Source organism: Brachypodium distachyon, chromosome 1 (assembly GCF_000005505.3).
Source record: "Brachypodium distachyon strain Bd21 chromosome 1, Brachypodium_distachyon_v3.0, whole genome shotgun sequence".
Lineage (NCBI taxonomy): Eukaryota > Viridiplantae > Streptophyta > Magnoliopsida > Poales > Poaceae > Brachypodium > Brachypodium distachyon.
This window is the reverse complement of record NC_016131.3, coordinates 10501642-10620848: the sequence shown is the minus strand read 5'-3', so window position 1 is coordinate 10620848 and position 119207 is coordinate 10501642. Positions and strand designations below refer to the sequence as shown.

The following is a 119207-nucleotide window of genomic DNA, read 5'->3' as shown; positions in this document are numbered from 1 at the left end:
GTTTGGTAGGCCTAAATTACAAAGGATAATTCCAAGATATCCCTACAAAACATCAGATTTGTGTCAATCAAAAACATTGTACCATACTAGTGTTTTGAGATGAAAGAAGAATTATTTTTGTGGATGGCAGATGAAAGAAGATTTAAGAGGACATGGAAACGGGGAAGACTAATTGGCGGACGATCGCGTCGGCCGGACGAATTCCGACCGGTGTGAACGCGGTCGTTCTGACCAGTCACCACGCGAAGGAGAGCCGTCGTTGCCGTTGACCCGCCGGCCGGCACAGCCCAACCGGGGATCTCCCGCCACCCGTAGCCTTCACGCTCCGGCGACGCCTGCCGCCCCGCCCTGCTCCAGCCGCATCCCCCGCCGGTCTGCCGCCGCCTCGGCCATCCCTCTAAGCGCAGGCACCACCCATCTTCTCCGGCGCCGGCCAACCCCTCCCCAACCCTAAGTTTGACCTTCGGACTTACCTCACCGGCGGCTCATCACCTTCTCGCATGCGCCGTCGCTCCGCCTTGGCCACGGCTCGCATCCGCCGTCGGCGCCACGGCCCACAGCATCACCGCCGTCGCTGCTCGTAGAGAGGGTCGCCTACGGATTGCCGGATTGGGATGAGAAAGAGATGCGAGAGAGAGAAGGATCGGGAAGGATAAGCACAAGGGAGAGGCTGTTACGGTAGAAAGTGGGACCCACGCGGTCGATGATTTCGTCCGCGCCACGCGGAGCGTTGCCAAAGAGGGAATCTGCATGGAAATATCCAATTCACTTTTTTATTGCAAGAAAAAATTAAGGAAACTAAGACTAATTAAGGAAACCATCCACAGAACTAAGAACGATGTATACTTGAAGCGAAGCGGTGGAGGCAAGCATGGGCAGTGCCAATGCCGCACGCAGTCAAATGCCACGGTCCATCCGATCGGTAAACTCGCGCGTGGCCCTGCATGACGTACCCACGCACTGTGTACCCTAGCCTCGATTTTTCCCATCGGCTCCATCGATCATGCATGTATTTGCTTTTTGAATATTACGGAGTACGTTTACATTCACAAGCCGCGACAGAACCAACCAACTAAATACCGGAAAGTCACACTGCATGTAATTTCCAATCAGTGCTGCCCACGCATGTAATTTTCTCCACATGCATGTTGCGGCAGATCGAATGCAACATCGATGGATGGATCGTTGTTTGATGTGTGCGGTGTGCACACCGCAGTACGTGCTATATAGCTAGCTAGCTAGTGCAACAACTTTGCATGTGCCCGATGTTGGGCGGTTTTGTTTTTGGAAAGAGCTCGAAGCACAAGAGTGATAATTTCAAAGCGGTTGCAAGAAAAATGGGATAACCAAATTGGACCCGAACTTACTTAGAATTGGCGCTTCGTAGACTTCCTTCTTCCAATAGCGGGTCTCAGCTGCATATGCAACTTGCAAGAACTGAGTACGTTCAACTTTATACGCGAAGCCCTGGGCCAACAACACCCATTCACCCAGATCCGCCATGCACGCAAGTTTTTTTCCCGGCCGTGTCCTAGCCCAGGTTGAACATGCGCGCGCGGCGCTGATTCGGACATTTCAGAATGAATCGGTCTCTAGCCGACGGTGCACCGTGCACGCATGCCAACGTACGTCATGGCCGGACGACGGTTGCGCGCTGTAGAGCGTGGTACGTATACAACGTAGGATCAATTAAGTAGCAGGACTAGGACAGGTACACACTGGGACCTGCATATGCTTTAATGGGCACCGAGGGCATAGAGACCAGCCGGTAGGTATTGGCCGTTAGTAGTTATTTCTGGTGGGGAGCTAGCATGCATGAGCGCGCGAGAGAGATCGAGAGAAGAGAAGAAAACACAGTACTCCACTGTATTATTTGGGGGGTAGCTAGGGCCACATGGATCTATGCGACTACGCATGATTAGGGCGGGCCATATATCTTTCGATCTTTCTCATGGAGTATCATATTATCATGATCATGTCAATTAATGCCTGGAAAAAAAGAGAGATCACGAGAGAAGCCGACCCATGACAAACTAACTGCGAGACATCACCACCACGATGCATCACAAATTGCCAACAGGGGCACATGACTACATGACTAGTGATAGCCAAGTTACAAAACACATACTCCGGCATGGCTACATTACTGGTATTAACTTGTACCATGCTGTCCCTATATGTATATATGCACATCCAGAATTCCAGATGAACTCACATGCAGGCGTCCAGTATGTTTGGACTCAGCAAATTAACCAAGTACACGTTAACGCGACGTGTGTTGTTGAACAAAGTATATACTACTGGCTAGTATTTCTTTTGGATCAAATTAAGCAACCTAAAGAAGATGGATTAACAAGAGAATTGCGTGGACTGCCAAATCATTGCTTGAAATTCGAGTCAGAGCATTCTATCAAAGTATTCTCCACTAGTAGTACTCTATCAAAGTGGAGTATATATACTAGTACTACTATATTATGTGGGTTATTTTCTACTACTTTAATTTGAAATGGGATTATTGGCACAATTAATAGCGAGGTCATATTAGAATAGTGGCCTGAAGATCTCCCAAATCTTCCTTGGGACGGCACAATGCAGGGGGGTGACATTGGAACCGGCGATGGGTGGCTATAGGTCATGTGCCGCCATGTGCCCCGGCCCGGAGGTTGATCGGTCGGTCATCGATCCCCGTACTCCGGCGCCGCGCGGACCCCGGCCTCGTCAGCCGCGCGCGCCCGGCCATGCATGCATGAATGTAACATTATAACCCAACGAATATAATGGATGGGGATCAATGAATCAATGTAAGCTCGATCGATCGAGTTGGTGTCTCTCCATCCACACCGGCAGCATATATCATGTCGGATTGTCAGTTATGTTCGCGCTGTCGATTTCCTACTCTCCCTCAGTCCCTCTTGTTCTTTCTTTGGTAGAGATCGAAACTTTGATTTTGTGCTTTCTACATGCATGCATGCATGCAAGCTAGTAGCACATGGATGGATCATGGATGCCCGGTGTTTACTTATTGCCACTTGATCACTGCGTGTTCTCAGGATTAATATCCATCGCAACTCTTTGATCCTGGGCCATGCATCTATCCATCGGTTAATTAGTTATATCGATGTTCCTGCAGCCGACCGGCCAGAATATGCATGCATGAACATACATTGGGATCGGGGAAGACACCAAGTAGCTAGGCACATCGATCGAACGAGAAAAGTCGCAATAGTATCGGTCACACCAAATGGCGTCCTTTTTGCATGCAGTTTGTCTGTTCCCGGCCGTTGCTAATTAAGTCCCCGCTAACCATTTGATTACTGAAGTTAACACATGCACGTCGTTAATTAGCTATACTGGGCGGCGGCCGAACGGCTGGCTGTCTGTCAGTCTGTGTGCTGCTAGTATTAATTGTTCTGATTCGTGTGACCATGTTGGACCAGACTTAACCACCAAGATCAGGGATTAACTAATCAAATTAATTATCAAGAGAAGCACAGAGGACGAAGTATTACAATATTCTCTCGAGTCAACAACAGGACAAGGAAGCACGCACCTACTTTAGCTGTATGACGACCCTGTGACCTACTCAAGCCTTAATATACTCCCGTTCTTAATAAACTCATCACTCTCAACTCCAAGTGGGTCGCGGTCTCAGAGACCCCGTATATACCTGAATCTGGCCTGCATGTCCCCCAAATCCCAATTAACGCTAGTTTAATCTGGCAATAATTGTTTTTCAAAGTATAATCATATGGCAAGTCGTTGGGATTTTGTGCTCTTCCATGTGAGCTAACCGTCCAAGATTTGGATCGGGCGCCAACCGCCAGCGTTAGCCAGGAACCGGGGCGGCGCCGGGCGCACGACATGGCCGGCACGATATCGTCTGACCGCACGCGGCCAAGTGGCCTGGGGCCGCAACTTGACTGCAGGGACATGCATGCCTCTCCTGCCATGCATGAGACCCGTGTTTATAATACTTGTGCAGGATAAATTAAGAAACACCAACGAGAGACTAGTAGAATTTTTATGGCAAGTGCACGTTTAACTAGGGATTGACCATTTTTGTGGTGATCTCAACTTGTCTTTGTACTATCTACTACCCTCTCTCTTTTTTAGCCATCCAATTTTATTGATTAAATTAGATAGTACAACAAATCAAAATAACTTAAGCGAACACAAAGTTACAGTACAGTCTTGCAGCTCAAGCAGAGGACAGATGCATGGTGATCGTGCATGCCATTTCCCCGATATTTGCTTACATGACATGCCATACAGTAGACGAGTGAACATGTTGGATCAATCACCTAATCGATCAAGCGGCATGTTGCTAGGGGCAAACCTGCCAGGAAAAGCCCAGACAGGACTGAGACGGTATCGCACCCGCAACAGCGAATTTCATGTTCCTGTTCGCCACGTCGCATTTCCACTTTTGCCGGCTCGAGCCTAACGATTTTACAGGTGCAATTCGACCCAAATACACCGCCCAAATCACGAGCGTAGTCAGTCAGAGATCGAGGGGGAGAATATTCCACATAACCAAATGATGCTCCCTAAGATATCGACACCAAAATCGCGTGCGTGAATCGATCTGGACAGTTAAGAGACAGGCCAGGTACACTAGCACATAGTAAGATCGTGGTTTACGTACCGGTTTAAACTAGCATAATATGTGGTCCGATCTCCCGCTCTGTTCTCCACCCCACAATCAAGGAGGAAACACAATGAGTAGTGCAGTGTAGCAGGAACCCTACGACATGCAGGCGCTTGTGGTGCTGCACACACCACCTAGCGTTTGTGATACTTGGCACTGCGCGGACGGGCGGTAGACGTGATCATCGGTCACCCCACTGTCTTGCAACTTGCACTTGCAAGCTAGTGGCGTGAACTTGCAACTTGCAAAGCTAGCTTGCTTCCATTATGTTCGGGATCGGAATTGACTGGAGCATTAGTAGTGTGACACTGCTGCAGGCTGGACGTACGTTATCATGCATGTTATTGTCTCACAAGGAATTATGGCCTGCCGTAGTCTTGTCCAGGCCGTCTAGCTACTCGCGCAAATGGGGGAGATAATTGTACATCTGTAGCAATTGAAAACTAGTTGTGGCTAGAGCAAGCACTGAGCTTCGTTTTCTATACGAATTCGGTAGATCACGAGCTCTATGGTCCATGGACGAGATGGAGTGCAATCGCACGCATCGCTGCAGATCAGCACCATGCACTATTTCTGGTCAATTCGAAACCTCATCAATCGAGCGACCTGACATCCTAGCCACTAAACCGAAAACGGTAGGCGAGCTACGAAATTAGTAGAATAGAGATCAGGCAAATCAGCAGGCCCACAAAATGATGGAACCAAATAATTATTGGGAAGGATAGAAGCATCTGCACCAATAGAAATCTGGCGAGTGCCAAAGTGCAACAGAGATGGCTAACGGAATCAACAAGTGAATAGAGTGCCACAAGTTTTATAATGGAGTGGAGTATAAAAAAGGGCCAAACCTACTTCTGCGAGCAACCTAGGTTTAACACGTGTACCGGCCTTTGAAATTATGCTACCCAACTACCGGTCAGCAGGTGGCTGGCTCTGCGTTTTTCCTTTCCTGATCTGCATAGGTTTTTTAGGTTCCAAACGTAGTCTAACTCTTTTTAAAAATCAAGTAGCCTTAAATTGTGGACATGAACTTGGTCTAAACTCTAAAGTCTCAATGCAATCAGACCTCTGATTGCAGTTTTTGTTTATTAGTAAAACAAATTGAAAATGAAGAAATGCAACTGGCCAGTGACCAACTTGGCTACTCTTTTTTTTTGTTATGCTTTAAGGTTCGCCCGACCTAAAAAATGTGTCGCCCACCCGAGGTAATACCATGGTCATTTCTCTTTTTTTAGGAACAAACAATATCGCTGCCTTTTTCATAAAGAACAACGAAAGAAGTTATTAACAGAAGAGGCATGTTTTCCGGTCAACATGCCGAAACCATGTCCCACCACAGATTTTGTTCAACCAAAAAATGCAACTAAAAAATACTCACGGGAATTGCTACCTTAATCATTGTTCTTTTTCTTCTTCAGATGGCACCATGATCATTTGAGCTCAAAAAATAGCCATTGTGATTTCCATATCTACACAGGGGCAATATATGTCATTATTCGTATAAACCAATCATTTTGGTTTCAGTTTGTAAGACACAGCTCCAAAATCTCGGTAACCTAGAAAAAACATTCGCATGATATGATTAACCAAGCTAATCGGTACACTAAATCAGCAACACTTAATATGTGACGGAGGGAGTAATTCCTTCTCAATCGGTGTGTCTTAACGACGGTCGGTACATAGCGTGCCGCTTCCTTCCCAGCTGCTGCGATATTTAGTCTTATTAATTGGGGTCAGTTATAGTTGCTGTTAGCGGGGACATGGAAAATGACTCGCCCTGGTGTCGTGCTACGCAAAAGTAGAGAAAACAATTTGCCGACCAAAACGCCGGCCTTTTGCACTAAAGAAGAGCGTCGTCGTTAATCAGTTCCGTTAAGTAGGACAAAAAAGCACCTGAATAGAGTATAGCAGGGGGGCCGGACAGCGTGAGAGATTAGTTAATTCCGTAGTGTAGAAAACTGTCGTGGAAATGGTCTGAGAAACTCCGATGGATGGTCGGAAAAGCGCAGCGGGAGAAACCGTGGGCGGCGGCGTCGCTGTTGCCACTGTCCGCGCGAGCTCCAATGCCGCATGGGCACCTGCCCTCCGCCCCTCCCGTGCTGTGCAGTGCATGTAACGTGCGACGTTGACCCGAGCAGAACGTATTTTGGTTAATTTCACTGCATGTCATTCCTTCCTCCACGTACGCATGCAGTGATCGAGCGCGGGACAGAAAGGAAAATGGAAGAAGAAGAAGAAAACCCGCATACAAAGTGCAGGTTTCTTCTCTAACTTCGGTTGCACTAGAACTCCTTTCTGGCAAAGATTCTTCTTATTGTTGGTTTGTTCTCGTCGTTTCCGTGGATTTCACATCAATCCATCGTTCAGTTTGTCATATAGCAGCAGTGGTTGATTGACCGAGTAAGAGCTCAGTTCGTACGCACATGAAGCGAGAAGATATTTCGAACGAAAGAACTCTATGGCCGCCAGGGGGAAAATGTGCTCTCGACACTTGTACCCGGTGGAAACTGACGTGTGTGAGTCCAAGACCATCATGCAAACAAAAAGAAGAAGGAAAAAAATAAACAACATCAATCGAGCGCGAAAAGTGGTCCAGAACTGATCCGGATAAAACAGAATGAAAATGAGTTTATTTTTCTTTTCGATCCCGACGCAGAATGTAAACTTAGTGAGTCACGGAAAATGACAGCGATAGGAGAAGGGGCAGATTTAGCATGGAAAGCACGGCATGCGCTCGGGTGCGAATGAGCGGGCAACACGTGTACCCAAGCAACGGCGTCAGCCGCTGGTCCACGGCGCCACCTCACGGCAGCCTCCAATCACGGGGCCACACGCGTCCGGCAGCTTTTTATCCCCCACAAAAACACAGAACAGAAGAGGCGAAAAATATGTTTCCAAGAGCAACACTGGGGCCGGGGCGGGCGACAGTTAACGTCGAGGTCGCAACAGATGCACGCTGGAAAGCCCCTGGAACGCGCGCTACGTTTTGCCGTTTTTGGCCAACTGTCTGGCAGTAGCAGGATTAACGGAAAGCTCGTGTCGGTATCAATTTGACCGGGCTCGTGGAAATGTTTATTCCTTTCATAAACGTAGTATATATGGGGAGCGATGTCGATCGGGCTGCCAATCGCCGTGCTACGCGTGTGCTGCCCGCCATGTCCTTCTCGTGGTCGTCAATATCATGCATGTCGAACGGGCCGGGCATTCCTTGCTGCCATTCCTGTGTCAGTCTTCCTCGGAATAGCTGATGCCTTGGGCGATCGTCCACCTGATTGATTCGGAAGCTTGAGTTAAGTAGCCGTTTCTAATTGCAGCAGGAGTACAGTTTGCTGTTGAATTGTAGCGCACCGCGTGCACGGCTTTCAGTCCGAGTGTTCAAATTTCACCCTTTGGCCTTTGCCAATCAAACATGACACGGTCGATCGGTGGTGTTTCGTGTCAGCAGTATATGGTTTTTAAGCAGGTTAATGTTTCTTGTTAGATTTAGCAGAAACTAGACTATTATCTTTTACATGTTACCCGCAAAAAAAAAATCTTTTACATGTGATTTTTTTTACTGCTTTACATAACCATGTGTTTGGTTCCTTAAAAAAACATTTTAAAACCATGTGTTTGGGACCTTTGAACCATTGAAGTAGAGCCAAGAGAAAAACATATTATTTGTTCCAACCGTTAGGAAAGTCTACATTTGGTTCCTTGTATTTTTTTTCTCTCTGTAGGTATTTTATCGTTCAATTGCTAAAATTGAACACATAATAATTAAGCGACGTGTCAGGTGAAGAATTTCATTCAATTAAACTTGAAAACCTCTAGTCCTAAGCATTAAATCTAAAAAATTCGGATCAAATGAATGATGAAATGTCTAATCACTTCAACATATCTTATAAAAAATGCCTAGTGATTAGAGGTTTGACCTTTCATCTGGTCTGTTTATTTGAGATCTAATTGCTAGGATTGAACATTTTCAAGTTTTCGGCCGAAGAGAGGCCTTCACATGATATGACATACTTTTAAATATGCCCTCAGGTTTTTCATACTAGATTTAACATTTCTGTTTCTTAGTTCTAGATCCGCCTCTTAAAATATTATGTGATATAGATCAACATGATGCTTTGTTGTATCAGACCTATATGAATGAGCCTCAAACTATTTTGATGTTTTGTTACTAGTTCATCCGATACGATCTGCTCATTAAAGACTAAAGTCTTTTTTAAACCTTGAGATTGTGCAACCAGTTGAAATCGAACCTTCACTTTCTAATCCTTGAAATCAACACCCTGAGCTTATATTATTTCCAGTCATTAGTGACATTAAGAATATTTACAATACCTGTTTATATACGTCCTTAAAGTTACTAATGACCGGGAACATTAAGCTCAGAGTGCTGATTGCGGGACCAGGAGATGGATGTTCGATTTTGACCATCTTTACAGGGTCAGGATTTAAAACATACTTTTTACTCTTGCCGACGTCAATAATTTTCTGTTTGGGAACGATCTAACTGCTATCTTAGACCCGAAACAATAAGACCAGAGTGTTGGTTTCTGAGATTATGAGTTTAAGGTTTGATTTTTGACACCCTCTATAAATTTAAGGTTAATTTTAGACTTACTTCTCATTAAATCTCGACCGTTTAATACTAGCCAGTTGATGTGGATCTCGGATACCCCTATTTATGTTTTGTTATACTTCCTCCGTCTCATATTAAGTGACTCAAATTTGTCTAAATATGGATATATTTATAGCCAAAGAGCGTTCAGATACATGTAATATTTCGTCATGAGACGGAGGGAGTATAATAAATGGATTGCTCCATTTTTCTTGAATTTTGCACCTGTTGAAATACTCCAGTCATCTTTAATTGGACCATGTATGTACTTTCACGTTTAAGATCCTTCCTCGGCGGTGTGCATGTGAATGCTGTCTTCTTTCCCCACCATTCCTAGCGCGTTCTGCACCAACTTTTGTCCGACACAGCATGCGCCTCATCACCGTCTTCCGGCCTTCCACGGTCCAAGCAGGAACGCGTAACAAAAAAGGTAATTCCCAACGCGTCGAAAGAAAGATAAAATCAGCTTATCCTCTCTGCACGTAAGCTATTATGCCCACGTTTGTCGCAGCGGAAAGTATAAACAGAAACACCGTACCGTTTACCGACCAAAATCACCGGGTCTCACTCGCCAGTCAATGCAATTATGCAAAGGCAAAAGCTCGTGTGAAATGTGCGGTTACGTGACATGGAGTACTAGCAAAGAAAGAAATCGGCCCGGCAGCGAGCCGACTGCACGTCCCGGCCGTGCCAAATGGGGCGCGCATGCGCATGTGGGGTGTCAAGAGGGGAGGGCGGCATGGCCGTGCGATGCGTCCAACTCCGGGGCCACGGGCCACGACGACACACGGCCACCACCCCTAGTAGGGAGGGGACACGCGCGGATGGTGTACGTGGCGTCGTGAACGCTCGCCTGGTGGGTAATCGAATTAAGGAAGAATCCGCCGCGCGCGCTCTCGGCCATGCCGGGGACCATGCGCTCGCGGGCGCGGCCAGCACCTGAGCCCACACCACCCCGCGCTTGTCCCCTGGCCGTCCCGTCATACTTGGAACCGTATCGTGGCCTCCTCGCCTTAATTCTCGCAGTTATCTCTTGATCCGTACGGAGTAGTAAAACGTGTCTCAGTCTTGGCATACCGGTTATAGTGTATTCCGTAGCAAAATGCTCCTGTCGAGTCCTAGCAGTGCTCCGTACTTTTATTTTTCTTCCGACCAAGCGCAATTGACGAGCTTTGTGCCGCCAAGCGGACGGCAAACAAGGGCCTCAGCGGTCCGGCTTGTCCAACAGTGTCCCCGGACGTCGCCGCAAGCGCAAGGGGTAGGCGTCGTATAGAACAAAATACGCCGACGGCGGATGGTCGGGTGCCTTGAAGCGCAGGTGTCGAAGGAGGATCCTACATCAGCGGCCTCCTGTTTAATTATGCCGCTAATGGTTGGTTGTTGCGTGTTTGTGTCTCGAACAATAGAAATACTCTGGGAGGAAGGGAAGCGTGGCAGCGGGCACATGGAAGACTCCAAAAGCTGCAAGTACCAAGGGGCGGAGAGAGGAGAAGCGACCAGGGCACACGTCGAAAAGAACAAACTCCCAAACAGTGACTGCGGGCAGAGCGAACTCGATCGTTAGTCGGTACTCGTCCTACCTGTTATTATCTTATATATCCATCAAATTAAAAAAAAGGGGAAGAGAAGCCAAGAATTAAAAAAAAGGAAAGCACGTCCTCGTCAGCCCGCCCACCCTGCCGCCCTCCGGAGCGCACCACGTGGGCACCCTCCCAATGTTGTCAATTTCTCGGGCGCCCCCATTCAAACCGTCCACGCCCCACCCACGCCACACGCTCCCCCGCACAAGCACCACCAACACGGCAACACACACACACACACACACACTGGTACAGCACTATCCCACTCCCCATTTACCAACGCGTCTACCGTCCTCCTCGTGGGAAATCCGTCACCAGTCTTCCCTCGTTCCACTTGCTTGCCTCCCCTGCCTGCTCCCTCCCTCCAGGCTCCAACTCTATATATACGGGCTCGCTCCGAGCTCCCAACCCCAACCATCCATCCACACTCACAACAAGGCTCATTCATCAGTCCCCGTCCCCCGCAACTCGCAGAACGCACACGCCGATTCCGCCGGGAACCCACGCCAAAGTCCTGCGCTAAACTACTTGCCGACGATGCAGACGCTCACCACGCCCAGCTCTGTTTCCATACAACGGCACAGGCCGCGCCCGACGGGCACCAGAGCCCCCAATTTGGTCAGGTTCTCCGCCCGCGCCATCAGCTCCGGCGCTGCTGCCCGCGCGCCGGCGCACCTGTCCCCCTTCGTCGACGCGCCGCAGGCCAAGTCCGCCATTGCCTTCCCGAAGGCTCCGGCGGCCGGTTCCGCACGGAGGGTCGACGAGAAGAAGAAGCTCAACTTCTTCCAGCGCGCGGCGGCCGTGGCGCTGGACGCGTTCGAGGAGGGCTTCGTCGCCAACGTGCTCGAGAAGCCGCACGGGCTCTCCAGGACGGTCGACCCCGCGGTGCAGATCGCGGGCAATTTCGCCCCCGTCGGCGAGACCCCGCCCGTGCAGTCGCTGCCGGTGTCCGGGCGCATCCCGCCCTTCATCAACGGCGTGTACGCGCGCAACGGCGCCAACCCGCACTTCGACCCCGTGGCCGGGCACCACCTCTTCGACGGCGACGGCATGGTGCACGCCCTGCGGATCCGCAACGGGGTCGCCGAGACGTACGCCTCCAGGTTCACGGACACGGAGCGCCTCCGCCAGGAGCGCGCGCTGGGCCGGCCCATGTTCCCCAAGGCCATCGGCGAGCTCCACGGCCACTCCGGGATCGCGCGCCTCGCCCTCTTCTACGCGCGCTCCGCCTGCGGCCTCGTGGACCCGTCCCGCGGCACGGGCGTCGCCAACGCCGGCCTCGTCTACTTCAACGGCCACCTCCTGGCCATGTCCGAGGACGACATCCCGTACCACGTCCGCGTCACCGAGGCCGGAGACCTCCAGACCGTCGGCCGCTACGACTTTGACGGGCAGCTCGAGTGCCCCATGATCGCGCACCCGAAGCTCGACCCGGCCACGGGCCAGCTCCACGCGCTCAGCTACGACGTGATCAAGAAGCCGTACCTCAAGTACTTCTACTTCGCGGCCGACGGGACCAAGTCGGCGGACGTCGAGATCCCGCTGGACCAGCCCACCATGATCCACGACTTCGCCATCACCGAGAACTTCGTGGTGGTGCCCGACCACCAGGTGGTGTTCAAGCTGCAGGAGATGCTCCGCGGGGGTTCCCCCGTGGTGCTCGACAAGGAGAAGACGTCCCGCTTCGGGGTTCTCCCCAAGTGCGCGGCGGACGCGTCGGAGATGGTCTGGGTGGACGTGCCGGACTGCTTCTGCTTCCACCTCTGGAACGCGTGGGAGGAGGAGGACACGGACGAGGTGGTCGTCATCGGATCCTGCATGACGCCCGCGGACTCCATCTTCAACGAGTCCGACGAGTGCCTTGAGAGCGTGCTCACGGAGATCCGCCTCAACACGCGCACCGGGGAGTCCACGCGCCGCCCAATCCTGGCGCCGTCGCAGCAGGTCAACCTCGAGGTCGGGATGGTCAACTCGACCCTCCTGGGCCGCAAGACCCGGTACGCATACCTGGCCGTGGCAGAGCCCTGGCCCAAGGTGTCCGGCTTCGCCAAGGTCGACCTCGCCACGGGAGAGCTCACCAAGTTCGACTACGGGGAAGGCCGCTTCGGCGGCGAGCCCTGCTTCGTGCCCATGGACCCGGCCGCGGCCTCGCCCCGCGGCGAGGACGACGGCTACATTCTCACCTTCGTGCACGACGAGCGCGCCGGCACGTCCGAGCTGCTGGTCGTCAATGCCGCCGACATGCGCCTCGAGGCCACCATCCAGCTGCCGTCCCGCGTGCCCTACGGCTTCCACGGCACCTTCGTCAAGGCCAGTGAGCTCGAATCCCAGGCTTGATTTTGAGGCCTGGCCCGATCGAGCCGAGCTCCGCCTTGCTTGCCCGTCTCCACGTTTCCCGGAGGACGGCAAGAAACAGAGCACATGGAAAGAGGAAGTTACCAGAGGGAGCCCGCCTCGAGGTCCCCGGAATCTTTCCTTCCATCTACAGTTAGCACTAGTCGGTTCCTGTTCATATTTAGCTTCAGTTCACACTAGTGTAAGTAGTAGCAGTACAATTTAGTTGTCACTCACAGTGGCAGAAGGATTAGAGATAGCGAGAGAAGAGAGGGTCCATCCAGCTCGTAGCTGTTCTGCTGGTGCTTGTGTCCAAGACCAGCAACCGTAGCTCAGCTGGTGCCCGGTACTAGTCTATACAGTATTGTTCATCACTTTTTTTTCTCTCTCCTTTGGATCACACACGGATATGCTCCGGTTGTTGTCACTCGCTATTCAGCGTTCAGTGCTTGCTTGTCACCGCCCGGTTGCTGTTGGTACCGAGGTGTTGTTGGCTTATGCTATGCCTCATGTGTGTACATTTGTTCATAGTATAAAAATAAGAGATTGGCGATTCTGCTGCCTACATTTCATTGTCATCCTCTGTTCACTCGCGTCCTATGCATGTCTTCTTCATGTTTTTCTGTTGGGCTACAGTACACAGCAGAAATATATTGGTGCCAATACCGAAGCTTTTCCACGACTCTGCTTTGCCGGTGCTCTGTTCTTAGCAAGATCAACTGCCTCCAATTTGGGCGATCAGAAAGATGTTCTTTTCTGCCCTTTTGGGGCTGAACTGGTCGGCCCTCAGCCGTCATCCATCGATTCGTGGCCGACTTGTTGCGGGAGCGCGAGAATACTGAACCGAGCGGAATCTGATTTTTCAGCGATCCCGAGTTTTCTGCTCTGGAGATTTTCTGATTCCAAATTTGCAATTCGCTACAAGCCGACAAGGAAACAAACAGTGCCGCCGCTGGGCGCCGCCCGCGCTATAGCAAATTTCCAAGACGCCGAGTCAAATCCACGAGAAAGCTGGAGCAAAACGCCGAACAGGTGATGCAGTGGCAGCACAAGCAGCATGGTTATCCATCCGGGAGTTTTGACCCAACTTTTGTAGTCAGCCTTCGTTGCAAGATCCCACTGCAACTCAGGACATGTGGGGAGAGAGACTTGTAGAGCTGTAGGTCGAAGGACTGACGAGCGTGCGTGCGTGCGTACGTACGTGATCAACGTGACTTTTCGGGCACCTAACAATACTGCATTTTCGCGAGATGTGGATGTCCCTTTCAGGACTTATTATTCCCTCGTGTTCTCCATTGAACACTCCGGCTTCCTCGGCACCTATGACCATCACTCGAAGACCAGATATACCTCGAATGCAACCGCTACATCTCTTGATTTTTTTTTCTAGAATACACCCAAACGGTGTATATTAGAGAGTAAGGCTGCGATGCAGCGAGTGTGGCCAAAGGCCAAAATTACAAAATTATCCCGGGTCTCTCCACTCGATACCACCTAACAGGAGCGAGCTAAACAACGAATCACCTAGTGACCCAGCTTGATTTGCAACTCTTGATTTTAGTTGGAAACGAAGTTGAGATCAAGCCTTGAAAATTGGTAAAGCAAGGATTTTTTTTACAAACCTCGTCAGAGGGCAGGGAGCTCCCGCAATTCATTTAAGAAGAATAGAATGGTCCGGTTTATGAGAAAAACTAGACCGAAAATCATAGTACAGCAAGGATTTTCGATCCTCCCATTTGGACTGTTTTCCGGTGGTTGATTTGCAACTCTTGTTGAAGAGTTGTAGGGTCTTCTTAACCCCAGTTGTCTTTTAATCCAAAGTATGATCTAATTTCAAAAACAGAAGGATACTCCATTTGGATTAGTGTGGTATCACCGGTGAAAACTAATGGTTGCATCAGTAGAGTTCCCAACCGCGCGCGTGCACATTTGTACAAGTGAATCCCTGGTCCTTGCTCCGGAGGAGGTGCCAAGTTTAATGTACATATTCTCCTCCATGCATCTTATATAAAAAAGATTGATACGCAAAAAACAAAAAATCAATACACCACTTTCAAGAAAAAATAAATCAACCTTTAGGCTCAGGTGCAGCAAGTTCAGCCCACTTAGAACACCCCTAACGCTATCTCTTGGAAGTTCATGACCAACAGGGAGTATTATGTGGCATCAGCCTACAAAGGCGCAACTCACAATAGAGTTTGGACTGCCGATCGTCCCGGGCGAGCGACAGGATGGCCAAATCGTGGCCTTTGCCAGCTTTCCAAGCGTGAACCGGAAACTGCAACCCACCTCATCTTCAAATGCAAATTCTCGATAAGTATTTGGACAATGGTCAAGCACTGGTTGATCATTTAGCTGGACCTAGATTGCTGGATGATCGCCACCTCAGCCATGGGCGGGGCACACCTTTAAACAGGTAAATATTCAGCTGAATACCAATAGTTTCTCTATGATAAAGTTGCGCAGGCGCGAGATCTTCTTAAATGTGAGCTAGGCTCAGCTGCATCTCCCTCTTTTGAGTCATCACTCACGTCGAACGCAACTCAATCACTCAAAATCAAAACGTGCACGGTATGCTTGTTGCTTGCGGCCTCTGGCACACCGCTAATGCATGGAAACGTACATCAACCATTTGTTTTTGGCTGCAGCAGAATCGACTGCACGAATCGATCTGGAGATTGGTTGATCAGTGCCAAGTGAAAACTCCAAAGGAGAGGCTTTGATAGCCTGGCTATCCTCATCATCTCGTCGATAAAACAAATAGAGTTCCAATGATATCGCTAATGCTCACCTCAAGGCCAAGGCATTGTTATGCGGCCGTTGTGCACATGCTCATATTTCAGTATCTCCCATTGGGACCACTCTGGATAACACTATCCGATGCCCGAAATCCGGCATTCCTGTCCTTTTTATTTCCACATGCCTCAGTCAAACTCGAGATGGACAGAAGACGTGGTGCGCACATGAAAGGGTGGACAGATGTTTGCATGGAAGGGGACTAGACTACACATCCGGCGTACGTGCAATGCAATGAGACGGTTAACTGTTGCGTGCATGCCATGCATGGCAATGCCGATTACTCTCCTCCAACCTAACAAACGAACCCCCCGCGCGCGAGGGCAGCCAGACCGCGCGCACAGCTAGAGCAGGACGGGCCTCTTGTCGACGTCGGGCGGGCGCGGTTGCATGCATGCCATGCCATTGCCAGGCCCCGAAGCACGGAGTTAATTAATTAAGGAAACTCATTAATTATCCCATCTCGATCGGTCGGCGAGGGGATAAGAGGCGACTGACGGCGACGTGATACGTATCATCATCGTCGTTATCGCGCCGCGCCGCCAACCAAGCTGGTGCGGCGCCGTTGATGATCTACGGACGGGCGTCCGCGCACGGGAAACGGAAAGTGCGGTACGTCTTGGCGCTTTGGGGAACCAATGCCGGCACGTTTACGGGAAGAGGGGCAGAGGAGAAAGGATCCATCATCGGGCGTCTGCTGGTCTCTGCACGTACGATGACGCGGCAGGGACAGGGTTCAGGGAGGCTGCAGTACGTAATAATGTATACGTGTCGGGCCAAGCGAGGAGCCCTGTGGCTGAGGTCGATGGCAGCCTGAATTAAAGTGCGTAGCGTGTGCGTATTTTTTTATATACCAACCTTGCTTGCTTGCGCGTCGGGCGCAGGCACGTGTTCCACGGTTCAGTTAATTCGATCGACCTCGTCGTTCATACATATAGCGTGCACACTGCACGGCCATATACATATAGTTAGTTAGTTAGGACGAAGATCGATCATCTAGTCTTGGCAAAAGTGCTGTACAGTACTATTCCTACTGAACTCCACGCGCGGTACAAAATCTTTGATCGATTCGGTGGATTACAGCCACACCAACCCACATGGGTTTGCTTTCGTCGAGTGAGCTGAGGCTGTACTCTTCGGAACTTGTAGCACTTTGGGGATTTTTATTTCTTCAACTCATTCAGGGATCCAATTGCTGTTATATGAACTTATCTTTTAGAGTTGCTTTTGAGAAGTATACTTCCTCCGGCTTCAAACAAAAAGAGTACGATGGTTAATTTGGACAAAGAGTCTGACTCGCTGTCAATTTTTAATTGTTATTAACTTGATTTTCGCATTGGTTTGCAAATTGCATCGTATCCTGGTTAAGATGAGAGGTAAGGTTTTGACTGAAGTCTTTGGCTTGCGTGCGTATTAATTAGACAACCTCTTCGTAAAAAGGAAACAACAATAAAAAACTTTTAAACACGAATCTATTGATATAAATTTCATGTCTTAAAAAACAAATGTTAATAAATTAGTGCTTGGTCAAAGATTTGTTAACGAGACCAAATATGCCAATATTTGTGAAAATGAAGGAGAACTGTTTATATCCATACTTAAAAGAATATTATATGTATGCACGTGTCTTGAAGAGTACATAAATATATAAAAGAAAAAAGGGTTTAAACTGGCATTATGAAAAACCATGAACTGATTGAAAACTTTCTTTCGAGAAACTAGCCTTTTGAAAATTTGAGGCAGCATATCACATTGGTTTGTGAATACCGTACTATTATAATTAATTTTTTTGGCGAGAAATACGATTAAAATTAATTAATGGTTGTGCTCCCAAAATTTCACCTTTGTATTATTAAATTAAACACGATATAACAAAGCCATGTGCAACTTGATAAAGATAGCTAGTTAAATATACCAGGTACATAACTTTCTTTCGAGAAAGGAGAATTGGGAGGGCTCGGGGTGGGGAAATTGAGATGGTATGGGCATGTACCGTGGGAGAGAAGAAAGGAGTCCTTGGTGGGGAGTTTGCAAACACACACACACACAAAAAAAAACAAGTTAAAACCCTTGTCCATAGTTTCTTCAACGTCACATCGGTATGATGAAATGCAATTGGACCCAAAGTGTTCCAGCACGTCAAATTTAGGGGTGTAGATGCAGTGTTTTCAAGTTCATGGACCAAATTAAAGTATTTCCACCTGCCAAGTTAATGGACTGCCAACCTGATTTCCTTAAAATAAAAGTCAAAATTATGAGATTGGAAGAACAGAGATCGATGTTGCCCTTTTTGCCTAAGGAAGCCCAGAACCACCGGTAACGTGTGTGGTTCAAGATCTAGTTAAGCTATATATTACGATATCACAGCATGTCGATCAAGTGGCAACAAATATAATATGAGTACAGTGGAGTACTACCAGTTAAAGCGTCCGGTCATATGGTCGAAACACAAAGACACGGATGCATGACGTCCGGGGCGTTCCCTTTAGTTCGGCCATTTCACTTTTGCGTACCCTACCAAGATTATGAACTCTCGAACAAATGTAGTTATCCAAAACGGCACAGTTAATTTGTTTAATCCACGGATATCATGGATAATGTATCTTATCAATCAGGGGGGGCGGGGAAAGGATGCAATCCTCGGCATGCATGCATGCCCGGCCGATCAGCCGACGATGGCATGGAAATTACGTGGGCACGAATCTTCGGATCTCTCTGCGCTGACGCTGACCGGCCGTCGGCATAATGGTTGCACGTACGGTCTAAAGGAGAAGATTAAACATATGGATTAACGGAACCTATACGTACGTAAGCAGGCCGGCTCTCGATCGACTGCAACTTTCTGCGTGCTTAAAATACGCATAGCTGCGTGGTCTGCATGCGCGCGCATGCTAGCTAGGCTTTCCAGCCGGCCCCGGTCCCGGCCCGGTCATTTTGTAATTAACTTTAGAGCCTGATTATGTCTCAGGCAAATTTTAAGAAAAACTCAGTCGACATAACAGAGCAATGCGATTATGTCTATGACATTGGGATAAGGGGGTTAGGGAAGTGTGGCATGCCACAATTGTGGTTGCAGACAAACACTTGCCAAACTTGTGAGCCTAAGGTTTGACAAAGTGTGGCTTCAAACCAAACACGTCATTACATACAAACTAAATCTGACAACCGAACAATTGTTGACCCGTAAAAATTCGGACGAATTGGATATACAGTAGGAAAATTGTTAATTTTAACTAGATCTCTTGGCGATATGGGTTATGCTCGTGGTGGTGCTGATTTCGAGCTCCTATTTTTTCCACAACAACTTCAGGAAATGAACATGTACAACACTTTCCCAGAGAGAAAAAAAGGGAAAGATAAACAAACTCGCTATCAAGCAGCTCGCGTTTAACTAATTCCGTGACCAAACTCTGGGCGCAATCATTGATACCTGACGATAACTAGCTAGTGGGAGCGGAGCGATCACTGAAATGCTTAAGACCAATTAAGTATGACAAAAGCGGCCTATATACGTATGCAATGATGCCATCAACTAAATTAACAAGAAAACTTGAAGACAGAAAAGCTTGAGAAGTTGAGAGAGGATTATGATAATCTGGGACATATCCTCTGATTGTTCCGAAAGGAAATAAATACGGAGTATACAAATTTCTGTTTTTTTAACGAGAATATACTACTTGCTCTGTCGCATAATTTTTGTCTCAAATTTGCTAAAAAAATGGATGTATCTATTTCTAAAAAGCGTCTACATACATGTAATATTTCGACGAGAACCTCCGTCTCATAGTAAGTGACGAAATATTACATGTATCTGGACGCTTTTTGAATATAGATACATCCATATTTTGACAATTTTGAGTCACTTAATATGGGATGGAGGAAGTAGTCCCCATCGATCGTAAAAAAATATTAGACACCGTGACCGACCAGAAATTAAATTGCTACTCCCTCCGTTTCTAAAAAATACTTGTCGTGATTTTAGTGCAAACTAGCCGGATCAGTAGCTTACTTTATTAGATTCATGTTTGGAAATCACGAGGCCCACTACTTAAGGCAGAGACTGAAATGCTTTGGTACGTACGTACGTCGATATACAACTTTATAGCTAGCTTCGATCTTGATCAAGTTGCGGTGACGCATGCTCGTTTATCTGACGTACGTAACGCACGATTTCCCAGCATTCGATATATCTTGTGGCCTGCATGCACCGATTCTCGTCGACCTTCCGTTTGAAACTCTTAAGTTTGATCGGCTTTGCCTCGCGCAAGTGCATCTTTTCGATAGCGATGGTGGCAATAACACCTGATCGACCAATCCGAACTCTCCTATCTCATATTAAGTCCCGAAATATTACATGTATCTAAACGCATTTTAATATATAGATACATTTATTTTTCTTAAAAATTGAGTCACTTAATATGGGCCGGAGGTAGTACTAACCTCCTAAATAAGGTTGTCATTAGTCCCTGCTATTTGTAGGTTCAGTTGCAGCTCGTTTGTCACCCATCATTTGGGGCTAGAATCTTGTAATTCATTTTGAATTCTACAAACTAACTTGTTTGGTTGACACGGAATTGGCTACATGAATTCAATTTGCAATTTCATGAAATCACACTGTAACTAACCTCAGTTCCTCTATAAAAGCCAGCATTTTTTTTGGAATTGTCTCTCTCTACAAATCTATGTGGTATACAAACATGATTTTTGAACCCGAAATTCAAATTGAACCAAATGAAATCCTATCAAAAATTAGGTTTCATTTTATTTCTATCAAATGAGATGAAAGGAAGGGGCCAAACAGCACCTAAATGTTAAGGCATTCACGTTCCTAACACTAAAAAATCACTACTAGTCACAAGTTTGTCCCCTATTGAATGAACCGTTTTTTCTTGCTTATGTGGCATAGTTTTTACATGACTTGCCATGTGGCCCTCCACGTCGGCTTTTTCACACCGTTGTTTTCCCCGAAAAAGGAGAATACCCAGCCTATGCATCGATCGATACACACATCCATAATTTTTGCACATGCGTGTTCCCTAGTCATATGCTAATGTGGCAAGTTCATATGCCGGTGTGGATGAACATGTGGTAGGATAGGCGAAAAACCATGTCACTTAAGCAGCAAGGATATTCCTTCGGTCAGGTAAGAGAACAAGTTTGTCCAGTTTACTGAGCTGTAAAAAAACATAAATAATCACAAATGAACTTTGCAAACAATTGAGAGATAAAAACACACTTATCTCTTTGAAGTAATAATTGGAGTAACTGACTTAAAGCAATTTATTTACCTTAGCACTCACATTAAGCTTTGTTTGTTAACTTAGCATTTACTCTCATATTCCTTATTAATTAGCACTGGTGCTATACATATAATTTCTCGCATGGTTACAGTCTGTTTAGCACCTGAGGATGTGGATGCTCTTAGGGTGCATATGTGTTTTTCCTTGTAATTGAAAATTCAAGAAACGTGTTGTTTTTTCTTGAACATAGGCAAATTGAGGTGAGCATTTTTTTTCCAGTAAAGAAAGCTTTATTGATTATTATCATTGCATCTGGGTACAACCGCACGAGAGTTTAACTCCTGGCCTCTACATAGTACTATGATGCACACAACCGCAAACGTATCCAAATAAATCCGAGAAACATAGTGTCAAGTTAATTTTTTTTTGCAATATAACTAACAATGAAAAAATATTCACCTCGAGCATCTAGTTTGTACAAATCGACGTGACACACACGTGCGGCTAATGTCCAAATGACTGATGCATCGAGAACACGTTGCAAGTCGAGTTATCTTTGCAGCTTTACATAGGTAAGTCAGAGATATGGTTTTGGAGTGGGGAACTCCCCTACGGATGCTTGGTATTTATACAACACACATAGGGTTTACAAGGTGGTTAGTATCTCAACTATACATGCTAAGCCTATTGCCGGATAAGCTACAGTAACAACTATTGTTAGGATAAGCTACAGTTCTTGTTAGCAACAACCTCGGTTGTTTTACATTCCCCCTCAATCTCGACCAGAGGTTCCGAGGTTGAGATTGCGCTTCATATTGTCGAGCATGAGCTTGTGGCTGGCTTAGTGAAAGCGTCTGCGAGCTGATCTCCTGATGAAACAAAACGAACTTCCAGTGCGCCACACGCCACCTTCTCTCGGACGAAGTGGAAATCCACCTCAATGTGTTTGGTTCGGGCATGAAAGACTGGATTAGCAGTCAAGTAAGTTGCTCCAAGATTGTCGCACCAAATGATTGGGGGTCGTGGTTGAGGAATCAGTAACTCCTTGACCAATGTTTGAACCTAAGTCACTTCGGCAGCTCCATTTGCGAGTGCCTTGTATTCTGCCTCTGTACTAGATCGCGAGACAGTAGGCTGTTTCCGAGCACTCCAGGAGATTAAGCTGGGACCAAAGAACACAACATGACCGCCGGTGGAGCGTCGATCATCCGCGCAGCCCGCCCAATCTGCGTCGGTGAACACACTGAGAAGAGTAGAACCGGAGCGACGAACATTGATTCCAGTTGCTGCAGTGCCCTTGACGTTGCGCAATATTCGCTTGACGGCATCCCAATGTGAGTCGGTCGGGGCAGCCAAGTATTGACATACCTTGTTCACCGCAAATGAGATGTCAGGCCGTGTCATGGTTAGATACTGAAGTCCTCCAACCATACTCCGATAGCGGAAAACATCATCGCCCTGGAGTGCAGTGCCAACATCCCGTGCAAGCGGATCTTGTACTGACATAGGAGTGGAGACGGGACGACAGTTTTCCATGTGCGCACGGTGAAGCAAGTCCATGGCATACTTCTGTTGACACAGATGCATTCCCCCTGAAGTGGATGTCGCTTCAATCCCGAGGAAATACCGAAGAGGGCCAAGATCCTTGATCGGGAACGTAGCCTGAAGTTGCTGAAGGAGACGATCCGCAGCATGAGGGCACGAGCTGGCAATGACAATATCATCGACATAGACCAGCATGTAGATCGTTAGAGCTCCACGGGACAGGATGAACAACGAGGTATCGGCCAGAGAAGGGCTGAAGCCAAGTTGCTGAAGTTTGTCACTGAGCCGGGCATGCTAGGCACGCGGCGACTGCTTCAGGCCGTAGAGGGACTTGTGAAGGCGATAAACGTGATCAGGTGTGCGCAGATCTTCGAAGCCAGGTGGTTGTTGCATGTATACCTCCTCGATGAGCACACCGTGGAGGAAGGCATTGCTGACATCAACTTGCCGGAGATGCCAGCGCCTGGAGATGGCCACGGACAGGACGAGGCGCACCGTGGCGGGCTTGACCACTGGGCTGAGGGTGTCGAGGTAGTCGATGCCGGGACGTTGCGTAAACCCACGAGCAACGAGCCGGGCTTTGTACTTGTCGACGGAGCCGTCAAGTTTCTCCTTGACTTTGAAGATCCACTTGTAGCTGACAACGTGCCGGCCGGGGGGATGAGGCACAAGACTCCACATGCCATTGCCCTGGAGGGCAGAGAACTCTGCCTCCATCATGGCACGCCAGGCAGGTTCGGTGAGAGCAAGGCGATGGGAAGACGGCACAGCGAGGAACGCATGACGATTGGGATTGTACCGAATGGTCCCATCCTTCGGCACCAGCATCTTGGTGATGTTGTTGTGGAGGCGAGTCACCACGTAGACCGGGCCGGAGCCGGGGCCGGCACCGCTAGTGGGGACGGAGGGCCTTGGTCTGCCGCGGCAGGATGTTCCACGGCGGCAGCATTTTCTGCCGCGGCAGGAGACCCGCCAGGCGACGCGGCAGAAGGTGATGGCGCGGTAGGAGTCGCAGGGGATGATGCATCACCTGCGGGAGCAGCTGCGGCGGCAGGATTTTCTACGGCAATACCCGTGTCAGCAGCATCTGACGAGCAAGGGGCGTCCGAGCCAGATGCAGGTGTCACCGAGGGAGCTCCTGCAGCATGGTTAGCGTTGACATGATAAAATCGCATAGAGTCAAGGTGTATGACCGGCTCGGAGGAAGGAAAAACAGAACGCTCCGAAGGAGACGAACTAGGATTGGAGGATGCAAATGGGAAAACGCGCTCATCGAAGGCAACATGCCGGGAAATATAGATGTGACCGGTGGACTGATCTAGACATTTGTATCCTTTGTGCATGCCACTATAGCCCAAGAAAACGCACTGCTTAGACCGAAACTCTAATTTGTGGTTGTTGTAAGGACGAAGATATGGCCGACAAGCATAGCCAAACGTACGAAGAAAAGAGTAGCCAGGTGTGGTGTGAAGCAAACGTGAGATGGGACTATCGTTGCTGAGAACCTTGGTTGGCATGCGGTTGATCGGGTAGCAGGCGGTGAGGAAAGCTTCATCCCAAAACCGCAAGGGCATGGAAGAGTGGGCGAGAAGAGCAAGTCCCGTTTCGACGATGTGTCGATGTTTACGCTCAGCGATGCCATTTTGCGCGGACGTGTGTGGACAGGAGACGCGGTGAGCGATGCCAAGCTTGTCGAAGTGTTGATGGAGGCGATGGTACTCGCCACCCCAATTTGACCGGAAAGCACGAATTTTGGAGTTAAGTGTACGTTCTGCATGCGCTTGGAAATTATGGAAAGCAGCCTCAACATCAGATTTTCGTTTAAGCAAATAGAGCCAAGTGAAACGACTGAAATCATCAACAAAATTAACATAGTATTTGAAACCTCCAACCGAAGTACGAGCAGGCCCCACACGTCGGAGTGCACAAGCTCAAGGGGGGATGTCGACACCCTGGTAGAATCTGGAAACGGAAGTTTATGACTCTTAGCCTGCTGGCAGGCATCACACACAAACGAATCTAAAGGACATGAAACTTTATTGGAGCGAAGAATGGAGTCGGCAACTCCGGATAACGGGTGACCAAGCCGTTGATGCCACTGGCGAGAGGTGATGCTAGAGAGACCCTGGCGACGAGATGACGATGAGTAACGGAAAAACGGAATTAGGTAGAGCCCGCCCTTGCTTCTATCGAGAAGTAGAACCCTCCTCGTGACCTTGTCCTTTACACAGAAAAAGGTATCATGGAATTCAGCAAAAACAGGATTGTCGGAGACAAGTTTGTGAATGGAGAGAAGCTTCTTGTGTATATGAAGAACATGTAAGACGTTACGAAGACGTAAAGAAGGTGAGCCGGGCAAAGCACAATGACCAATATGCGAAATTTTCAAACCTGCGCCATTTTCAACCTGGACTTGATCCTTGCCGTTGTAGCGCTTGTGCATGGTCAGCCTATCGAGATCACCAGTGAGGTGGTCTGTCGCGCCAGTGTCAGCGTACCAATTGGTGTCAACGTGGTAGCCGGTCGGTGAAGACGAGTTGCTGGCACGGGCGATCTCCAGGGAGTACGCGTGGTTGAAGCGGTTGTGGCAACGCAGCGCATCATGCCCGTACTTCTGGCAGATCAGGCACGTGGACTTGGGATGCCCATTGCCACGGTTCTGCCGCTGATTGCCGCGGTCCGTGGTCCCCGCGGTAGCCACGATCGTCGCGATCGCCACGGTTGGAGGAGCGCGAGCGGTTGTAGTTGTTGTTGCCGCCGCCTTGCCGAGACGCGCTGTTAAGATGAGTTTCATGGCTCAACGAGTAGGAGTAAAAATCATTGAGAGAAACAGGTTCGACGCGCGTGGTTATGGAGGTGACGAGGGACTCATACTCGGACCCAAGGCCGGCGAGCATATACCCAATGATCTCTTCATCGTCGAGCACCTTACCGATGGATGCCATGGTGTCGGCGTGTGCCTTCATCTTGTGGAAGAAGTCGGCTGCCGGCATGCCCTTCTTCTTGAAATTCGACAACTGGTATCGAATCTGAGTGACACGTGCCCTATTCTGTGAGGAGAACATGGCGAGGAGGGCCTTCCATACCTCGGCGAACGTCTTGAGCAAGACGACCTGGGCGAGGATTCCCTCTGTCATCGAGGAGAGGAGGATGGTAAGGATAGTCTTGTCCTGCTGGAACCAACGGAGATACGCTGGGTTGACGATGCGTCGTGCGTCGTCACCGGTTCCCTCGGCGATCATGTCGGCAGAGGCTATGATGGAGCCATCGAGATAGCCAAAGAGGCTCTGGCCGGTCGGAGTAAGTTCCCCGCTCAGGGCTGGTTCAACCTGTGCACGCCACATGAGGAAGTTGTCGCGGTTCAGCCTCACGCTGATGAGGCCGCCGAGCGATGCCACGGACATGGTGGCGGTGGCGGGAGACGAAATCGGTCCGACGAGCTCGGATCCGAGAGATGCGGAAGACGTCATGATAGATCGTGGCTCTGATACCAAGTTAGAGATATGGTTTTGGCGTGAGGAACTCCCCTGCCGATGCTTGGTATTTATACAACACACATAGGGTTTACAAAGTGGTTAGTATCTCAACTATACATAGTAAGCCTATTGCCGGATAAACTACAGTAACAACTATTGTTATGATAAGCTATAGTTCCTGTTAGCAACAACCTCGGTTGTTTTACAAGGTAACGTAGCAATCCGCGCCTTCTTATAGTATTACTTTACGTTAGGACATCCAGCTCGTGACGTTAAGATAGACAATTATGAGTTTGTGGCCGAGAAGATTTCAGCTGCTACTACCCTTTATTTTCGTTATTCCACTAACTAGCTTGTGGAAGGTGCAGTCTACCTAGCTGCATGTTTTGTGATGCAAAGCAGAGAAGTTGAGCTTAACACCAACACATGCGCGCCCACCTCTTGGACATTTAATTTTCAAGAGCTATAAAACACTGCCAAACGGAGGCGACGGCAGGTACCAGTTGCATCGCGTTCGGTTATCGGTTCGGCCAAAGCTAGCAGCGACGAGCTGGAGTCGTGGACGCGCTGATACATCATATCGTCCAGGCCAAATCGACAAACAAAAACCATGTGTGCTGAGACCTACAATATCATGCATGGGGTACCGTGGAATAAAAGTCACGTTTGGATTCCGGCCGGGCTGGACGACGACATGACCAAAACCTTCCCGGAGGCAGCAGGTCCAACATCTATGGAACCTGTCGGGGTCTTTGCACCAAGCATTGGTGACCGGGTGGAATTGAGGCACCCCGCACATGGTTTATGCTCCTATGACTTGCACCCAGCAAGGTTTGTTGCTCGGTCACATGGCTGTGTCCAGGAAACGAGGGCCAGGTACTGGGTGGCAATCCATGTTATGTTGTCACTTGGTCGTTGTTAATCCGACTGAGAATGAGAAGGCAAGGAACAGCCAGTACAAAGGGAGATATCTTTGTCACACTAAGGTGCTCCCTCAGATTTGTTTTCTTGGTGCTGCTACTTCTGCATCCGTTTGGCCGTTTCTTCTAGCAGGCAGATGATATGGAAGGACGGAAATATCAGCTGGAAGAATCTACAGAAAACAATTTCAGATAATGCAATGGTGATTAGTGATGCTGGCCTCGCACCCAAAATAATATGTGAGGCCCCAATTAGTTGTGTGCACTGACGGAACTCAATCACAAGCTAAACCTGTACTGTGAACTGTTATATTCCACCACAGTTCAACGCATAGCAACTCAGGAGCTTTCATCTGTAAAACCAAAAAAAGAATTGTAAAGATCTGATGGACAGTGTACAATGATACTGCCAATGTACTAACTAGGAAACCGAAGCAACATTCCTCAGATCAACGCATCATCGAAGCCTATACGAATACAGAAAAATACACAAGTGCCAAAAAAAGGGCGAAGGGAGTCAACAGAATGGGCATATCAGAACTTGTACCTATCAAATCTTCATATTCAAAGATAGCAACATGCATGGAACCTTTTGAATGCTTTTTGTGGGCATCTAAGTCAGCATTTGAAGCTAGTGACTCCACTTTCAGCAGGCTAGACAACACAAAGCTGATTGAACAGCACCCAACAGTTCACATGGTGTTTTGGAGAAGGATGCTGCATTTGTCATTACTGTTCTGTCACCAGACTACTAGTGAAATCTCAAATCGGCATAATATCTTCATTTGATTGTAGCAGTCTTGACAGAGCAACTAACCATTCAAATGGAGGATTGCCCTTTTTCTTTTCGCCATCAAGTTGTCTGTTACTTACCATACACAAGAATGATCACATGACGAGATTCCACAAGAACATTCATAGGTCATATCATAAACAAAAGCAACACACTAATAACAATGATAAAGCAGATAGCAATTTTTCACTTATCCAATCATACTTAGCAAAGCTCAGTTACCAGCCCTTTATGTTCTCTATTACGCACTACATGGAACGACTGAGAATGAAGTGTAAATGAATGTGACTTGCCTATATGTTCTTTTCATATTCCTATATGTTCTTTTTGTTCCTCCCCCCGTTTTCTCTTTTAATCTGTATTTACTTCTTGGTTGAGTTCTTCTTGACCACTTTGGCAATGAAAAGCACGCTGTGCTCTTTTGTCAAAAAAGAAAAGGGCCAGACCACCTAAAGAATTTTATACTGTAGACATCATCGGTCAACAACTTCAATAGTAGGTATTTATGTAACATGTTTTGGGGGAGATCAGTCCACATAATGATATCTGGCTATATCACCAATTTCATGTCCTTACCCTGTTACGGAAGCATGGTGAATCCAAGTACGCAAGCAATATGTGGGTAAAAGGAAGTATATGACGATATAAACTCAACATTAAAATACAAGTAAGATCAAACTTCACATGTTGCAAAATTATCTGAGGCTCTCTCAAACTAAAATTCTATATTCCTTGCAAATGATAGTATTTTGCTGTGTCCAATTTGCACAAGGGCATGTTTTAGATTAAGTGGGTCTAAAGTACTATATATTGGACTGGACAGCCCGATCAATTGGGTTCAATCTTATCCCAAATAGTATTGCTAGTGTCCAAATATGGGTGCAAGTGTCTAGCAGCTTCTAGCCCATCAAGATAACATATGGGCTAAAGAGCTTGACGAAAGTGTTACCCTTCTTATCAGAAAAGGCTCACAGCAGAAAATCAAAAGAACATTTAGTCCATGACACTGGCTGTGTTGTGGTTTCAGAATAGGCCAGTACATTAGCCTAATAGGACACATGCCATTAAAATCAATGCATCACAACCTTCTTTTGGATCTAGCAGTGCTCATAAGGTCAATGTGTGTTGATTAAGGAAAAAAAAAGACTAATTTGTCTCACAGATAAGCACAAATTTCATGAATATTGTTGCAGCTATTTTGGAACATGCTCCAGATGCCACATAATGCTGCACCTTCACCATGGAAGACAATTTTGCAGGCGAGCTGCGGCAGTGCTGTATCAATCTCGGCTAAGATCACCATCGTCGTGAATAAAACTAGAAGCTGCTATCTATCCGGATCATGAATTGCAGATATAGAATTTTGGGGACAAAGGGTGAAAGGGGGAGAAAAAAAGATAGGTTTTAAGAAAAAGAAAGTTCATAAATAATAGTAGCAAAATCCACTAAGTATGTTATTCTAGTGGCATGTGATGGAACCGATTAGGAAAAAACAGTGGCAAAATCCAGAAAAAATAATCTATAAAAGAACCAGCAATACAGACAGAAAATTTTCAAATACATAATGGTGTGGTGTCTGGGGTTAGTATAGGTGAGTTATGTGGGTCGGTTTGGCTCTGTGTTATGTGGGTTAGATAGTACACCATTATTTGTGGTCACATTTTAAGGCTTCAATTTTTCAAAATAATATTATAGGAGTAGAAGAAAGTCATGATCTTTTAATATATTTTGAGAGAATCAATTTTGCCGAATATATTGGAGAATCTCCTTTAAAAAGTTTTCCTGCTCTTTCAGTTCTAGAAAGAAGAGGAATAACTTGTTTCTTTAAATTGCAATGCAAATCATAAATAGACCTGTATTACATGTATTATGGTGTGTCTATCTGGTTCGACCATATCATACATAGACAACGACCTACATGATACAACATTCTTAATTTGCTTGCATTGTCCTGCATAATATCATTAGTTTATCTTTTTCCTTGAGTTGACCATCCTATAAAACACACCAGATATATACTTCACAGCAAGAACTTATGCTATCATCCTGCGGAAAATGAAACATACCTTCATGCATGCCAACCAAATAATAAGAGACAAATCATTCGGACATCCGCTTCCATAGTGAACACCCGAGCAATCTTTTTTCCCCTCTAGCACTGTGAAGTACATGATCACTGACCTAGCAAACATTAAGAGGTAACAGATGGGAAAGAAAACATATGGTTAAGTAAATTGGGACTATGAATTGGTAAACTTTATAAAAGAAAATCTATGATTGACGATTTGCATGGAGCTTTATGGATTTACTTACAGTAGCTTTACATGATATATGCTTGTCGTCACAAACCCTAATATAGTGAAGAAATTAAAGTTAGGCGAACATATCGGAAGCTACATGTCATACCGGAGTTAGAATCAGCTCACATAATATTTGTGAAACAGCCGAGATGCATTTGCAGCCCATAATATGGCAGGGCAAAATAAGGGACCATAAGTATATGCAACTGATGTAGGAAGTACATCAATTGGAGTAAAGTGATCATAAAGACATATAACTCATGTTGTAAGCACATCATCTCAGGAGCACCTCTTCTAGAATGTAAGGCATAAGCATCAGTACACCTGCAAGTTTTAGCAGATCCGCTGTCATAAGTTCTAAACACCCTTTTTCAGGCCTGTCGTGTTCCTAGCTGATCAAAACATCCAAGGTTATGCCATTGTTTTCATTCGTAAATTAGATTGTAAGGTAACACTTGAGAAGGACATTTACCTCTAATGAATCTGAAATGCGGTAAGCCTCAGATGAAAATGACTACTGATCCCAGCTCTTTAAACAGACTAGGATTGTGGCATGCCCTCCTGGAATGAGACTTGATTTTTGCCCATTCAGGTAGCTTGATCATTGTGCTTTCAAACAGAAAAATGAGAGCCAAAATGCATATGTGCAAGTTTTAGCTAGGTAATAGTTGAATGCTTAGAAGAGAGGCTGAACTGAATCAGACAGTATCGTAACTTGACTTTTGTCCATGTAGACGAAAAGAAAGAACGGCTGGCACAATACTATGTCCCACCTCTTCAAACTTTTGTCCGTAGTACTTTTTAGACAAGATAGAACACAAATAACTAACATAACTAAGCAAAAAGGGAGACGGTGAGCAGCAACAGCAGCAGCGGAGGCTAAATTGCAGGCTTGGTGACTGGATCATTTACAACACCCTTGTCTACCGATGCAAAGTTAGAATCATATTTTCCTATCTTGTGCAGATGGTAGCTGGCAGTAGCTAGACATGGCAAACAACTTCATACCTAGTTACGAAAATCGTTTTTAGGGAGAGGTCTGTGTTAAAAGAACTGAAAAGATCATGAATAATTTGCTCCAGTAAATCCATTACTAACACTGGTAATTACGGTATACCGTACAACACTTCACATTTGCAATTCCAAACATATGAACAAAAGGTTAATCTTTCTGATAAAACAGGTTTTAGCCAGAATATGAGATCTGTAAGATAAACCAGGTTTTAGCCAGAATCTAAATCTTTCTGAAAATCTAATAGCCATTGGTCACCATTTAAAGGTTCCTCAAAGATTTAAATTTCATGGCCAGATTAACCTGAACCGTTTCCAACTCGATACAGGCAGAGACTGATAAAAGCATCAATAGAATGTCAACGAGAGACTGAAACTGAGACTGAATCTTACAGAATGTTCTGTTTTAACTTCTAAAAGTAGGGCTTCGTGGTCATCCCAGATCGCGACCATGATACAATGTATGAATGGAACTCTTTTGCATCAACATAAGCTTTAATAGAGTCATCTACAAATTGATACATCAGTCTTCATATACAAGATATGAATGCAAGAAGATATGCCGATCAACAAGGATCCTAACCAAATGTTCCACGTAGAAAGATCCTTCTGAAAATATATGGCAGCAATCACCAAATCTGGAACAGGGGATGAAGGACCAGTAGGGGACATGCAGCCTATTCGAGAGCTCCACGCTATATATGGAGGCGGCCAAATTGGGGAGGTTGAAAAAACTGTGAAAGTACAGACATAAACAAAGATTAAAATAAGTCACCAAATAGAAATAAACCAAAGGTAACAGAATCATTTTATAATGAATGTTTCTATAGGTCATGCATAGTAAACTGTTAATCAAAGATGAACCGCAGGCTGCATGATTGTAGTGTAGTAAGGCAAAGTCATTTGCTCTTTTTTTCCTTGCTAAAAACAGTAGTATGAAACTCAAAAACCTTGCTTATTTTCGTCATGCTCTGTGCATCCAAATCTTTAGTGGTCATTATTATTTAGATTCAGCTTTCTGCAATGTAAACCAGATCGCGATATACAGATATGAAAATGCACTTGTAAGTTGTAACTCTCAGGCACCAAACTATCTAGTTGTAACAAACAGGTTTCCTTAACTATGAGATACACCGTTTCGATTACATACTGAATTCTGTTAAGCTAATAGTGTACTCCCTCCGATCCATAATAAGTGTCTCAGATCAACTTGTACTAAGTTTGAGACAATTATTATGGATCGGAGGGAGTAGCAAACAGGTTTACTTAAATTTGTTGCTGCCATTCTCATTGGGCATTTCTTGCACACAGCCACACACACGGAACTACTATCTTTACTATTCCTTAAGCCTCAGTTGTCCGTACGTCACCTCCCTTCGTACATCGTCCAACCCAGCGAACGAGCGAAAAAAACGTCGTACGAAAAAAGAATTTCCATCGTCCTCCCACCACCCCCGTAGCAAGGAAAAATCATTCAATCGCCCAGAAAATCTCCACTCGCCCATAATCATGCCCAGAAAATCCCCGTAGCAAGGAAAAATCATTGAATAACTACATCATTCTTGAAAATGTAGACCTCCTCAATACCAGGAATGGTGTTCCCTCCTACTCTTTTCAAGGTGCTCTGAAGCCTCTTGTCGTTAGTTGTCGTGGTCTTCTGAACTGCCTTCTCCTTCCTGTCATGACTGCAAAACTAATTAAAACATGGGGAGAAAAATGTGACCAGCAAATGACATTAGTTAATCTCAGGTATGCTTAGGTACCTAAGTACTACTCCCTCCGTCTCATATTAAGTGACTCTAATTTGTCCAAATATGAATGTATCTATGCATAAAAAGCGTCTAAATACATGTAATAGAAAGTCACTTAATATGGGACGGAGGGAGTATGTCCTATAGGGTATATCGCAATACGTAATACTCCCTCCTTTTCATAATTCTTGTCTCAAATTTGTCCAAACATAGATGTATCTATTCCTAAAAAACGTCTAAATACATGTAATATTTCGACAAGAATTATGGAACGGAGGGAGTAGTAATGATGCTTAGCTAGCACACCTCAAAATTTTATCATCTTTACACAGGAGGACATCAATAAAATCCATAAGGCACATATTATTTTAAGATCTAGAACAAATAATCTACAGAGGTGTATAAAAAGGCTAACCATCAGCAGCATAGAAGCTGCTGCTAATACCCAAACCCAAAGACATTACTTACAGAAGATCATGACAAAGTTAACATAAGCAAGCATCTGTGCATGCTACCCTTGCCCCCGGTACACTAGGCGCCCACCATTTTCTTGAGCTCCCTGGCATTCATCTGCATGATACACGCGAAGCATCGGCCTTGTGTCGGCCTTGCACAACCTGCGCCGAGGACTTTACCACCGCAGACATGAGCACCTAAACAAATTCACCATTGGAAAAGGTAGGAAGAGAAACTCCGACCCAACCAATAATGACACAAACCTTGAATTGAAGAGCAGCAGCTCTTGCTCATCGGTCCTGCACATGTTAGTGGTGTGCTTCATTTTCCAGTCAACCAACTATCTCTAGAAGCAATACTTGCTAAATACATTGTACTCCACAGAGAAAATACCGGCCATTACGAACTGAAAGAACAATAATAAACCAATGCCCAAATACAAATAGAAGTGCTTAGTATATTCCAATGACTCTTTCTTTCAATGCCTGCAATCTGTGGCAAATCAAATAAAGAACTCTAAGCAACTCTTAACACAGATCATCAGCAATCCATCTACAAGCAACACCAATTTTTCTGTATAGATCAATACAAAACATAGAAGTGACATTTAAATAAATTCAAACAAGACTATATGAGGTTGCCAGTAAATCAATTCTAACCATCGTAGCAATCCAACAAATTAGTCACCCAACCAAACAGACATGAACTAACAAACAAATAAAGTTTGAGAATAAAAGATACCAGAAAGATGCTTGTTGATCCTAATTGTAGCAATCTGACTTCCAAGTACCAGAAAGTTGCTTGTAAATCGTAATTGTAGCAATTTGACTTGTAATTGCCACTTGTTTAATTGTAGCAAGTTGACTCATAAGCCTGAAGTTCATTGTACATTGGTGCAAATTGTAAAGAGTAGTGTAAACTTGCAGTCAACCCACAATCAAAAGACTCAGGAAAGGAATTCCGAACTCCATGCACCTGAACAACATGGAGCTGGAGCAAACATCCGAACATGGAGCTGGAGCAAACACTTTTGTCATGTGAAGCAAGCGCTTATTGTACACATAAATTAATCGAATAGAATATACCAACTTAATACCCTGAACAAAATAGCAGACAATAAAAGGATGGTATAATTCATGTTTAAAGCCACAAAATTGAAACTTGGCAACATGATATGGAGCATAAGAAACTGACATGGTATTGATAGATGAGCTTGATTGATGATTTTCCTTCTGACGGTTTTTGCTGCTTCATGGAGGTGGCACTTGCACGGTAAGGCCATGCCGAATGTATATTTTGGCAAAAACATCATGAAACCACGGCCAAGAGACGGCCAACCATATGGCACGCTCATGGACCAGATATGCGGTACAACCGTACAACGCCTGCCACAGCGAGGACAGAGGCTGCAAGGGCGTGGGCCAGAAACTGAACCTTGATCTCTAGTGTATCAAGCTAAGTACAGTAAAATTGTTACGACAATAGACATTTTTAGGGACAGAAACTGAGGCCTTCAGTAAGTTTATTCACAGTCAGTGTTTTACAAAACACAAATGGCAAGTCTTTTACAGAACTGCAGTAGTACAGATAAAAGGATTTTGTTAGCCTCTCGTCAATCTTTAATCGATGGTGTCGCAGAACTAAAATTAGCTGCAACTTTGAAGAGCCGTAGGTTGTCTAATTCGTTGCGCTCATATGACCAATTTATAAATAACTATAACATTACGACATGAACACTAAGAAAACTGAAGGTCCTATTCTAGTATTGGCACCCTGAATACACATTTATATCATCAAATTCCCAGATTGGTATAGAACCTGAAACTACTCTAATGATTCAAGCCCTTGCAGAACCTTGATCTCTAGTGTATCAAGCTAAGTACAGTAAAATCTAGAAATGAAAATCCCCATACCATAGCTATGTAATCGACCTGAAGAAAATGACAACTTTGCAATTAGAAAACTGAAAACCATCATCACACACTTTAGGAATCAGAGCAGAATCCTAATTCTGGTCTGCTATAAGTATCCCAGATTGGTATAGAATTCATCGGGAAAACAATAGCAAGGATTACCTCAACTAATTTGCCATGGACACAACGGTTCTTGTCAGAAAAGCACATGATAAAATTTACAAATATATCAGTATCTAAAATTGCAAGTAAGAGAGCGAGAAAACAACCATTATGACTAACGAGCAATCTTTTACACGAACAAGAGATCGGCACATTAGTTGAAGAAAAGAAGCTATAAGCCAATTAACGAGTAATATAACCAAAATCCTAAGATATATATAAATAATTCATGTGAAGCCATTGTGGTACAACAAGAATGATTTCGCTTCACAATCACCAGCTACTTGACATTCAGTTAAACAAAAATAAGCTACATCTTCTAGTAGGTTCTATACCTGTTATAGAAGTTGATTGTACATTCTGTTGCTGTGTTTTCATGCCTATTGATGCAACTCAAAAGCACATGCCACTAACAACAGAAGAACAGCTATGATATGGGTTCTAGGTTCAGTTTGCGACCTGTATCCTTCCTGATGTCTCTGGCTGCGGTTCTCCAGTTTCTCCATCTGCAGGATGACCAATGTTCTCGGCACCCTCATCATCGCTCTCCTCATCCTCTGAAGCAACACCGGCTTCTACGTTCTCCCCCTCATCTTCCTCATCCTCTTCATCATCGTACCCATCCTCATCTTCATCATTTTCCCCATCTGCACCATACTCATCCCCTATAGTTTGTTCGCCACGCATTGTCTTCCTCTCCTTTCCCTTAGCCTTCCCCGCTTCCTCCTTCCCCATATGCATCAAATGCAGGTACTGATACCTTACCCCCATTATTGGGTGCTTGATCATCAACATATGCCTCCGGTAGGCTTCCCGGAGCACCACCGTTTGTGTCCTCAGCTTATGCGACAAGTAGAAAATTCCTGGATGCCTCGCAATCACCTTCCTGAAACCCGGTGGTAGGCGTAGAGCCTCCCCAAGCTTGACCAAAACCTCCTTCTCCATCTTCTTCCCAACCGTCAGGCTGAGCACCTCATGCAGCACCGCCACGGTCCTCTTCTCCGTGATGTCACTCCTCGGAGCCAGGTGTGAACCGTCTTCATAGGGCGAGATGTACGGCAGCCTCTGCCACTCGTCTAGCCACTTGCGAACGTTCTTGTCGAGCTCAAACCCACGGGGAAACGAGAGCTGGAACGCAATAGGGTCGCCGACCTTGTACCCGCCGGTTCTCTGGGCGTAGGACTGCACGTCCGACACGGCGAGGTCCTTCCGGTAGCAGACGAGCTCGAGGAGGCGGCCGTCGCTGGAGAGCGCGAAGTAGTCCGGGTAGTGCGGGAGGAGCGAGCGTGGGAAATCGGAGGGGAGGCCGAGGTCGAGGCGGATGCGCGCGACGAGGTGGAGCGGGAGCGCGCGGGAGGGCGCGAGCATGAGGAGGCGTAGCAGGCGGTCGGCGGCGTCGGCGCGGGTGGAGTCAATGGCCTGCGCCTCGTCGAGGTGCAGCGCGGCGAGCCTGTGGGTCGGCGAGACGGCAACCGGGTGCGGCGAGAGCTCGAAGGCAGAGCCGTAGAGGCGGAGGAAGCGCAGCGGGCGGAAGGGGAACGGGATGGAGGAAGGCAGCGCGTGGAGCGGCACGGCGTGCGGCGGCGGCGCGGCGGTGAGGAGCGCGTCCTTGGTGAGGAGGAACGGCACCAGGTGGCGCTCCCGCTCCACGACGTGGTCGAGCGCGCGGTCCCGTCCCCACGGCACGCGGGCCTCGAGGAGCCCCCGCACCGGGACGTAGAGCGCCGCCGGCCGCCTGGGCAGGAGAGGCATTTCTCTTCTCGGAGAGGGGAGGGTTCGGTTCGGTTGGGGTTTAGTTTTTGGTTGGGGGAAAATGCGGCGGCGGAGAGTCAGTCAAGGGTTCAACTTCATCAATGGCGAGACGCGCGGATCGGACGGATGTGCCGTTTTTAGCCGCATAGTGGTGGGTTGGGCTGCCGTGAGTTTCGGCCCATTCGCTTGTGACCGGCGAACAAAAGGTTTGCCGGTTTTGACTGATCTGATCTGGTGCAGCGAGGGAGCGATTTGGAGGGTTCGCATTTCTTGCCATCAATAATATTTTTGCTCCGTGATTCCATTGCAGATTGGGTTCTTACGAATTGGGTTTCTTTGTCCACTGCAGACTGCAGTTGCCTGTTAATTGTGTAGCTGCATTTGACGACGTACGCTTCCGCGAGGCAGATTGTTGTGCATGTAGGAGATCGAGGAGAGACCGCGCGCGCGCTAGAATGATCACCCAACGGCGTCCTTCCCAGCGGAGCAGCTAGCATGTTCGGCTTGGGCCGCTCCAAGACGAAATTCATCGACGGCGGCAAGAAGAAGTTCGTAAGGTACGGTGGTGCACCAAACCTGTGCTGCAAACAAGGAGATGGAAGGGAAATTGACGTCCGTTTGTTGTGTTTTGCGTGGTAGCTTAGGCTTGAGGAGCAGGAGGTGAGCGCGATGAGCAGCATGTCGTACCCCCCGGCGTCCACCGGCACCACGGCGACCCGGCGGTCGGCGTTCCACATCGACTACGGCGCGTCCCGCCGTCGCCTGGCGATGCAGCCGGAGGCGCTGGCCCGCGGCGTGATCACGCAGGGGTCGGCGCAGCTCCGCACGCTGGGGCGGTCCATCCGCACGGGCGCGGCCATGGCGGCCGTGTTCCAGGAGGACCTGAAGAACACCTCCCGCAAGATCTTCGACCCGCAGGACCGGATGCTGGTGCGCCTCAACCGCAGCTTCCTCATCTCCTGCATCCTGTCCATCGCCATCGACCCGCTCTTCTTCTACACGCCCAGGATCACCGACAGCATGCACGGCATCAACATCTGCATCGGCATCGACCGCGAGCTCGCCGTCTTCACCGCCGTCTTCCGCTCCGTGGTGGACCTCTTCTTCGTGGCGCGGATCGTGCTGCAGTTCCGGACGGCATTCATCGCGCCCTCCTCCAGGGTGTTCGGCCGCGGCGAGCTCGTCATCGACACCATGGAGATCGCCAAGCGCTACTTCCGCCGTTTCTTCATCGCCGACGTGCTCTCCATCGTCCCGCTGCCGCAGCTGGTCGTCTGGCTCTTCACCAAGCGGGTCAGAGGCACCGCCGTGCTGGCCACCAAGGACAACCTCGTCTTGGTCATCCTTCTCCAGTACGTGCCGCGCCTGGCCCGGATATACCCTCTCTCCACGGAGCTCAAGCGGACCAGCGGCGTCTTCGCGGAGACGGCACTCGCTGGCGCCGCCTACTACCTCCTGTGGTACATGCTCGCCAGCCATGTACGCATGCATCTTGGATCGCGCGATTCTTCCATTACCCTTGTTACTAAAACAGAGTTCCACATTACAACTAGTACAATTCAAGCTGACCGATATATCGACGACGTGGATGCAGATCGTGGGTGCATTCTGGTACATGCTGTCGATCGAGCGGCTGAGCGACTGCTGGAGGAACGCGTGCGACGAGTTCCTGGGGTGCAACAGGATCTACATGTACTGCGGCAGGAATCTGGAGGAGAAGGAAGACCCTGGGTTCCAAGAGTGGATCACCATCACCAGGCAGGTGATCAACGAGACCTGCGAGCCCCAGAAGGACGGCGAGATGCCCTTCAACTACGGGATCTATTCCTCCGCCGTCCAGTCCAACGTCATCGGCTCTCTCGACGTCACCTCCAAGATACTCTTTTGCCTCTGGTGGGGGCTCGCCAACCTGAGGTACGTACAGTAGTATGATGAGATACAAAAAATCAAGCTAGCAGATTTGCGATCTCTAATTAATTTGATTGGTCGGTCAGCACGCTCGGCCAAGGGCTCAAGACAACCATCTACACCGGGGAGGCGCTCTTCTCCATAACGCTCGCCACGTTTGGCCTCATCCTCATGGCCATGCTCATCGGAAACATTCAGACGTACCTTCAGTCCCTGACGGTCCGGCTGGAGGAGATGCGGGTGAAGCGCCGTGACTCGGAGCAGTGGATGCACCACCGGCTGCTGCCGCAGGAGCTGCGGGAGCGGGTCCGGCGCTACGACCAGTACAAGTGGATCAACACCCGGGGCGTGGACGAGGAGGTGCTCATCCAGAACCTCCCCAAGGACCTCCGCCGCGACATCAAGCGACACCTCTGCCTGGGCCTCGTCCGGAGGGTGCCGCTCTTCGCCAACATGGACGAGCGCCTCCTGGACGCCATCTGCGAGCGGCTCAAGCCCAGCCTCTACACGGAGAAGACGCACATCATCCGGGAGGGGGACCCCGTGGACCAGATGCTCTTCATCATCCGTGGCCTCCTCGAGAGCATCACCACGGACGGGGGCCGGAGCGGGTTCTACAACCGCAGCCTGCTCCAGGAGGGCGCCTTCTGCGGCGAGGAGCTGCTCACCTGGGCGCTCGACCCGAAATCCGGGGTCAGCCTGCCGTCCTCCACGCGCACCGTCATGGCGCTCTCCGAGGTCGAGTCCTTCGCGCTGCACGCCGAGGAGCTCAAGTTCGTGGCCGGCCAGTTCCGGCGGATGCACAGCAAGCAGGTGCAGCACACCTTCCGGTTCTACTCGCAGCAGTGGCGGACGTGGGCGGCCACCTACATCCAGGCCGCCTGGCGACGGCACCTCAAGCGGAAGGCGGCCGAGCTGCGGCGGAGGGAGGAGGAAGAAGAGGAAGGACGGTCCAACAGCTTCAAGACCACCATACTGGTGTCGCGGTTCGCGGCCAACGCGTTGCGTGGCGTGCATCGGCAGCGGTCCAGGAAGGCCGAGGATGGGGAGATCATGATCCATGTCCCCGTCCCCAAGCCGCGCGAGCCCGACTTTGGTATTGATGACTGATCATTTCACTCACTAGACTAGCTGTACGATCCATTGTATACCGATCCGTTAAACATACCTGAACCTAGCCGATCGACTGGCCGTGATTAATAGAGGTCCATTGATATATTTGTACGTGCAAATAGTTCAATTTTCGGTTCAGTTTGTCAGAAAAAAAACCGGATAAAACATGCAGCACGGTGTCTTTACCGTGCAAGATTTTTCTACAGTTATGAATCATGGTCACGTGACTTAGCTTCACGTGTCCGTGTGCTGCCCCGTTAGATCAAGAAACCAGCTTCCATCGGCAACTGGCTAACTCGCCCCAGAGAGCACACTAGGCCCAAGGAACCAGAAGCTTTCGATTTTTCTTTGGAATTCTCGGTCCAACAAAAGATGTCTCAATTTTGATTAAATTTGAATGCATTTATACACTAAGTAATGTCTAAATACATTCAAAATTTGATAAACTTGAGACATCTTTTGTTTGACGGAGGAAGTATTTTTTTTCTTTTTTATACAAACAGTACTCATTTTGTTCCATAATTTTTGTCTCAAATTTGATAAAAATGGATGTATCTATTCTTAAAAAGTGTCTAGATACATGTAATATTTCGACTAGAATTATGAAACGGAGAAAATATTTTATTTAATCTTTTATATCTTTACTTCTATATAATAGATAGATTTGTGGAAGTCATTATCCAGAGTAATATTGTTTGTTGATTGCATTTCAAGCACTTGTTATGGATTGGAGGGAGTGCCTTTTTTCACTTTCTTGCATCCGCTAGTAATGTGTGTTTAACTGTGGTACACCATGAATAATCTCTCAGTTCACCAAACACTAGTAGTAGCTAACTTACTTAAGTTGCTAAAAGAGGCAAGTAAATTAGGGTGACAAATGGGTAGGCATTCATTTGATAGAGACCCTAATTTAGGTTGTTTTTGCAGCAATGCTACTACTACTCCGTAGTGCTCAGCAATCAGCATGGAGTTACTAGAGTAACTGCATCCCTCGTCCGTTGAATCCAATCTCCAAAATTCAGATCCTCGTTAATTTGTCGATATGCAGCGAGTCACGGGCATTTACAATCATCATTAAAGGCAAGATTTAAAAAAAAATCATTTGCTCTACGTATTTAAGAACGTAGTGCCGAAAACAGAGTGTAGCCAAATCCAGTAGGAGTGTAGGACACGATACGACAGGTCGCTTTGAATTCATGAGTGGCAAAAATAGTACTCCGACATTTCTATCTGAGAGCTATATCCAACCACCACGATCCTTGCTGGTGACAGCAGTAGTACGTCAGTACGTGTCGCCACAACACAAGGAAATTATTGTTTTTCTTTATCGGAATTGCTTGGGCTCAGTCGCCTGGGATTTCGTTTTTCTCAGTCGATGAGTTCGCAAGCGCTGGATGGTCTTTTGAGATTCGTGATGGTGCAGCCGAAACAAGGTAAGGATTGGAGCCTAGAAATAGCTAGAGGGAGCTACCTAATACATCGACGGAAAAAACTTTGTTCTCAGTCGACTGATTGCTAGGCCGTCCCTTTCTTTATTGATAGGACAAGGAAATTATTGTTGACAATAAGCTACAGAGAGAAATGGGGCAGGAGGTTAGTGTGACGACGATGAAAGCCACGCGATGGCATCGGCGAAGCACCTCTGGAACGCCTCCATGCCGGCCGGCGGCAAGGAAATGCCCACCTCCATGCCCACGCAGCTGCGTCCCTCCGCCACCGCCATGGCCCCAGTCCTCGCCACGGACACGATCTCCACCTTCGCCGGCCGGCCGAACCCAAAGTCGACGTCGTACACGCGGAACCTCGGCGACCCTGCCACAGACAGCACGCCGCGCGCTCCCACCTCTTTGATCCGCTCCACCAGCGTTTCCCACTCCGGCGACGCCACCGCTTTCTCGACGCCCGCCGCGATCGCCGCGCAAGCCGCCAGTAACCCTCCCGCACCGCCCGAGGCGAGTTCCTTCTTGGGCGCGGCGCCGATGCCCGGGCCGATGCAGTTGCCGAAGTAGGCCGCTGGGACAGGCGGCTTCATCCACTTCCGGTGATCGACGGGGACGATGAAGTAGGCTGGTTCTATGCCACCGCCGGCGCTATCTGTGGCTTGGGCTCGGCAGTAGCAGGACCAGATGAAGCCCAAGGCGGCGACCAGCGTGGAGCACCCCGGCGGCGGCGTCTGTCCACGCCGCACGGCCTCACCGGCGACCGCGTCCTTGACGCCCTGCAGGTGCTCGATGGAAAGTGTGAATGTGGCGAGGACCTGGTCGGGGGACATCTTGACGAACTCTATCTCGTCGGTGCTCAGCAAGTTTCTGGCGTAGTGGTCGTAGAGGCCTTGGGGCTCCGCGATGAGCGTCCGGTCGATGACAGGAGGCTGCCGGAAGACGAAGGACTCGTCGTCCGCTCCGGGTCCGGCGCAGGCGGCCGCCCAGGCGTGGAGGAAGCTGGTGGAGCCCGCGCCGTCGCAGGCGGCGTGGTGCACGGTGACGCCGAGCGCGAGGCCTGGGCGGTCGCTGCGCAGCAGGACGGTGGCCTGCACAGCGAGAAGCGCCGCGCCACCTTCTGTGGGCTGCAGGGGCGGGACGAGATGGGCGAGCTCGCTGACCTTCCTAGGGCGGTGGTCGGACGCGAGGTCGCTGAGGTCGGCGTCGTACTCGGCGAGCGTGAAGGCGACGCCGTCCCCGGGCTGGTACAGGATGTGGTGGCGGGCGGTGGTGGCCGTGCCCGTGGCGATGCGGAGGCGGCCGGCGAGAGGGAAGAAGAGGCGGAGAGCCGTGGAGAGGGAGTCCTTGAGTCTGGAGATGAGGCCGGTGTCGGGGCTGGACTGGAAGAAGAAGACGCGCTCCACGGGCGGGGAATGGATCCACTGCATGTCGAGGTAGGTGAGCGGGAGGGAGCAGGGAGGCAGCGGGGGTGCTGCGGGTGTGACGACAGCGGTGTCGAGGACACGGAGACGGAGGCCGCCGCCGGCGCTGGGAGAGCAGAAAGACGTATCCTCTCCCTCTGCCATTGCTCTGTTTGTTGCTGCTGTTACTTGGGATCAGGGAACTGGATAACTGATGAGGGGACGATGGAAGGAAAGGGTATGAGAAGATGAACATGTGGTTTGGTGAATCTTGGTCTTATTACCATCATACTCCCGTGAGTCCCGTCACTGTCTATTGTCTATCGTTGTGGAGTAGTTGATCAGATGAAATCCCCCGGATACCCTTGAAATCTAATCCAGTGTCTTTATTAGTTGGCCGAAACTGAATATCCTGGGACCTGGGAAGTTCTCAAATGAGGTAATAACATCCGTAGCACGAGAACTTGAACCGAGCATTTTCATATAATAACTTATAAAATAAGGTCAAATGGTCCAAAACTCGTTTAGACGGGTGATTAGTGCACGGTTCAGTTCGAATTAGCCACCTGGTTGTTTAGGCTGTTTGCATTTTTTCATTTTAGCCCTTAAGATCGAAATACAGTTTCTTTCTCATCCCCAAGCAATGCAAGGCGGATGGAAATGTCCATGTTTTCTTCCTATTTTTCATTTCAGACCATACCTCTTCATATATCGAAATCATCTCCTTTTTTCCTATTTGTGGCGCTGGTTCGTCTTCTCAGGTAACCCTTCACCTTGAGCTCCACGGTGGTGACACAAATCCGAGTAAACTTCTTCGATCACCGTTGCCCACTCCTCGCCGCTGACCGTTTTGCGGCTGAGACTACCACCTTCGTGAGTAGCCCGTCAGCTCGACCTAGGCTCACCAATGTCGACCATGATGTCACCCTATCCCTCGCCGTCCTCTACCTCGCCGCGTAGGGAATTCATCGATTTAGAGTTAAGCCGCGGGGAAACGAGTGTTTTTCTTTTGTAAAAAAAACAAGCCCTTGGCGTGCGAATTTGCCATGCTGCAAGATATGTGGCGGTTCCGGAGCATACCTGACCAAAAGTGAATCCACGGTAAAAATTTTGGATCAACTGGACCCATTTTTCAAATCCTTGTATGAAAAATGCTCGCATACACCTCAAGTTTTTGTACTGTGGGTGTTATTACCTTGTAATCGACCGTGCACGGGAGCCACCCGGCTATGCTGGTGGTGGCAATGCTGCTATCCCTCGTAATCATATAGCCATTGCTAGCTGTGATATAGACGCTGACTCGTAGATCTTAAACTACCACTTTGAAGAGATGTTCTCCTTTGCAAAGGCAGGTATTCATTTTCTTTTGACGAGTCTATGGGGTGTAAAGCCGATTGTTACGGTGTCAAAAGTTGAGAACAATTGCTTTTTTCGCTCAAAATAGTAACATCCCTTGATCTGTTAAAAAAAACATCCCTAGTACACATTGTAATTCTCCTTACAAGAAAGATGTCTTAATACTTTGTCTTTGGTCATCTTTTCTTGTTACCCGCCTTATCCAGTGAGGTTGACCTTGCACACGACATGTCTGCTTAGAGTGCCATGCATCTGATCCGCCATTGGAGCTTGGCGATGCCCTCACGTACACCTCGTGCTTCAAGTGACCTCGGGCTTCTCTGCTACTTCTGCACGTACCGGTTGTTAGCTTTTCCGTTGCCCGTCCTTCTCCTTTTCGTTGCTCTGTACTTTCATTGCTTTGTACGCTGTGCGTCGTTCCCTGCTCTCTCCTGCAGGTCTTAATTTTTAGCTTGCCAACATTGTGCATCCTCTTGACTCCTCTTCGTCACCGTTCACACATTGATGATTGGACTGTAGTAATGTTCTTAGCGTTCGATATGGCCCATGTAACTTAAAAATAATTCTAATATTCTATCTTCTGGCGTGATGATACTTATTTATATTAGAACTATGATTACAAATCCACCTTTTCCTCCCTTCAAAATGGGAAACATACACATATATTTTATATACGCATCTGCTAGATAGTTATAACATAGTACAAATCTGAGAGTGCCTATTTTTTAGCGGATTTACAAATAGTTATTTCTCAGTTGATAATTATACCCACCCGATTAAGATGGTCTTGTCCTTTGTACTTGCATGAATGTTACGCGAATCTCAGTGATCGGATCAAACGTAGCTAATATGGACTTAGAAATCGTTATTTCTCGTTCACCTTCGGAATAGCAAAAACTTACAAATATCCCTAAAAAAAACCTTAAAACTCACAATGCTAGTCTTTTAGCACGTCATTTTTAAGCATTTTGCTAACGTGAGACCTTTTAATGATGAAACTGTCTCTTATGCTAGCGATCGTCTCTTCACGCAAACCAACACAAAGTCATTAACTCTCTCACACACTCACAAAGCTATTAAATAACTGCTACTGTAGATATCATCTTAACAGACAATGTATTGGAGATATTGTTTCTTAACATTTATTGTGGGATAAAAGACTGCACCTAATGAACGATGCATTGGGAGTGGCCTTAATTGTGTCGACAAGGATACCGACCATCCGCATCATAGAATTATACTCAGATATAAACGACGTACTATGTCTATTAAGGATGATCAGGAGTCCACGAGAGGAAAAACAACCGAAGAATTACGGTAGACACATAACTCATCTTTACTATTCCTTAATTTGCAGTTGCGTCCGTGGTAGGCTTGTACGTCGTCCCACCCCACCCCACCCCGCGATGGCTCCCGCAGTCCTGCACCCTCCGCACGGTAAAAAAAAGAAAAGAAAAACGCCTGCTGCTCACGCCCTCCTCCTCAGCAGTAATCTGCTTCCCCTGCGAGCGTCGTCGCCGCCCTCCTCCCCTGCGCGTCCGCCGGCCAAGATCTCCTTCCCCTGCGCGCGCCCTCCAAGCCCGCGACCTCCGCCACCTCCCGGCACGTGCTCGGCGCCGCCAGGCCCCTCCGAGCCCCGATCCAATCGTCCACCCAGGAATCCCCTCATCGCTCCATCTGCTCCTCCCGCGCCGCCACCATCTCGCGGGGCCCTGCCGCCGAGTGCTCCCGATGCTCGATGAGGGCGTCCCCTCCAGTCGCAGCTGTCGCCGGAGCGGAAGGTGAGACCAGGGAGGAAGTGTTCTCTCTCTCGCCTCGCTTCAGCAGAACGCGGCGGGAGACCGGCCAGAAGAGGCGGCATGCGGCGGGCGACCTCCTCGCGGCGGCAGGACGCTGCTGCGGGCCTCCCCTCGCCGGTAACACCGGGCTTTGCGATCCCCCGTTCCCAATTCCCTGCAACTTCACTGCTGCGCCGCGCTCCCCCGCCAAGGGTGTTATTACTTAATTATTCACATCTTCATCTTTTGTAGACTTTTTATGGCTTGGTTGCAGCTGTCTCATCGTGTTTTGATGATCCTCGGGATGAGAAAAATCTAGGACTGGCCTGTAGGAAGGATGGATGCAAATCTTGTGATGATCGCAAAGGTTGCCGCTGTGTGCAATGATGCCAATGTGTCACATTCTTGAAACCAGTATGTCTCCACCGGAATGCCGACTGCGGCAGCTTTAAAGATAAGAATTGGTATAGTTGTGTTATTCTTAGTTTTCTAAATGTTATGGTATTTCAATTTCAAGACTATGGTGCTAACTTGATCCAGAACTTAAACATGTTCCAATCGTGTTGTAAACAGTGTAGATAACAGCGATTGCTATTCAGCTTGTGTCAGTCCAAATTTAGACAATAATATTGATGTTCTAACACTATTGTTGGTTTCTTGTAGGTCCTGGTTGATATATTAGGTAAGCAAAGGCTGAACCTAATCTAACTTACTATTTAACCTCTACCTCGACATGGACTAGGCAATGCATGGTAACCTTAATAATTTGGAGTGGAGCTCACATATTTCTTAGCTTGTGAGAATTCTATTTGCGCTTCTCTTTCCCTCCACTTGCAGGTTGGCTGATGCAGGATTACAAGAATGGTGTTTTGAGTTGTTCATATGTATGCTACATTGCTAATTAAGGCTAGAATAGAGTTAGGGTATGTTTGGTTCTGCTTTGCTTTTGGAGAAAACTGCTTTGCTTTTCCTGCTGTGGAAAAGCAGGAAGCGTGTTTGGTTAGGACAACTGCTTTTGCTTTTGTAATTATCTGAAGACTGTTTATATGCGAATTGATCGTAAATTTATGATCTTTGCATTGATTGGGACGACGAAGAAAAAATTAATTTGATTGTAATTATTGTTTACATAAGAAATAAAGACATTCGTTCTATAGTATAACACAAAATATATATGGTTCACGTGATAATGTATGCCATGGACATAACTAAACTACCTCTCTCTCGCAGCAAACAAAGCATTGGCGATCCTATCACGAATGATGTTCATGGTAACCACGCCAGGTCCCTCGGGAACGACATATCCGTTCTCTCCCTCTGGACCGTCATCCCCTTGTGTCGTTCCAACCTCGGCCCCTTCAGGCATGTACTCTTCATCTGCATCACAGCTATCGAATTCCACATCGGACAACTTGCTATCACAAATGAAATTGTGCAAGGCAATGCAAGCTAGAATGATCGTTGTTTGTGCTCGAGGCTTGAAACTTGGCATAGATTTTAATATGCGCCACTTTTGCTTCAGAACCGCAAATGAACGCTCAATGACATTGCGAAGGGATGCGTGCAAGAATCGATGTCATCATCTTTCTCTACCTCCATAATATAATCATCTCCAGAATCATCAGAAGATAAATCCACAGGACATGCTGCAGTAACCCCAGTGACATGTGCATTAGAAAACAAGATGTCCAAATCATGCAGTTGATTGGGATCACGTTTCCTGAACCTCACATGGTTGCACTTGATTCCTTTTTCTGGATTGTTGCATTTCTATAATTCAAGAATATGAGCAAGTTAACTAGTCCATACGGATTAGCATGGTTTGTGCAGAAAACATAAAAATGCAACTATTCTTACCCGAAGACGCTCATCCCACCATTTCTTTTGATGCATCAACAGTATTCGTTGCATCAATCCATCCTAGACCAGTAGCGGCATTTTTCAGCTCCATAAACCATGTATAGGACTTTTTCATGTTGTCCCATTTGTTCTTAAATTGTGTCTTGGTTAGTTTCTTTCCGTTTTTGCAGCAAATTTATCGTCAAGATTCTTTCAACCTTTGTTGTTCAAATAGGTAGTAGGCATATTTCCAGCAAGTACCTCCTCCTTGCAAGTATCAACAAAATGTTTGACATTTGCCTCATCCCAAACTGCCTTCTCACCCATACTTCAATAAAAAAGTTTGGGACAAACATTACTTCAGTGACAATGCAACAATCTGTACCAGCACAATCTCATAATTGTACACCTTTAATTGCTAGAAATTAGAAATGAAGAAGGGACACAGAGAGGGATCAGACGGGATGAGACGTACATGAGGATCGGAGGGGCGGTGGCGGCGTTTGCAAGTCGGGGCCGGGCGGGCCGGGGCGGGCGGCCGGGGTCGAGCGGTGCGCGAAGCCACCGTAGGAGACCGCCGCCGGTGGAGAGGCCGCCGGAGCTAGGGTTCCTCCTGGCCAGTCAGAGGAAGAGCTCGATGGGAGACCCTGACATGTTAGCGACTTGTTTATCGTTTGGTTCGGGAGAGAAAGAAAATGAATCGTTTTTCACTTATGGGTGGCAAAGGTGGGTAAATAACTCCAAGTTGGCAAGGAAAAGCAACCAAAAGTACCTCTGGACCTACTTTGAGAATTGTACTACGAAAAGCAGATTGCTTTTTTACTTTTTGCTGTGGAAAATAACCCTTTGGTTAGCTTTTTCTGCTTTTCGGAAGCAAAAGTAGAAAAGCACCCTAACCAAACGCATCCTTAGTCTTGATGCACATGTCAGTTTTCCAAACAACTCAACAACCAGAAAAAGGTTATGTCTTTGATGCGCAGGTCATATATAAATCCTACATGCTGGCATTTTAAGACTGAATACATTAGATTGATTTTCCTCTTCAAAAAAGGAGATGTTATATTGCATTCTATTTAAAGCACACTTCAGTGGAGCTGGAGCTGGAGCTGGAGCTGTACATGGTTGTTGATGAGGTATTTAATCTTACATGGGACACCTTGTGGCCCTCTTTTGAAATTGACACCATGTTTGCAGGTGATACTGATTATCTTTTGGTCACAGATGTCATAAGCAAAAATGTTACACAGATGTCATAAAAAACATTTGAGTGTATTTTATATTTCCAATTAAGGTTCAGTGTGGGGGATTGTGATGATGAGGATTGTCGTGGTTCCATCATTTTGACTTTTCCTTATATTAAGTAATACAAGATGATATGTTCTTGAGACAACAAAGTATATTATGTTCTAATTATGGAGTTTGGATTTGATGGGGACAAAAGTCAGCAGCTATGCAGTACTTGGTATAGGTATTTTCTTCTTCTCAATCGTTTTGCATTTGTTGAGATTCACATGTACTTAAGCTAAGGTGTTTTGATGATGTTCTGTAGCACAGACAACCGAGGTAAATAATTCTGCCTGCGTATGTAGAGTATGTCAAGGTATCAAAGGAAATAGTGACAATGAGGTATGCGGCTTCCTTAAAAAACTAGCATGGTTTTACACCATTTTACTTAACTTTAGTTTTTTGTGCATCTCAAATTACATGGTCTTTTAAACTACCATTTGGGTTTATCTAGTACCAATTCCATTGCTTCAGTTGCTTTACAACTATTCGTCTTTTGATTTTTTTTCCTATTTCTCGATAGGATAATCTCCGAAGAGTAGTCATGGCTTCTATATACATGTATGTACACTTTGAAATTCTGCATGGTATTTTACACGTAATTTAAGACTGGCTCCAAACAATTTATAGCACAACTATTTGTTTGACTTAAATAACAATCCATTAACCAACTAACTAGATTTTAGATAATTAACAAGTAAATACTATAAAATACAATACACATGATATTAGATGAAAGTGAGGAAGCAGAGAGAGAGAGAGAGAGAGAGAGAGAATTGCAGCAGGCGTGACAACGCACGGGCTAGGATCTGGCAGCGGGCCGAACAGGATCTGATCTGAGATGCACAGGATCTGGAGGGGCAGGGCGGCGGAGACGGGGACTGCCGGCAGCAGTGCATACAGCCGCAAACCCTAGCTTTGGGTGGAGTTGCGAGTCAAGACTCGGACGAGCAGCGGCAGCTCTGAGGGGAGGCATGGCTCGATGCTGGCGCAACGTGTCGGGAGAGGTGGCACGAGGAAGAAACGGGTCCAGGACGACGAGGCAAAAACGGTTCGATGAAAGGTGTTGACGAAGAGGAGGGCTGACGAGCCGGAGCAGGGGTGGAAATACAATGAATATTGGTGGTGTTGTGGTGCCAAAGCAATGGGGTCATGCTCACCCATCGTCGTAGTGCGGCTTCGTGATACCTGTGATCACCTTTCAAAGTGGTCATGGCGACCATCGTGCGGTGCCCGTTAAAAAGACCGTGGCAACGCACTAGTCAAGTTCTAAACCCGCACTTATCCCCATTGTGTTTTTACACAAGCCACAAAATGACCATCTTGTTAGAAAGTTTTCAAGACATGTATGACTTCATCCGGTTGCACATTTTTATAACCCTAAAAAGTACCGTTCCCCTATGGAAAGGATGAATACGATCTCAAGATGTTGCGTTTCGTCCTTTTACGTTTTTCAAGGGTTTCCGGCCCACTTTCCATCTTTACTAAATGAGGCCGCCGGCCCACACAGCATTATCCAAGCTCCAAACCGACCTCCGACTGCGCCCCCAATATATTCCGAACCAGATCGGCGAAACTTCCCCAATTCCTCACTTCTTCCTTCCGCCTCCGCCCCTCCCCATCTCTCCTCTCTCCCTCTGCAGAGGTGGTGAGGCGACACACTCATACCACCGGGCTCCACTAGGGTTGCCGTTGCCATGGAGGACGACGAGTACGAGGAGGGGATGGAGATGGAGATGGGAGGTCACCAGCAGCTCCACCACCGGGGGTACGGAGCTGACGAGGAGGTTGACGGGGGATACGGCGGCGGCGGGGACGGGGTGGATATGGAGGACGAGGATGCTGAGGGTGAGGAGGCGCGGGATGAGGAGGAGATCACACAGGAGGACGCCTGGGCCGTCATCTCCGCCTACTTCGAGGAGAAGGGCCTCGTGCGCCAGCAACTCGACTCCTTCGATGAGTTCATTCAGAACACCATGCAGGAGATCGTCGACGAATCCGCGGACATCGAGATCCGGCCCGAGTCGCAGCACAATCCCGGCCGACAGGCCGAGTTTGCCGAGGTTGCCCTCCCGACTGTAGCAAATATATGGCATAACTTTTGCTGATTGCTGCACTTTGAATCGGGTGGTTAGGGTTTGGCAAGCTTGGTATATTTCCACGGTGATAGGCGGGTCTTAGGATGTGCTGCTGTTCGTTTTGTTGACCTGTGATGGTTTTGCGAGTATTCAGCTGCTTGCTGAGGTTTATGCTTGGCCCCCGAGAATTTTGACACTGATATAGCAACTAAAAACGCTGATGGTTGTAGGTTGGATTTGATTTTGAAGGTGGAATTGTTTGGTGTCTTGTTGAGATTAGAGTTGTGTTGAAGTACTCTTTGCGTGGAGGTGCTGAGTGCTTGAATTTCAGAGGGTGGCACCAGGAATGATTAGATTAGAAGAGTTCTTCAGGCCTTGTTTTGTGACTTTAGATTCAATTCATTGACTTGCTAATGATAGCTGGAGGAAGCAGAGTTTAGTGTCTGGTGTATGTCTCAGGGTTTTGACTGTCAAGATGACTTCTGTTATTTGTTTGTTTGGAGATTGTATACAATGATTTGCAAATGATGTCAAGTGTAAATTGATGAACATACTGTGAAATAAATAAACAATTGAAAGCTTAACCTTAATGTTTTCAGCATTGTCAGTGTAATTACTGTGGTTATAACAGAGCACCCACAGAGTAGACAATTACATAAATAAATATGTTCATGGCAAACTGGCAGGACCAATTGAAGTTGTGACACACTGGTAAAGAAGCATAGCTGGTTTGAGATATATTTCACAGACAAAATGCTACCAGTAAAATATAAACATATTTGTGCTAAAGCATACACTGAAATAGAGTTGGGTAAATAATTTTTCTAATAAATGTGAGACCTACTAGTGTTTTTTGTCTAGCCATTATTTTGCAAGGGCTTATAGTACCGAAATGGTCAGCTTATGCTAAAAAAGTAACAATGGCTGTCATATTGAGGTGAGTGCAGTTAAGGCTGGACTCGTGGATCAGAAGATGCTTGCTCTGTAAGTGATTGAACCCTTTATGAAACCTGGAAAACACAAAATTGAATTTTGTCAGGTGACTGAACAGCTCGGAATCCCCTAAAAAAGTCATAAATATTAATCTCTTCTAAGGTTTTAGCGTCATAGGTGAAAAATACCTACTAAAAGATGGAGAACGATCTCCCCTTTAAGTTCTGAAGAGGAAATGGTATTTCTGGCTGCATGATCAGGATCCTCCTTTGTTGTTGTCTTGTTGAGCTATAAGCCTCATGTAAGCACACCTCACATCTCTCAAATGAAATGCCAACCATGCTATAGATGTATTTGTGTTATTTAACAAGGAAATACATTCATAGTTCCTTCTGTGAGTTTATGGGAATTCTGAATGTTGCTGCTGCTATGATGTGCACCGCTGTTGATGCATCTCAGTCCAAACTGACTTCTGTTATTATAATTGTCTTTGAGATGTGACTTATGATTGTATTTTTTTCATCCATAGACACTCCACAAGATCAGCTTTGGTCAAATCTATCTGAGCAAACCAATGATGACTGAAGCTGATGGAGAGACAGCTACCTTATTCCCCAAATCAGCAAGGCTCAGGAACCTGACATACTCAGCACCACTTTATGTTGATGTATCATATAGAGTTGTAAAGAAAGGACATGACTGTGAAGAAGTTACAGAAACTATGGAGTATCCAAAAGTCTTCATTGGGAAGGTGTTGTTGCTAACTAGTTAATATATGTGCTATTAGTATCAGCTCTTTGTATAGTTCTATTCTCAACTGTTTTTCCTCCCGCAGGTTCCAATCATGTTGCGTTCTAGTTACTGCACACTATTTCAACAATCTGAAAAGGACCTCACAGAACTTGGAGAGTGCCCTTATGACCAAGGAGGATATTTTGTAATCAATGGTAGTGAAAAGGTTCTCATTGCCCAGGAAAAGATGAGCACCAATCATGTCTATGTGTTTAAGAAGCGGCAACCAAATAAGTTTGCATATGTGGCTGAAGTCCGTTCTATGGCAGAGAACCAGAATAGACCTGCTAGTAGCATGTTCGTTCGAATGCTTTCTCGTGCCGGTGCGAAAGGGGTCAGTAACTTGCTGAAGCTGAAAAATATTTTATTTCGTCAAACAAGCATGTGACTGTATAGTTGCTTTCTTAATGTAGCATACATGTGGGAGGTACAGTGTGTCAAACTAATGTATCTTGACACTGTTAAGGGTTTCTTATGCTGCAGGGCTCATCTGGTCAATATATCCGCGCTACATTGCCGTACATTCGTGCAGATATTCCCATCATCATTGTGTTTCGGGCATTAGGATTTGTTGCTGACAAAGATATACTGGAGCACATATGTTACGATTTCTCTGATACACAAATGATGGAATTGCTACGCCCATCTTTGGAGGAAGCTTTTGTCATTCAAAATCAACAGGTAAATTTCTTTAGCTATTTGAGCAGTGGAACTAAATTGTTCCTTTGCTACTTAAATTTGAGTCATGTACCTGAATTATCTTCTTAAGCGAATTATCAAATGGAACTTACATAGTTATCGGGTTGCTTTTTTCTTTGAGGATAGTTGCTAGAATTTTTTTCTATACCTGTAGGTTGCTCTGGACTACATTGGAAAGCGTGGTGCTACAGTTGGTGTAACTCGAGAAAAAAGAATCAAGTGCGTTAGGCAAAGAGAACTCTATGTTTGTTAGAAGATTAAATTATATATTTTTTATTCCTCACCTCTTTTACTTCTGCAGGTATGCCAAAGAGATACTTCAAAAGGAGATGTTGCCCCATGTTGGTGTCGGCGAATTCTGTGAAACTAAAAAGGCATACTACTTTGGGTATGTGTTCTAAATTGATGGTTAGGGCCTGTTTGGTAGAGCGGTATTTCTCAGTAAAATTTTGTTGTTTTTGAACTAATATACCGAAACTTCATCGCGAAATACCACTCTCCCAAACGGCCCATTGGTCTGTTGTCAATCAACAAAATTGCATGCTGATATGCTGTAGCTTGGTTGAAAGCAAGGTCAGCTAATTTCCTATCCCTCATTCTGCAGGTATATTATTCACCGCCTATTGATGTGCGCTCTTGGTCGAAGAGCTGAGGATGACAGAGATCATTACGGTAACAAAAGGCTCGACCTTGCAGGTCCATTGCTTGGAGGACTGTTCAGAATGGTTTGTTGCAATATGACAGCAAATTTATATGGTGTTTGTTTCTTTTTTTTTTGTTGGGACCTTAACTTTTTTCTTTTTTCCTTGCTATACAGCTTTTCAGGAAATTGACAAGGGATGTGAGATCATATGTTCAGAAGGTTTCTGCCCTATCTAAATTGTCAAGCTCTATTTCTTTTACTTAGTCCTGGTAATTATTAAGTGCTATTCTTTGTTGAACTCAGTGTGTTGATAATGGAAAGGATGTTAATTTGCAATTTGCCATCAAAGCGAAAACTATTACTAGTGGATTGAAGTATTCCCTGGCTACTGGAAACTGGGGACAGGCTAACCAAGCTGGTACAAGAGCCGGTGTTTCTCAGGTGTGTACTTTTTTGTATTACTTCACACTTATGCTTACTTCTCCTGCTTGGTTTAGTGACAGATGTTCTAATATGTTCTTTGTAATATTTCCTCTTCTTGTGGCACCAAGGTGCTTAATCGCCTTACCTATGCTTCTACATTATCACATCTGCGGAGGTTGAACTCTCCCATTGGGCGTGAAGGTTGACATAACTCTTTTTTTTTTCATACATTACTTTCTTCTTGAGACTTTATTTTAAGCATTGTGGTGATCTTAATATACATTGATTATATTATTGATAGGGAAATTGGCAAAACCTCGCCAATTGCATAATTCTCATTGGGGAATGATGTGTCCTGCTGAAACACCTGAAGGACAAGTGAGTTATTGGCACTCTTAATTCTTCTGTTTGAAGGAGTTGGTCATTTGTTTTACGCTCCATACACCTTGTATTCAGGCCTGTGGTTTGGTTAAAAATCTTGCCTTGATGGTATATATCACTGTTGGTTCTGCCGCAAATCCTATTTTGGAATTTTTGGAAGAGTGGGGCACAGAAAATTTCGAGGTTTGTTTTATTCCTTTGCCAGTTTATCAGCATGCATTTTGATTTTGTTCACCATATGAAATCACTGGGTTAAGATTTTGGTGGAGTTTGCCAGTTACAATGGCAACTGACTTGGTCCTGTATTCGGTTTTAACAGGAAATATCACCAGCAGTCATTCCTCAAGCTGCTAAAATATTTGTCAATGGATGTTGGGTTGGAATTCATAGGAACCCTGACCTATTGGTGAAGACACTTCGGCGTTTAAGAAGACAGGTCTGCTCCCTGCTTCTCCTGTCTAATTTTTTGAAGTATCACGCCAAATGCTGCTGGCAGTATGGAGAAATGGATATGTGTTTTGAAAAACATGTATTATCCATGTAATAATGTGTATATATCATAGATTGAGAGCATTCTTTTTAATAAAACTGATGTCATTTTGGTCTCCTTTCATATGTATTCCAAACTTCGTTTGATATCTGTTACTCCCTCCGTTCCTAAATACTTGTCGTGGTTTTAGTGCAAATTTGCACTATTTAGGAACGGAGGGAATATTATTCAATTTCAATATCATTTTTGGCAGTAAGCTAAATACATATACATCTTAAATGTCTAGTATAGAACTGGTTATAAGAGGTTAAGAATGACATTTATTTGTGTATGCGATTTTCAATGACAGTCTCAGAATTACATGCTGAATGCTATCAATTTTCAGATTGATGTCAACACTGAAGTTGGAGTGGTGCGTGATATTCGTCTTAAAGAACTTCGACTCTACACGGACTATGGGCGTTGCAGTCGTCCACTGTTTATTGTTGATGGCCAGAGGCTTCTCATTAAGAAGAAACATATCCGAGCATTGCAGCAGAGGGTCTGATATTGTCTATTCTATACTGGTTTTATTCTAATTTAGATTGGCATGCACATATTTGTTCTCATATACTGGTATTATTCTACTTTTTGGTTATCCAGGAGACTCCTGACGAAGGTTGGCATGACTTGGTTGCCAAAGGATTTATAGAGTACATAGATACAGAAGAGGAAGAGACTACTATGATTTCTATGACTATAAATGTAAGTTGGTTCTGTTGCATTGTTGTATGCCTGAGCATTTGTGGGGTGACCAGGGTGGCATTCCTTTCAATGTGAATTTGCCCTTCTCTTTGTGTTCCTCTGTCGAAAGGCTTTTCCTTACTCATCCTAGATCCATGTTCTACCAATAATGCCCATAAATGAATTTTTTTAGGACCTTGTTAGTGCAAGAAATAATCCACAGGAGGCGTATTCTGAGACTTACACGCATTGTGAGATTCACCCTTCACTGATTCTTGGTGTGTGTGCGTCGATTATTCCTTTTCCTGACCACAATCAGGTGACACATCCCCTTAAGCAATGTTGTGTACCACACTTTTTTTTAAGGACATGTCTAATTCATTCCTTTGATTGCAGTCACCTCGTAATACATATCAGTCTGCTATGGGAAAGCAAGCCATGGGAATATATGTTACCAATTATCAGTTAAGAATGGTGAGTGTCCATTTTCTCCCTATCTTGTTTTCTGTGGGTCTAAGTTTGAACCTTCAATGCCTACCATTTGGATTCAGGATACATTGGCGTATGTTCTGTACTACCCTCAGAAGCCTCTTGTTACTACTCGTGCTATGGAGCATTTGCACTTCAGGCAGTTACCTGCTGGCATTGTAAGTGATCAATCTTAACAGGAGAGTACCTTAGTTTGCTCTTTGTTCTTACTTCAATCTTTTTTATGCAAATCACTAATGTGTTGCTTTGTTGATTTGTGAAGAATGCAATTGTTGCTATTGCATGCTACTCTGGATATAACCAAGAAGATTCGGTTATCATGAATCAATCTTCAATAGACCGTGGATTTTTCAGATCGCTATTTTTCCGCTCTTACAGGTAAAGCTGCCATTTGAACAAATTGTACAAGCTATGTCACTACTCATTACTCAAATGCTTACAGTCTAATCATTAACTTATGCAGAGATGAGGAAAAGAAGATGGGAACTCTCGTCAAAGAGGAATTTGGTCGTCCAAATAGGGAGAACACTATGGTGATGTTTTCAAGAGTCCATCGCAGATTTTCTCTATGCGGTTCTCGGGGGCTAACATTCTTGTAATGTTTCCTTGTAGGGAATGCGCCATGGGTCCTACGATAAACTAGATGATGATGGACTTGCACCTCCAGTGAGTAGAAAACTTCTTTACTGTAGGCTTATCTTTATCACAGTACAGTACTGTTGATTCCCTATTGTATAAATAATTCATGTATCAGGGAACAAGGGTTTCTGGGGAAGATGTCATTATTGGGAAGACATCTCCTATTCCACAAGATGACGCTCAAGGGCAAGCTACTAGATACTCGAAGCGTGATCATAGTACTTCTCTGCGTCACAGTGAAAGTGGGATGGTGGATCAGGTTTGTTGTTTTTGGCTTTTGACCATTGCTGTTGATGTTTCTATATGCCGGTTTGAAACGAACAGCTCCCGAGTATGATGTTTGTTTTGCAGGTTCTTTTAACAACAAATGCTGATGGTTTAAGATTTGTCAAGGTTAGAATGCGATCTGTTCGCATACCACAAATTGGAGATAAGTTCAGCAGTAGGCATGGTCAGAAAGGAACTGTTGGAATGACTTACACACAAGAGGACATGCCATGGACAATCGAAGGCATCACGCCTGATATCATTGTGAATCCACATGCTATTCCGTCCCGTATGACTATTGGTCAACTGATCGAGTGTATTATGGGTAAAGTTGCAGCTCACATGGGAAAGGAAGGAGATGCAACTCCTTTCACTGATGTTACTGTGAGTAATCTTCTGGAGACTAGTCATTATTGATTTATTTTCTAATTATTCTAAAAAGTTAGTTCTATTTTATTTGCTGAGAATAATAATAATAAGTGTGGTCTTACAACTGTGATTGTAACTTATCTTCTATTTTTTTTGCTTCTGCTTCAGGTTGATAACATCAGTAAAGCACTTCACAAATGTGGATATCAGATGCGTGGATTTGAGACCATGTACAACGGTCACACTGGTAGAAAATTGACTGCTATGATTTTCCTAGGTCCCACTTATTACCAGCGGCTCAAGCACATGGTGGATGACAAAATTCACTCTAGAGGTCGTGGTCCTGTCCAGATACTGACCAGGCAGCCAGCAGAGGGGCGCTCACGTGATGGTGGTCTTCGTTTTGGAGAAATGGAGCGGGATTGCATGATTGCTCATGGTGCTGCATTTTTCTTGAAGGAAAGATTATTCGACCAGAGTGATGCTTACAGAGTACATGTATGTGAAAAGTGTGGACTCATTGCGATTGCTAATCTCAAGAAGAATTCCTTTGAATGCAGAGGCTGCAAGAACAAGACAGACATTGTCCAGGTAATTGAAACATCATGTGGCTCTGATCTACTGTTTTGCCTATGTGATCTTAAGCTATTTGCATGCTTTTGCTTGTCTGTTTCCTACAGGTACATATCCCATACGCTTGTAAACTCCTCTTCCAGGAGCTCATGGCTATGGCCATTGCTCCCAGGATGCTCACCCATGATATCAAGTCTGGGAAGGATCAGAAAAAACGCTGAGCTTGATTGTTTGTATTCGGGGTGTGCCTAACTGGAGCTATTTGCCATGTAGTCATTTGGATTTTCCCTCGATACCCTATTGCGGGACTACTGTAGTATGTGTGCGATTGTTCTGATTTGTACTTCGGTTCTGATGCACTACTATGGAATGTGCATTTTCGGAGGGATGTCCTTCTGATGCCTGTTCTGACTAAATCAAAACGCAAGCCATGAAGTGACATAGGTTCTTGTACATTAGGAATTCATTAACAGGACAAGTAAACTGCCCGTCTGTGATGATCCCGTTATCTGGAGACATCATTTTCTTCCAGTTTTGGCTTTCTTGACTCAAAAAATGCTTGTATTAATCAGTGATGTTCGATGCATTTATTACGTTGACCTTCTACGAAACAACAATTACTAGCAAATTCATATGGGATAAGCTGCGGAGAGCTCCTCTGAAGGGCAGTCTTTTTTAAGGGAATCCTTGGTCTTGGTTAATCTTCTGGTTTTAGCACTCTTAGAGTACCTTAAGCAGGTTTTCGAAAACTAGTTTTAGGGATATGAAATTTTTTTTAAGGAAAATTTAAGTTCTTCAGCAGGTTCCGTAAACTGCATCTCTAGGTGATTATTTTTTTAGGGATTTGGACATTTTTGGTGAATAGTAGCAGTTTCTAGGGATTGGAATTGGTTTAGTGAACCCGCTAGAAATGCTCTAGACATGGGCGTCTTGTGTTCTTTTTCATCAAATATTCCATCATGCTAGTGGAAAATTTGCTCCGAAGATGTGTCGACAAAATCAAGATGGATACAGGGCAACCTAAGTTGGGCAACCCTATGTACGCAATATATTACAGTCTCGTAGCTGAAGGGCTTTCTTTTCAGTATAGGGTTCATTTGAAGTGTCCCTCCATCCAGAAATATAAGGCAGACACGTTTGTTTTTGACATATACTATTCCAACAACGATGCGTGAATACAAATTTGTCCCACAACGACAAGTGATCGAGAATTTGTTCGACACAAGTGTGCCGCGATGGACATAGTCATCCACATAGAACCATGCCCCAGTCACCATTTGAAGAGATTGCAGGAAAAGTCGTCAAATGTCTGTGCACTTGGTTGTTTCTACATGATAGATGTACTTGTGGTACTCTTGTACCCCTGTACTCAAATTCTTACTCAAATTTACCCAAATATGGATGTATCTATTCTTAAAAAGCGTCTAGATACATGTAATATTTCGACAACAATTTAGAATCGGAGGTAGTACCTTCCAAAAAGTTATCACATTTTGTATAGTACTCGTGCATATTTATTAAATGTAAAACTCCATGCAAAAATTTGCACAAAGTTGTATATTTAGCCATACAGATAGGAAAAAACATATGCCACCTTTTCAATCCAAAGTACCCTTAATTTGTCCTTTTACGGTACAATGTATAAATCAACTTTTCACATGTTTTTGCATGTAGACTTATATTATTTCCTCTGATCCATAAAAAAGTGTCAGCCATTTTGTATTAAGTTAGTACAAATTTTGTACTAAGTGGACGACACTTTACCACCATGATTTTTTAAGTGAATAATACAAATACAAATTCGTGTAAATACAACAGAAAGTACCACCACCATGATTTTTTAAGTGAATAATACAAATACAAATTCGTGTAAATACAACAGAAAGTACCACTTATTTCCCGACGGAGGATTAGTAAATGTGAAAGCTTCGACCAATCAGCCAGCTGGGGATTCCATCGTCAAGGACGACGATCGATTTTGGATGGCGAGTACGAAACCTGCAGCACGCTCGAAATTGACCCAAGATTTCGCAGCTCATGGGCTCCCGTACAGATTTAGCATCAAAATTAGTTCTCTCCTTGGCAACCTTACACCGGAATTCAAGATGGAATCCTGAGATTCCACGTCCGAACTTCCGGACCTTCTCAAACATGTTCATCATACCAACATACCCAATAGATTGCACTCGAAATTGTTCAATATTCAGTGATCGCCACCATTGACGGACAATACTACATCTGAGGAAAAGATGCACACCATCCTCATCCAGTCTAAAACATAGCGGCCACCTGACATCAAGATCAATTTCCGTTCAGTGAAAGGTATTTCGATATTTTGTACATATCAAGAACCACAAGTGACAGCCCTTGTCCTCCAATAAATCCAATCACGAGCTCCATTCACAGCAAAAACTTTTAAACACAAAATTGTACACATCAGCAGTAGGCTGAAATTACAGCGGGGTATGCCGTGACAAAAAGTAGGCAGAGAGAGCTATTATACAGGACAAAACCACAACCGGTCAGATATGAGGTCCCTGTGGCAACTCAAAAGCACCTTTGCAAAATCAGAATTCTAGACCCCCCAAGAAAGGGAACAGAAAGAATACCTACTACAATAAACTCTATTCCTTTTGCCATTCCAATTGGATGCAAAAGACCACATACATCCACATATCCACTGGCAGCTGAGTATATACAAGGTGAAGCCTCCGCAGATCTTCACACAATCTGTGAGTTGATATGTCATACTTATGTGCTAGCGAAACGGATTGGAGAGCTCATACTTTGCACTGTCCTGGATGAAACTAAATTCATCCATCTTTATAGTAACTTCCACTTCTTGTAGATGATTCTCTTTTGGCATGGCCGTGGGCTAAGCCCGTCTCTCGAACACAGATGTATTCTTGTGTAGAAAAAGCAAGATGCCACTGAGTGAGACTTCAGATGGATCATATCAAACAATGTCTAACGAATCTACTATATCCAGGCAAGAGCGCCTCGGTCATTTGCTGCTGCTTGGGGACGGCCCCTGGTTGGAGTTGCTGGTCTGTTCGCATTCAGCTCCTGAAATTCATTTCACACATCACATGGTAAAGAGATGGATTGCAGCAGTCCAGCTAATTCAAATAAAGAAATATATTTTCGAAAAAATATTGTTACCTGCATCCATGTATCCTCAATGTGATCTGGTGAGGTCTCAGGTGATGTGATTGCAGGGGGCAAGGGATGAATAAGTTTTGGAACAACAACAAGATCTCTACCCAAAACCAAGATTGCACCAGCATTATTTGCAGTACCTGTGTAGCTACCATGTCAAGCAATCACAGACAGAGCAAACAGGATGACAAAAGATCATGTTAAGACATATTCGCACCACAATAATTTGTTGCAGAGAAAAGAGTGATCAGGTGGCCTTGAGCAAAACGCTCAAAGCCATCCATCACGCACTCGTGCGCTCGTACAATTAATTGAAGGTCATTGTTGTTGCAAAACTCCATAACACGATCGGGCTGTGTCAACAACTTGTGTTAGCTTCACAAGATCAAACGGGTCAACGAAAAAGAAAGGTGGGATCACCAACATAGGGAGTAGGAAGCACCAACCCCAAATGTAACAAGACCAGGCCCCCGAGCATTTGGTCTTAGTCCTTCAACGCTGTCGTTCTCTGTAGGATCAGACCTGTAAGCATCACAACAAGATCATGGCATCAACAAAAATAAACAGCTAAGGGGAAACGTCAGTTGCAGTTGCTGAAATGCTAACCATAGGAGGTCCATTAGGACAACAGAGCCAGCCTCCATGGTAATTGGTCTTTGAAGATTCTCGATTTGCTCCACATGGTTGATTGACCGACCAATGCCACCATGCATACAGATAATTTTCTTCTCTATTAGTGCAGCCAAGGGAAGCCAATTAAATAGCCTATTCATGCGATGCCATGTCCAGATGCCATCTCTCTCACCCTGTTTTTTGAGCGACGAACACCCATGTAAGGAAAGATAAAAGGTGATCCTGTAACAGAACACGGTATGCAAAGAAACTGTTACCATTCGCTCTATACACTCTATCCGGAAGCCAAACAATGCATTAATGTCTGCAGCCTCATGATTCCCACGAATTAAATGTACGTTTTGCGGATATTCAACCTGAAAAGTACAATTGTATAGATATTAATTTGAATAAATGACCGTAATAAAACAAACCTAAGCGGCATGAAGGTAAGATGATATTTAATACCTTCAAAGCAAGAAGAAGAGACATAGTTTCCAAACTATGCTGACCACGATCCACATAATCACCCAAGAAGAGATAATCAATGTACCTGCAGGTCAACAAGATCATAAGCAGAGGGGGGGGGGGGGGGGGTTCACAAAATAAAGGGAGAAATAAAACATAACAAAGAGCACTCCCCATGCACCATATCTTAAATCGTATCCTATAAATTAAATATATATTTACATACAATTTCACCAATGGTTTGTATTTTATAGGTTTATCTAAATAAACTCACATTTAATGCATTTTGTGAGAGAAGAATTTTTTTGGTTTCAACACTAAGCGCCGTAGCTACATTAAGATACGGTATCTTTCCTGGTAAAAAAAAAAGATACGTCATCTTTCTCTTTCTTCATTTAATAGGGTGCCACATCAGATTTTTTTTCCTTAGTTGGCATTATTTAGATACGGTACAAAGTGGAGCATTTGGACTGCCCTAAACTACTCACGAAAATATTATCTCTAGAACATTACATTCAACGCACATAGGGACAGCTGGATATTTCTGAGGGACACAGAAGGAATAGGGAACAGCACTCATTTGGCAATGGTGTGAAATATGCCCTGCAAAGCTGCAACTTCTCAGAGGACCTAGAGATTAATACACTTCAGGGAACATAAAAGACATGGCATGCTATACCAAAAATTATCCTGCAGTTTTGGCATCTTGAAAACCAACCATGACCATTGCAACAACAAAAACTAGTGTCATTTTTTGTTATGCAAAAGCAAGAACTTACGCAATGTCTCCTGCCGTCGAAGGAGCACCATACTCATCAAATAATCGCATAAGATCACCAAATTGACCATGTAAATCACCAAATATCTTAATTGGAGCTTTAAGTTGCAAAACACTTGGTTCGCTTGAAAATATTCTTTCAGCACTATCACAAAGATCTGCAATCTCATTGCAGTCCAAGAAAAACTGCCTTCGCACAGGAGGCTTCCAACCACGAGGTTTCAACAGAGACGCAATCACCTGGATAAGTATTGGCAAACACAACTCAAGGTAATAAGTAGTTGAAAAGAAGTACAGCAGGCTAGTATCTCTTATCTCCACTAATGCCACTACCGAGCATCTAAACTTTTACAATACAAAGGCCCGTTACCAGAGCAGTTGAGCAACTGGATTTCTATCTTTTTCCATAGATATACTCATATACATGTCTAACTTTACATTGAAGAACATCTATAGTTTTGTTTTGGGTGTGACCATATTTTCCATATGAAAAAAGTACCTTTTTAGGAATACTATTTATGGACATCTGGCGGTCAAGCAACTTTCTTGCAGCAGTTGCATTTTCAGGGGTGCCATAGCTGACCCTTCTTCCTTCATTTTCAAACTGGTCAATTGAGAGTTGTCTGACCATGCCACCTAAGGCACCTCCAGTTTCTGCGGCCACCACCACCTGTAAGAAGAAAAAACATGTCACTAAATGTGATGGAAAAGAAGCTTAAGCCAGGTGCCGCTAACAAGACTGAGTACTTAAGCCCTGTTAGGTTAGGCTTAAAGTGCATTGACCTGCTAAAAGTAAACTGACAAATATAACAAGGAACTGCAGATACAACAAAATACAACAGATAGCCTACTCACAGCTCTGTGGTGCAACCGAACCCCAGGTGGAGGTGTCATGTTCGATAGAGCATTGTCTGGTTTGATGAGGCTTGAATGTTTGCTGCTTGATGTGGAATCTGGAGACTCCTCCTTGTCTGACAAATGATCTGTCTCACCATTAACCTGCCTAGCCTTTACAGCAGCTAAAGTGGCACTAATTGCCTCCGCCTCTGCTGCTGATGCTTCAACCAAGTAATCAACACCTTTGCTTAATCTCCTGTGATAAAAATAATTATGAAGCAACAAATGACCGTGAAATTAAAATTACAAAACTAATATTCCTCCATCCAACAAAGGATGTCTCAACTTTGACTAAATTTGAATGCATCTATACACTAAGTCATGTCTAGATACATCCAAATTTTGACAAATTTGAGACATCCTTTGTTGAACGGAGGGAGTATCAACTTACTACTGAAACTTCCAGAACACATTTATGAAACAAATGGAGTGTACCTCTGTCCCTGCAGCACAGCATTCTCAGGGCTAATATCAGTATACATGTCCCCATTAACAGGAGGAGCAACTGGGGTTCCAAGAACTACAGATCCATCAGGAGCTGATTCTGGAGCTGCCTGTCTTGCCCGATCATCATTGTACGCATACCTTCCAGGTACTCTTCCAGCTTGTATGTCAGTGGCTGCTGCACTTGCCGCCGCATGATTAGCAGCAGTTGTCGTTTCAGCGGCTGCCAGATCTTCAGCCACAAGAAGATCATCTAGTAATACGCCTGCAATGCCAATCCTATGATGTTAGCAAGAAATAAGTAAAGGTGACGTGCATAAACTGTATGAAAATAAATTTATATAAAAATAAAATAAAATCATTTATGCTCAACAGATAAAACTAAATGTTTGATCCAACTAAAAGCATATAAGGAATCATTATCGTATAAACAATTAGAGATGATATTTAGTGGTTCAGACACAGGATTGAGAAAATACTCCCTCTTTTTTCTCAATATAGTGTACTAGGTGGCGTTACGACTTTGACCAAGAATTACTTCATTAATATGTGATTTATGATACAAAAACAATTACCAGCAAGTACTTTTGAAGACGAATATAGTGATGAATTTCATGCCATAAAAATCCCATATTAACAAAGTAATTCTTGGTCAAACCCTTGCCTTAACGAAACCTAATACGACATGTATTGATAACAGGAGGGAATAGTAATATAGTATGAACTAATGTGAACTGCCAAAAAAAAATATTCTCACACACAAAATAAATGTGTAATGGTCAGACTTCAGTCTAGTCATCCTAATGTACTATAATCAGAAAAGGAGTAGATGACTGGTAGTTTATATCACATTAGAAGTTAACAGATGAGATAAAAATTGCATGGCAAGAAATATCAAATTGAATGAAACAAAATTTGGACATTACATCCCAGGGATAATAAGTCCACAGCATCTGTTAGCCATGCAAAGGATTTCATAACTCACCAGAACAGATGCTAATACCTTAAACATCATTCACATGGAACATAGAATCATCCTAGAACTACCAAATGACCAAAATGGTGTCATCTACATACATGATACATATGCAAGTTAACCAATTGTTCATAATGGAGTAACATGTGATGGGCCTTTAGTCATTTCATTGATTTGATCTAGATGCATTGAATATTAAAATATGGGATTTCGTGCAAGTGGGAAAAAATGATCAGTTGGTCATATGTTCATCAAATCAAAATGAAAATACAGAAAACAACTCTGAATGTGTAAAGCGACGGCATGATGACCAGTTTGCAGGAAATCTAACAGTAAATAGATGGATCTTGGTCAATTTTTAGTATCTCACTCATGAACTATTTAAGGGATAAAAAACAGTAACACCAGTCACCTAGCAAGTGGGGTTACTGGGAGGGATATGAGATTCATAGCATCATAAGAAATGTGTTTTAACACATGTAGACATCAAATCTGGAAAATTATTATCTTACCTCCCCGTAAACCTCCATAGATGAAGATTAAATCACCAACAGCAGCTGCAGCATGCCTACACCTTCGTGTAAGTTCAACAGCAGCATCACCTCCTGCTGCATCTGCGCTATATCTTCCTGTCCTGGGAGTTGTGACGACTGACTTTATATCACACCAAACTCCGGCAGCCGTGTCCAGCACTGCAATCAGGTAGAATTTGTACAAGTTATAAGAAACTCATATATAGCCAAAGTAGTCAGCGATGCTTAGGTCTCTAGCTATAAAACCTTAGATGGACATTAGATGATTTCAGTGCTAGCATAAGAGGAACAAAAGCTACTCATATCAGCACATGGTCGTAGGCACCAGCAACAATGAACTAAAGGGGAAAAAACATTCATATAGAAATTGACATAATTAGCAAGTTTAAGTTACTAGTAATCAACAATGTGTTGCTACAAATAAAAAAGAGACTATCCAGCAGGTTGCCATGGATAAAATAAATTAGACTACCCAGCAGGTCAAGCCACCGACGATGCCAAGCTTCACTATTGTGCACTACTAGCGTTCGCAGGTAATTTTATTCCAACTGTGGTGGTAAATGGAACCGTCAACTCTCAACAGTTTGCAACAGATCTAATGGCCCACATGCAAGGGAAGGAGGTAAATGAATCGCCGCGACAGATTGACATCTTTATAAGAGTAAACATGACTTACAAAGTTATAATATTGAAAGTAATTAAGCTATTAAGAATTTTTTTTTACAATTCAGATCTTTCAGAGAAAATGGTTACTAAAAGAAACAGCTTTCTTGTGAAACATTTTCTGCCAATCACCAGCAAAAAGCAAGATATTGTTCATAGTTTCATTGAACTATGAGCTCGGAGTGCATAGTTTCATTAAACTGACAGCAACGTAAGATATTGTTCACGGCGAATTTAATGAAAACAAAAAACAAGTCAGTTACTTCAAAGTCTCAAAACTGGAACCTGCAACACTTGAGGAGTCCTCTACCATCCTACCACCTCCAAGAGCACCTCCTGACACGTGAAGGCGTGCATTCACGAAAACCTAAACAGAAGGTGAAACATGCATTACACAAACATCACACTGCGATAACATTTTTAAAAAGTAGAGATGATTCAATGATAACTTACAGCTGCATGTTGGTATCTGGGTGATGGAGAGACACCAGGGGCAATTGCCCACTCCCAGCGCCCATCTCTGTGTTTTGCAAGGCCATATGCACTTGATAGGGGCTGATGGTTTGAGAAAATGACATATATAAGAATAGAAGCTGTATATAGGACCAAAAATCTATTGTTATTTCTAGAATTGAAGTTCAAAACCTAGAAGTAAAGCAACAGAAATAGGTACTACTTGTATTAATCAAGAACTAGAGACATCTAGACAACTAGAATGAAATCAGGGATATGTACTTTATGACGAATGTATCACTTGTGGCATCATGTGATTTGAACAACTAAACGTCTCCTTTTCATTATAAAAGAAAAGATAGCTACTCATCTTGCAACCGAAATAGTGCTCTCATGACTCAACAATTGCTACCTGACAAACAGATGTGCAATATACTCTTGCCGTCATGCATGAATCACTTTCTCTTGATCCATGTGAGATTAAATTGTTTAGCAGAGTAATAAATTTCTTGATTTTCCATTTCATGGAGTTCAGCCAGCAGTTTCATTGAAATTGCAACTTTAAGATTTTAGATACACGGAGATGCAATATTTGAGAAAATCACTTGACGGGCAATAAGGAACCTTGTTAAGATAGCTTGACATCTGATCACTAAAACAACAAAACTTAACAACATATTACTAGAAGCGCTCCAATATTGCACAGAAATAACTTAATTCCATTTCATTTAGTCATATAAGTTTTGCTCTGGTAAAGGTTCAGCAAATACTAGCACATAAATATATCGATGATAGTTGTTTCTCTTACCACACTATTAGTATCCCTCCCACCGCAAAGTAAAAGTAGACCATCAGAGCGTGCACTTGCAGTGGCATACCTGAACAGCAATATGACTACAATTTAGTGATAGTTTAGCTTAGTCTTTTAAATAATGGAGTACAATTGTGCAAGGTGTTCAAGCCACAGCAATATATTATTTATAGCTCATCAAAGTAATGAACTTCACAACATGAAACACATATTGCTTATGTTAGCACACTTACATGCATGGTGGTGGTCCTTCACCTTCAGGTTCAAGTTTCCTCCATTCATATGGCTTAGCTGCAGTGTCAAGAGCCCATACATCCGCTAGAGGGCGCTTTCCTAAGCAAATGAAAAATGTCCCAATACCGACACCATTCAGCATGGATTCAAGTGCTATCCATTACTATTTAAATCTTGACAAATGTTTAAGAAAGCAATGCCTACCATCATTTCCACCTATTGTTAACAAGAACCGCTGTCCAACCAAGGCCATCACGTGTCCATATCGTGGACCGGGACCAGGTCCTTGAACCACCACTCTATAGATTGCATAGCACCCTCAGAAGATATAATCAAGAAATGTAACTCTAAACTCAACTTAGTCCAGAATAATAATAACCTGTGCCATCGTGGCCTTTGCTGTGTAAGATCTAGAACATGAAGGTCCTCTGCAGATAAACCAGCAGGACCAATTCCACCCTGGATAGCGACAAATGACAAAAGAAAGATGTGAAATCTAGTGTTTGCCTCCATAAAACTTGAGGAAACAATAATGAAAATTCCTACACGAACTTAGCGCGTGGTTTTTACTTTTTCACAAGGTATGTTATAGTTGCCTCAATTAGATTAACTTGGGAAATAGAGGAGGTGTGGTAAGTGGTAAACAAGGTGCGGATGCTTTTCTATATTATATAAAATTCCAAACAATAATAAGGCTAGTCTGATCACTAAATTGGTGTGCGACTAGTAAACGCAGAAATACCTGAATAACAACCATGGTTCCAACTGCAGTTGCTACATGTGCAGCTCTTGGTGAAGGAGGCTCGCCAAGTGGAGTAAGCCTGACAAAGTGGTGTTATCGTTAAGTTGGTTTGCTAATTTGCTGCGCATTAAAAACAAAATTACCATGCCACCCCGAAAGACGAGAGTTATAGGGATTTTACTGAAGTAGATCCAAGACACTTATTATGGATCGGAGGGAGTATTGAAGAAAAAGAAGGCAGGAAAGGAATTATGGAATACCCTACCTGCTCCACTTGTTTGATAACACATCATAACAGTGGACATCAGCTGTAGCGCCAGCAAGACCTGCAACCAAGGAGATCCATGAGATATCCACCTATGTGTTTGGGTGGAGGACAAAATTAGCACTCTATGCCAGGTAAGATCATCTACTTTCTCATTCCAAAGCATGATTTGGACACTGGATCAACTAAACTTCTCTGTTGCACTGCAAAAGGATTTTTTCCATAAATTGAAAAAAAAATGATAGACAAAGAAGAAAGCCGGTAATTTCATGTCAACATCGAGTCTTGAAGAAGTTTCATTCCCTGCCTAACTTGTCTAGAAAGAAAAGGTTTCTCCGGCTATATTGATAGAATAGGGACAACATGGAAACTCAAATAACAGTATCACACCCAATTGAAGACGGTAAAATGTTCCTGGCAACCAACCGACCATAATCCTAAGACATTTGGCAACTTTAGATGGCAGCAATGAAAGCAGCACTGTCCATGGAATAAGGGATTCATTAAAAAACTATGACATGCCACTACTCAATTTAATGGCACCAAAAAACCATTGCACATTCCAGCTCAGGGAACGAATTTGGTATCAGGAACGAACCAACATCATCTACATTCAGCATATCAGACGACGAAATTAAAGTCAACAAAATAGCTCAGATTTAATTCCCAAACAGAGGTCGTATCTGAAATTCACCATCTTTCAGCTCCCTAGTCCTACTCAAAGCATAATTTAACCAAAAAATACCACGGTTTCTCCCTAAATCCCCTGAAGCCTACAAATTCATTTCAAACTGAAACCTCAAACTTTGTAAACCAAAAAACGTTCCAGGTTGCAATCATATCCAGCCGCAAGGGAAAAAAAATCCTCTAATAAGTGGTTCTAGCGACGACATAACACCTATCAACACAGGAAAGCATCAGAAATTACAAGAAATGGGATTAAAGGCATACGGATCCCAGCGCTGCCAGCCGAGGAGGGCGGTGTTGCAGAGTTGCCCTCCAGAGCGGTGGCGCCGCCGAAGAGGATGAGCCGTGGGCCGACGTAGCTCTGCGAACCCTCCTCCCCGACAGCCGGCACTGACGTGAGCGTGTGCCCGCACCGGCACCCCGGGCCGTCCTCCTTCTTCTCGATCACCGCGGTGACGGCCGTGTACCCTGGCGCCGGCCTCGGTCCCGAGCCTGCGACAGCTGGCGAAGCCGGAGCTGCCGTGGGCGTCCCCGGCGTGGACGGGGCCGACGAGGAGGAGGTCTCGCTCCCGGAGCCTCTGCCTAGCGCGGCCGCGGCCGTGGTGGCGTCGGAGTCGGAGTCGGACTCTGTCGTCATGCGCGAGTCCACGTCCATAGCCTCACTCTGCCTCCTAGGGTTGGCAGGCCTCGAGATCCCCACCTACGCGCCGGCGCCCGGCCTACGAGGCGCGGGCCGCCGCGGCCACAACCGCCAGAGCCCGTGAATTGGCCGCCGGAACCCTAGATTCCCCGCGGGCGGGGCAGCGAGATTCGGGCTGCCGCGGCACCGCGCGATTTGTCGGGTCCCGCTTGTCCGGCCTGACGCGATGCGATCGCCGGGAGCGCTGGCGGGAGGGAGGGAGAGAGAGAGCGCGCGCCAAGGCGCCCACCCCGGGAGATTTGGAGCGAGAGTGGGAATTCGGGAGGCCGGCCGGGCGGTGCGCGGCGCGGGGGTGGGATGGAACGGGGAATTCGGGGGATCCCTGGGGGGCAAGGTGCAAATCTGGGGGTGGTTTGGTTTTGGTTGGAGCGGAGGAGACGAACGCGGGGACGGAGAGGGACGAAGGACGAGGAGAGAGAGAGGAGAAGGGGAGTGGCGATTGGCGAAAGAGAAAGAAAAAAAAAACATTTTGGTTTGGTTTTTCCTTTGTGCGGTTCTGGCCTCGACGCGGCTTTGTTATTTCGAAATGCAACTCTCTCCGTTGCCTCCGCTGCGTGAGGCAGAGCGCGCTGCGTTGCGTCTTGTTGGATTCGCGTACGGCATGGCTCAGCATATCTATGGCCGCGCTACTCTCTCTCTGTTTCCGATATTTGTTGGCCGTCCAATTTTTTAAAATTGATCTAGTTTACAGAAGAAGACATCGATGGACGGATGGACCTTGTGATCTTAATCTGGCACCATGTTTGATCTCTTTTGCTGTAAGCTTAGTCAAAATTTAAAAAGTTTGACGGTCAACAAATATTGTACTCCTTCCGTTCCGAAATAACTGACGTGTATTTGTATAAATTTTTCAGACGGAAGAAGCAGCAAGTCGTGTACTTTAAAATGGAGTGAGTACAATTTTTCGGTGCTGATGATGCACTTAAGCCGTGTCAAGATCTCAAAACCCAGTCGTTTATTTAGTTCAATATTGGGCTCTATATACTAGCATCTATGTTTAATTTGAAGCCTATTACCTTCTTCCGTTTCCGTCTGAAGCAATGTGCCTATACTTTACTTGTGGTAAAAAAAATGTCTATACTTATATTTTGGAATGGACGGAACCATTTCATCCCATCATGGTGTGCGTTGTCGGAATGTTTAACACACTCTCCTTTGGGACCTATATATTTTTCTCCTATTTATACCACCATGGCCAAAACTGCATGAAATATAGCTTGCCACAAAAAAATACATATAACTCTTTATGAAAAAAATCATAAAATTTTCATTCAATACAAGACAATGTCTTCTGAACAACACGAACCACAACATCTAACTCGGAAACCCAAACTTCTTCCAGCTGGTCGGACACATAATTCCTACTCATAAAATCGGAGCTCCCGACCTTAAACATAAACTTTCTACCTACAAGGTCGAAGCTTCAATCACATGAGCACAAACATCCTATTAATGAAATCCAAGCTTCCAACTCACATGGCTACAGCTGTAAGTCCCCTTACCCCCACAATGATGTTAACTTTAAACGAGTGAAAAACAACTTCGTCTAACTCATTTAACCCTACCCATAACCTATGCAAAAGTCACTTAAAAAAGGAATTAGTTATGTCTCTTCCTTTCTCTTCCACGATCCCACGGTGGCGGCACAACAACGAGCATCGGAACCCGTTTTGCACTCGCTCGCTTACGACATGGACTTACTTCTACCGTAGAAGTTGGTGTGCTCCGAATTTGTTGCTTTGGCACAGTCACAAAAGCCCTATTTTATGAAAATATTTGCAGCTCCATGTAATGACCGTGGAATTTATACACACACAAGTATTTTGAAATATTTTGGGACATCAATTGGTATTTTCACCCAACATCATTTGAGCCGGAGGTAAAAAATAATTACCAAAATGGAACCCGCCTCACAGGTGAAAGTGCATTGGATGCCGAGGCTTGTACACATTACAAATTGTCGTGCATGTGGTAGTTGTCTAGATGCTTGTGCCTGTGGAACTACTTGTCTATATAGTACTACTGCTAGACTACTAGTACTGCTATTTGGACAAGACAGTTAGCAAAGGTAAAAAAAGTGTGAGAGAGGTGATCTGGGTACGCAAGGAAACGTTGGGTACGTAGGAAACAGAAAAGCGGTTAATTTTTTTATGTGGCTGCCTCGGCAGCCTCGATGTCCCTTGCCACGCACCAATGCAGTGATTCCGGTGACCCGGTCTGTCCAACGGAGACAGCTGTGGCGGTGGCGCTAGGACGGCCCGAATTGCAGTAAAGACACGCCGGCGCAGCAGCACATCGCGTTTCAGTCCTCGGAACATTCTTTTCAATAAATATGGTCCTCGAGACTTGACTCACGATGCAACGTCCTTCCTTTGGAATGTGCATCGTGTGGACGGAAGCTGGGCGCCGGCGTGGTTGTTGCGGTGAATCCCGAAAAGGAGTATTTGTCTGGAAAATTAAACTCATACGGAGTATAGACAGCAGTCTAGACTAGAGAAGTATAATACAGTTTTTTTTTAAACCGTGTAGTAAATCAAAATTGTGTAAAATGGACGTATCTATAAACTAAAATACGTATAGATACATGTAATATTTCAGCACTAAATATGAGACGAAGAAAATATAATATGACCAGTAGTACGGTAAGCTATGGTAAAAATTTACCTAACTTGTTGTGCAGAAGTCTGCAAGTTACGCTAAACGTAGGCCTCGCCCCCGGTACAGCCTTCTTCAGTCCTTTGCACCTCCGGTTCTTTCCCTTGTCCTCCTCTCTGCTATTACATGCTTCGTGATGGGCCCGTGCCACGAAGATTTACGCTACAAGGCCAGCACGCCCCAGCATTTGTGCCCTGGATTTCTGGCTGTAGCACATACTGAAGAAGAGTTCTTGCACACCGGCCGTTTTGACGCTCGCCTTGAGCAAATCGAAAAATGAGCAAACCATGTCAACTAATTAAGTGATTCTTGGACTGATTAATTAAGAAGGCTTCTTCATTTATGTTAGAAGTCTAATAAAGGGTTAAAAGCAGACGTGCGTTGCGGTGGTCGTGTGAGTGAAAGAGACGTGATCATCGGCTTAGATTCGGCACGTACGTCCAAACAAACAGAAAATCCTCGCTTACAAACAGAAACCAGTCCAAGTTCACTGGCTAGACGCCGATAAAGTGTTTCCAAATAAGAGAAAAATACGCCCATGATCCTAACGTTATTCGGGAGTCCTAGTTTAAGAAATTGTATATGCTTGGTCCTAAACTCACATCCGCGGTGGCACGGTAACCAAGGAGACGTCGGCACTGCAGTAAACCCCACACGCGTCTCTGGATTTGGCTGGTCACAGTGCAAGTAACTTGGGTAGTAACATAGATGTCAACTAGACATTTTGGTGACATGGCATGACAATAAATAAATAAATAAAGAGAGTGAGGTGGTAACTAAATATGTTACCATAACATCACACAAATCAAGACAAAATGAGTCTAGAAGACAATTAATGACACAATACATGACACCACACATAAGTTAATAATCACTACGAAGGTAGTAACTTAGACTAGCAACGTATGCATGTTAGTACTAATTTAAATTAATCCCCACTATGACCAGCCTTATACAAAAGAAGAAGGCTCGTCACTGGATGCTGCGCAAGGAAGGAGAAGAAGGTTCTCGACTTGATCACCAGAAGATGGTTGCCAGCTCGTAATTCCAGTTCGCGTGGCTGTGGATTGGATTGCTGAATCCACGAGGTGGACCCTTCAACATCATTCATTGCTGAATCGGACTGACTGGCGGCCACCTGTACCCAAAAAGAGGCTTAAACAAAAGCTGCTCTCAGTCCGTACTTAGCTCAAACAATCAGGTAAAAAAGCCTGGCACCTCAAACGCTAGCTCCTACTTACTGTCTGCTGGGTCCCGCGCACATGAAGAAAACGCCAGCGAGCCAATGGACCCACCACCGCTACCCACGAATTTGGATTAGATTATAGGAGTGTCTTTTCACTGGGGACACCGTACTGTTTCTCGATTATAAACTCGCTACTAAATGCACTACTACTTGAAATAACAATGGTTATATGTTGGATGATCCGATGTCCCCAGGAAATCCGTGCGTAGCTGGCCGTGAGGAACGTGTCAACATTTGCCAAGTCACAGTCGACAGCCGCCGATGTAGAAGCAATCTCCAAGTACTCCAAAAGTACGAGCTGACCGGTTCTTCGTTCCCGTTGCTGTTAGATTCTTGGAATCTACAAAGGTTAGAGTAGTAAATTATCTGCCCGTTCGTAAGCCTGCACGGTAGTTCGTTGCAGTGTTATGTGAAAACAGAAGCCGCTCGTGCAAAGAAAATTAAATTAGTACGTATACCTACCAATTTTGTCCGCGAGGAAGACCAAAACTGTAATCTGCACAGGAAATTTGGCATGCATGAATCCATGAAAGTGACACCTCTCCGACGACGTGGCATCTTCTCCCGAACCCGGAGACAAGCTGATGCAGTCGAGCCGGCGCAGGCAATGCAGGCATGCCAGCCTGCCGAAAAAAATACTTGCTCCGTTCAACAAAAATGTCTCAACTTTAATTAAATTTGAATGCATCTATACACTAAGTTATGTCTAGATACATCCAAATTTTGACAAACTTGAGACATCCTTTGTTGGACGGAGGGAGTATTTGTTTGGAGTAAATTACCAAAAGCTGAAGTAAAGTGGTACTCCCTCCGTCCGTGACTTTCTATTACATATATCTAGATGACTTTTAGACATGGATACATTCATATTTTAACAAATTTGGGTCACTTAATATGGGACGGAAGAAGTACTAATTAAGAAAGTGCAGTACTAGCATTCTTTGAAAGCAACTAGGACATGACTTTATGACTAAGAAACAAACTGACACGGATCATAAAGAAAACAGAGACTACGGAACTTCATTAGTTAAAGAGAAAAAGGCACGGTAAAAAGAGGAAAAAAAACTAGTACTCCTATATCTCGTAAATGAAATTATAAATCGTCCTCTTTGATAGTGCATGTCAATGTTTTCCAATGCTTTTAGAGTTCCAGTGATGAAACTACAAGTGTTAGGTAATCAAATCTACACCTAAAGATTTTGAAAAAAAGACACGTGTCTCCTCCTAAGATAGATGTCAAACCAACACTTTATCAGGCCATCTAGAAATAAGACCAATTACAAGAAAAATCGTAACGAGAAAACTGATGAATTGTTTGCTTTTTGTCCAAATTTTTCTTACCAAATTTTTGGCAATTTATTGGTCATTGTTTGATTGATTGCCAATTTTTTGATTGTCAATGAAATGTTGCCACTCACCCAACATCTTCCTTTTACAATTCTTGCAAAAAATTAGCCAACCATAGACAAGCAAATCTCATCCAGTTTAGTAAATGGTTGGCAATTGGTGCTTCCTCCGATCCATATTAGTTGTCGAAATATTGCATGTATCTAGACGTTTTTTAGTCATAGATACATCCATATTTGAACAAATTTGAGACAATTAATATGGATCGGAGGGAGTATGATATATATAGACGGGCAAAAACAAAACATACTCTGAAATAACAACAAACTTATCAGTACCATTGATGAATGACCAAGTGTTGAATCAGGAGCCATTGATCGTTGGGAGAAAAACACCACTAGTACAGGATGTAGGCTCTGATAACCAGGATGGGATAGGGTTGGAGCTGTGCTTGAAAAATACTCCGATGGTTGCCTCAACTTTGTTCTATAATATAAGGTGTATTAAGTTTTGTTAAGAAAAGATTTTGATCAGTAATTATTATGGGTACCTTTGGTTTGTGACAAAGTTTGCTACCCAAATTTACTAACCATTGGATAGCCAAAATATTGGTCAAAAATTTCTTAACCCTTAGGTGGCCAAAAATTTGGCAAGATTTCTGAAGGGATTGTGAGGTGAATTGGTAAGATTCATTCCATGGACAACCAAAATTTCAGTAACCAACCAAATAAGGACCAAATTTTATAAGCTGCAAAATATTTTGGCAGAGCAAACTTCGTCACAAACCAAACATACCTTATATTATGTGACTAGCAAAATATGAAACCACGGCTATTAGTAAGCATTTTTTATAACACATTTACGTTCTTAATTAATATCATGTCATATGAACCACATATTAATGTTGTAACTTTAGTCAAAACATTGTTTATAGAAACTTAATATATGTACTATATTACGAAACAAAGGAGCATAAATGTAACCTTTACGCTGATTCATACGGAATCTTGTATCCAACGAATCATGGAACTACATGAAACCTAAAACAGCGACCCTAACTCCTGTGTAGGGATTGCTCACTAAATTTTTCAGCCCCTATTTCAATTCAATCTTTAGCAATAGCCCTTAAATATCAACCCTCCATCATCATCGTCATCATGGAAATTTCTTTCAAATAAGGGTCTTGTTTTTTTTGAGGGAAAAATATGGGTCCTGTTTTTTTTTAGAGGAAAATATGGGTCCTGTTGAAAACGTTTTTCGTCTTGTTCCCTAGAAACTAATTTTTTTTCTTTTTTTCTTTTGAGCGACTTAGAAACTAAATAGGACCTCGTTGAATATGCTCTAATTCCCGGCCTTGGGCTTCGCAAATATAGTAAAATTGCACATGGGCTGGGCTCTTTCTAGCCATGCTTACTCAACCTACTAGTTTAGGCCCAAAGGAACTCAAATAGGAGTAGGGTTTAAGCTTCTCGTCCCCAGTCCCCACACAAGAGAGAGCTAGAAGCCTCCGATTCAGTAAGCAAAAAACCCAAGCCATGGGAATCGCCGCCTCCGCCGCCTCCCCTCCACCGGAGGCCGCCGCGCCTGCCGATCCACCAGCCAAAGAGAATATCCCGCTTCCCACCGCCGCATCCGCTGCCGCTGCGACCCCAGAGGCCATTGATCCACCAGCGAAAGAAGAGACCCAGTCCACCGCCGCCGCAGCCGCAGCCGTAGCCGCAGCAGATGCTCCCGGCGGCGGCGCGGAGGAGGCGGGGGAGACGGTGGTCTTGGACGCCAACGCGGAAGCCGGCGCGGAGGAAGAAGGGGAGTGCGGGTTTTGCCTGTTTATGAAGGGCGGCGGGTGCAAGGAGGAGTTCGTGGCGTGGGAGAAATGCGTGGAGGAGGCGGAGGTCGAAGGCGGCGACGTCGCGGAGCGATGCTACGAGGTCACCGCCACGCTGCGCAGGTGCATGGACAAGCACCAGGACTACTACGAGCCCATTCTCCGCGCCGAGCGCGCCATGGCGGAGGATCTCGAGGCCGCCAAGGCCAGCGAGGCCTCCGAGCCCTACCCAGGCTCGCAGCCTGCGGCGGCCGAGGAGGAACAAAGCGACAAGAAGCAAGCTGAGGAGAAGGAGAAGGAGGATCTCGCTGCGTAATCCCACACCTAGGTGGGATCTTGCAATTTTTTGTGAGATTTGGGGCATCCTACATGTCGGTTTTTTTTCTGCAAGATGGGAGAGGGTGGTTTCTCGAAGAGAATGATTGATATTCTTTGGGCAGAAATTATATACAGTACGTTTTCTGAGTTCTAACTCATGGATTATATGGAGAGATTTAATAATCCTGTGAATGGATACTTTGACATGATTGCCGATGACATTTAGCTCTTGTGACTTGCGCTGATCTGATGCTTGTTTAGCAAACAATTGACATTTGACAAGAGCACATGATTGCGGATGCCCTTAGGCCTTAGCTCTTGTGACTTGTGCTGATCTGCTACTATGTTTAGCCAATTCACAAGCACTAGTTCGTCCAGTAATCAGTTCTGAAAAGTGAAAAAGAAACAAGATTGTCAAAGAATGGCCGGGTGTTTATTAATCTGAAGTTCCAAGATTGCGTACTATGATAGATGCAGAGTTTATCTTGTATAGTACATCGTGCTGGTGAGATTCGCTGCTATCTAATACCTGTTCCTAGATATAAGAAGTCTTAGCTTTGTTCCAACTTCTAGTCAACTTCTTCAAGTTTGACCAAATTTATAGGAAAATCTGTTAAGATCTATAATGTCAAATGAGTATGCTATGAGTGCATATGTAATGGCAGATTTAATGAAACTAATTTGAAGTTCTAGATGTTGGTAGTTTTTTCTAAAACTTAATCAAAGTTTAAGAAATTTGACTTGAGACAAATTTAGAATTTCTTATACTCCCTCCGATCCTAAATTCTTGTCGTGGTTTTAGTTCAGATTTGTACTAAAACCGCGACAATAATTTAGGATCTGAGGGAGTAGTATTTAGGAACAGAGGTAGTATTTGGTTAGTTTTGCACATCTGCGGACGAATTTGAGCACTGAATCGAGTGGTTGAAATGCGTTTGTGTAACATTCTTTGGGTACTAGTGTGTAAGCTTTGCAATCGAGTTTCCAAATCTGTGGTTCTCAAGCTGTTCAATGTTGGTGCGAATCTGTCGTAGATGCTGTACAATGTGCATAATGATACAACCGGAGCCTCATGCTTTCACCAAACAAACGAATCTTGCTCACATAAAAACGTGGGCGTAAAATTCACCACACATCGCCTAATGATTGAAAATTGATTTAACCTACAGTAAACACAGAAAATTGATTGAAACAAATGTAGAAATATTCTGAGGTGATTGGTATAGTTTCTACAAGCTTTTCCATCAAAACAGACCGAGAACTACTGTGCTGTGAAGGAGGCTACAAGCCTGCAGCCTACAGCAAAGGGACTCAACAACAGAACACAAGCCAGCAAAACTGAGGCACTAACCTACAACGCTAGTGCTAGTGGCGGCAAGATTAACGGCAGGTTTCTGGAACACCCTTATAACCCCCGATCCATCGGCACCATCGTTTCCCACCCTCCATGAACGATCCTTCTTCCTCTGGGGTTTCCTGTGGTGCTTGTGGGATGATTCTTTCTTCTTTGTGGAAGCCTTGGACACTTCGCCATGCAGGTCGAAAGATTCAAGGTCGCTTAGGGCATGACTGATATTTGGTTCAGCTCGATTGATTTCTTCGTCATGTTCATCAGAAGCGATGTCATCTTCTTGATCATCTGCTGCAGTGTTGGAGTCTTCTACATCACTGGTGTCCTCCATGTCAGTTCCAGCGTCTATCTCACCAGGAGGAAGCTCAAAATGGGGAATCTTTCCATCAATGTAATCCTTCAGTATCTGTCGAGCAGCTCTGGTCTCATCAGGCAGCCCAGCATGGCTGACATGCCCTCGAGATGTGCAGTATGCCCGCAACAACTCAGCAGCAGTTGGTGGTCGAGATGCTTGCTCATATGCCTTGGGCTTTGGCAGGGTGATTTTGTAAACCTGTTCTAGGATCTCTCTTGGCACACGATTTGCCACCACTTGAATTGCTCCCCTGTGCTTTGTCATTCTATCAATTGGCAAGACGCCACAAGCTACCATCTCATGCCTTGAGCTTGAAAAGGAAGGGAAGACCAGACCAGGACAATCGCAGAGCATGAGCTCTTCAGAGATTATCAGTGTCTGGAAATGCTTCGTTTTGCCAGGTGTAGAAGTTACACCAGTTTTCTTCTGACCTACCAGCGCATTGATAGTTGAACTCTTCCCAACATTTGGATAACCAACAAATCCAACAACCACATGCTTGGGTCGCACGATGGCAGAATTAGAACTAGATTCATGATCCTCTCCAGCAACTGATGTAGCCTTTTGGCTCACAATATACTCTGCTTCACCCTGCAACCGCACCAAGAGTTCATTCCGGCCATATATCTTTGTGTCAAGATCTGGTGATTCTTCTGTGGAGTAGCCGCTTAACTTTTTCCCCTCTAAAGCAGCAGTAGCAGCTTTAGCAGACCAGAATAAGTAGAGAATATCATGTTGCTTGAAGTAATCTGCCCATTTCCGCCTGCATTTTCCAAATTAAGAAAATGTCATGGATCACCCAGACAGTAAAGGTATTTGGGAAATCAAAAGATGCTCCTCCAAGGGACTACTAACCTGACATCCAGTGGCAAAAGATCAGCCTTGTTTACAAGGAGCAGCGTTCTCTTGTGCTCATCAATTTCCTGTGCGTATTCCTGAGTAAGTAGGCAAAGATACATGTCAGAAGACAACAGAGAACTGCAAAAATCCACAGTACAATAAACAGAACAGAGTTCTATAACATCATGTGACAAGATTTTCTTCTATGTTAGCTCATAACTAGATTGCTAACAGTTAACACAGTTCTATAACTACCTGTAAAAAAAACACAGTTCTATAACTACCTGTAAAAAAACACAGTTCTATAGCAGCAGGGGATGCAAACTGACAAACAACCCAACAAAATCACGTCACTAGTACTTCTTTAAAAGATGTCATATTTACATGCCCAAGAGATCTTCATGGTTTCACAATTTCTGCTTAATCTAGATAATAGTTATCTGAGAATAAAGGCAGCAAAGAATGAAACTACTGATGATGCCTTGAATCTTATATGCAGTTTGAAGTTTCAAGCAGCAATGGAATTTCATAGTGAACTATATTTTCAATGTTTCGAGAAAATGAGAGAACAACTAATGCAACAACGAGCACTTGCAAACAGATTTACTCTAGTCATCGGTCTTGTAGCCTAAATGGAAAATTGAAGATGTATTCAAATAGACAGCCATGCAAGTTACTTAAACCCATAACAGCTGAAAAAGTATAGAGTACTGGACTTCTTTGAACTAAATACCTCAAGATCAGGGCAACGGTAGAACAACGGATTTCGAGAATCGACAACCATCACGAGCTTCAATAAAGAAGGAAAAGAGTCAGTATTTCCACATAATTTCCTGAAATGTCAGGTCATTATAAGAAAGAGTAGGACTAGTCACGGCTGCAAACAAACCTCCAGTACTACTAAGATGTTAGAGAGCCATCTTAACTTAAAAAGAGATGAAGAATACAGAAAGTACACAGGTCAGTGTTTCGAATGAGGACACATTGCAGTTAGGCACAAAGTTTACAAGATGATTGGACATTGATGATGATGGATGAGTGTGCACATGCATGTCCTCATGCCCCCCCCCCCCCCCAAAAAAAAAAATACAAGATATTGGCTATACTAGTGGTGTACTGATGAGTAATTGGTTAAGTGTAAATGACAAAGGAGTTCATACTTAACGATGATATAACCTCAATTATACCACAGGTTTCTCAGATAGATGTACTTACCAAATCACTGCGTTCAAGCACTCTCCAGAGCTGTCTCCAGATATCAATATTCTTCTCAAAGGGTGTAAGGACAAGCTCTTCATTCGCTTGCAATCTGTGGAACAACTTTTCTTTATAATCAATTTTTATATGACACAAACAACATCTCACTTAACCCAAAATTTCACTTAGATGGACTATGCGAAGATATTGAGAGATCACTCAGGCATATTTCTGTTTAAGCCGAAGAACAAACTAAACGTGCACATGTGCTGTACTTGTACGTGTTCAATTGAAAAACATCAATGAGCACACTTCTTGCACTTTGCATTATCAATGTCCAAAAAGAAAGAACCTGGTAAGCTATTTGTCCCAAATGTTCACACCAAAGAAAGGTTTACGTCCAGGTAGTGATCTCTAACAAGAGTAAATCACAAAGACACCCACGTTTTATGGTTGTAGACTTGTATTTGAAGAAAACTGGATTTATGGCTGGTAACACATGAGATGGGTGTTGGACTGATATGGTTCCGGAAACAACATCCTAATTACTAACCAATTAATACCCATGATAACATGTCGTCCCCACCTGAAGTACTGGTACACAAGTATGGTTCATATTGTTGACGTGCCAAGGTGCGGAATTGGTTGGTTAAGTTTTGTGAAATGATACTGACCAGAGAAACTAAGGTTTCTTACAGCTTTACAGCTACGACAATGGAACCCGAGGTTTCCTGAAATATACTTCTTAGAGCATCTCCAGCCGCTCCCCCTAAAGGCCCACAAACGGGTTATGGGGGCGCCGGCGCCAAAAAACTGACCCAGTCGCTCCCCCAAAATCAAAAAGTAGCCAGCCTAGCGCATCAATTTAGCCGGCGCCCCCAATCCACTCCCTTCTCAAAGGGGGGCCAGCGGGGGCGCCGGCTGAAGCTGAAAAGCAGCGCGGGCCACCACTATCAGTGACACAAACTAAATTTGGGGGAGCGATGTTTGGGGGTTCGTCTGGGTGCCAGTTCCACCCCAAACAAATTGTTGCGCCGGCGCCAATATGGCCATGCGCCGGATGAAATATAGGGGGTACGAGTGGAGATGCTCTTACCAACTTAAAACACCTCTAGCACACAGAGAAGGGAGACCTCAACAGCTCTAAAAGACAATCATTTAGTGTACATACAAACAAGGTGTTTAGAACAACACCACTGCCACAAACAAAGGATAACAACTAGAACAACCTCGCGAGGTTCCGCCGCCATTCCAGGAAGGCGCGCTTCTCGTTGCTGTCAAGCTCCTCAGTCGTCATCTGAGCAGTCCACGGGGGTCTGAAATGATTCCAATTCCATTCAACCATAAATCAGTCATCCCACTACACAGGCCACGAAGAGAAGAAACGCTGCTGAGCACTCACCGGCGGGGCACCCTGAGGCTATCCGCGTGCAGGGCCTCCTGCTCCTCCCGCAGAAGCCGCCTCTCTTCCTCCGTATCCCCCGTCCCATCCCTGCAACGCAAATACCAGCTGCCGTCTCAGAGGCAATTCATCGAACACTCTGGGCGAATGAAAAAAACAGACTGCCCCAGGAGGGCGCTTACAGATCGATGAGGCCGGAACCGAGCGCAGCAGTAAGCGCAGCAGCGCCTTCCGCGTCGTCACCGTGGAGGAGTTCTTCCTCGGCCGCTCTCTGGAGGACCGCGTCGATGTCGCTGACCTCGATGACGGACTCGAGCGGCAGCGCCTGCTGCGCGCGGCGGGAGATGACGAGCGCCTGGCCCCTCGCCTTGGCGGCCGCAGCTGCCTTGTTGCGCTGCCGGACCAGCGCGCGCCCGAGCCCTTCGCCGCGGTCCTTTTTCCCGCCGCCGCCGCCTGCCATCTCCACCAAGTCGGGTAGCAACCAGAGAGGAATGCAGGAGAGAGCAGGGAGAGAGAGGTTTTACGTGCGACTCTCCTTGCGACGCAAAGGGTTGGACTTGAGCCTAGCCCAAGGAGGCGACTTGCAGGCCAACTTGGTAAAAGGGCCCAGCTAGTCTGTCTTCCCGGAGTTTTTCCTTTTAGGCCCGCTTCATCTTTGGTTGGCTCCAAGGCCCAACAACCATAAATTTCGAATTTGAACCTGCGAGTCTCAAACAGGTTTTAAAAGGGCATCGGTGGAACGAGATGGAAATTCCATGGCAACACGCCAACACCACGAAGCCTAGCCGTCAAAGATCGTAGACTATCAAACAAACTGGAAACAATGCATTTGTAATTATGTCGACATTGTAGCCAAGACACCACAGCTTAGACAAGCTTACAAACCATATATCGTGATTACAATATACTGAATGTCTTAAAGTTTACAAACCAAACAAACTCCAATTTACCAAAGTACGTGTACAAACAGGCACAAAAAAGTTTCAGGCTTGAATATTTCAAACGGACTCTGATTAACACATCAACGAGGATCCTAAAGTTCGAGACTTATTCTGACACCATAGAGTTCATACTCGTACACTGCTAGTAAGCAGTAGTGCTTCCGATACTATTTTACAGGCATATGGGGAGCTCCATCATCACAGTATCCCTGAGAGCCAGCACTGGAGTTTTCAGGAACAGGTAGGTGATGTGGAAGGCACCCCAATGCAGTAGAGCCAAGAATGATTTGCCTACAGACAACTAGATAGGGACTGCCAGTCCCTGAGCCGTTGCTCTTTTATCTGGATGTCCGGGTATACCCCCCTCAAGTCATGCCTTGAGGAGCTCACAGCAGCCATCGGCAGCTGTGGCCCACTTGAAGGGGGCAGCACCCCCGTGTTCACCGTCCATGATGATCGGCAGCGGGGTGAAGAAGGGTGTCCGGAGGTGCTCGATGCTGTTGTAGTGGTCAACGTCTTCGTGATCGTACATGCTCGACACCTCCGAGCCAGAGAGGCTCGAGATGCTGCTCCTGGAGTGCGGGTTTCCCAGTTGCGACTGCGGGATGACGGAGTTTGGAGACGTGGCAAGGCGTGCAGGTGGTGTACAATCTGTCCTCTTGCTGCCTCCTCCTCCAAGAGCGGCCTTCCCATTCCCCTCTTTCTTCGTGTTGAGGAAGCGCCCTCCTGAGCCTCTTGCTCGGCGCATTGCGTGACGATGGCGTGATTCGTGAAGATACGGCTGCATCATGGTCATAAGTAGCAATGAGAGGAAAAATCAGGGAAGAGATGTTGAGTGACAAGATGGAATGGCAATGACATGGACTTAGTGGAAGTACAGGATTACCTTTCTTCCTTTCACCAGCTGATTTTCTCTCTCCACCTTGGCACGAGCACGGCGGCGGCGAAGGATGCCTTCATACTGCTTTGCATTCACATAAATTGGTGCGTCAGCTGGTGCATTCAGTGGCAAGAGCACTCGCCCACCAGGCTACATTGAACAGAAAAAGAATGCGAGAAAACTTAATTAGTGTCCTGAACCAAAAATAAATAAATGTAAGGATCGTAATTCTTGGGAATCCTTCAACACAAGATATACAGTGATGACAAAATAAATCATCGTGAATCTGTTAGTATCACGCTTATTATTTATTAATCTGTGCTTGTTCTTTTTACTCATGAAGTTAGTTTGTATCTACTATGTTCCCAATCAGACATGGGAAGATGCTTTTATGTTTTGCCTGTGGATGGTAAAATATATTATAACACATATAATTCCTATTTTTTTATCTCTAGGAGTTAGCCCGGTCTATTTGATAGTATGATATTATCAGTAAAATACAAGGAAATAAAATCGACAGACTTTGAACCGAGGTGACATTTGTATTGGGATCCTTAGGACAATATGTTCACAACGAATCAATAGTAGTACCACAACAGTTAAGATTCGCAATAACAAACTAAAATATCAATGAACGAGATTGCTAAAGAAAGAACTCTCCCACCATGGTTTGTATCTAAGCATCTAAGCAAAGTGCATGAGATTCCTAATCTAAGCTAGGAGCTTTGAATTCGAGTGAACAACAAGTACTTATTCGCATATCTTAGTTTCCAAATAGTTGTGTGCATACAGTTAGGGAATCAACCAAATAGCAATATCTAAATGTAATGCCTTTACAAAATACATACACAACCTTACCATCGATTTCATTGTGTAAGTGGTAAGCAGGCCATAGCACTGGTCAGCACCAGGATAATTAGAAGAGACCTGAAACACAGGTCAGTTAGTAGTTGAAAATTGAACATATCTAGAAACAAGTTTTTAGATACAAAATTAGAAAATTTCCAACCATGTTGTGAACATAATGCAGTTATCTTCTTTCCTTTTTTTTGACGTAATGTTATCTTCTTTCCTATCCATAGACTAGGTTAACAAAAAAAGTATACCATGGATTGACCAGGGCCAAACTCAAAGCGGCTGTTGTATTCTGGGAGCGGCGACTGCAGTGCAATAGTGGTGGAGTGCTCCTGGGTTTTGTCCCCTTTACCTCCTGACTCCAAATTCCCTGAGAATCACATTTAATCAAAACCACAATCATAATAATGTCTTGTGAATTCTTTTATGTATAATCAAATAGGTAGGCATCAAAATCTAGTTAATTTATAAGTTGGTCAGAACAAAATCATTTCTTATATTGCTAAATGTCAAACACTTCAAGTGGTTCATACATGATTACAACATGATGGAGATATTATCTAGAAAACAACTGGATGGAGATATTGCCCTTTTTGTATGAGTTGGATATTTGGTTGCAATTTAGGTTACATCAAAACAAGTGCTAACAAAATCTTAGCTCAATTCCATTCCTCGGTGCTTGAGGAGTACTTACGACAAGTTAGACCAATATCACAACATCAGACGTATGTTCTACCCCCGGGGGGTAATACATCCCCTTGATCCAGTGTGAGTTTGTGCTCCGAGGTTCACATAACTGCGCCCTCATCACAGTACCACCTCTCATTTGACATCTTAATAAAACCCAATCTGAAGTGCTGCCATGCTAGGACATGGTCAACATGGTAGGAACTTGACATTACTTATTCTTGAATTTGTTTTCAATGCCTAGCATGCATGTAAATGGATTAGTCTGAGCAAAGATCTGGATTGGTACACAGGGAGCAAATAGTAATGCATAGTGTAGAGACCAAACATGTGGATCTCAAAGCATATGTGCAGTGGATGCATGGGTGTATAGTGCCACCAGGGAGGGACTAGAAATCCGGTCTCATCACAACATTCAACATATGCAGGACATTAAAACTATCCTACTGAAAGAAAATATGTGTCCTTCAGAGCACCAAAGTATTACTAAACAAAATGATGATGCTTCCTTATCTGCATTAATATTCTAGAGAAGACGTAAGTTCTTATATTTATAAAAATGAACTCCATATGGTTGGTTGGACAAACGTGTATGTTACTCATGGAATCAGAGGAGTAATAGCTGCATCAGATTCCCTCAAGAGCTTCAGTCTAGTTTATAATAAGGTTATACGTGGCAAAAACCAATTCCGCTGCTTGAAAAGGTCAAATAGGAGATTTGTTGGCTTCTGACCACTAACATGTATCACATATTCTCATCTGTTCATATTGCATATATTTATCTTGGGCATGCTTTGGTGTTCCACAAGAACTCATGGCTAACGATTGTGTGTTCTGCAAACAAGAGGGTAGAGTGTCCAGCCCAGCTTATCTTAGTTAAAATAATAAGAGAGACCCAACCGCTACATCCTCAAAATATGTTACATAACCTTAATATTCTAACTGCCACTTTTTTTCTAATTTATGGGCTTGGCTAATTCGCCCCTTCTATTTTTTTTTCGATGATAAACCAAGCCTGCAGCCATTAGTACTCTACAAACTTGTTGACAAGTCTTTCAGTACAAAGACAAGAAATGAGAATGAGAATGCTATAAATATAAATCAAGCAGTGAACAGCTTCTTGGGCCCAAAACATCTGACACTCCAACTAATTGCCCCCTCTGGCATGACAGCTGACATGTAGATACAGCATCACCTTTTTATTTCTTCTGAAAACAACATTAGCTTTCTTTACAAAGATACGAAAATTCATATGAGGAGCAGAAAGAGGCTAATCTTTCACCTATCACTTCATTTTGAAACTCACCTACCTACCTCGTAGTAAAAACTTGGAGCACGATCTTAGAAAGATACAACATGATTTGGAAAACTATTTCAAATTGTGCCACCATGTAACATTCAACCAATCAACCTTGTAACAATCGGGTACAAATTTGAACCTAACATTCCCTTTCACTAGCATAGTAGCGATGTATAGATCCAACTAGGCCAAGATCATTCCAAGTTCGTGCAATCAATCCACACAAATTAACTAGCAAGAGAGCGAAGGAGTCTCACCTTGGAAGACCGAGAATTTCAGGACTTCAGGAGCCCCACTCTTGGCCGGCGGCTGCGCTGTCTTTGCCGGCGGTGCCGGTGCTGGATCCAGGATGCCCTGAGCTCTCGGCACGCCCTGGAACTGGCCGTTCCGGTGCGCCTCCGCTTCCGGCGACGACAGGGCCGCCGGCTCGCCGTAAAGCAGCTGGGACACCGCCCACCATGGCACCGGGGCTCCACCTCCATGAGAGCCCTGGGTCACAGCAGCGACCTGCCCAAATCCGTCGGGGCTCTTGAAGCTCATCATTGCTGCCTGCCTTCGCCCAGGGAAACCAGACTGTCAGAGCCTGGATTTTCTTTGGGCCAAGACAAGAATGCTTTTTGCAGGATCTTCAGCTTCCGGACACACTAGGCATCCAACAACCTGAAGCAAATCAATAATTAAAGAACAAATTAGAGAGAGCCGTGTACTAATTGAGATACTTGTTTTAAAAAAGAATGCAGTGAATAAAAAAGAAAACAAGTGGGAATCAATGAAACTCCCCAAGAACCCAAACAAAAGGCGCAAGGACAATAAATGAAAGAACTAGCGAGGCATGGCTAGTGGATAGCCTACAGAAACATGCAAGAAACAGAAGAGATTAGAGGCCGGCAGGGCAAATCATTGACAAATAAAGCCAAGGAAGAATTTACTGTTTCGACAAAGAAAATGTTCTTCTAGCTAGAGAAAGAAGCAACAAGACAGACAAAAAAAAACAATTTTGATGGCTAACATCGAAGAAGCCCGGACTCAGGATCAGCATGGAAAGAAGGGACGGCGGCAAGATCAGACCCACCAGACGTTCAGAAGGCGAAAGATTTTCCAAGAAGAGCAGGGAAGACTTTCAGCAGAGTACCATCATGTATATACGCAACCGGGAAAGGAATTTTAGGACGAACCAGAGCGAGGTAGGAGCAAGATCGAGCAGGTCACATGCAACTGAATCACAAAGGATGGGGAATCAAACAAAGCCGACTCGCATCTCAGCTGCGGGAGACCATCTAATAATGGCAACAAGCGGCAGCACGAGAGAAGAGAGCGAGAGAGATGGATGGATAGATGCAGTACTAGTATATAAATGCCAATGGGGGGCGTAGGGCAGAAACCAAGAAAGGGCCCCCTCTGTCTCTCTCCCCTCCCCGTTTGGGCTGAAAAGACTGCCACTGACCACCCCCTTGGGTGCAGTGGCCTTCCTTTTACTTGCTAGTTTGGCGCAACTTGGTGCCTCTACGTCTCTGCTTTTGATTTTGTACAGGTACTCCGTGAAGTACTCCGTGCCTGATGAGGAGCACGTTGGATTCCCGGGACACGGTGGTGAGCCAAGCCGGCCGTTTGGGGGGGGTTTCCCTTGCCAAATTGGTAATGGGGCTAGTACCTAGCTGCCAACTGTTTGGCTGTTCTATCTTTTCCCCCCTTCTCAGAACGGCAAGGAGGAAGTTAAGTACACACATGATCTTGCCCATCTGCAATAGAGTATCTAGATGCCACCGGATGTGGCGGCCGTGAATGCGACGATCCGTATGCTCTTGCTGATTGTCGAGGCTACCTGACACAAGTGATTATCTTAGTAGATTGTAACAGTGGCAATGATTGTTGTGCGGACATTATTTACCAGAGAGATGCTTCACGTACGATACGATACTTAGAGATAGCCCTCAATTGCATCAGGTTTTACCAGAGATGCTTCACGTCCGGAAAATACCCCTGCAATTCACAATCCATTCACAATGTAGAAAAGATTTTACCATGTGCATGTTCATGAGGAAAGGAGGCAAGAAGACTTCATAACGTGGCCGACTAGCGGAATTACTAATTACCGTATCAAAGAAAAGAAAACATGATGCGACAATTTTTATTGGCATCGACCAAAGAGCATTGTGTCTGCCTGTACCCGTACCACTGCCGCCGAAGAGAGAAGCCATTACCGAGGGAAGCGGTCACATGTCTTTCTAGACTCATGGAAGACAATAAGTCGCGGATCGAGCCAGCACCTCTCGCATGCCAACATTCAATGCCATGGGCCACAAGCATCACCTCGCCATTTTGGCCTCCCACGTCAACCGAGAAATCAGGTCTCCTAGATGACATTAGCAACAATACATCCTTGGTGCAATCATGCAAATTTGGATCTAGATTACGCTTGGAAGACAACACCTTTGAGAAGAGAAGAGAGCGTCGCACCAATGACAAAAGTTGGGCAAGATTTCACCCGAAACAATGCGACACCACTTTTGGTAGTTTGATGTGTAGGCAACCTACCAAGATTGAGGACCTTGTCTGTCCCACATAACATTCGACGCCACCCACTAAACAACCCACATACTCAAGGGGTCAAATGAGATGTGGCCCACAAGCAGAAGTCGCAGAAGCCGGCTCCTCAAGGCTGCACACTACGAGACATTGTTGCCTGATGTGTGTACACCTCCACCCGAGACACCATTGATGAGATAGAATACACTGCAACTGCAAGTCCACAATCCACACCTAGACAGCTAGATCCATATCTTAAATGGCACTTTCAAGTGCACATCACTGCTAGCCACCTCCACCAAATTGGCGCAAGTACTCCAACTCCACTTCGCGCAGGCCTCCTCAAAGGCCTTTGTAGTGAAGGAGAACCACCCCTAGACACCATCACCTTGCCACTCAGGAACCAAGGTGGTCGAGCACAACCTTACGCAAATGTCCTTAATGAAGACACCACAACTAAAGTTGGGCTCTGCTGCCCTTGCTCTCTACCTTTGTCTTACAAGAAGTAACAACCAAACCCATATCCCTTTGAGAACAAGATCCACTAGCACCGGAGATGGGGATAAATGGTTTGTGAAGAAATGTTTTGACTCCCTGGATCGCCCAATGCAAGTGACACATGGACGACTCAGAGAGTTCATTTTTTTATTTTATTTTTTTGAGGATGCAAACGGTCAATCCACACGATTCAATTTTTCTAGTATCCACGAATACTACTAGAACAAAATATAGTATCATGTGCATAGGATGCAGAGGCCAGGGGGTTTGTGCTCATTTTCGAAAGAAATTCGACGATCCCCGCGTACTCCCAACGCGTATGATGCAGAGGCCAGGGTGTTCTCACATTGTACATGCTCCATTAGTATCTTCTTCACTTCTACTCTTCCAGTACACGATAGTACCAACATAACACCACGAACGCGTACTCCCAACACCTAAAAGCTCACAAACCTCCAGCTTTTCTCTTGCACCCATACTCCAGAAAGAGTTGGCTCTGCCTTGCTTTTTTTCACCTTTTCTTTCCTCTGTTTTTCTTTTCTTTTTTTCTTCCATGGGGCCTGAACTTGGTACTCTGTTATATTTTTCAAAATCCCATGCCACGCAAAGGAGAGGAAAAGAAAGGGGGTGGAGGAAAAGACAATGCCATTATGCGTTGCCAAGTTGGTCCAGCAAACTCCAGGGAGATCTCAATTATTGGCCATTGTGGTCTCGGGAGAGAAGCAGCCATCCGATGCAGTGTCCACTACAACTAATCAAGCTTCGTGCATCAGACTCGGACTTTTCCACGGCCCCCGTTGCCCGTTGGTCCTGGTACTACAAGCAAAGCCCCCTTTGGAAAATCAGGATCCATCCATCCGCCAGGAGAACATCAAGATGGGCACCCCTAACTACAGTAGCAAAAATGCTGGCTGCCGTGAAATAAACCAGCATTCCTCGGAACATCTTGTTAGTGCTCAAGGATCGAGCTCCACAGAAAATAATCCTAATTAAGCGGCTCTTGGTAAATAATATACTAGACATAGTTGTAGTGCTCAAGGATTCGGATCCCGCTTCAAGTCAGTGCACAACGAGTAGATGAACGTGCATGGAAGTTTACCAGTCATGGTCATGCATAGTACTCAAAATAATCTAGCTACTCCGGTAATATAAATATTTTGGGAGTGTCTATTTTTCAGTCGACTTAGAAATAGTTATTTCTCATCTAATTAAGATTTTTTTTCCATCATTTATATTTGTATGAATCTTGCACGAATCTAAGTGATTGGATCGGATGGTTGTAAGCATCGACTTAGAAATAGTTATTTTCCAGTCGCCTTAGAAATAGCAAAACCGAAATATTTTAGAGAAAAATAATGTACTAGTGGATATACTATAAGTCAAACATGTTGGAATCTTAACAGGATATTTGCTATTTTGTTTTCAAGTAAGTTTTTTAGGGTTCATGTATTTGTTAGGTGGAACCAAATAAATACTGACCATAATAAAACAGATTTTATAACAACTCGACTTGACTTGTTAATACAACTGAGTTTAAAACCAAAATTGGCTTGACTTGTGTGACTCACGAGCTAGCTCGTTAAGCTCGGTAACAAAATTAGACATGTATACTCTATAAATTTGACTATCTCAGCATATACTCGTATGGGCGAGGAGTCGAGAGATGGCAGACGAAGACCGATGTTGGTCATATACTCATATGGGCGGGTAGGCTATGGCTGGAAAGTTCTCCCTGGACCTTAGAAAATATTGACGGAGTTAAACGAGTTTAACAAGCAACGTCGTTTGTGTTAACGAGTTCGAATCCAAACTCAGCTCAACTTGTTAGCTAGGCTCCGAGTTCGAGCTGAGTTGAATCGAGCAACGAGCTACTCGTTTAACTTGTGAGTTTCGAGCCAAATGTCCAGCCCTAAATACAACTCAATGGTTTACAGAGTTTTTTTGAGTCGATAAATACGAGTAGTACAGCGGTACAAGGTAGTGATACTTAATCTAGTTCATCCTCACATTTTAATGCATATACTCTGTTCACCATGGAATTTGCTGTTTTGTTTTACCACCATCCCCATTTTTTTAGCGTCCCCGCTGATTTTTTTTAATGAAAACCAGCATGGTAATTTTATTTATATGAATAATAGTTACATTATCGATTAACAAAGTAGCATTTATTTTTTTGCACTATTTAGCTACGTATTCTTTTGTTGTACGGTTAATATAAAAGTACGAGTCAGGTGTGATAGGATGATCTCCATCACTCATACGTCTAAATCTAAAGTTTCAAATTAACCTGATGACACAAACGACACATCATGACATCATTAGGAAACCCACACCCCGCCTGGTCCCTTAATCCCGTCAATTGCATAATTCCTTTTATGGTTATCTTTTATTTTCTATGTACTTTTAAATGTGAGTATATTGTAATAGGATGAAGAATCTATAAATATGTGTAGATGTGCAACATTACTAGTTAGTGAAAGCGATCAACTGTTCACAAAGGTTTCAAAATGATATGAATGGGCTATATTCCTCTAGTTTGATGTGATATAAAGTTGGAGAAATTTTAAAACTAACATGTTTTCAGCATTCTCTAATATTAAAAAATTGTCCAAATACTACTTCCGTCCAACAATACGAGGCATATTAGGATTTGGTTGACCAAGCTTTTGACCACAAATTACTTCATGAATGTGTGACTGATGTGATCAAAATCATAACCTTAAGCAAATATCTTTGAGTAGGAACATAATTGATATGAATCTATGTCATATAATTATATATTAGTAGAGTAATTTGTGGTCAAAGCATTGGTCAAAGAAAAGCTAATACGCCCCATATTGTTGGACGGAGTGAGTACTTTTTACCACTTTGTCTGAGCATCGGAAGAACTATTTTTGTCAAGAATATGTGATTGTTAAAAGCAGAGTGATTTCTAACAACCACACCAAATTTACGTATTTTATTTTTCTTAATATTCTTGGGCTGTTTGAATGTCTTTGCTACTCTAACTAATGATCCAAGGTAACACAAAGTTTATCCTATTAAACAAATAGTAATTTCTGATTTTCTTGAAACTTGCAAAATTTATTAATATTAAGTTTTTGGAAAAACACCGTTTTTGTGATTGGATTTGTATAATCAGGATCATTTAGACCAATTTGATTAATGGTAATGCTGAGAAAATAATTCACACCTAATGGTATGACAAGAATAATTTTTGTGAAGGAAAAAACAAGTACTAAATGAAGAAATAAGCATCACATTATTGGCAAGAATAAACCCCTCTCTTTTTATAGGATTAGATCCGATGAAGCATAATCTTTAATCTTTAGATCCAATAGTTCACTTTCAAAAACATAAATTCAATAGTTGGCAACCATCTTAGCTCATCCAGTCTAATTCAATCTAATGACTCATGAATTAAGTTGAGTGTCTGAAAGTTATGTCCTAACTGCACATTCAGTTACCCATCACAACACTTTTTTCTCAAATTATGAGGAAACGCACAATGCATCTCTTACCCGTTAGTCATGACGCCATGGTTACTGACTTTATTCATCATACGTATGATGTACTATTGTGAAATGTTGTCTTTGTCAGATATTTTCCTTGTGTTATTAAATCCGGAAGAGAGGTCTGAATCTGGTGACGCTATTTTTTAAAGACGTACTAGTATGTATGTATATTGAAGAAACGTGCATTACACGTGTACGATTTGCTAGCGACAAATAAAGGGTTACTCTAAAATCATCACTGACATCAAGTCGCACCCATTTGTTTGGATAAGAGCACATTTAAATTCCATGAGATAGTACAGAGCCCTAGTGCCATCTAACCGTTCGTAGCCACTCCATGAGTACTCTGAATTTCTTGCAACTTTTTCCAAGTGAGAGTTGAAACACTCCTTAGATTAACACCTGTGCACTGAGCACTTGCCAGTACAATAGATATCAAAATAAATCATGCACTTCATTGCTGAAAATAGTGAGCTAGCAGACAGAATCTTGTTAACAAAACAAAACAGCATTTGCGTTGTATAGGGGGGAAAGCTAGCAGACAGAATCTTGTTAACTGGAGAAGTACAGTATCAGCATTCAGCAACCTTTGCAAAGAACCCTGTTCTTGCTGGTTTTCTTTTGATGACCACCATTAGTGGTGGTGGTGGTTTTACATAATGGATAATGCATTGCAAGTTGCTCCCATCTTCCCTGCTTTTTGGTTTTTATATAACTCTTGGTAGGTAGCAGTAGGTTAACATCTAATGAAGTGCTATCGTCATCGAATATTCCTTCTAGAGTTGCAACTAAAGATCAAAACGGTTGGGATGTACTTTTAGGCATCTATAAATAATGCACGCTAGGACTAAGGCTCAAATTTTGACAATAGTGAGTACTTCGGCACTGATTTTTATGTTGTTTCTTCCTGTCATTCTGTCAAAATCTATCGGACTGTATCGGATTTAGAATGAATGAATGAATGGTTCTCAGTTGCTGCATTTCCTTGTATAAAAAATTATAGAGCAGTTGTCTTGTCCATAAGGATCCCATTGGATGTGTTGTAGTTAAGTAGCAACTTGTGAATTGTTAAAGCGGGAAGCAACTTGTCCATAAGAATCAGAGTCAACATCAAATATGTGCACTTTGTTGAACTCATTTTTGGGAGTACTTGTAGGTCCTGGCACTTGACTCGTACAGAATTATGAAAGCAGTGTGATGTTATTCACCCTTCTCTCGACTTGATGCTATTCTCCACATATATGCATTTGAAGAAATACATTTTTTCTTCAGTAAATGGAACTCCCCTGCAAGTGCTGACAGATTAAAAAAAATGATGCTCCCCTGTTTTTTCACTATATCTGTTCACAGTGTGACATGCGCATAGACAAAGAAAGCGCTAAATTTAGAAGACAAATAAATAAGACCTGATCATACATACCCATACAAAATGCTCCCTCACACATATATTTCTATATCATCAATTTGATCAACAAAATAAATATTATGTATCTACCTTTTTAACAATATAATACATATTTCGTAGGTCAAACTGATAATCTAGGAATACACTCAGTGCTTTATAAGGCCTCTCCTGAGGCATTGTCCCTTAAGTATCTTTTGGTGCATAATAGATGTTAAGATACAACCTCTTCAATGCACTGTCTCTTAGCTTTTTATCTAAAATAGTTGTTATTTGATGGATTTGTGAGAGAGACTTAATGGTCTTTGTGTTGCCATCCTCTTTTCTTATTAACATGTATGAGCATTGGGAGAGGCCTAAACTGAAAATGAAGTAGTAACATAATACAACCATTTAGCCATTCCCAAATCAGTTTAATATGGGTGCAGATAGGAAACAATAAATTAACTAGACTATTTAGACTTTATATCCTCAATGGGCACTTCTTTTAAACGGATTATCCTGAGATTGAGAATAGATACAGTGAAACAAAGGGATATTATTTTTCAAGATATGAAGTGTAGTTTCATTCTATTCCCACATCATGGTTAGCATGTTGGAAGGACCAATCATAAAATATTGTTTCATCTGATAATTAAGCAAGCTTAGCAAGTGCCTTGTACTTAAAAAATAACCAAATGGACTACCAAGTCAAATTCCATTTGTTCTCAAAACAAGAGAACTTGTAGCACAGTGAAAATACAGACGACAGTAACCACTTACATTAATTAGTAGCCATGCAGTCAGCAAGCATCAACAAGAAACACAAACAAACACTTGCTGGAACTCCAGCTCAGCAGTTGGCCTGTTGCTGCACTGAAAAAAAAAACTATTTTCCAATGCTGCACAGAAAAATCTTTTCCTAATGATGCACTGAAAATCTTTTTACAGTGGTGCTGCCCTGATGAGTGGCCACCACTCTTTTCCCTGGCTGACCTCACCATCTTATCCTCTCCCTATTTTTAAGTTCCAACACTGTCCTGTAGTCATCTTGTCCTTTGCAACTTATTTTCCTTTGGTATAAAAATGTTTGCCATTGCAGATCACTCAGACTCTCAACAAGAGGTTGGATTCAGAGTTCAGTTCATGAAACTTTTTACCACAACTTGGTTAGCAGTTCTAGCCAGTAGATAACTACAGGTGCTCTCCCAACTGTTTGCAAAAGTTTGAGAGCCTTCAGTGCTGCATCTGTCCCTTCACACTGTCCTCTCATAGTGCTAAATTTTATGCTTCTTTTGGATGACACAAAGTTCGATTCCCTTTTGGCCTCGGAGCTTTAGTGAGCTCTACACATCTTTTTCCATGTAAATAATGCTTTTATTGCACAGCGTTTATTTTTTTTTCTTTAGCATGAGATGATGTTCTTGTCCTTTACATCAGGCAAATCCTTCTGCCTATTTTTTAAAAATTTGTTCTTGTCCATTACCATTTGGCAAAGAAGCCAAGAAAACCTTTCCTGCTGTTTGTTTCTTGTGAGGCTGTTTTTGCATGGAGGCCAGAGCAGCAGGCTGCGGTGCAACAGCTAACCTCTGAACAGCTCCGGAAAACATCCTGGCTAAATTCTGTGTTCCAAGTGTAAGGCAACGGGCAGCAGCTAGCAAAAGATGCAAGACGCAACTGGACGTTTAAAACAAGAATGAATATTCAGGTCAGCAGTTGAGGATCCTTCTCTTCCCTCCGAATTTGTCACCCCCCACAACGACAATTTTTTGCCCGGTCCGCCTGCTACCACAAGGGAGACAGACACCTCGTCTTCCTCTCTTCGTAATCATCACCTCTTGCCAAGGTCCATTTGGAACGAACAACAACACAACAAACCCCAAACAGACGGCCTTGAATTAACTTTGAAACATTTCTTATCTTTTTTTCAAGAGGACTTACTGATTTTCTTTTCTTCTTGGAAGCAAGGCATTAATATGCCTGAATACAAAGGCTTTAATCAGTAAAACTGTACACAATTTCAAAAACTTGAGGTGAGTGGTACAAAGATATACTAGGTCAGCTTACAACTATGCAGAAGTGCGAACTTGGACATGACAGATTTTCTTCGGTAGACGACGATACCATTGACAGCAAACAATCAATCACATGATTAATTAAAGTTGAGTGCAACCAGTACTGGAAAGAATACTCGCATAAAAATAACTCGAGAGGGTAAATACATATAACTGAGCTTAATTTTCACACGAGCTAGCTAAAATCAGTTCTGCAGAGAGGCAGTGGCAGGAGAGTGTTATAGACAATAGTCGCGCCAAAACCCCTAGAAGAACTTGTTGAACTGGCCACTTAGGGAGCCCTTCACGTTTGAGTACAGGCCGTAGAGCGAGTACTGCTGCAGGTTTGACACCTCGTACCACGAGTTCAGCACTGACTCGTGCTTATCGGTACCTGAGAAAGCCAGTTGGATGCCGATACTGCAGTCCATGGTTCCCTGGTTCTGGCTCTTGCAGACATTGGTTCTAATGGCGCAAGTTTGCTTGCCAAGGCAAATGAAGTTTGACTTCCCCGAGCAAGCACCACATCCATCCTTCTTCCAGTGCAAGTTCTGAAGCCTGCCTTTGTTGAATTCAAGAACCTAGAAAAGCATCAACAAAGAGCAGTCACATTTGCAATATTCCTTGGTTCAAACATCGAAGTTATAGATAACGGACAGAACAGTACATTTGTGGTCACATACCAAGGTGAAGCTGGACACTGTAACTGAGGAATTGGAGACAAAGACCGGCGCAGATCTAGCTGCATACTTCCTACCAGCAAATGCTACCATGTATCCACCAGCTGAGGCCTGGAAAATGCACAGAACTTTGGTCATATACAAATGCTATCATCAAACACATGATTTGATCATGATACAAGAAAGACAAAATGACTAAAGACTAATCAGTACAAAATGACTATTGAAATCGATCAACAATGATACAATATAAATTCAGGTTATCACACAGGCAAAAAAGACTAGCATTTCTGACAGTTATCCTGCGCGTAAATTGAGACAAGTTAAGTTTTTTTCCCATTGCACCCGGTGCCGATCAAGTCTCAAGAGATACGGGCTATCCTGGAGTTTCTGAATAGGGGAGGGACAGTGCTGTGGACAAAACTAAACAATGGTTGCATTATCCCTGGAAGTTACAAAATTGCCAGATGTGAATTGGGATGCAGAGAATACTCTGATTCAAGGGGATAATAGGCTACGAAATTCCATAGCTGCTAAACTGGCTGCTCATGGAGTGTGGTTTTTAAAGGGCAATGAATTGACAAATGCTGCTACAGGTTCCTGGTACTGTGAATCGACCCAATCCAAGGTGGACGAACATAATGCACTTCATGCTGCAAGTCTGGATGACTGATGGAAGAAGTTGTGGAAGCTCGAGTTGGTCCGTCAAGTAGGGTTCTTTTGGTGGTGCACACTGAGGGGTATATGGCCAGGTAAAGCTCAACTGTTTCACTAGCATGTGGAAGTGCAAGATTTATGTCAAATTTGGAAAATGGTGGATGAGATGGTAACGACTGTATGCACCAGCCAAGCATAAACTCGAGAGCTCTAGGCTCTATATTGCATGCACCAACCAGTTCATCTAAAACCTCAAACTGGTTGGAAAGATGGGCAATGCACATATATACTTCAACAGGAACATCACCTCCGGTTAGACACAAATTTAACAGCAGAGTGAATGCTCAGTACATCTGATAATCTAGCTCACACGAAATTCGAGTGGCATTAGAAAATAACATCCTCTGACTAATGTTGTTCTGCATTGTTTTAACCTAGTACATCCACGTACTCCTGCTACATACGATCACACGCCTAAAGTACACCGAATTAGTAATGCTAAGTACACCGAATCCAATGTATAAATCTACTCTGTTTCCAGGGCAAGTGTTAAGAAATCCCACTAAAGCCATCAATCCACCATTAATCTCCACAGGCATCTTATGCAAGAGAGAATGTGACCTTTCAGGTAAGACCAGCTGTAAATTAAACCCCATAAAGATTGCTCGGTTTATAACAACCTTGGACATAAATAAAATGGTAATTACTACTGCGTTCGAGACAGAGCTATCTATTTTCACACCGAATTTTTGGCGCCATAATGGCTAGTTTCTACCTCATGCCAATGACTCCTAACAAATTTTGTGATGTATTTTTTTTGTGTGTGTGTATTTGGTTGTGCTAGAGAGACATTCAACACTAAATTTGGGCAAAACCGATAGGATGACCAAAATATGTGACTAGAAAAAAATAAATGCTAAAGGCTGATCCCCACAGTTTTACCAATAGAGGGCTAGAGGCACAAATATCGGCTAGCCAATTCCTCACTACAACAATTACACAGGTAAAGCACAAATTTGGAAAAACATGGTAAATATTTACCAAAGAATGGTCAGCTCACATTTGGCACCAAATAAGGCAGGCCTCTAATCTCTGATATACCTAATTACCTGTGTTGTATCAGTTCGATAAAATAGCAATCTTTGCTTTGCCTTGAGTCAGGAGGTAGGAAGTTACGGGGATATTCAAGAAGAAAGAAACGATGGTTTATGCTCTAGGTGAAAGGTTGGATGATGGAACACAAGATGTTCCTTCGAAACTCCCATATGATGTAAATTTTGAACACCAGACCAATCAATAACCATATTGCCTATTAAAATCTTGTAAGATGTCAGGTTTTCTCATTTCTTCTGCGCCAACACAAATTGCCAACTTATAATGTCAGATATGTTTAATGAAATAAGAATAACCTCCTCAATTTTTATGTTGATTTGGTGCTTGACCCTAAGAAGGACGGTTGAGCTTTCAACTTGTATCGTGCAGCTTAGCTTGAACCAACAAGGTTTCCAAATTTTCACCACGGTTGAGCTTTCAACTTGTTCCCATAAATAGCCAGACTATTTCAGCAGAAAAGGGAACACACAGTAAGTGCTAATCATGCCCATGTCCACAGAGGGAATCTGTGTAACTTTTCCCTCACATGGCAGCTCAGTTCCCAATTCCAACATGCTGAATGGCAAGCTCCATTGGATTAGTTGGAATTCAGAAGACACGGATTTCACAAATTCCACCAATCCATACTGGAGTACCTTAAGTAATGACCATACGAATAAACACTAAAGTAACACAAATTTTAATCCATGCTAGTTTCCACCTTTTCCTTCATTGCAATAGGCACTTATTAGGGAAGAAGATCTTGCGTACAGGCAAACGAATTGAGCAGCAACATTACTCTCTAGCTCCAACTAGATCAAGAAATTCCACAGAAGCACACGGATCATTCCACAGAGACATGCTAGCACACGACAGCAGTTGCAACAACCCCAACCGACCTCCACCTACTCCGGCATTTCCACAAACACTTGCAACGCAAGATCTAGCCAAGCCAATCCAAGTTACCGCGAGCAAATGGAGGGAACCAAAGTGACCAAGAACACACGATGAAGGAAGGAAGGAGTGAAGGAGGGGGATCGCTTACGGGGCTGAAGCCTGTGGTGGTGTTGACGGTGAGGAGGGAGATCTCGTCGACCTTGGGGCGGAAGACGGCGAGCTGGGAGGGGTTAGCAAGGTTGAGGCGGCGGTCACAGGGGGAGAGCTGGGTGGAGCCGGAGAAGAAGGCGCTGCTGCCGGCGAAGGCGAGGCCGAAGGTGAAGCCGTCCCCGCGCTGGATCCGCGAGTCGCTGCAGGGGTCGTACACCCCGTTGGTGTCCCCCGCGGCCAGCGACGCGAGGATGGAGGCGGAGGCGAGCGCCAGGGCGAGCAGCAGGGGCGCGGAAGCGGCGGCCATGGCGGCGAGCGAGATTCGCGGGGTCTCGGAGGCAGGGGCGGCACGAAGCTACCAACTTTAAACTTGTTTTTTTGGGAAGAGCTGGCGAGAGAGAGAGTGGAGTTGGGGAAGCACTCGTGGGTGACAGCGATGGAGGTGGCAGGTGGGTGCGGTGCGGGAGGTAGCTCTTAGGTGGGGATGATGGGCCTTTGTTTACATGGGCTTTGAGATGTTTGGTAGCCCAACTCTTAGTACAACACGGCCCGAGAATTATAAAGAGGGCAAAAAACACCAGAGGGGCTCTGATGTTCCTCGAAATATTTTCTCTTACTCCGTATTTTGTTCGATTCATGTCTTTGTTCTATTTTTTACCTTCTCACATCATGGACCTTCCCCAGTTTCTTGACGGGCAAAGGCCTGCAACCAATGCATGTTTCCTCCAAAGCCTAAGCTTGCAACATGTAAACAAGCTTAACGGCATGTTATGTTTGCTTCGGGGGTTTTTTTTTTTTAGCCATCGTTATGTTTGCTTCGTAACCATACTTCGTCCTGCTTTTCTTACAAGAGTATAGCGTGTCGTAAAAGAAGCGGTGAAGAAGCTACAACTTAGACAAAGTTAATTTGGCAAAGATACAAGACTGTGACAACTGATAAGAAAGTCAAAGTGGGGCTATAAACCGAACATACTCCAATAATACACTAGTAGCAGAATCTACCACACACTTGATCAAGCGTTGACCTCAACCATAGAGAAAAGAGGTGATATGCTGGCACACTGCTAGACAAACACCCAAGTCGCACCACAAAACTGGAGGCCATCCCTCATTTGGTCTCTCCACATCTCGTAAAGTCAACAATAGGACGGGTAGGTGAAAGCTCAAAACTTCAATATCCATCGGTTCTTCTCATCTTTGGCAGTTGATTCGACATCGCAACTCTTTTCTGATAGGCCTGTGTGTCCTTGTAGACGACGTCCCGATAATGGAGGACCTGGCTCCAGTCTACTATATGAAACTAGTGATTCCCATGGTTCATTTGTTCGTTCTTTCTTGTCAGCTCCTTGGTTTAGTCCATCGGTGATATAGCAGCCTGACTTGTGATGCGTTTCTTTACAATAGCGCATCCAGCGGTCTTAAATTAAGATGCACATACGAGGCTGGTCTAAGTTATGCAAATATGTTTTTCTTCCGATTCGTTGCTAAAGGTATACGTAAAATTAAGATGATTACAATGGGACCAGTGTTGACATTAAAGAATTTAGATGCAACTTCTGGTTTTATCAAGATCTTTATTTTGGGCGGTCGTTGTAGTTTTAGTATTTCAGGGTTTTAGTTTTGTTTACGTTTTGTAGTTCTATTGACATCTTTGTCTTTGGTGGTCATTTCAATTTTTGTCAATCTATTGTCTTCTTTGAATTCAATAAAGACAGACCGTTTTGTAAATATATATAAAAAAAAGAGGAGTCAACAGTACAACAAGTCATAATATCTGATGAAGCCGAGTGCCGTCAGAAACAACCCATAGAAATTTCCTTTGCATTTGCGTCTATTTTGGCTGCACCTTCTTTTGTAATTTTGCATATCACAAGACCTGGGACTTGGGGGTTGAACTCAAAGAACTGACATGCCCAAAAGTCCAATACCGAATATGTGAACTGTACGTAACAAATAAAAAATTCCAATGCTTGTCTGCGATCTCCCTAATAATTTTGTTCATTGAGAGAGCACATAATAAATTCCCAGTAACGCTTATTGCAAATTCAAGACACGTCCAACTATTCTGGTTGCTTGTGATTTCCTGGAAAGGAGTGCTTTCCAAAAAACGATTCACGACAAGAGCAACTGAAAGCTAAACTAAAAATGGCTGAGAAAGCCTGCAAGTGGGGGGCAATTCAAAAGAGGAATCATCTTGGTTTAGGCACAGACATATATTATTAGACTGAAAAAGACATCTGTCTACAGTCTATATTTTCCAACCAAATAAAGCCAGTAGCTTAGGGCAAAGAGAGATCACCTTGGTATAGGGCTAGCTTTTGGATTGAACATATATAGTACTGCAATATTAGGCAGAAAAAGACATGTCTCTACTCCCTGAATTTTATATATCAGATGTTCTAATTTCTCTTAGATGTATTACATAACCAAGTACCTAACGCTAAGCATACTTTCCAAGACAATCGGTACTAACCATCTCAAATATAGCAAGATGACAAATTTGCATGGTTGCTATCTTTTTATGATCGACCCAGAAATGCATGCAAATCAGTATGTGCAATGGTACAGCTTGGCAGGACATAAGGTAACCTAACAAAGTTTGGCCAATGGACTCAGAAGATGTAAAATAAGAATCCTAAAACCCAACAGCCACCATATTAGGGTTTAAGGTTGCTACACAAATTGTATTGTTAGTAGTAGTACAGCTACTCGTTTTATTTTTCTGTCCAGAAAGACCATACACAATATCCTAAAGTGGAAGTCAAATATGTCATCAGTTACTTTATCTACTCCAAGACAACACCAAAATATTAGTATCAGCAACAGCCATGACATATATAAATATATGCAATAAAAGCTGCAAACCACATATATGTGCAATAAAAGCTACAAACCATCAGTTCATCACTACATGTATTGACAAGAGTGCTTCCAAGTCCGTGGACTACATAGGATGACCGTGCTAACTACTTCCCTGTTACTAGCCAAGAAACTGTCACTTTGAACAGCATACTCACATAGGGACAACTCGAAGTCATAAGATACTCTCCAGCCAGCACCATCTATTGCTGGAAAATCTTTGTTCTTGAAAGAGCAAGGACGGGAGAAGTCGTTCCTCACGAAAGATTTGGAGGGCATAGATGGACCAGCTTGAGCTTGTTCATCACATCACAACCCTGCAAGGGAAACAAAAGGAGCATTGCCCTAAATTTCTTTGCTAATGGAGCTTAAGTGAAAGTTCTGGATGTTGCGTAGCAAATAATTTCAGTGATTGAGTTTGACCAGTCAATATTGTAAATATACAATTGCTACACTAATAGCAACAGAGATGCTTTCCACTTCATTTGGAAAGAAATGCAACAAACTACGCTCAACCATAGTACATCTACCAAGTCAGAAGTAAATTTGATCAATCTAATAGAAGCAGACACCTTCCAGAGGCTGACACAGCAATAGTGTAATGCAATAAAATTTACAATGGATGACATAACAACTTAATAAAGCTCTCAAGAATGACTTAATGTAGTATGCAACTTTTTATTATGTAAGTGGTAAGCATACAGATTACTGAACTCCTAAAACTCCCGCATTTCATACTATGTACACTCCATTCAGAAACAATTCTCTCAACACAACACCTACACAGAAGATTAGTTCTTTCAACATTGGAGCAGCAAGTCTCATCTCCATACCTCATTCATCTCAGTGTACAAACTCGAACACCCCCAAATGGGGGATGCTGTTGGCCTAGTCACGTAGGATGACGGAGTCCGCAATCTCCATCAGTGGTTCCAGGCACTCTGGGGCAAATTTCCGGGCAAACATGTATGAGTATGTCCCGTTTGACTTCCTCAGCTCCCTGATCAGGTTTGCCGAAACCTCCCCAGGACGATACGTGTGTGGATGGCCCTCGACTTGATCCGTCCAGTTCACCCTCGTCAAGGTATACTTGGTGCACCCCTCAGGATCCTGCATATCTAGCAACGTTGGGAAGTAGTGCTCCTCTGGATAGCACGAGTCCCTACGCTTGATCAAACAAGGCAACTTAAACTTCTTCCACAGCCGCATGTCCCTCACAACCATGATGGCATGCTTCCTTGTCAGTACAAAGAACTGCGATCCAGCACGAAATTGATCATATGGCACCTCGGGCAGCATCACATCATCACCACGGGCAAAGTACCTATCATGAAGCACCGAGACGTTGTCCATTATATCTATGAAGCTGCGGTGGTGGCCATGAGGGCCAGCATTGTCGGAGAGGAGTGTATTGTACAGGGTGGGGAAAGGGTGGAGCGGGATGCAAGACTGTGACAGCAGCGCAAAGAATTGGTTGGAAGGGTCATCGAGGAGGGCAGTGGCGAGGAGGCGGCGGGCAGCGGAGATGAGTGTGGGGGAGGCGCGCTGCGTGGCCTTGGCTGGAACGAACCGGCCACGGAAGGAGGGCGTGGGAGGCTGCTCGAGGACAGAGTAGGGGTCGGCGTGGACGTAGAGGTTGAAGAGTTGGCGATGGCCATGGAAGTACTTCTCCCAGAGCGGCGAGAAGATGATGTCGGAGTTGGTGAGGAATAGGAAGGCGACCTTGGGCGATGGGCGGCGGTGGAAGAAGTAGGAGGGCGCCGGCTTGGTGGTGGAAGAGGACAGGATGGCCCGGCGGAAGAGCGCGAGGTCGTCGGACTCGTCGGCGTCCGGTATAGCGGGGAGCGTTTTCGGTGGGAGCAGGCGCGGCGCGAGGAGGAAGACGACAGGGATGGAGATAAGCAAGAGCGCGGAGAGCACAAACGGCGAGGCGTGCGTCGTCGCCGGCGACGTCATCTCCGGCAACCGCAGAGGGCGGCCAGGAGATTCGCAGAATGCAACGGAGGTGAGGACTGGATCTCGGTGGGGGTGGTGAAGAATAGAGAAAAAAAAAAGACGAGATTTTGTAGAAGAAGAGGAAGGGGATTGAGAGCGATTGACAGACAGGGACAGTCTCGAATCGAGGAGGAACAAAAAAAAGGGCTCCGCGAATTGGATCTTGCGATCCGGAGACTCTGGCTTAAAAACAGGACAAAAAAGGGACGAGAAATTGGGAGATTATTGCTCGGGAAAGCGCAACGAGCCAAGATTAATCCAAGGAACAATCGAGCATGGCGACTTCCCCCCCTCCTTGGAATCAAATCAAATGGCTCCAGCTCCCGCCATGGCCTCGCCCATCCCAGCTCTATCACGAGATCCGGCAAGCGCAAGCAACCGCAAGCTGAACCCCGCGGCCAGGGCAAGAAGAACACGAGGTCCCAAGAACAGAGCAACCGACTCAACAACAGCCGGACGCGGCGCGGCCGAACCGGGGAATGGCGGCACGGGGGGGCTTCCCCGCGGATCGAATTCGATCCGGCGCCGGGGATGGGGGGTTCGGGTAGGCAGTGAGGAAACGGAATCCCCCAGAGGGCGAGAAAATCGGGAGATTTCCGGAGATCTTTGTGAGGCCGAGAAGGAGGATGGTAGAGTGAGGAGGGAGGAGGGTAGGAGAGGTGCGTGCGTGGCGTGGCGAGCCTGTTTATACGACGGGCGGCGTTTGCTCGTCGCTGTCAGCCGGGCCCGGGGAGTTAAATAAACTTAATTAGTCGGTCACGGGGGAGCGCAATTAAGGGTCCTACCTGCCTCTGTTTACATCGCGGCGGTTGGATCAGACGGGGAGCGCTAATCTCCGTGCAACCCACGCATCTAGAAGACTCTGCTCCATCTAGAAGAGTATTATTCTATCAAGAAGACTATACTGTACTTTGAATAAAAATTATGGTTCATGTGACATGAAATTTGTGTTCTATATTACTCGATTTTAAAAGTACTTATTGATAATTATGATTTCGCATTGTATAAATACGTGTAAATGGAATAATTGTTGGTCAAACATTTTTCGAAAAACCTAACACACTTTGAAAACATATATTTTACCCAAAATGCAAAAAAATACTTATGAGAATGTACAATCCCACACATAGTTTACATGTACAATGTTTTAAAGATGTTTTGTCACTATTAAAATTTGTTACAAGTTTGTTGTCTACCGTTTGAATATGTGCTTCCATGAGCAATTTCACGCTCTCACTGTCGGATGCCGGGCGAGGTTTGTTGAATGGGTTTATTCATGGCAACAGGAGGTAACCTAAATGACTGACACATGGCATTGCTCATCTCGACGTGGCAACTAATAGATGAGTGAGTTCTCCAACAAAATCATACCTGCAGATTTGTCGTGTGATATTTAGAACAAGTTTTAATGTTAACTGGTTTTAAGTTAACCGTTACTACACGAGTGTTAGAGCTTTATTAAAGAGTCTAGTGGTATGCGCTTCATTGGTCTCATGTAGATTGATTTGGCTGGAATAGTTGTTGGTTTCTGAATTTCCTTTTTTGTTGTCCTTCTTTTCTCATTTTACTTCTTGTTAAGGTGTCTTACTAAGTGGGACATGGGTTTCCTTTTTTCCCCCTCTTTTCTCACACTTGTTGGTCAAACATTTTTCAGAATATATATATTTTTAAAGATGTTTGAATTTTTTTAGTAGAATACAAAAAATAAAACCTTATAAAAATGTACAATCCCACACATAGTTTATAGTGTGAGTGTGTGCTTGAGCAATTTCGCGCTAGCTCTCACCATCGTTCTTGCCAAACAGCGCATGTCGGGCGAGGTTTGTTTTGAGTGGGTCCATCTGTTAATCGTCTTAATGTACAGCCTTACATTTTTTTTATTAATGCCAACATGAGATAGTCTAAATGACTGACACATGGCATTGCTCACCTCGACGTGGCAGCTAATAGAAATCATACTTGTAGATTTGTCGTGTGATATTTAGAACAAGTTTTAATGTTAACTGGTTTTAAGTTAGCTATTACTACACGAGTGTTAGAGGTTTATTAAAGAGTCTAGTGATATGCGTTTCATTGTTGGATTGATTTGGCTGGAATAGTTGTGAGTTTCTAACTTTCCTTCTTTTTTGTCCATCATTTCTCATTTCACTTCTTGTTAAGGTGTCTTCCTAAGTGGGACATGGTTTTCCTTTCTTTTTTTCTTCTCTTCTCACTTCACTTCTTGTGCTTCCTTTGCACCTCTCTCCTCGACTCACTTTCCATATTTGCCGCACGTAGGAGTTGGTTTTGCAAATTTGCACACAGCACGCTCAATGGAAAATTCTGGATTCACCACAGTCCTGATGAGAGAGAGAGAGGAAGATGTTATGAACGCCACAAGCAAGAACGAAAAACGAAGAAGAAATCACAGCACAAGGACACACGGATTTAACGTGAAAAACCCTCTCAAACAACGAGAGGGAAAAACCACGGGCGCCAGCCAGTGAAATCTCACTATATGGGGAGTGTTTACAACGCCAGAGAGGTTCTACAGATGCAACTCGTGCAAATTCAACCCAAAACGGCGGCTTACAAGAGGTATATATAGCAGGAGCATTAGGGCAAGTCAGATCCGTAACGAACACACCGGAAATTTCGGTTGGAGGCCGGAAGTTCCGCTAATTCTTGAATATCCGGAAGTTTGGCAGCAAGTTCCGCATTTCTCCGAAAAGTAACAGAGAGCAACCGGAGGTTCGGCCGGAACTTTCGGCGCCTGGAATGGCTGGAAGTTGGGCCGGAACTTCCGGCCACAGAAATTTGGATCACACCCAACAAATCCCACCTTGAGACAAATTTCTTCTTGTAGCAAATTCCTCCTTGTAGCATGAACAGCAACAACTCCTGAATCAACAAAAAAACACTTTCGGTGCCAACAGCCACTAGGGGCTAAACAGTTATACCAACTAATCTTGAGCATAGTTCAAACTTAGCAATAGGAACAGACATTGTCATCATATCAGCAGGATTATCATGAGTGCTGATCTTGCATATCTTCAATTTACCTTGTGCAACAACGTCGCGAACAAAATGGTACTTGACATCAATGTGCTTGGTTCTCTCATGTAGCATCTGATCCTTAGTAAGATAAATGACACTTTGATTGTCACAAAACAGGTTAATGCAAGAAACATCTTGACAAAACTCAGCATATAAACCTTCAACCAAACAGATTCTTTGCAAGCTTTAGCAATAGCCACATATTCTGCTTCGGTTGTAGATTGAGCAACAACTTGCTTTCCAACTCACAGCACATCCACCTACCGTGAACACATAACCCGTGTGGGCTCTCCTCTTATCCAAGACGGTAGCAAAATCCGAATCCACATAACCAACGAGTCTCTCATCAGTCTTGCCAAACTTCAAGCAAGCATTGGATGTGCCACGGAGGTACCTAAAAATCCACTGAACAGCTTTCCAATGTTCTTTGCCGGGATTAGCCATGTAACGACTGACCAAACTCATAGCATATGATAAATCAAGATGTAAACAAACTATGGCATACATCAAGGAACCAACAACGCTAGAATAAAGAACTCGTGACATATACTCAATATTTTCATCAGAAGTAGGACATTACAATGCTGACAACTTAAAATGAGAAGCAATAGAAGTACTAACACACTTTGCATCATGCATATTAAAACGATGAAGTACTTTCTCAATGTAACTTTGCTGACTAAGAAATAGCAATCTAGATTTTATGTCCCTTTTAATTTTCATACCTAGGATTTTCTTAGCAGCATCAAGATCCTTCATCTCAAATTCATTACTTAGTTGTGCCTTCAAAGTAGTAATTACTTTCATGCTCTTGGCAGCAATTAACATATCATCAAAATATAACAGCAAGTATATAGGTGATCCATCAACAAATTTAATGTAGACACAACTGTCATACTGAGATCTACTAAAGCCACGTGAGATCATAAATGAATCAAACATTTTATACCACTGTCTAGGAGATTGCTTCAAACCATAAACGGACTTCTTCAACTAACACACAAACTCCTCTTTAACAGGAACTATGAACCCTTCAGGTTGATCCATGTATATTTCCTTCTCAAGTTCTCCATGCAAAAATGCAGTTTTCACATCTAACTACTCAAGCTCAAGATCATGCATAGCAATAATACCAAAGAAAGTACGAATGAAATTATGCTTTACCACTGGATAGAACACATCATTGTAATCAATACCTGGTATTTGACTGAAACCTTTTACCACTAACCTTGCCTTAAACCTCATAGGCTCATTAGGAGACAAACCCTCTTTTCTCTTGAAGATCCACTTGCAACGAACGGCCTTCTTTTGTTTAGGCAAGGGCACAACATCCCATGTGCCATTCTTCTCAAGAGATTGCATCTCCTCTTGCATGGCAGACAACCACTTCACACGGTCGCCGGAAACAACAGCTTCATTATATGTGGCCAGTTCACTATCATGCTCCACCTGTTCTGCACAACTCAAACCATAATAAAGAAGATCACACTCTTCAATTAAACGTGGGCGAGGACATTTATTCCTCTTTGGACGGTCAGCTGCAATAGACCGTGTGGGTTGCTGCAAAGCAGGTGGTGAGGGTGGAACAATATCATCATTATTGTCATCATTGTTCCCATCATCATTACCATGATTAACCTGAGCATCATCGTTGTCAACAATTTCATCAATGTGCTCCACCCGTACTCTAAGTCTCTCCTCTTCAATGCGAGAAGCATCAGTGGACAAAATATCATGATACATAACCTTTTCATTAAAGACAACATTTCTGCTCACCAAAATATTTTTAGCTTCAGGATTCCACAACCCGAAAGTTTCAACTCCAGAACCATAGCCAAGAAAAATGCACTTAACAGCTCTAGGCTCTAGCGTTCCATTATCAACGTGAGCATAAGCGGTGCAACCGAAAACTCTCAACTATGAATAATCAGCAGGTTTACCAGACCATACCTCAATGGGAGTTTTCTTGTAGAATAAAAGGTGACCTGTTTATGAGGTCCCATGCGGTGGAAGCTGGCTCAGCCCAAAAACGCTTTCCCAAACCTGCATTGGACAGCATGCAACGGGCCCTTGATATGATGATTCTATTCATGCGTTCAGCCACGCCATTTTGCTGTGGAGTACGGGCAACCGTGTAGTGCCTAACCACACCCATCATTGCTGCAAAACTCCTCAAACTCATCAGAAACAAATTCACCACCATTATCAGTACGCAAAAATTTTACTTTCCTTTCAGTTTGCTTTTCTACCATATCCTTCCACTTATTAAAAGCACCAAAAACATCAGACTTGTGTTTCAGAAAATAAGGCCAAACTTTTCTTGAGTAATCATCAATAATGATAAGCATGTAATTAGCACCACCAATAGAAGTCTTACGGGAGGGTCCCCAAACATCAGCATGCACATAAGCTAATATGCCTTTGCTGGTATGAACGGAAGAAATGAACTTAACCCTTTTGTGCTTACCATAGACGCAGTGCTCACAAAACTCAAGCTTACTCAAGTTGTAGCCATCGATCAGCTCTCTCTTAACCAACTCTTCCATCCCATGTTCACTCATATGCCCAAGACGCATATGCCACAGATTCGTTTTAGCACAATCATCAGAATCATTAAGGTGTAACACACTATTAGAAATCACAGTTTTCCCTAGAGCAAAAATCTTCACCTAGAGCTCATTTCTCTTTTCTAGGTAAAGTAAAGATACAAACAGTGTAACTCTAGGTAAAGAATATTTGCACCAAAAAATAAATCTGAAGTATACTATACCTAGAGTTAATTGCAACCCTAGGTAAAGAATGCCTCGCTGGCCGAAAAAGATGCTCACGGCACCACCGCACCACGCGAGACAGTGAAATATCCTCCCGTTTTCTCAATGAAAAACAAATATGGTCTCCTTTCTCCTCTCGCCCTCACCACGCCGCCCTGCACTGCCCTCGCTCCGCTGTACCCGCGCCGCCCCGTCATGTCCGCCGCCGCCGGCCTATCCCGCGAGGATAGCCACCCTACCGACTCCCTTCTCTCCCCCCGTTCCTCCCTACCGCCGCACCTCTCCCTTCTCTCCCCCTTATCTTCTTCTTGCCTTGCGCGGCCGCCCTCCTCCCCAGATCACTGGTAGAGGGGATCGAACCCCCTTCCTATCCACCAGATCCGGCCATCCCAGGTCCGGATCCAGCGGACTAGGCAGCGAGGAAGACCGGCGATGGCCCTGCCTTCCCCTGCTGCTCGAGGAGGCCTGCAGCAAGGCGCCGATGGATCAGGCCGTTCCCCCTGCTCCGAGGTGGTTGGGGTCGTGGTCTGCTGCTCCGTCCTCCACTGTCCGCAGATGACCTCCTTCTGCAAGAGCAGGAGCATCACCAACGGCGGTATCTGGCTGTCCCAGGCATCACCGGCACCTCCGCTGCCGTGAGCACGCGATCTCCATCACCCATCCCTGCTATCCATCCATGGTGAGCCCATCTCCCTTTCCCCCCTTCTACCTAAACGAATTTGATCTTTTATCACTACTAGCCTGCGGCTGTTGGTTAGATTCGAATTGATCTTTACAATTTTACATGCTTCGCTTTGGTCACTGAATTTTTATCTGAATGCAATTCCAGTTGAAGTATTACCACACCATCTATGAAATTTCATGTATAGTTGCAGAGAAAATTAAATGCAAACAGTTGTGTGTGCCGGCACCATCTGAATGCAATTTTATGAAGTATTACCACACCGTCTGAATTGTTGCCGGTCACAAGAGTCAGTTGTGCGTGCAAGTATGGAGGTCAGTGAGATGATCAGCTTGGTGCAATCTTGTACTGTAAGCAGATTCTATGGACGTTGTCTTAGTCTGAGAGGCACAACTGAAGGTACTGACAGTACATTGCATTTGTTGTTGGAGTTTGCATCAACCAAAGTAGTGCCTAATTTGTTGGAGTACTGTTGGTGATATATAATCAATATATGTGCATTGCGATTAAATGCAGTCCACCATGATATCTTACTGACTTTGTTCTGATTTGTTCTCACCTATTCATGCCAACTCATTTAACTGCTATATGTTGTTCCCAAACTATTAGCTGCTTGATAGACAAGTACTCCAGTACAGGAAAATGGATATTATTTTCCACAAGTGCAATTGTAATCCTCCGGTGATATGACTGCTTATCATCAAAAATGAAAGAGAATAAAAGGTAACATCTTAACCTGAACAAATGTATCTGGTATTCTGGTTAACATAAAAGGGATGCTGCTTTGTTTTTAAGATTCGATGTGTCCCCTACTTCACCATGTTGTTTAATGTGTTCATGGAGTATTATTACAGAAATTTCTTTTGCAGTTAATCCAATAATAGCTTGCTGATGCTTTCCTGTGTTTGATTTTGTACATGTGCTAGCTTTGTCACCATCCTTCCGTAGGTATGGTGCTATCTTCAATTTGATATCTTCTTATCTTCTTAGTACAACTTTCGCATAGGTGACTACCATATTTATTTATCTTGCATTGAAATTAGACGGAAATCTCTTATTAGTTTTTTTGTGTGTAGTGATTCTTCCAATGGTGAGTTAAGTTCAAGAATGACATTGCTCCTTGAAGAAGAGGATGTGATTCAAAAGACATGCTTTAAATTTTAGATACGTGCTTGCATGTGTGCACTTACTAGTATGACCAAATTGTCATATTTATAGCTGTTGTGCTGCTGTAACGGGCTATTTTTTTGGTGTAGCAACAACACTTGCTACTGATAATGAACATGTTGCTTGAATAAAGACTGAGGTTGACTAAATTAATTTGTGTTATGTGCAGTTTCTTTTGGTTATATTTCTCCATTTGAATTTTTTTGAATTATGGTCATAATGAATTCAAATATGGTCAATGCGGATTCATATATGGCAAATATGAATTCAATATGGTTCCCTAGAGTGTATTTCAGATTCTGGTAGGTAAAGTTCTCTAGGGGAAGATGATGATGTGCCATACCAGATTTTGGTCTCCCACCTACAACTGCATGTGATAACTTTCCCTAGGGTTCAAGCCCCTAGGTAAAGAATGTTCCCCTAGAGTTATTAAAATGCCCCTAGGTAAAGCCTTCTTTCCTCACCATACTATACCTAGGGTTCTTTCCCTAGTGCGTCCCTAGGTGATGCCTTTACCTAAGGTTTTTTTGCTTTCACCTAGAGTATTTAGCACTAGCGAAAACTGTGTATTCTATTAGTGACGGCAGCAGCAAAACCAGGTAGTGCTACCTCTAAGAACATATAATTTGACAGAATTCAGATCACCTATCATGTGAATGAGAGAACCTTTAGATACCTTCAGAAGTCTACGCTCCCCGGCGTACTTGTACTTGTCACAATCCATGGTACTAAGTGAGATCAAATTTCTTGCCATGCTTGGTATGTGCTTCACCTCTTTCAACGTGTGTGTCATGCCATCATGGGTCTTGATCTGAACAGACCCAACACCAACAATATGACAAGGATTGTCATTGCCCACACGCACAAAATCTCCAGTCTGTACAGACTCATAAGAACTGAACCAATCCTTGTTACAACAAATATGAAAGAAACATGATGTATCAAGAATCCATTCATCATCACGAGAAGTACAAGCAGCAAGAACAACGAGGCATTCACCCTCAGAGTTGTTGATGGAAACGACAGCGGCCTTACCAATACCATCGGACTTATCTTTCGGTTTGTAGGTACCGTTCCTTTTCTCCTTGTTCTGCAGTTTATAGCAATCCTCAATAACATGATTATTTTTTCTTACAGTACCTGCAAAACTTATCTTTTCCTCAGGACTTTGAACGAGCTTTTCCGTCCCGACTCTTATCTCGGTTGCCGTAGTTGTTATTTCTCTGTTTGGTCCTGCCACGAACCTGCAGAGCTTCTGCCTTTGAGAACGACCCATCAGCCTGCACCATAGACTTCATCTTCTCTTTCTGTCTAAATGCCTCTAAAACCTCATTAAGGGTTAGAGAGTCATGGCTATGAAGAATTGAATCGCGGAAATTTGTATAGGAACTAGGCAACGAGCATAAGAGTAAGATGACTAAATCCGCATCATCATACTTAACCTCCAAAGCTTGCAAGTCAGAAATTATCTCTTGAAAAACAGTTATATGAGATATTACCGATCCACCTTCTTGCAGCTTATGGGTGAACAACTTCATCTTTACATGCATCTTACTGGTTAGATCTTTAGACATGCAGATCGATTCCAGTTTCAGCCATAGGGCTGCTGCGGATTTCTCCTCCAATACTTCCTGTAAAATATTATTGGATAGATAAAGTTGAATCAATGACAAAGCCTTACGATCTTTGCGTTTCTCTTCGGCAGTCCACTCCTTTGCATCCTTCTTGCCAAAGGAATCAAGCGCTTCATCCAGATCTGAAGTTTGGGCGAGAATCGCACACATCTTCACTTGCCACAACGAGAATCGTGTGGTGTAATCCAGCTGCGGCAGATCGAACTTCAAGATAGACATGTCGCAAGGAGCTCTGATACCACTTGTTATGAACGCGACAAGCAAGAAGGAAGAACAAAGAAGAAATCACAACACAAGGACATACGGATTTAACGTGGAAAACCTTCTCAAACAAGGAGAGGGAAAAACCACAGGCGCCAGCCAGCGAAATCTCACAAAATAGGGAGTGTTTACAACGCCAGGGAGGTTCTACAGATGCAACTCGTACGAACTCAACCCAAAACGACGGCTTACAAGAGGTATATATAGCAGGAGCATTATGGCAAGTCAGATTCGTAATGGGCACACCGGAAGTTCCGGTTGGAGGCCGGAAGTTCCGCTAATTCTTGAATATCCGAAAGTTCCGCAGCAAATTCCGCATTTTTCCGAAAAATAATAGAGCAACCGGAGGTTCGGCCGGAAGTTGGGCCGGAACTTCCGGCCACTGGGAAATTTTGATCACAGAAGAGAATAGCGAAGACACGACTTCCTTTTGTTTGAAGGTTCTGCTCTGGTCTGTTTTATCTGATGTCATACTCCGTACATGAAAAGCTTTCCAAACATAATTTAGCATGCTTTCCGTTGAGCCTTGTCACCATTTTTCCACACAACTCTCTTGCGATTCCTACAAAATAAGACGCTGCTTGGTCACAGGCTCACGGCTGCTAAAACTAGTTGCTCATGTTGTGCTTCCTCCGTTTCTAGATATTTTCGTTGTTTTAGTCTAAACAGCGATAAATATTTAGGAACGGAGGGCGTAAATACATACGTACGCACTCTGTGTATCTGCTGCATATACGGATTTATAGATCTTAGATACGCTTTCCATGCTTGTGATTTTTAATTTGTACCAAGCTGATCGTACTTTCTGCTGCGGACACATTTGGCTTGTATTGTACGTGGACCTTCTCCCGAGTCCCCAAGTATCAAATCAAGAAAAGGACTGCAAGACGAGGCATGCAGTGTGGCAGCCAGCTAATCGCTACTTCGAATAATTAACGTGGTGCATGTACTCTGACAGATGCGCTACTGTACTCGGAGTATATATATAATACTGCCATGCTGCTGTCTATTTCCGGGGCGCCTTGACAGGTGTATTAACGCTGATTAACAATCCACCGTGACCATTCTTGTCCGGACAAATGGATGTGCCATGTGTGCACACGTGTAAGTTCGTTAGAAGCTCGCTTCATTTTTCCCATTTTCAAACAGACACGCCGAGGAGAGACTACCACTAATTTGTCCTATCAGTCCATAAGATCCCGATAAAAAAAATTGTCCTGTCAGTCCAGCTAGCGAACTGGACTAGTGCCGCTTCTGTCCACACACATTTTATTTGGGCTAACACTCCAAAAACGACCCACTTCTTTGAAGCTTCTTGACTCCAAAAGGCGAAAAAAAAAAGACTAGTCGGTCCGTCGTCCACATCAACAAATGACAAATCGAGTGGAAAAGGTTCATTTTGGAGGCGGCCATGACCACACACCGTATGGTCTCATGGTAGCATAGGGATCGTTGGGTCTATTTGGTCATGAATGATTGGCTTATCAAAATTTTAAAAACTATCTAAAAAATGGACAAAAAAATAACCATGATCAAAATATTGATAGTGTTTTGGTTTGGTCATCAACCAAACACAGTGGTCGTTCCAAGAAAAATGAGCCCCGGCTGCCGTGAATTAACACACCCGTTGTTCCAAGAAAATTGAGAAATTTAACAAAATACCACGCCTTTCCTGATACATTGCTCCAAATGCACAACTTTCTTTTTCTTAGACAAAATAGCATTTTTTTTTCCTTGACAAGTTGATAAAATAGCATTTTTTTTATTTTTCAGGCCAATTTTTCGAAATGGCCCCACATGTCATTTTTTTCCTGGACCGATTTGCCCTCGGGTGATAACTGGGATTCGATCGATTGGGATTGATCGAGATTGATCATCTCGTTCAAGACATCTCCTCGTTCAGTTGCGTACAGAGAACAGGGGAGGGAGGAGAGGGCCGTCGCCGCCGAACCAGCCGCCGCCATAGGAACCACCGACGGCACATTTTGTCCGCTGGACCAAGCCGCCCATCCACCGAAGATCGTCGTCCCATCACAAGACGAGGCCGCCACTGCCGTCCCTGACGAGGCCGCCACCACAGGCACTGCAGGTTTCTCCGGTAGTGTCTCACAATCATCTTTTGTGTTATGATTTCTACTGCAGCACTGCTCTCGTTCTCCCTCTCTCTAAGGTGTTCAACTCTTCTTTTATATTTGAGGCGTATTTTTCATACAAAAAATATTTTATCAATTAATAAATAAATAAGCCCCGACCGCCGTGAATTTCCAAGGAATCATGTCCACCCTGCATTCTTGGAAGCGTATGTCCACATTAGCTAAGATTCTAACCTAGACGAGAAGCAGTTGAAAAGAAAGCTTTTTTTTGCTCTTCAGAATGAAAAGAAACCATTTGAAAAGCCGTCTGAACATGCCGCTTGGTACTCGACTAGATAGATCTAACCCAGCTAATGAGGCCAGTCACCCCATCTTCCCACGATCCCATTGGTCGCCGCAAGAGATAGAAAGGTGGAGAATGCTGTTTTTGCCTTGTAATTTTAGATCATGGGTGACGCTGGACTCGTGGCACAACTTGGAGAGGCAGACAGCAGTGCAGAGACACCACGCGATGCACACATGCAAGAAAATTTCAGACATCCCCAGTGGCAGGCACCACACCCAAAGATCCTCCTCCTCTTTCGTGCTTCAATCATACACTACTCTGCAAGATTTGCAGCTTTGACCCTCCATCATTGTACCCCCCCAAAAGGCCAAAGAGATGCAACAGTAGAAGCAAAGGCCGGTGCCTTTGTAAAAGCAGGATTCACAAGAAACTTCCACACGCTTGATA

At 44.5% G+C, this 119207-nt stretch overlaps 12 protein-coding genes and 1 pseudogene across 13 annotated transcripts; 4 read left to right on the top strand and 9 right to left on the bottom strand.

The window, feature by feature from the left end:
- Nucleotides 1–11234: 11234 nt before the first annotated feature.
- On the top strand, nucleotides 11235–13749 carry LOC100822305 (9-cis-epoxycarotenoid dioxygenase NCED3, chloroplastic). Its single transcript, XM_003561850.4, has one exon. It carries the CDS (start codon nucleotides 11375–11377, stop codon nucleotides 13172–13174), a length of 1800 nt encoding a protein of 599 aa, XP_003561898.1. The 5' UTR covers nucleotides 11235–11374; the 3' UTR covers nucleotides 13175–13749.
- Nucleotides 13750–22269: 8520 nt separating this feature from the next.
- LOC112269754 (uncharacterized mitochondrial protein AtMg00810-like) lies at nucleotides 22270–22947 on the bottom strand. Its single transcript, XM_024456806.1, has one exon. The coding sequence runs from the start codon at nucleotides 22945–22947 to the stop codon at nucleotides 22270–22272; it is 678 nt and encodes a 225-aa protein (XP_024312574.1).
- Nucleotides 22948–25547: 2600 nt separating this feature from the next.
- LOC112270269 lies at nucleotides 25548–25679 on the bottom strand (annotated as a pseudogene).
- A 10013-nt stretch (nucleotides 25680–35692) lies between these two features.
- On the bottom strand, nucleotides 35693–37364 carry LOC100845361 (protein WHAT'S THIS FACTOR 1 homolog). Its single transcript, XM_003561840.4, has one exon. The coding sequence runs from the start codon at nucleotides 37284–37286 to the stop codon at nucleotides 35982–35984; it is 1305 nt and encodes a 434-aa protein (XP_003561888.1). The 5' UTR covers nucleotides 37287–37364; the 3' UTR covers nucleotides 35693–35981.
- Nucleotides 37365–38039: 675 nt separating this feature from the next.
- LOC100824851 (putative cyclic nucleotide-gated ion channel 9) lies at nucleotides 38040–40410 on the top strand. Its single transcript, XM_024457816.1, has 3 exons — nucleotides 38040–38765; nucleotides 38881–39200; nucleotides 39281–40410. The coding sequence occupies exons 1-3, from the start codon at nucleotides 38055–38057 to the stop codon at nucleotides 40302–40304; spliced, it is 2055 nt and encodes a 684-aa protein (XP_024313584.1). The 5' UTR covers nucleotides 38040–38054; the 3' UTR covers nucleotides 40305–40410.
- Nucleotides 40411–41747: 1337 nt separating this feature from the next.
- Nucleotides 41748–43443, bottom strand: LOC100824542 (phenolic glucoside malonyltransferase 2). The gene has a single exon (XM_003559590.4). The coding sequence runs from the start codon at nucleotides 43312–43314 to the stop codon at nucleotides 41902–41904; it is 1413 nt and encodes a 470-aa protein (XP_003559638.1). The 5' UTR covers nucleotides 43315–43443; the 3' UTR covers nucleotides 41748–41901.
- A 7539-nt stretch (nucleotides 43444–50982) lies between these two features.
- Nucleotides 50983–59516, top strand: LOC100838357 (DNA-directed RNA polymerase II subunit RPB2). The gene is made up of 25 exons (XM_003561825.4): nucleotides 50983–51469; nucleotides 52947–53168; nucleotides 53253–53543; nucleotides 53693–53890; nucleotides 54063–54127; nucleotides 54210–54296; nucleotides 54513–54633; nucleotides 54726–54770; nucleotides 54855–54992; nucleotides 55103–55175; nucleotides 55276–55352; nucleotides 55431–55538; nucleotides 55675–55791; nucleotides 56231–56386; nucleotides 56488–56589; nucleotides 56762–56887; nucleotides 56965–57042; nucleotides 57120–57215; nucleotides 57320–57435; nucleotides 57521–57590; nucleotides 57670–57723; nucleotides 57812–57955; nucleotides 58048–58347; nucleotides 58501–58923; nucleotides 59013–59516. The coding sequence occupies exons 1-25, from the start codon at nucleotides 51104–51106 to the stop codon at nucleotides 59124–59126; spliced, it is 3687 nt and encodes a 1228-aa protein (XP_003561873.1). The 5' UTR covers nucleotides 50983–51103; the 3' UTR covers nucleotides 59127–59516.
- A 1756-nt stretch (nucleotides 59517–61272) lies between these two features.
- On the bottom strand, nucleotides 61273–71752 carry LOC100836219 (serine/threonine-protein phosphatase BSL2 homolog). Of its 2 annotated transcripts, XM_003561819.4 has the most exons (21): nucleotides 70892–71749; nucleotides 69941–70001; nucleotides 69676–69754; nucleotides 69313–69392; nucleotides 69138–69232; nucleotides 68933–69032; nucleotides 68697–68766; nucleotides 67889–67990; nucleotides 67721–67802; nucleotides 66752–66931; nucleotides 65255–65528; nucleotides 64778–65015; nucleotides 64422–64592; nucleotides 63924–64162; nucleotides 63145–63229; nucleotides 62955–63053; nucleotides 62671–62870; nucleotides 62511–62586; nucleotides 62282–62417; nucleotides 62068–62204; nucleotides 61273–61971 (listed from the first exon to the last, which is right to left on the bottom strand). In XM_003561819.4, the coding sequence occupies exons 1-21, from the start codon at nucleotides 71280–71282 to the stop codon at nucleotides 61885–61887; spliced, it is 2982 nt and encodes a 993-aa protein (XP_003561867.1). In that variant the 5' UTR covers nucleotides 71283–71749; the 3' UTR covers nucleotides 61273–61884. The 2 variants fall into 2 exon arrangements, with proteins under 2 accessions (XP_003561867.1, XP_010232097.1); XM_010233795.3 differs by having other exon boundaries at nucleotides 62671–63053; nucleotides 70892–71752.
- Nucleotides 71753–78046: 6294 nt separating this feature from the next.
- LOC100833459 lies at nucleotides 78047–78939 on the top strand. The gene has a single exon (XM_003561811.4). The coding sequence runs from the start codon at nucleotides 78111–78113 to the stop codon at nucleotides 78714–78716; it is 606 nt and encodes a 201-aa protein (XP_003561859.1). The 5' UTR covers nucleotides 78047–78110; the 3' UTR covers nucleotides 78717–78939.
- Nucleotides 78940–79861: 922 nt separating this feature from the next.
- Nucleotides 79862–84362, bottom strand: LOC100831003 (GTPase LSG1-2). Its single transcript, XM_003561805.4, has 7 exons — nucleotides 84046–84362; nucleotides 83864–83953; nucleotides 83691–83777; nucleotides 82480–82573; nucleotides 81998–82054; nucleotides 81280–81359; nucleotides 79862–81187 (listed from the first exon to the last, which is right to left on the bottom strand). Exons 1-7 carry the CDS (start codon nucleotides 84321–84323, stop codon nucleotides 80065–80067), a joined length of 1809 nt encoding a protein of 602 aa, XP_003561853.1. The 5' UTR covers nucleotides 84324–84362; the 3' UTR covers nucleotides 79862–80064.
- A 366-nt stretch (nucleotides 84363–84728) lies between these two features.
- LOC100827854 (nuclear transcription factor Y subunit A-10) lies at nucleotides 84729–89960 on the bottom strand. Its single transcript, XM_003561797.4, has 6 exons — nucleotides 89702–89960; nucleotides 88784–89186; nucleotides 86791–86909; nucleotides 86543–86611; nucleotides 85691–85834; nucleotides 84729–85585 (listed from the first exon to the last, which is right to left on the bottom strand). Exons 2-6 carry the CDS (start codon nucleotides 89067–89069, stop codon nucleotides 85175–85177), a joined length of 1029 nt encoding a protein of 342 aa, XP_003561845.1. The 5' UTR covers nucleotides 89070–89186; nucleotides 89702–89960; the 3' UTR covers nucleotides 84729–85174.
- An 8587-nt stretch (nucleotides 89961–98547) lies between these two features.
- LOC100825689 lies at nucleotides 98548–102400 on the bottom strand. The gene is made up of 3 exons (XM_003561790.4): nucleotides 101975–102400; nucleotides 99184–99291; nucleotides 98548–99081 (listed from the first exon to the last, which is right to left on the bottom strand). The coding sequence occupies exons 1-3, from the start codon at nucleotides 102281–102283 to the stop codon at nucleotides 98767–98769; spliced, it is 732 nt and encodes a 243-aa protein (XP_003561838.1). The 5' UTR covers nucleotides 102284–102400; the 3' UTR covers nucleotides 98548–98766.
- A 2386-nt stretch (nucleotides 102401–104786) lies between these two features.
- On the bottom strand, nucleotides 104787–107503 carry LOC100823951. The gene is made up of 2 exons (XM_003561785.4): nucleotides 105669–107503; nucleotides 104787–105152 (listed from the first exon to the last, which is right to left on the bottom strand). Exon 1 carries the CDS (start codon nucleotides 106789–106791, stop codon nucleotides 105724–105726), a length of 1068 nt encoding a protein of 355 aa, XP_003561833.1. The 5' UTR covers nucleotides 106792–107503; the 3' UTR covers nucleotides 104787–105152; nucleotides 105669–105723.
- Between the last annotated feature and the right edge of the window lie 11704 nt (nucleotides 107504–119207).

What these genes read in the sequence shown, in the direction of transcription:
- LOC100823951 (XM_003561785.4), bottom strand. Translation starts at nt 106,791, where the DNA reads ATGACGTCGCCGGCGACGACGCACGCCTCGCCGTTTGTGCTCTCCGCG.
- LOC100831003 (XM_003561805.4), bottom strand. Translation starts at nt 84,323, where the DNA reads ATGGCAGGCGGCGGCGGCGGGAAAAAGGACCGCGGCGAAGGGCTCGGG. An exon ending in ACCGTTGCCCTGATCTTGAG is followed by an intron (nt 81,360 to 81,997) that starts GTATTTAGTTCA and finishes CTACTTACTCAG; the next exon opens with GAATACGCACAGGAAATTGA. An exon ending in CTTTTGCCACTGGATGTCAG is followed by an intron (nt 81,188 to 81,279) that starts GTTAGTAGTCCC and finishes TGGAAAATGCAG; the next exon opens with GCGGAAATGGGCAGATTACT.
- LOC112269754 (XM_024456806.1), bottom strand. Translation starts at nt 22,947, where the DNA reads ATGCTGGTCTATGTCGATGATATTGTCATTGCCAGCTCGTGCCCTCAT.
- LOC100845361 (XM_003561840.4), bottom strand. Translation starts at nt 37,286, where the DNA reads ATGCCTCTCCTGCCCAGGCGGCCGGCGGCGCTCTACGTCCCGGTGCGG.
- LOC100822305 (XM_003561850.4), top strand. Translation starts at nt 11,375, where the DNA reads ATGCAGACGCTCACCACGCCCAGCTCTGTTTCCATACAACGGCACAGG.
- LOC100824851 (XM_024457816.1), top strand. Translation starts at nt 38,055, where the DNA reads ATGCAGCCGGAGGCGCTGGCCCGCGGCGTGATCACGCAGGGGTCGGCG. An exon ending in GGTACATGCTCGCCAGCCAT is followed by an intron (nt 38,766 to 38,880) that starts GTACGCATGCAT and finishes ACGTGGATGCAG; the next exon opens with ATCGTGGGTGCATTCTGGTA. An exon ending in TGGGGGCTCGCCAACCTGAG is followed by an intron (nt 39,201 to 39,280) that starts GTACGTACAGTA and finishes TTGGTCGGTCAG; the next exon opens with CACGCTCGGCCAAGGGCTCA.
- LOC100838357 (XM_003561825.4), top strand. Translation starts at nt 51,104, where the DNA reads ATGGAGGACGACGAGTACGAGGAGGGGATGGAGATGGAGATGGGAGGT. An exon ending in CCAATTATCAGTTAAGAATG is followed by an intron (nt 57,043 to 57,119) that starts GTGAGTGTCCAT and finishes ATTTGGATTCAG; the next exon opens with GATACATTGGCGTATGTTCT. An exon ending in CTCCTTTCACTGATGTTACT is followed by an intron (nt 58,348 to 58,500) that starts GTGAGTAATCTT and finishes CTTCTGCTTCAG; the next exon opens with GTTGATAACATCAGTAAAGC.
- LOC100836219 (XM_010233795.3), bottom strand. Translation starts at nt 71,282, where the DNA reads ATGGACGTGGACTCGCGCATGACGACAGAGTCCGACTCCGACTCCGAC. An exon ending in CAAAGGCCACGATGGCACAG is followed by an intron (nt 69,233 to 69,312) that starts GTTATTATTATT and finishes TGCAATCTATAG; the next exon opens with AGTGGTGGTTCAAGGACCTG. An exon ending in CTATGGAGGTTTACGGGGAG is followed by an intron (nt 65,529 to 66,751) that starts GTAAGATAATAA and finishes TTGGCATTGCAG; the next exon opens with GCGTATTACTAGATGATCTT.
- LOC100827854 (XM_003561797.4), bottom strand. Translation starts at nt 89,069, where the DNA reads ATGATGAGCTTCAAGAGCCCCGACGGATTTGGGCAGGTCGCTGCTGTG. An exon ending in TTGGCCCTGGTCAATCCATG is followed by an intron (nt 86,612 to 86,790) that starts GTATACTTTTTT and finishes CCTGTGTTTCAG; the next exon opens with GTCTCTTCTAATTATCCTGG. An exon ending in CTTACACAATGAAATCGATG is followed by an intron (nt 85,835 to 86,542) that starts GTAAGGTTGTGT and finishes TGTTCAATGTAG; the next exon opens with CCTGGTGGGCGAGTGCTCTT.
- LOC100833459 (XM_003561811.4), top strand. Translation starts at nt 78,111, where the DNA reads ATGGGAATCGCCGCCTCCGCCGCCTCCCCTCCACCGGAGGCCGCCGCG.
- LOC100824542 (XM_003559590.4), bottom strand. Translation starts at nt 43,314, where the DNA reads ATGGCAGAGGGAGAGGATACGTCTTTCTGCTCTCCCAGCGCCGGCGGC.
- LOC100825689 (XM_003561790.4), bottom strand. Translation starts at nt 102,283, where the DNA reads ATGGCCGCCGCTTCCGCGCCCCTGCTGCTCGCCCTGGCGCTCGCCTCC. An exon ending in CCACCACAGGCTTCAGCCCC is followed by an intron (nt 99,292 to 101,974) that starts GTAAGCGATCCC and finishes TGCATTTTCCAG; the next exon opens with GCCTCAGCTGGTGGATACAT. An exon ending in CAGTGTCCAGCTTCACCTTG is followed by an intron (nt 99,082 to 99,183) that starts GTATGTGACCAC and finishes ATGCTTTTCTAG; the next exon opens with GTTCTTGAATTCAACAAAGG.